This window comes from Sebastes fasciatus, chromosome 22, assembly GCF_043250625.1.
Source record: "Sebastes fasciatus isolate fSebFas1 chromosome 22, fSebFas1.pri, whole genome shotgun sequence".
Classification (NCBI taxonomy): domain Eukaryota; kingdom Metazoa; phylum Chordata; class Actinopteri; order Perciformes; family Sebastidae; genus Sebastes; species Sebastes fasciatus.
In genome coordinates this window covers 23,368,255-23,508,095 of record NC_133816.1, presented here as the reverse complement: position 1 = coordinate 23,508,095, position 139,841 = coordinate 23,368,255, and the positions used below count along the sequence as shown (strand labels likewise).

Sequence of the window (139,841 nt, the reverse complement as noted above, 5' to 3'; positions counted from 1 at the left end):
ACACACACACACACACACACACACACACACACACACACACACACACACACACACACACACACACACACACACACTTGTTGTTGAACACAGTACACAGAAACGACCTTTTTGTATGTATTTATTCATCTTATCGTCGCTGCTCATGCTGCCAACCCTGCTGGCTAACTAGCTAAGCTGTGTTGCAACCAGTGATCAACCTGCTGAAGTGAAGCCAATGCTGAAGTGCCTTAAACCTGCATTCTCTCTAACAGCCAGCAGGGGGCGACTCCTCTGGTTGCTAAAAGAAGTCTGATTATATAGAAGTCTTCTGACACATTTTGAATCGATCAATGTTCCTCAGAGAGTTTCCTTTTTCTGTTCATTTGCTCCACTCTTTTTTTCTTTCTCAGGTGAACCACTGAGGAGGGACTCCATGTTGCTGTCTACTGTCGCTGTATACAGACGTGTTAACACATCAAGCCGTGTGTTGATTTACAAAGCCTGAAACTCTACTGCTGATCAAGAGAAGCCAGGAAACTCATCGGCCTGTTGTACACTGTAGAAAAAAAGGAAAAAGTTGGGAAAACTCAAGGCAACAAACTTCAGCAAAATTTTAAGTTAGGCAATTCAACATTAAGTTTTGCTTTTGAGTTTGTTCAACTTTCAATCATCATTTTCAAAATAAGTTGCAGTAACTTATAATTTCACATTGTAACAACTTTGAATTCTCTGTCAACTTTAATACAAGATGGAGTAAATTAAATCTGTACATACTACCCACTTCATTTCAGTTGAGTTAATTTAGTGGAATAAGGATTGCGTACTGCAACGGTTAAGTAGCTGTGCAAATGCATCAATCAGGACCAATGACTACCCATCAAATGCATACATAATTACAGATGCAACATCTATATTCAAAACTTTTTTTGTTTTTGTTTATCAAAACACATGGCCTCGTTCCAAAGGATTTGATTGAGGCTAAATTAATGGGAACTGTTGACACCCACAACTGTCCCAGACTTAGCACTTAATTGTATACTAGCATGCATCACATCTTGAACACCAAAATACAATGAGGTAGCAGTTGTGTGGGTGTTGCAAGCATAGCAAGATGGAGTTATACAGGGAAAAGTCAGGTGACGGATCGAGAGAGGAAAGAAGATCGCGGGAAAAGGAGACGGATGAGAGAGGGAAATGGAGAAAAGGGGAAAAAAGGAGAGAATAGAGGTGGAGAGAGGGAACTTGAGAAAAAGAAAAGAGAAAAGGGGGAGAGAGTAAAAGCAGCGAAGGTAGAGGAGGAATATAAGATATCATTTTTAAACTCAAAGTGTATTTAGTCCAAACAATGATTTCAATATTTTAGTTTCAAAATCAACAAAGGAGAAATTGTATTTTACTTTTTAACATTTTTATATTGAATGTACATACTTGACTTTGGATCTTATTTACATTGTTATTGATCTTATTTGTTATTATCTACTTGATCATATTTCATTATTATAATAAAACTACTCCATTTGGAGTCAAAATTATACAATTGAGTTGTGTTTTTATTGATTTTATACTGAGCACAATGGTAGAATGAAAGGAGGCTCTCGATTAAAGCCCGTAATGCTGGTGCAGCTTCATGTTATTAATATATTACTGCTGACGCTGTGATGGTGAACCACCTTCTCTACTTATATTTAAGGTCGATCACCTTTATCTTTAGCACGCATGAACTCGTGTTGCACACTTCTTTTTTTGGATCCAAACCAGTGAGATTATTATCTGCACTATACCGTAGCAGCTCTGTCTCACATAGAGATATTTCCAGATCTATAATTCAAACCAGAAGTGATTGAATCAGGAAGAGAAGGTTCTGACCTACATCATGTCTCAGCTATGTGATGCTCAGACAGTCAGCAGCAAGACGTCATGGAGGTCACAGCTCTCTGCATCAGACTGAGTGAGTACTGACACTTTGCCTAACTCTCTCTGCTGATAAATATGTTCACTGTGTGAAGTACAGCTCTCTTTTTGTCTCTCCAGTGGTGGAGGTGTTGGTCCTGCTGGTTGTTAACCACGGTTACTTGGCTCAGAAAACTGGTAAGTTTCACTTTATTAATTTGCCGACAGAAGCTGCTAGACTTTCTGTAACTACGGTCACTTTAGACTCTCCCAAATAAAAATAAAAAAGTCAACTTCTATGAATTTAAAATTGTAACCATCAGAGTATGTAAACAGGTACACAAGATGACATGAAGTGGTTAAGAATTTAATCTGTAACATGTTTTTTTTTTAAGGTTTTCATCCCTTGCTCCAAATACTTACTGCAACAATGTTGATTTTATACATTTTGATTTAATAATTTCTATAATATTTTTATTAATTAATTTATTCAATATTATTATTATTACTATTATTATTATTATTATTATTTATGTTTTATAAAAAATGAATTAACTTTTATCAACCTTTGTGCATCATAAATATTGATATAAAAACATATTTTTAAAAATAGGGAATTTCATGACACCAAATAAGTTGTGTTTTATGACAGATATTGCAATTCTAATGTCTTGACATGTTGCGGACATTTTTGCTAATATGTCAGATAAATGTCAGCTAGCGAGGTGAGTTTTGTTAGCTTTGACTCTTAGCATCTAATCTACATGAATTCAACAGTAATATGAAGTTATTGTTTAAATGTTACTGAGCTGTATGTTGAGAAGAAGAAGATCTTGAGTGTCACCATGTTTCACTGCTGGGACTTAAAAAATTGCCATAGTTACAGAATCATCATGTTTCTGTAAATGCATGCTGAATATTTAATTTGATTTGCTCTCTCTGTGTCTCTGTCTGCAGCTTTTCCTCGTGTTCGTCCAGACAGACTGCAGTTTTTTGAATATGAGACCGTCCGTGTGGACTGTGAAGAGTTCGGTGGATTGACTGAGTGGAGAGTGATGACGAAGCTCCACGAAAGTCCATCAAACTCTTACTGGAACTCCTCAGCAGCATCCTGCACCATTCATCCCACCTTTGAGAGACACAGTGGGGAGTTCTGGTGTGAAAATGAAGGAGGCAACACAAGTGCTGCTGTCAACATCACCGTCACTGGTATGTTTAACAAGTTATACATTCAGATTATGTGATGCACACAATATTCACTCCTGAGTGACACACAATATATTGTGTTTAGGAGGATAGAAAAACAGTCCAAGACTCAAACTAAAAGAATGAATACTTCACACATATACAATATTTAACATTAAGTACAGAAAAAGCAAATATTTGTTATTTTTTTTTGTTTTAAAATACGAAAAAAATAAAGTTCATGATCTTTATGTTATAAGATCTCACTATTTTTATTGCACTTGTTTTATTATTTTCCCCGCAAAGCGCTTCCAGCTAGAAAAGTGAAAATGAATAAATAATAACATGCAACGATATATTGTAATGGAATGGACCGTGTTATCCTTGTTCTACACATAGTACAACATGTTAAATAATGTTAAACATAAGATATCTTTCTACCAGCTGGTTCTGTGATCCTGGAAGTTCCCGCCCGTCCCGTGGTGGAGGGATACGACGTGACTCTTCACTGTAGAAAGAAGAAAACTCAGTCAAAACACATTGCTGATTTCTACAAAGATGGTTCCCGCCTCGGGACCCGGTATGAAAACAACTTGATGATCCAAAATGTTTCCAAGTCTGATGAAGGATTCTACAAGTGCAGCATCTCTGGAGCCGGAGACTCACCACAGAGCTGGCTGGCTGTTTCAAAACTAGATAATGGTGATTTGTTTTTGCTTTTTTGTGCACGCATGTTTTCTTTTTCCCTCCGGGTTGAAGATAGATGATGAAAGCATGTTTAATATTTTCTCTCCAGCAGCCGACGAAGACACTGATCCTCCCCTCGGTCTCTCTCCTGATCCCCCCTACCTGCTGTGGGTTGGTGTCGGTGTTTTAGTGGTGGCTCTGCTGCTGTTGCTGATGGGACTACTTCTCAGAGGTACAGCAACACTGTCTCCTACAAACTACATTAAATGACTTTATGATGGTTCTTTTTCACATCTCTCCTCCCTACTTCTACCTCTTCTGCTCTTCATCTTTTTCTTATTCTTCTTCTCCTGTTTTTTTCTATTGATGACATTTTATCTTTTCTGTCCTCCAGTATCGGTCTGTTTGTCGTCCGGGAAACAAACATCTCACTCACCTGGAGATCACACAGGTGAGAAACACCAACCACGTAAGACATAATGTAGAACGAGCTGGTCATTGTTGTGAAATACACCCCGACAGAGCGATGAAACCCCCCCGATGACCTCAAGCTGTTTTAATATTTAGGTCAGATTTCTTTCCATGCATTTATTGTGTAAAGCTTTCTGCCTGTCTTTGCTTTACATGTGCTGCTTATTTAGGCATTATTGTCATGCTTTTTTAAATAAAACAGCAAATATGTGTTTTCTCTTTTCTATGTTTCTGTCTCAGTAGAGGACAGAGTTGATCCACACCACGCAACACGTGCTGTTGTCAAAAAGCAAAGGAAGGAGAAAGGTACATTATATTACAGCTTTTAGTTAGAAATGCAGTTTTAAGTATAATGTTATAGATGCATGTGTACAATATATTTAACACCCCTAATTATGATTAAACTAAACAGCGTGTGTTTTTATGTTTCAGTGTCAGGTGGTGACCGTGCAGGTGATCCAGACCGTGTGACTTATGCTGCTGTTAGAAGCCAAAAGAAGAAGAAGAAAGGTAGTTTATATTATGTTACTTCTGCTTCACTGTTAACTGGTATTTACTTCCTTGCATAATAAGACTATAGCAAGTCTGTCATGCAACATGTTTTGTCTCAAGTAATATAAAATGCAATTATAAATGAATGAGTAGGTTTTGAAGCAGCTTTCTCGCTGCAGCAGTTGTGGTTTTGTGTCACATCAGTTTTGAGAGGCGACACATTTAACACCCGACTGAAATACTACACCTACTTCAATGAATTATTTTCAGATATGTCTGCAGAAGACTGTGATGCAGGTGATAATTTGATCCTCTCAGTTTTAAACCACACGGGGAAACCACAGACTGAAACAAAGGGCCCCATCCCCAAGTTTAATATGGTCAACAGTACAAGAAGCTATGAGGTTTGAATGAGTCACTATGTATCATACACCTTTAACCCTCTGAGACCCGCCGACTTGACTGTCTTTCAGAGGCTCTAGTAGGTTCAGTTTTGGCATGGCCATTTTCAAAGGGGTCCCTTGACCTCTGACCTTAAGATATGGGGAAAAAATTGGGTTCTATGGGTACCCATGAGTCTCCCCTTTACAGACATGCTCACTTTATTATAATAAATATAATCACATGCAGTTTTTTTATTGTCTCCTATTCTAAAAATGGTGTGTTTGAATATTTCTGCATACTGGGGTCGCTAAACAGTCTTAAAATTACATAGATTGGGTCTCACCGTAAAGCTGAGCCTCTTGTGGATCTAATGAGCCCAACTGTATTCATGCGTGATGATGTTAGTCCCCATAAGAGACATTTCATTGTAGTGAGACCTGACGTCGCTGTATACAATGACCTGAGGTGACCTCTAGGATAATCACAGCTTCATGAAACTTTACAGGCACAAACTAGAGACCTAGAGCATTCAGAGGATGGTTGGATCAAACTAGAGACCTAGAGCATTTAGAGGTTGTTTACACAACACAAGTGCTCGCCATCCAATCGCTGAAATCTCCAAATGTCAAAAAATGTTTGGGTCTCTGTGTCTTAATGTGGTATTTTGGAGGGATTATTGATCATTTTTATAAATTCTGGAGTGATAAAAAATGGTTAAATTTAGCACCAAATCTGTATAACAAATGGTATCAACCCAAAAATTGCTGCAACAACTTATTTTATTTATTTTAAATAATGAATTAGTTAATTCATGTTTATTTCTGATTTATGACTAGAAGAACTTGACACATAGCGCTGAGCTGCATCTCAAATTAATCTTCAGGTTCTCAGCTTTCAGATGATGTACACCACTTCTATGTGACATCTACTGTTGACCTGCTATCTCCCCCTAAAGACCCCCTGGACTCCCCTAAAAAAGACTAAAACGGCTCTATTGTGGGTCTCAGAGGGTTAATGGAAACTGTGTGCCTCACAACCTAAAGAATGCTTCATAGAAAGTTGTAAAATAATAAGAATAACAACACTTAAATATTCAGTAATTTGTGAATAAAATCGTATTTGTTTCCCAAACAGGTACCAAGTCACGTCGACCAGAAGAGAGCGTCATCTATTCTTCAGTTCACTATAGGTGAGACTGACGCTGATACAGAATCGATTTCTTCTAATATTACAGTTTATGTACAGCTGACAATATGAACCATAAAATCTTTATAATAAGTTCAATGAAATGTCCTCAACAGTCGTTATTTGGATGTTTTAACACTGTATAATAACCATAATTTATCAATCAATAGTTAGTTAAACTTAGTTAATTGTTATTTTACTGTTAACAAACAATGAAATGATAATTAATAGTGTTTACTAATTATTAGATATGCTATAATTTGTTATTTCATCAATAGTTTGTGTGACTTGTTTGTTATTAACAGTTTATTGTTGAACACATTATAACATTTTATATACCATATTAAGTATTTGTTAATGATTACCAAATTATTTGTAAACCTTTAATAAACTGTTTTTAAAACATCTATAAACATTAATTGTTTTTATTTCTTATATCATTTTTGTAATTTGTTGAAATGTAAACAAAAAAAACATACGAAAAATGTACAAATGTGTTATTTTTAGGGCCATCAAAGTTAACGCACTAATAACGCCACTAATTCCTTTAACGCGTTAACCCAATCGATACTTCGGAGGTTGTAGCGGGCTCAGTTTTAAAGCTAGAGTAAAGATACTGGTATCATATGAAACTAGAAAAACCTAATGAATCCATTGGTACCAACCATATCATACTAGCAATATATGTATTTCACACTGTATCTGTGTGTCTATTTATAGCTCTGATTCGCCAATATGCTGATGACATCCGCCTAATTTTGGCAGAAAAAATAACCTAAAAAGGGAGTGTTTATGTGAGGATGCCCTCACTAACTGACTCAATAACCTTTTTACTAGCTTGTCATGAAGGAGGTTAAATAACGCTCAAAACTTACGTTACGTTTTGGCGAGGAAAAACTGTCGTGGTCATTTTCAAAGGGGTCCCTTGACCTCTAACCTCAAGATGTGTGAATAAAAATGGGTTCTATGGGTACCCACGAGTCTCCCCTGTTGGGCTTGAGTTTGCCATGTTATGATTTGAGCATATTTGTTATGCTAAATGCAGTACCTGTGAGGGTTTCTGGACAATATATGTCATTGGTTTGTGTTGTTAATTGATTTCCAATAATAAATATAAACATACATTTTCATAAAGCAGCATATTTCTCCACTCCCATGTTGATAAGAGTATGAAATACTAGACAAATCTCCCTTTAAGGTACATTTTGAATAGATGTGAGATAAATTTGCGATTAACAGCTTTTATTTTGTTACATTTGAAATCCATTGCAAAACATGTTTGGTGTCTTTTGTATTTATTTTATGTGAGTGGATCTCTCATCAGTCACTTTACTCAAAATACAATGAATAAACCATAACAATAAGCATAAAGTAAAACTAAACCCATCTTTTTGAGTCATTGTTTGGCCATCATGTCGGGACATCCCATCCAGACACCAGTCTGATAGTAGAACATGTTTCAGTTCTTTAAAGGTCACATATTATACTCCATCTAAACTAGTTATTATAGGTCTCAGACACCTCCAAACCATGTCTCTGAAGTTTTTTTTTCAAAAAAACAATCAGATCATGCATTCCAGCATGTCTCTATAACCTCTGTTTCAGCCCATTTCCAAAAGTGCTGATTTCTGTGTCTGTAGCCTCTGTCTCCTCCCACTCTGCTCTGATTGGTCAGCGTTTTCTGTCAATCAAACGTCCTCAACAACAGCGTCACCCTCCCCCTCCCTCCCGGAGAAGCTCTCTCTCTCTCTCTCTCTCTCTCTCTAGAGAGAGAGAGAGAGAGAGAGAGCAGCTAGAATAAAGTTTATAAACCACTTTAAAGTTTATAAACCAGAAACTTCACCCAGCGCACGTTACCGGAGGAATCTGATCAGAAATCGGCGACACATGATGAACATCTGCGGTCCAGATTCCAGGTTTTCCTGACGGTTTCTCTCAGGTAAATAATGCTGTTTATATCTCTGTTAGTTAGCTCAGTGTTTACCTCATGCATCAACTCTGTAAACCGTAAACATACACTCTGTTTTACGTCTGTCTTTACAGATCCATCTGTGAGAAATGACCGACAGAATCATCCCAGAGGAGAGCAGACAGCTGAGAGCAGATAGCTGTGAGCAGACAGCTGAGAGCAGACAGCTGAGAGCAGACAGCTGAGAGCAGACAGAGGAGAGCAGACAGCTGAGAGCAGACAGCTGAGAGCAGATGGCTGAGAGCAGACAGCTGAGAGCAGACAGAGGAGAGCAGACAGCTGAGAGCAGATAGCTGAGAGCAGACAGCTGAGAGCAGACAGAGGAGAGCAGACAGCTGTGAGCAGACAGCTGAGAGCAGATAGCTGAGAGCAGACAGCTGAGAGCAGACAGAGGAGAGCAGACAGCTGAGAGCAGATAGCTGAGAGCAGACAGCTGAGAGCAGACAGAGGAGAGCAGACAGCTGTGAGCAGACAGCTGAGAGCAGACAGCTGAGAGCAGACAGCTGAGAGCAGATAGCTGAGAGCAGACAGCTGAGAGCAGACAGCTGAGAGCAGACAGAGGAGAGCAGACAGCTGAGAGCAGACAGCTGAGAGCAGACAGCTGAGAGCAGATAGCTGAGAGCAGATGGCTGAGAGCAGATAGCTGTGAGCAGACAGCTGAGAGCAGACAGAGGAGAGCAGACAGCTGAGAGCAGACAGCTGAGAGCAGATGGGAGATACAGAGCTAACCCGTTAGCATGTAGCTACATGCTAACGGGTTAGCTACATGCTACCGCTATGACACGGTGTGTAAACACAGCGACCATCAGGGTGGAAAATAGAAGATGTGAAACAGTAGTCAGTTCATTATTTCTGCTAAAAGATAAATGTATGGAAGATCAGAGTAATGGTATATTATTTACAGTAGGAGCTGTCTCTGTGTTACCATGACTACAGACCACCGGAGCTTAGCTTACCATAGTTTACCAGAGCTGAAGACTTTCTCCTGTACCATGTTAACATAACTAACTAACAGGTGAGATGATTACAAATGCTGTGAATAATTAATATTGTCATCTGTCAACTCAAATAAAGTTTGACTGTGAAACAGAAATGTGTTGTGTTGCTTACAAGTCACTATTTACTACCTGTATTCTGCTACATGCATGACATCAAATATATATAATATATAAATATCATCTGTTTAAACAGTGTAATTACATAAAGCCTTTGTGAAAGAACATGTTATATTTAGATGATGGGAGTACATGAAGCCTGTTCTGCTGGTTCTTGCAGACTAACAGTAGGAGCTACTTTGCTCAAGTTCGGTTGAGGAGGAGAGACAGTGACGCGCTGTGGGCCGGGGTCAGCTACTGAAGGTTCTCTCTGGTTCGACCAGGAAACCCTCACGTGACTTGCATTCCCTAATGACGTCAAGATACAAGGAAAAAAGCGAATTTTTTTTCTGCACCCATTTCCGGACAAACGGAGGAGGAGAAAAAGAGAGAGGATGGTCTTTTATGATACTATGGTGGCCTGTAGACACACTGGGGACAGATATTGATGTTTAAAAGACATGGAAAAGTGCATTTTGCATAATAGGTGACCTTTAAAATAAAACGGTGAAAGTCCGGTTTTTAGCGTCAGATCCTCTTCGCCACAATGACAAATGGAGAAATCCACGACAGAAGAGGAAGTACAGTGCCAATTTTTTGTTAAAGAAGTATACAAGGCAGGGTCAGACAAAGTGGATAAAACAAAAAAAAGGGAATTGAAAATAATCCCAGTGGAGTTTTCAAAAGTCAAACCGCTGCAGAACAGACACTTTGTTTAAATCTGGCTTTTATCCGATTGGCTGTGAAGAAAGCAGGGAAGGCTGTCATCATGGCGCTGTGTTTGATGTCAAACTGTTCACACGTGGGTTAAGTTCAAGTTGATCTTTCACCGTCTTTGCTACGCTACGCCCAACGGGGGAAAATTGCGAGTCACCACAAAGTCACAAGCTCTGCAGATTTAGGCGGAATATGATGGAAACTAGCACAAAGAAAAGGAAGAGCAGGTACAACAAAGACTGTGAAACTACTTAGAGGTATTTATAAGCTGATGGAAGGAGATGCTCAGAGTTTTTTGTGAAATTTGTTAGTTATTTTTCAATTTCACACATTGGTATCTGATTCACATATGACATGAAGCGACACAGTTCATGTGATGAAATGTTTAATATTTAAGTTAGATAGACATTATATATAAACTGTAGACTACCTCTCAGCCTTGGTAACGTGTACTGTAACACATTTTGTTTGTTGAGATTTGGTCACCCTAGTGCCATTAAACCACTGCAGGAGAAGAGGACATAAATAAAATGTGGACAACGTGATGGAAATATGGCTTACAGCCAAGTGTAAAAAGTGTAAAGTGTATTTTTTTTAAATTCCTGGCGTTTTATATGCACAAATGAAAATGTGTATAAAAAGAGGTTGATGGAAACAGTTGACATCGATTGACGGAACAATTTAACCTCGTTTACCCGACGGCCCGGTACAGGGTACGGCTGAGCTGTGTGTTAAAACACTGTCTTTAAAATCTGTGGTGGTCTTTTTTCTGAATAGTTTCTAAAAGACGAGGCCTTAACGCAACTGAAACTCAAAGTGTCTGTTCTCATGCACTGAGAAAAAAAAACGTCCAAGTCTCAGGTGAAGGACCGTTGACGGCTCAGTGCTGCCCCCTAATGGTTTCTTTATAGTCTCACATCTTAAACTTCAGTGTTCAGACTTTTAAATTTGCATCCGCCACGTTATTCTTCGTCCATGTCGTTATCTTCTTCTTTAATTCTTCCTTTCCGTTGCTCTAACAATCACACCCTCTGTCTGCAGTACCAGTAGCTCTCTGTCTGTCAGGTCATTTTATACTGTGAGGTCAATGAAATGTCTCCTATGGGGACTAACATCATCACACATGAATACAGTTGGGCTCATTGGATCCACAAGACTCTCAGCTTTACAGTGAGACACAATTTATGTGATTCCAGACTGTTTATGGACCCCAGTATGCAGAAATATTCAGATACACCATTTTAGAACAGGCGAAAATAACACATTTATACTGCAAGCATAAAAGTGCATGTGATTTTCATAAATCAGACACATCTGACTGAAGAAAAGAGGAAGTTCTACAATGACGCAGCACGTTTTTATCTTTTCATATTGCTGTAAAAATGTTAATTTGCTTCACGTAAAAGCAACGCATGAAAAGGAAGACTAAAGGGAAAACAAACAAAAACATAAATTCACTCAGACTCACAATGGATTGAATGTGGCAGTATAGGATTATACCATGCAAGGGTGCTGCAGCTTTTAAATACACTCACTGCTGTTACAGCAGATTGACCTTAACCACAACAGGGCGCTCGGCTAGAGTTCAACTGGAGGTAACTTTTGACTCGTGAGATCATTTCGGTTTTCGATTCCAGTGGCAGTGTCTGCTGCGTGTAAAGGTTTTGGTTTATAAACTTTTAATTTGGCATTATTCACGGTACAGCTGTTGTTAAACCTCCAGCATTACAGCATGTTCTAGTAGAAAATCTAAATACATGTATGAGCCTTTGACCTAAATGAGCATATTATGTGACCTTTAACCTACATCCCGTATCACTTACTGACGTCACATCCATAACTGAAGTCACCTAACAAATGTACTTATTTGAACCAATACCATGATGTTTTCCTAAGAGACCAAACTGTAACCGTATAAACACAACAATAACCACATGTTTAACACTGTGACCATTTCATTTCAGTAGGAAACTCTCCCGTGGGTTGTGGAGGTGGTTGTGTTGGTTGGAGGACTTGTTGCGTTTCCCGCCACATCGAGTTTCCACCAGACAGATGTGGAGTATTTCCTGTTTTAACCATCACTTCTTCTTGAGAACTCTGCAAACCAAATGTGACCTTAATTACTGTACTCATTGCATTTCGCCTTACCTTAAATCCTTAAGTTAACCTTAGTCATTTATGTTCAGTAATGGAGCTATGCAATGCATAGGTGAACTGTATATTTATATATTTTAGGGCTGTCAATCGATTAAAATATTTAATCTTGATTAATCGCAAATTAATATTGCATTTTTTATCTGTTCAAAATGTATCTTAAAGGGAGATTTGTCAATTATTTAATACTCTCATCAACATGAGAGTAGGCAAATATAACAAAAAACTATCGAGTTAGGTTAAGGAAAAGATTGTTTGGGTTGAAATAACACCAATAGTGGCGTAACTTAAATGCAGAAGTTACAACAAATAAATCAACGTTGACTTCTGGTTTCACACGGGACACGAACGTCAGTCTGGTGTTTTTTGACGCACCCATCCACCCCGATCTCCTCACTCCGCGGCATTTGCCGCTCTTTATATTTTTTCGTTCACAATTATGTGGATTACGTACTAATTGATTTTGTTGGATATACATTAATTAGAGTGCATTGACTTTTCATAGATTTGCTACGAACGGTGTTCCTGAATCTGTTATAATAATAATAATAATAATATATTATATTTATATAGCGCTTTATAATATTCTCAAAGACGCTTTAACATAGTCGGGGGGGGAAACGGTGTGAGACAGACAGACAGGAGACGAACGACAAAAAGCGACATACACAGGAACAATCACATCCAGACACACGGACTGATGGGTAGGGGGAAGGAGGGGGCTACGGGTAAGCAGATGAGAAGAGATGTGTTTTGAGGCGGGACTGGAATGTGGTGAGGGAATCAGAGTCTCTGATGAGATTGGGGAGTGAGCTCCAGAGCTTGGGAGCTGCTCTGGAGAATGCTCTGTCCCCAAAGCTGTGGAGTTTGGACGTGGGGGTGGAGAGTAAACCAGCTGAGGTGGATCTGAGGGACCGTTGAGGTTGGTAGGGGGAGAGGAGTTCAGAGAGATAGGGGGGTGCAAGTTGGTGGAGGGCTTTGTAGGTGAGGGTCAGGATTTTGTAGGAGATCCGGTGGGAGACGGGGAGCCAGTGAAGGTCTTTCAGGACTGGGGTGATATGATGCCATGATTTGGTGTGGGTGAGGAGTCGGGCAGCTGCATTCTGGACCAGTTGTAATTTATTTATGGAGGTGTTGCTGATGCCATAGAGGAGAGAGTTGCAATAGTCAAGGCGGGAGGAGATGAAGGCGTGGATGAGTTTCTCTGCTGTAGGGGGTGTGAGGGACGGACGGATTTTTGCGATATTGCGAAGGTGGAAGAAGGATATTTTGACCAGTTGGCGGATGTGGGGCTCAAGGGAGAGGGTGGAGTCGAAGATCACGCCAAGGTTACGTGCCTGGGGGGAGGGGGAAACAGAAGTGCCATCGATGTTGAGTGTGAGGTTGTTGGTTTTGGTGAGGGTGGATTTGGAGCCGATGAGGAGGAGTTGTGTTTTGTTATGAGGTGAAAGTTATCGCTCTGGTTTACAGGTGAGCAGGAAAAGCAAGGCAATAATGTATTTGTACATTGAAACACAGAGGCAATTCAATATGTTTTATAAAAGGCAAAAAAAAATGCATCATTAAAACACAAGGATGAGACAATTAATACCAATGTGAATGTTACAGGACATGAAGGATGACATTTTAATCTTCAGTCTTCAATTAAAGTCATTCAAGTCATTGTACCTGCCCGACCATGAGACGGGCAGGTAATCCACCTACGATAACCACGAATACCACACGGGAAATCTCCTGAAATTAAAAAACACAAAACAGCATTGCATTAATGTTGATACGGAAATTACTATTATTGTAATTATTGTTATTTTATTTAAATAAATTGAATGGTTGCATCTTGTCTATGTTCGCTGCACAACACACAGCTCTTTAAAACTGCACTAATGAATGTGATTATCCTTTTTAAAAGGCTACTCGAATGCACACGTTAACGTATTTTCTACTTACCGACAGCAGCTGAATATCAATGAGTCCCACTTCGGAGGGTTTCAGTGAACCGTCTCTCAGGTCAGGTCTCGATGACCCATTAAAGAAAGCGTTCATGACAGGATCCGGGTGGTATGGAAAAAGAAAATTATCACCCACTGCTACCTGAGATGGAGCGATTACCTGAGGCTGACCTGAGGAAGAAAAATACAATTCTTCTATGAAAAGCCTTTTATTGACATTAGCCACTGCTGTGTGTGTAAAATGACGCAACAAAAACTAAATACATGTGCATTGATTTCAGACGTCACCTGCCAATGCTATAAATAATGGACAAGACGTTGAGAGTGTTGAAGTATTTGGGCTTCATAATTGACGATAAGTTGACCTTTGAGAGGAATACGGATATGAAGCTTGGCGTAAGTTCAGTCAGGAAGACTCTATGGCTGTGTTTGAAACCTCCTACTACATACTACTGACAAACACAGTGTACAGTACATACTGCGTTCCTCAGTAGTATGCAACGCTTAGAGCGATGTATTCAGCAGTAGACCAGGCTTTAGCCTTTAAACCAGCTCTTAAAGCACTGGACAAAAAACAAACTATTGCAATATTATCGAAAAATACAACTTTGATTTTGTTGTTTTATGTTCTGTTTATTTACTTTATAAGATACGGCAGGTTTAAACTATTTATTCTAGCAGCTCATAATGAAATAAGACAAAAAATATTGCTCGACAAAATTTACGTTACTCAAACTGCTTTTTCAGTTAAAAACAGTGGCCTGATCTCCCTCCAGATATTAAAGTAATATTAAAAAAGGGTCATGTTGTCTCAGCAGGTATCTCTCTGCTCTTTCCCTCGCCTGATTCCCTCGCCACTCTGCTGCTCTGTTGCCGCTCTGTGAGCGTCAAAGCGTGTAACCGCCAAAGACTTTGCACTATTCATCTCATCATGCACTAAAATTATTCTTCATTCGAGTGTCTCCTGAGTAAGAAAAGCAAGTAAGCGTCTCTTTTGTCTGAGGAATATAGCCAAGATTCAGGATCCCTGATGACGTTGTTTTGTAAATCTTTTATTAAGTCAGCTGCTGGTATACTTCGCTCAACCTCAAACAGAAAAACTCGTCAACGAGGGCGATCAAAATCAGCAGCAAAAATCATCGGCATTCAGCAGAAATGCCTGTGAAACGTCCAACAACCGTCTGATAAAGAAAACAGAATCCATCCAAGTGTCTGTCCTCTGGTTCCCGCCTCAGAAACCACCTCTCTGGTCTCTTGAATTCCCCTTTATGTACTTCTGTATTCAAGTGTTTTTAGTATGTGGTTATTATGTATTTGTGGTTTTTAATTTCTTGTGCGTCGAGCTGTCACTACCTCGAAGACAAATAAAGGTCTTGAACTTGAACAATAGCGTGTGAGGATATCTTACCTGCAGCAGAAAGTATTTGAAAAAGTAAAACCAGAGCTCCCAGTGAAATCAGGAGCTGATCCATCCTGGAGATGTGAAGACTAGAAACCAGATCTCAACTGAATGAAGTCATTAGTGATCAGACGACATAATCTTCAGCCTACATCCTGTATATATGCTGACACACTGACGGTGGTTATGAGCTTCACACTGTCAGACAGACAGAGTTAGGGGCTTTCTTTATGGTGTTTGACCTTCCTGTGGATTGTGTATTTTCCGACCACATGATGTGATCCATGCTGTTTGAACAGAAGGAAACCACAAACATCGAGGTTATTGCACTTCACTGATTGGTCGGGACCTCAGACTTTCCCAGCACTACATCGTACTGGGAAATATTGCATATTTAAATAGGGATGGAGGGATGGTTACCTAAGATTATGGATAATCAATAAAGAGTTTAATTACATTTAATCTCCAGCTTGTCCATTTGAGGTCACACAGCTTTGTCACACACTGTTGGTATAAAGTGAAGACATGAAGAACAACCACATTATCTCCGTACATAGTAGAATAACATCATCTCTTCACCTTCCTGATCTCCTTTTGGAGTCGAGGCCCAAACAGCAGCACCGCTGATTATATGAACCAGCAGTCAAAGAAATCAATAATAGAGGAAACATCATAACAGCAAACTGACATGAGTTATATTTATGTGCAATGTAAATGAAGGCAGGCCGAACACACAACCCTGTGGCACCCCCTTGTGGACAGTTACAATCTCACATGCATTAAACATTAGTACTGTCACAAACTCAGCCCCATGCGTTGCCATTCTCCATCCATCCACCAGAGGTCCTCAGACTTCACCTCCTGTCCCAGTCTCCTGTCACTCCAGGTCCAACCACTCCCTTCTACCATGCAGTAACCCCTGATCTTCCTCCACCCACCTATTCACCTGCTTCCTATTCACCTGATCAGCCCGGCAGCATGTTTACCAGCCTCTTGGCCAGATTGTCATTGCTGCTTACCAGCCACACTGGAACCGGAACCAGAACCAGTACCGACCTGTCTGAACCTTTTTCCTGTTCACACTCAACTACTTCTGTTTGGACTTTCTACACCTTTTCCATCAATCCCTGAACGATGTGGGTCTGCATTTGGCTCCTTCCCCAGCTGAAGTGTTTGTTTATTATAAAGAATTCACAACCAATAATTAAGGCCTGAGCACAAAAGTGCGAGAAAACCTATTGTTTTTGTACAGAATGTCACATTTCTGAGTGAGTTTGGGATGCACGAGAACTCGCAAAAATTGGCACACGCTTCAGAACTGGCGAAAATTGCAAATGGCAGCTTAAGTACGATGACTTTTTGACCAAACAGTGTGTAACCTTTTGCTGAATTATCTCTTTTTGTACGAGGAAGCTTTACTGATACGGCCCCTGACTTCCTCTTATGTGTTTCCCTTAAATCAGTAACTAAGGTAACACCACAAAAAGAGTAAGAGTTAACCAAGTAAAACTGAATTGAGATAAAAATCTCTTTTGTGATGGTGACCTCGCCAAGAAGGCAGCAAAGTTAAACATTGTCGATTTCATATATACAATAAAAAAAAAACAATACAGAGTAAAAACTAAAGTCCATGAATCAACAGAAGAGTTTAAGAGCAGCTATAGAGACAGATATTTCCTCAGAGTTGGTAGAAACCAAAGCTAAAGAAGAGAGAGAATATCGGACTGACGTTCATCAGGTCAACACAGACTTTAAATTAAAGGTTCCCTGTGGAGTTTCTGACCACTACTAACAACATATGGATACATGTTTTAATATGTTAGACCCTGTTTTGCTTGTTCACATGCACATAATGTATGTGCAAGCAGGTGAAGCAATGCACATTCAATCCAATGGTGCTTTCAGAGTATTCCATTGACCAACAGGTGGCGGTAACATATCAGGAAACTCACTAAGGCCCAGTTCTAGTCTGGTTCCTACACCCTCAAACTCTGTTTGTAGTCACACTCACAGCTCAATAAAGCTCCTTCTTTAAGGTGGAGGTATAAACACAGCGGCCACCTCCTTCCCTCTCTCCCACAAGGAAATAAATATCAGAATCAGAAATACTTTATTGATCCCGGGGGGGTGGGGGATTGAGTTACGTTTTGCTCCCAATCTAGAATATAAACATAGAGAAATCATAAGAAAATTTAAAGGAGAAATATGTATAACAACAGTGCAAATAATAATGCTGAAAAATAGGATCTATGCAAATAATATAAATGCATGCATTTATATTATTTGCATAGATCCTATATCCATCTATCTATCTATCTATCTATCTATCTATCTATCTATCTATCTATCTATCTATCTATCTATCTATCTATCTATCTATCTATCTATCTATCTATCTATCTATCTATCTATCTATCTAAATGTTCTGTATAAATAAATGCAGTATTGAAGCCGGAAGTAAACCAGATTATTGCACAACAGAATTATTGCACAAAATGATTGTTGTGTGTTGCACAGTTGAAGATATAATAAATGATGGGGTTATAGCTCCTGATAGGGGTAAACATATGTGTATATATATACAAGAGTATATTTGAATATTTGATCCTTAATACAATCTATGTACTTTATATTGATAACGTCTGTATGACAATAAAGTAGAATCAATTAAATCAATGTCTGTCTTAGTTTGATCAGTTTACAGTAAATGTTTGTACCGGTAGTCAACACGGAACTGACATTTGATCGTGTTTCATGACGAACACACAACGGCGATGCACGTCATCAGTAAGCTGGTTAAGTCGATGCAGGCTCGCTGTTGGAGGGTTTTATAACCCACTTCCACTCCCTGTGAATTGGTTTGGGATGGACTTAATACAGCGGACCCTCCACGCCAACGAGCAAACAAAGTGGAAATGGGTAGGGAGAGGGTGTAGGGGGTGGTTTGGTATTGGGCCTAAGACTCAAGCAAATTCAGTGAGGACGACTGCAAGCTGGTAAACATGGATGCAAGCCTTTATGCAGGTTTCAAAAAATAAAAAAATAATAATAATTGGCTTTGCAGATGTTTTAAGAAGAAGGAAAAACAGAAAGTGTTTATTTTTGAGGGAACAACTGCTGGATGTGTATAAATTGTAATCCCAGCTCATTTCTGCTGCATGTGGGAGGTTATTTTGGGTAACACAAAAAAAAAATTAGGCCGGAGTTGCAAACGCTGACATCTTACATGTTGTGTCTTCACATATTTGTACCTGCAGTTTATTTTTAGGCTAACAACAGGAAGTTGTGGCCTCTAATGTCAAGTGTGATACAGCCACCCAGGCTGCCATTTAGTGGGCCAGCAGCATGGAGATCACAACACTGTGTGCTGTCGTCGGTGAGTGTTTGTATGTTTGATTTTCATTCTCTTTTGCGTTTCATATCTTTTGTAAACTTAACATGTTTGGGTTTTAAGAAGTTTCTAAAATGTCTCTTTGGGCTTTAAGGAATTAGAAAAGACATTTTTCACTATATTTCTGGCATTTCCTTTGATTGTGTATCTACTGTATGTACTGCCGCCGCAAAACATGTTTTAAGAGGCAATGTAGAGTTGGTTTCACGTTTTATAGCATTGCATTGCAGACAGGCTGCGAGTACTCACTAGGCATGATTCATGGAAAATGAACTCAATAGAAATAGTTCACAGCTCAAAAAGTTAAATTAATATTTTCCAAACACTGTTTGTGTTTTCACGTGAAGGTCACAGAGAACCAGGAAGCTTTGAGCAGCTACAACCATCTCACTAATTTTTCAAAATAACACACACAGTGAAACAAGGAAGCAGGGATACGTACAGAAGGTGGCGAGCTTGCTGAGCGTCCACACATCAGCCACGTTGGAATTCAATAACGTTCTGTTGCTTGCAGTGTTGGTAGACTGACTGACATGTTTACAATGAAAATTTCAATCAGCCACCATCTGTCTGTTTTCTTGCAGCCACTCTGAGAGTCCTCCCCAACAGGTCCCAGTTCTTTCAGTACGAGTCCATCTCTCTGAGGTGTGAGCAGCGAGGAATGTCCTCTGAGTGGAGAGTGAAGAAGAACACATCCATATATATAAATGAAGAGTGTTTAATATCCTGGGAAAGAACGCATGAATCCCACTGCTTCATCGATGACCTTTACCCATCAGACACTGGGGTGTACTGGTGTGAGTCTGTAGCAGGAGAGTGCAGCGACGCCGTCAGCATCACTGTGAACGGTGGGTTTAAAGAAAAAAACAAAAACAACTGTCAATGGATTAAAATATTGAATCACGATTAATCGCAAATTAATTGCACATTGTTTTGTAACATTTTAGCGTTATTTAACCTCTTTTGTGACAAGATATAGTACACAGGTTATTGAGTCAGTTAGTGAGGGCATCCTCACATTAACACTCCCTTTTGTGTTTATTTTTTTCTGCTAAAATTAGGCAGATGTCATCAGCATATTGGCGAATCAGTGATATAAATAGACACACAGCTACAGTGTGAAGTACATATATTACTAGTATATATAACTAGTATGACATGGTTGGTACCAATGGATTCATTAAGTTTTCTAGTTTCATATGATACCAGTATCTTCACTTTAGCTTTAAAACTGATCCCGCTACAACCTAAAAATCACAAGTTGTGTTAATGCGTTCAAGAAATTAGTGGCGTTAAAAGAAATTAGCATTATTATCTCGTTAACTTTGACAGCCCTAAAAAAACTATAGTTTTTTTAAGGAAAAAAACTTTAGAAAAGTAGATATAGAATCTCAGTTTGTCCTCCTTTTGAGAGGCTGGACACAAAAGGGTTTTTAGTCACCATAGTTTATGGTTTGTTGAACTTAAAATTAAGATTAATGCTACGTTCAAATGTTTCTAGCAGCCTATTTTCATGTTTTCCTGACAAGCAACTTCTTGTGGGTGATGCAGAGAGTGACTGTCCATCTCGAAATAGCAAAGATGGACGTAACATGAAGCCACTAAAAGTCTAACGGCAGCATCTTGAGTTGACGAGTGTCAAATTGCATAGCAGAGTAGGGACTTTCGGCGCAGCTTCCAAAGTGCATGGAGAAGGAAATAAAATGGAAATCCTAAACTATCTTCTTGTCTTTCCGTCTGTCACTCAGCTGGCTCAGTGATCCTGGAGAGTCCTGTCCTTCCTGTGATGGAGGGAGACGATGTGACTCTGAGCTGCAGAACCAAGACGACTTCCTCCAACCTCACAGCTGATTTCTATAAAGATGGCCTCCTCATCGGCAGCAGCTCAACAGGAAACATGACCATCCACAGTGTTTCCTGGTCTGATGAAGGACTCTACAAGTGTGACGTCTCTGGAGTTGGAGGATCACCAGAGAGCTGGCTAACTGTCAGAGGTGAAGATAGCCTAAACTTATTTAACAACTTCAGGATGTGTTGTCTTTCCAAAAATATTCAACTTGTTGAGTTTGCTTTCTTAACCTCTTTTCCCTGACAAACCCGGTACCGGGTCTAGGTTTTGCTTGATCATATTTCATTATTATAATAAAACTACTCCATTAGGAGTCAAAATTATACAGTTTAGTTCTTTTTTTATTGATGTTATACTGTGCACAATGGTAGAATGTGATGATGCACAATGGTAGAATGTGATGATGCACAGGGTAAACGTCATGGCCAAAGGCTCCATTGTGTGCACAGAGCCTCCTGTAGTGGATATCAGGAGTATTTTAGAGCTAGATTCCCTTTCAAGAGGTAGAAAACCCATTTGGAACACTCTATGTGCTTTGTGTTATTTATATCTGCTTAGACACAGTTGTAGTCGAGGAGTTGCTGAATGAATTCAGTGGCGTCTCTGTGCATGGCATCACTGCTATTGGTGTTATCCACTGTCTGATCTAGAAAAGGAGAGGATAAAAATGTTAATCTTTCCTTTGGTTCATCACAGTTTACTCAAGTATAGTAACAGTCACAATGTTACTGGCACTAGGGATGAATTCTCTGAGGTCTTATCTATCAATAGAGACCAAGATCATGCAGATAGACCTGCTAGTTGTGGAGCAATTCTTCATTTATTTTGGGTATGTCTGTTTCAGTGAACCACACCTTCCGGCACCCTATAGGGCTTAAGAGGTTAATTAAATATCCACCATAAAAGACAGAGCATTCTCCCCTACAAAGGAATAGTCCAACGACATTGCCATCTTACCATGAGTTAGATGAGAGGATTGATAAATGTAACTGTGTGTTCACCAGTCAGCCATGTAGACAGAGCTCGCTGTTTTATTGCATTGAAGCCAAACTGTGGTATTTCTGTTTTGTAACAGGAAGTCCTAACCCGCCCGACTCCCCCGTCCTATGCATTCTACTTCCTGCGGTGGGCGCTTGCCTCTTGCTGGTCTCGGTGATGCTGCTCTGCCTCCGGGGGAGCCACAAAGGTCAGCCGGTTTTCACGTCAATAAAATGACATTTATTTGTCAAATAAATAAAGTGTGAGGCTGCACTTTGGCACAGCGGTGCTTTGGGCTAAGTGTTATGGTCAGCATGCTAACATGCTCATAAAAACAATGCTAACATGATGTTTAGCAGGTATAATGTGTATCATGTACATTATTCATTGCTAGGGCTGTCAACGAGATAATAACCCAATCAATCTTTCAGAGGTTGTAGCGGCTCAGTTTTCAAGCTAGAGTTAAGATACTGGTATTATATGAAACTAGAAAACCTAATGAATCCATTTGTACCATGTCATACTAGCTTGTTATGAAGGAGGTTAAATAACTCAAAAAAGTTACGCTAAATTTTGGCGAGGAAGAACTGTCATGGTCATTTTCATTGGACAGCTGTTGGAGTTTGCCATGTTATGATTTGAGCATATTGTTTTATGCTAAATTCAGAACCTGTGAGGGTTTCTGGACAATATCTGTCATTGTTTTGTGTTGTTAATTGATTTCCAATAATAGAGTATTAAATACTTGACAAATCTCCCTTTAAGGTACATTTTGAACTCATAAAAAGTTATTAAAAAAGAAAAATTGAATTAAAATTGATCGATTCATTTGCAATTAAGGAATTATGAATTATCCAGAAGTAACTGAATTTAAATTGTGAAACCCAGCTGGTTAACAGTAACACGTCTTGTGCTGCAGGTCAAATGGATCTGTCGGTTGTATTGTACACTGATGTCACCAGCACATGGAAGAGCAACCAAAAAAGTAAACACACACACACACACACACACTTGTTGTTGAACACAGTACACAGAAACTAAATTTTTGTATGTATTTATTCATCTTATCGTCGCTGCTCACAATACCAACCCTGCTGGCTAACTAGCTAAGCTGTGTTGCAACCAGTGATCAACCATTGAAGCCAATGCTGAAGTGCCTTAAATCTGCATTCTCTCTAACAGCCAGCAGGGGGCGACTCCTCTGGTTGCTAAAAGAAGTCTGATTATATAGAAGTCTTCTGACACATTTTGAATCGATCAATGTACCTCAGAGAGTTTCCTTTTTCTGGTCATTTGCTCCACTCTCTTTTTTTTTTTTCTCAGGTGAACCACTGAGGAGGGACTCCATGTTGCTATATACTGTTGCTGTATACAGACGTGTTAACAAACCAAGCCGTGTGTTGATTTACAAAGCCTGAAACTCTGCTGCTGATCAAGAGAAGCCAGGAAACTGTACTGTTGTACTGAAACCATAGGGAGATGGATTGGTCACACCCTCAAACCCCTAGGAAGGACAAAAATAACACTACAATACAATCCACCCGGGAAGACAAAACAGGATAGGCTGAAAAACACCTGGAGATGTTCCACACTGCAAGACTTGGAGAACATTGACGTAAGCTGGCAAGAAGCAAAAGGCCAGGCCCAGAAAAGAGTGAGCTGGAGAGCTCCGGTGGATGCCCTACGCCCCTAAAGGAGGTTTAACACTAACAGCAGGGGCCGACTGGCCATTGGGAAGTTCATGAGGGGAAGTTTTTTATTATCGTTATGTAGTATAGTTTTTTTTATTTGTATCCCCAACCCCAGAATTATACAGCATGTACAGATTGATATGCAATAGTTCTTCTTAGCTGCAGCAACACAGCTGGTGTAATCCGTAATAGCAGGTAGCAGTTGCCATCACAAGTGAACAGACAGAATTGACTGTTTATACATGGAGACAGGAGGTAAACTAGAGTTGTGATGCAAAAACATACAAAGTTATTGGAAAGATGCGAGTGGGCAGAATTAGACACAGATTGAAAAACTCAGACACACCTTTAGACTTAAACAGGACAGATACTGACTTATTGTTCTATGGAGAGCTTTGGTTTGGTTCAGTCTCAGAAACAGTTGTTTGGTGTCTCCGATTTGCTCTCATGGGTAGTTTTACATATATGTTATATATACATTTTCATTTTTATACATTATATATAAAAAAAAGAATGAGATGAAAGCACAGCTAATCTACTCACTCAGTTGTCTCTCAGACAATCACGGTGTTTTCTTGCCAGATCAGGACGCGACTGTAAAGTCAAGATGGTGGCAAAGATAACAAAACCAGGGATGTGTTCATCTCATATCGGGCCTAACTTTAATGGATCATAACATATCGGATATGGAGTTAATCTGTAGATGCTCGGGTTCAAAATAAGATTACATTTTTCTACGTATGTCAGTTTTTGAAACACTCCAAAGACCACAATGTGGCCTGTAACAGACTAAGGTAAGGCTTGTTTTTAGCCTAGCTGATGGCTGGAAATGCTTTTTGCTACTGAAGCAGCTGTTAATCATTTGCGGTCAGCAGTCAATGACGCTATAAAACAGTCAATAAAAAAGTTTTTTCAAAAAGTGTGAATCACTGCAACCATGAGAGGTCCTTGAGCATAAAGTCATAAAAGAGGACCAACAATATCAGGCTGATGGGTCCAGTAATAAGAGAGATTAGCTGTGGACAGCCAGACTGATACACACACATGCGCACACACACACAAACACAAACCGACACACACACGACCAAAAACACGCCTGGCAGAGATAATGATGATGCTTCCAGTAATAAACATGAACCTTGGTCTCCATCTGCTTCTTTAGGTTCTCCACTTCTTTCTCAGCTTCCTCCCTTTTGGTCCTCTCCTCCTGGAGCTGCTTCACAAAACTCCTCCACTTCATGTCAGCTGCTTGTAGATTGTCCTCCAGCTAACAGACAGACAGACAGACAGATGGATGTTGATTTCAACAGTTTTTATCTGTAGGAAGTGTCAGGCTGACACAAAACCTGAGATTATCTGGACTATTGTCTTCCCTCTTCGGATTGGCTGAATGCAACTGTATGTTAATCACAATAAGACAAAGATGCACATAAAATATACATTCAGCTGTGAAAACTGCTTACAGGAATCATTTAGAACTGATGTGTTTCAATAGTCACATAACTTTTGGTGTAAAACCTGGTTAAACACAATGGATTTTCACCTGCTCTGTTTGAATGGTGGCTCATTAAGCTGTGTTCAGTGTGGAACAACAGCAACAAAGTCCCTATCAAAACAAATTATTAAAAAAGCTTTCTGACTTAGCAGAATAATTCGTTAACAGAAAACAGATGTCTTAGATTAAACAGAATTTCAGATTTACAAATGACTACTTAATTAAAGGCTACAAATAACAATATATTAATAAATGAGTTAAACTTTAAAAAGTCATTGGATCTGCTTTCCTCTGGAAATGTAAGAAAATTAGCATACATTTAATGAGATAATGCCTCATTTGCATATTTAAACAAAAAAAATCATAAAACTTAATGTCAGTAATCAACTGGGGAAGTTTCATCAGTTACATTGAGGCATTGACTGATGTTTCATGACTAAACACACACACACACACAAGTCCTCAATGACCGCTCAAAGTGTTGTTATCGTCATGCTGATGGCTATTGACCCTCATCACATTTTACTGTCAAACAGCAGCACGGCTGATTATATGACCCTGCAGTCACATAAATAATGAATAGAGGAAACATCATAAAAGCAAACTGACGTGAGTTCTATTTATTTTTTCACTCTGGTTCCTTCTTAGATAATTCATGTACAATGTAAATGAAGGCGGGCCGAACACACAACCCTGTTGCACCCCCTTGTGGACAGTTACAATCTCACATGCATTAAACATTAGTACTGTCACAAACTCAGCGTTGCCATTCTCCATCCATCCACCAGAGGTCCTCAGACTTCACCTCCTGTCTCAGTCTCCTGTCACTCCAGGTCCAACCACTCCCTTCTACCATGTAGTTAATCCCTGACCTTCCTCCACCCACCTACTCACCTGCTTCCTATTCACCTGATCAGCCTGGCAGCATGTTTACCAGCTACACTGGATCCAGAACCAGCACCAGCACCTGTCTGCACCTTTTTCCTGTTCACTCTCAACTACTTCTGTTTGGACTTTCTACCCGTACCAGTAAGCCTACACCTTTTCCATGAAACCCTGAACGATGTGGGTCTGCATTTGGGTCCTTTCTCTGCTGATATGTTTGTTTATTATAAAGAATTCATGACACAAACCAATATTATTGTAATGTCCTTTGTTAAAATGCTCCACAGAATTAGAGGTCAATCATTAATCCAAATTTATCTTGAGCCTTAATAGCATCAATCACCACTTTGGCAGCTGCAGTATAATATCTACATTTTGCTGAAAATGTTTTTCACATTTACTATAAGTCTTCTTTTTCCAGCCCCTTCTGTAAATAATGTCTCTCTGTGTGTGTAAGATGATAAAGTCTGTACTGAGCTCAGTTCAGGTGAGTGGCATCGCCTCTGGACGAGAAACTGTTCAAATGTTTAAGGAACATTTTAATCCCTCACTTTATATGTTAGGAGGACGTTCAGAGCCGGGAGGCAGTTTACATTGGTGAGAACCGTCAAAGATCGTTTGCTTTGACAACACGGTATATTTAAAGTTTAAGGGTGGGGATGGCAAATATTATTCAACGTCTTAAATGAACTTTTAAATTGTCCGTTGGTTCATGTAGTGTCTGGGCTTCACTTGAGCATAGTTATGAATAAATGTTCTGTTTTTTCTCTCACCATAATAAATGTCATCTTTTAACCAGTATCTGGCCAAGTATGTGAACACTACAAGGAATTTGAATCTGGTTATTCATTGCTCTCAACACTAAAAACAAAGGACAACAAAGCTGGAAAGAGAACATGGTAGAGATAATGTACAACGAGCCGGTCATTGTTGTGAAAGAAACCCAGACAGGGCGATGCCGGGGGGTGGACCCTGACAGGAAGTACATGTACAACAACTTCCTGTTATTAGAACAACTGTTAGCAAGGCATGACAGATCAATTCAAGTATATGTTAATTTGCATTAAATGTCAGTTTCATTTAGTCTTATTCACAGTCGACGTGTGTCTTTGTGTGCCAGGGTCTGACTCTCAGGAATGCAGATAGGTGTAACTCCGAGGTCGTAAAACTTACTCTGTAACTTCATATTGTTTCTCAAGTTCAGCTTGAGAGCTCCAACTTCAGTTAATTTCAGATGGATTAGTTAAACATAGCATATTAATTGAGTTACATTTTATTGGCAGAATTGGTTTCGTTCTGAATCTCATCATCAGTTCATCAGGCTGTATCTGAAACCTCATACTATACTAGTAGTACAACCTCATACTATACTAGTAGTACAACCTCATACCATACTAGTAGTACAACCTCATACCATACTAGTAGTACAACCTCATACCATACTAGTAGTACAACCTCATACCATACTGGTAGTACAACCTCATACCATACCGGTAGTACAACCTCATACCATACTAGCAGTACAACCTCATACCATACTAGCAGTACAACCTCATACCATACTAGCAGTACAACCTCATACCATACTGGTAGTACAACCTCATACCATACTAGTAGTACAACCTCATACTATACTGGTAGTACAACCTCATACCATACTAGTAGTACAACCTCATACCATACTAGTAGTACAACCTCATACCATACTAGTAGTACAACCTCATACCATACTAGTAGTACAACCTCATACCATACTAGTAGTACAACCTCATACCATACTGGTAGTACAACCTCATACCATACTGGTAGTACAACCTCATACCATACCGGTAGTACAACCTCATACCATACTAGCAGTACAACCTCATACCATACTAGCAGTACAACCTCATACCATACTGGTAGTACAACCTCATACCATACTAGTAGTACAACCTCATACTATACTGGTAGTACAACCTCATACCATACTAGTAGTACAACCTCATACTAGTAGTACAACCTCATACCATACTAGTAGTACAACCTCATACTATACTGGTAGTACAACCTCATACCATACTAGTAGTACAACCTCATACTAGTAGTACAACCTCATACCATACTAGTAGTACAACCTCATACCATACTAGTAGTACAACCTCATACTATACTAGTAGTACAACCTCATACCATACTAGTAGTACAACCTCATACCATACCAGTAGTAGGTACTGATTTGGCCAAAATGTAGTATGCATTATGTGAACAAAAGCTAAATCTCCAGTATGCATGGACCGGTCCAGCCGGCTACTTTATTATCTTCATTTTTCATTCTAATAAAATATTTCTGATTAACAATTTTATGACCACCAGCCTCCACTTCAAAAACCGTGTTGTCTGTCTGTATCAGTCCCCACGTGCTCTATATCAGCGTTTCTCGACGGGGGCGGTACGGCCAGAGGACATCGGGGCGATGGAAGCAATATTTCTGTAAGGGGGGCGTTTGAACTTTACACCAAAGATTCATGACAAGACGAGTTGAAACTTGCAACTACTTGCAGAAGAATGTGTTCTACAACATTAGAAAAATCTGCCAGTTTACACCAACACAGCTAGAGGAGACGGTGGATCATCTTTACTTCAGTGTTTCTGTCAGCTTTCTGTAGCGCTGCTCCACATGCTGCCTTCACTGGAACGGGACGTCAGAGTATCATCTCTATAAACTTTCACCAACGTGGCGTTTACTGTGTCAAGTCAGCAAAATGGACGCTCATACCTTGGTATTACCCGTGGAGGAAATTAAGAGTTTCTTCCTCTTGAAAGCATCCATGTCTCCCGAACCAGACACACACATACTTGCCAACTCTCCCATTTTTCCCGGGAGACTCCCGTTTTTCATTTCCATTTCATTCTCTCGTATTTCTCCCAATTTATGCCAAATTTTTACACTTTTTTCCTTTTCGTTATCTTAGTCTGTTTCTTGAACTGAACAGTGTGTATAGTTCAGCTATACACACTGTTCCACCCGGACGACAATAGAGCTACACCAGCAGTAGGCTGGGTCCTGGGAGACGAGGCAGCGGAGGACGGTCTCAGTCTGGCCGTTGGACTGCAGATGATAGCCGGAGGAGAGACTGACGGTGGCGCACAGCATTCCCTCCATAACTAGGAAACAAACTGGTGACCCCGATCCAACACCACCTCCCTGGGAAAACCATGCAAACAGAACACATTCGACAGAACCACCTCCGCCGTTTTCTTGCCGGAGTTTGACGAGAGACCTTGTTCAGGGTGCAAACCGGGCAAGGCAGCAACATACTCCCCAACCTCATGACGGGCCACCAGAAGCACTGTTTGATGACGAACATCGTCCTTTTAACCCCCCCAGGTGGCAGGAGGGCTGGGAGAGGCACAGGGTTACTGGCAATGGCCTGCCCGACTCTCTCCTCAATGCCCCAGGTGATAGACCCCACCAGACATGCTGCCTCTTGTGGACCGGACAGAAACACCCGATGTGCAGGATGTGAAGCGAGGAGCTGTGGTGAATACCAAATTAAAACAGGAATAACAAACACTTGAAACAAGAAAACAGAACCGTAAACACAGGACCGGGATGTAATACATTTAAAAGTTCATTCAGGGACTCGAGTCCGTTGAATAATATTTGCCGTCCCCACCCTTCATCTCTAAATATACCGTGTTGTCAAAGCAAACTATCTTTGGTGGTTCACATCAATGTAAACTGCCTCCTGGCTCTGAATGTCCTCCTTACATGATATAAAGTGAGGGATTTAAATGTTCATTAAACATTTGAACAGCTTCTAGCCCAGAGGTGATGTCCCCCATACGTGGCTGTGGTCCAGAGGGGTTGTGCCGTTGGCCTCTTGCTTGACCTCAAGACGGGTCCTGACTTCATCGATGCCCTCCTAACCAGCTCCGCCTGTCTGTCCTGCCCCGGGCGGTCTGCTTGAGGTCACCAGCTCTGCCTCTGCCCTGCCCCCAAGCCGTCCACCTGAGGTCTCTTGCTCTTGTTGTGCATGTTGTTAACGCTAGCTAACGATGGATGTTGCTCTGTTGAATGCATGCATCAATTACATGTCTGTGCTTCCTATATTGTTGTGGTTATTGTTTGAAGTTGGTTTATTTGAGATGATTTGAGCTATTTTACAATCTCACTGCCTTTTGTATTTAATTGATTTAATGTTTATTTCTTCAAAAAGGTCACGGATGGTATGTTTTCCAACATGACTTGCAGATGTACTCATGACGATCAATTAACTAAAAGCTTTGGTATCTCATCGCCCCGGAACATTTTGAAGAAGTAGAAGTGTGTGAAAACAACTTAAACGGAGAAGTTGCAGTATTATTTCATCAGAGTTATCATCTTATCTCCACTACATTATGTTTGCTGAGTCAGATATGTGTGAACAAATGTGTCTTAATCAGTATCTGAGAATCCACACACCCCATAAGACTCACCACTACTAATGGCAAACCAACACAATGTTATTCAAAACCTCATACTATGCTAGTAGTACGTACTGATTATGCCGAAATGTAGTATGCGAACAAAAGCAAAATCTACAGTATGACAAAAATACCCAGATGTCGTACTGATTTGGAAAAAATCTCCAGAATGCATTGGACCAGTCTACCTCACCTACTGTATCCCACAATGCAAAGTGCTGGACCGCTACAGGCTAAGGTTACAACAACAACAGCAGCCAAAAACAGCTTGTTTTTTACAGTTCTCGTCTACAGAGACCGGTCTGTAGACGAAGGGCTTTTATTTCCTTGTTGACGGATAGTTTGTTTAAATATCACAACACAGATGTCCATTATAAATTAACAGGAACCTGTGATTATCTGCCTTTTTGGAGTTGAAAAGCTCCACAATCGCCTTCTTAACATTTCTCTAATATCTGTAAAGAGATCAGTCCACTGTTTAGTTTCTGTAACTGAAAAAGCAGTTTGAGTAAATTTTGGGGATCAATATTTTATATTTTCTGTCTCCCTTCGTTGATGATCCTGTTTGTCTCACTTCATTATGAGCTGTTAAAATAAATAGTTTAAACCTGCAGTATCTTATAAAGTAAATAAACAGAACATAAACAACTAAATCAAAGTTGTATTGTTGGATAATATTGTAATAGTGGTACATTTTTTTTGTCCAATGCTTTAAGAGCTGATTTAAAGGCTTAAGTCTCGTCTAGCATACTGCTAAATACATCGCTTTAACCGTCACATGCTGCATAGGCTACTACTGAGGAACGCAGTATGCAGTATGTACTGCGTCAGTACTATGTAGTAGGCGGTTTTGAATACAGCCAATAATTCAGACAGCTGTACATAATGAGAAATCTATGGTAAACTCCCATGATAACAAATACATCAGGATGGATATCTCTTTCCATCTGTTTCACATTTTAGGGCCATGTTTGGCTACTCCATTTCTTGTGTAAATAAATACAATCGTAACATTTTATTAAAACTTGTTTTACTACAAAGCAAAATCCTGTTAAAAAAAAATTTCAGGTCGGAACTGCTCGATAATTTACCGTCATCTGAGAAACCTCAGATGACGGATGCCTTGTAAAACAATGTCTGTCTGAAAAGGACGTTTCTATAAAGTATCTTTGGTGATTCAGTCGTGATGATATTTGGTATAAAACAAAGTAATGTATCCTGTTCTTTACACTTAACCAAGACAAACGAGTATTCACTGTATCTGCCCTGGTGTCATGCAGTACGTCAATTTAAAGAAGAAGTTCAGTCAGGACCACTTTAGTCAAAGACACTTATTACATTGCAGTAATATATACATTATATTTGGCGGTATGGCTCTGTTCTGGGACATCCCTGCCCATCCACGCGCATGCGTGGATCCACGAGCCTACGTGGTAGCATGAGGCAAGGAGAGCACTCCTCCTTGCCCTTCCATGTGCACACATGGAAAGCCAAAGGCAGGGAGAGCAGCAGCAAAGACCCCCCTGGGTGCAGAACAGAGCCGGAATCAATGACAACAGAATTGACATTGATTAAGTCATAAACATTTAGGGGTGGGCGACACATCGAATATAGTCGATGTACCGCGCGGTACAGAAAACGACTACATCGCGAACATCGAACACAAATTGTCATGTAATGTTTCCAAGCCAACCCTTTTTGTATGAAAGATTAAAATTGTTCCAAAGAACCACTATGAATATCAACAGAGATTTTAATGCAGACATATGCTGCAGGGACTACAAGATCATAATATTGGTGTGATTGTATGCATCAAAGGGTTAAATTGAGCATTTATGAAGTGCTTAGAGGATATTTGAAAATATTGCGATATATATCGTGTATTGCGATATAGCCTAAAATATCGCGATATTATCCTAGGCCATACCGCCCAGCCCTAGAACAGTTTTAAAAGGAGGTGGTGGGGTGGAGGTGGGTTGCGAGCGGCTTGTAGAGGAAGCAGCAACGGTAGGCCGGCTGAAGCAGCTTAAATAAGGCGCCCTGTATGAAATTGACCAATGAATGCATAGAGGGGAATCAGCTGATCTGTCAGCTGATGCATCAGCTGATTGGGCTGGCTTAAGATCAGCTGTTATCAGCTGATCGCCATTGTATGAGCAGAGCTTGACATCATGGCCTGCCTGAACTAACGCTACGCTCGATTTGATGAACTGTTGCATCTGAGTTATTTTATCTCTGCTGCACACATTTCTCTGAGTCACTGAAGTAGATTTGCATGTTGCAAAATCATCACTGAAGGCTTTTTTTCATTGTACTGTATCGTATATAGGACTGTCAGTTTGTTATAATATTTAATCTAAACTTAAAATAAGAGAGTAGACTTTCAGTTTACTTTTTATGTACTAATCAGAGATGTGCTTAACAAAAGTCATCGCAAATCATCAAGTCTTATAGCAGAAGGAGCAAGTCTCTTTATGTAATACATAAATCTTTGGCTAAGTACTATAAGTTAAAGTATACAAAATATACTTTTATGAACTAAAAAAAGTCATGTTTTGCAAGTCTCAAGTCACTGTGTGTGTGTGTGTGTGTGTGTGTGTGTGTGTGTGTGTGTGTGTGTGTGTGTGTGTGTGTGTGCGTGTGTGTGTGTGTGTGTGCGACTTCAGCGCGACTCGAGTCCATGTCGCAGACTGGAGTCCCAATCTCTGCTATGAAGTGGGCTACAAGTATGTACAAATACTGTATACTTATAAGTACTTATAAAAGTATAAAAACTATTAAACTAGTAGTTTACTGAGAGTGATGTAATGTATCAGTGATATAATGTATAATGTGGGCTACAAATATATATAAGTATACTTGCAGGATAAAAAAAATTTAAGGGACTGTTTGTAACTTTTTACACGTATAAATCATTGCGGGTCGGTGTCCCATGCGCGCTCGCGTGTGGCTACGCTGTTCAGACTCAGACTCCAACACAAACTACAGTGAAGCACCAAAACCTCTTGGTTGTATCTAGTGAAGCCCGTCTGTTAAACAGTGTTGGCCGCGGTCGGAGGACGCGGAGGAGACCGTAGCTTTGGTCTCCAGGACCGCAGTCTCTGCTGTACTCTGCACCTCTGCTACTCTGCTACTCTGCCTGCCTTCACTCACACACCATGCTCGTTCTCGATCCACTCTCACGTGCATGCTGCTCACTCCACACTGCAGAAGAGTTAGTTTAGCTCTGAGAATATTTAGTGAATGTTCAGTGGACGTTTGTGCAGAAATAACTGCTGCAGCTCCTCCAGACCAACAGAGGTTTCCCGTGTCTTGTGAAGTGACGGGGCTCCGCAGAGAGAAACGTTATCGTCTCCGACCAAAACTCCGGCGTCTCCCCCGTTCCCTCCGGCCGCGGTCGGGAGGCTGAAGCAGGAAAAGCCAACACTAGGATCAGCATTGATTCATGGAGAGACCTTTGTCTGGTCAGCTAACATTACTGCCAAGCAGCTGAAATATAGAGTGATATTGTGCTTTTAGCTGACGTGTGTCTCCTCACTGTGTTGAGCGATGCTCCTTCATGTCTATGTAGAGCGAGCACAAGCGCCAGCAACAGGACACTGACTTTTGTTGACTTAACGGACACAGGTGTCGCTGTTAACAAGACATTTCTGATTCTTACAAACAGTCCCTTTAAACTAGTAGTTTACTGAGAGTACACATTAAAGTGCACGTTCGTGAAATGGGCTACAAGTATATACACGTATACTTGCAGGATAAAAACTATTAAACTAGTACTTTACTGAGAGTATACTTTAAAATGTACTTTTATAAACTAAAAAGTGGGCTATAAGTATAAACCTAGTAAACTATCAGTATACTAATGGTATAGTTGCAATATGAAATAAAACTTAGAGGTAGACTAGTTGTATACTCAAAGTTTACTCTTCCTACTGTTAGAGTACACTTAAAAGTATACTTTTATAAACAATTTAGTTGGAACATTACAGTGTCAGAGTGCAATGGTGACCGCAGCAAGCAAGAGAGCACAGCGGCATATTTCTTAACTTGATGAAGTTTCTGAGTATAGCATTTCTGATAATGTTGCTTCTGTGTATGACAGTGTGTGTGTGTGTGTGTGTGTGTGTGTGTGTGTGTGTGTGTGTGTGTGTGTGTGTGTGTGTGTGTGTCACACATCTGTCCTCAGTTCCCTGTTTTCTGAGAGATGATAAGATAAGTAGCTGTATAAAAAAGCTGGTCTTCCTCTTGTTCAGCACCTCGTCACGGGACGGCTGAAGCTACAGACGGCAAACGGTAGGCGTGCTCCAGACTTTCTTATGATCTTCTGACTTTCCTTTACTGGACTGACGGTCAGTACAGAAGTACCAGTAACAAGTCTGTCTCTGTGTATTGAAGGTAACCATCATCTTCAGCATCTGCATCATCTCATCATCTTCACCATGAAGGCGCTGACTGTGTCTGCACTTGTTTGTGCCATGATGGCTCTGACTAGAGCTGCTGGTGAGTATTATATATATATATATATATATATATATATATAGATGTATTTATTGTCAATAGACGGTAACAATCCAAGTCAATAACTGCAGTGTCAAACTTTCTAGCTCTTCCAGAGGAAACATCCGGGAATGGAAGTGACAAAACAGGTGAGGTTTTTAGATTTTCTCCTCATAGATTATACGTAAGAGATAATGGAATCGTTGTTGTGAAAGAATCCCCGACAGGGCGATGCCGCGGGTGGTCTCTCATCGCCCTGACTGGGATTCTTTCACAACAATGACCCGCTAGCTGCACATTATTCTGCTTATTACACGGCAACTTACTGAAGAAATCAATAATTTGACACAAAAAAGGTCCGCAAAAGTCCGACATCAGAAATGCGCCCATAGCAACGGTCTGTTATACATAGCAACGGTCTACTACAAAGAAATAACAGCCCGCAGAATGCCCTGATTAACCAATCAGAATCGAGTATTCAACACAGCCGTGTAATAAATTATGTTGTTATATTCTACTTATTTTATGTCATAATTTTTGTGTTTTATTATTTTATCGCGCATTGTGTTATATTATATTATGTTATGTTAACTTATGTTATGTTATTTCATCATGCATCATGTTATGCTATATTATGTTATGTTAGTGTGTTATATTTTGTTTTGTTAACTTATATCATGTTATTTTATATTGTGTTATGTTATTTTATGTTATGTTTTATTTTGTTGTGTTATGTTGTTATATTCTATTGTAATAATATAACTTATTTTATGTCATATTGTTTTGTGTTATATTGTTTTATCATGCATCATGTTTTGTTATGTTATATTATGTTATGTTAACTTATGTTATATTATGTTATTTCATCACGCATCATATTATGCATATCACACGTTATTTTTATCATACCATGTATTGTTATATTTTATTGGGTTACATTAACTTATGTTATAGTACTGTGTGCTATATTGTGTTATTTCATTGTGCATCATGTTATGCTATATTATATGTTAGTGTGTTATATTATCTTCTTCTTATTTGATGTTATTTTATATTGTCTTATGTTGTATGATGTTGTTATAGTACATTATATTGTGTTATATTAACTTATGTTGTTATATTATTTTGTGATATACTATGTCATCGTGCATTGTGTTATTTTATATTGTGGTGTTATGTTACAGTTTGTTGTATTGTGTTGTGTTAACTTGTGTTCTTAAATGCATTTAATAAAGTCATGTAAACGTTCTACATATACTGTAGAGACTAACTTGAAACTGCACGTTAACCACCAAACTCTATATATTTGTTCTCAGCTAAGAGTCACCTGGTCAAGAGGTCAACATCTTGCGACGGTGGTTGGTCTGAGTTCCACGGTCGCTGTTTCTATTACGTTCCCATAGCCATGACCTGGGCTCAAGCTGAGGTAATGTTAGTGACACTTCTACTACATGTCCATTTTGTTTGCATACACGCGGACATTTGGTTACTTGGCTTCGTCTTCTGACTTGGTGTCGTCCTTCTTACTTTCTTTGACAACTCCTCTCTCTCTTTCTGTCTGTCTATTTATCTCCTGTAATGTAGAAAAACTGCCTGTCCATGGGTGGAAACCTCGCATCCATTCACAATGTCATGGAGTACCATGAGATTCAGAGGCTGATACTGATGTCCAGTCATGAGTACAAACAAGCATGGATTGGAGGCTCTGATGCACAGGAGGTATTTTATTCAGCTTTGCACAAGATGCAAATATTGACCACCAATTACATAATACTTATTAATATTACATATAATATATTAGATATGATTTTTTCATGCAATATTATGTTTTTGTTTTATTGTATTACATTATATACTAGGCAGACAAACACTAGTGTTTCATTACTAGAGTATTCTGGTTATTATTACTATTATACTTTGCTGACTTTGAGGCTACTAATCCCACTCATCACATAGTTTAAGTACTACTGTATGTATATCGCTTGCCCTGTAAATTTAATTAAACACTTTTGTATAGTTTCTACTGTTATTTCTATTCTTGTTTTTATTTGATATACTTCTAATTGTTATTCATTTTTACTTTTCTGTAACACTTGAATTTCTCCTCTGGATCAACAAAGGCTTATCTTATTTTATTTTATCTTATCTTATCTTATCTTATCTTATCTTATCTTAACTTTGAAACCCTTTAATTTCATGATATATTCAATTATTTTCATTCTTCTAGGAGAAGCAATGGTTCTGGATTGATGGTACACCTTTCAACTACTTGAACTGGTGTGCTGGAGAGCCAAATAACTATCACGGCAAGCAGAATTGCTTACACATGAATCATGCAGGTAAAACAACATTGTGATTTTTGTAGGAGTGATGCTAAAGATAAGAGGTGAAAGAAAAAAAGGGAGTGAACTTGAGTGTTACAGATCAATTTTATAGTTGAGATTATCAAACTAAAATGGAAGGAGTCACATGTTTGTATGTCCTGCATGTTTCTCGGCAACAGTTTATCCGATCGACTTCACACTCGGCGAGTATTTTGCTGAAGAAGTGTGGTTGAGTGTGAAGTTGTTTGGATGAGTGGTTCTCCAGATATCAGACAGATATAGCATACTGTATCTCAAGCAAATAATGTCTTTTTGAGTCAGATATTCTTTGGTTTCATTGAATCTATTGGTTGTTTGCAACACACACAGTATTACCTCATTTACTTTTTGATAGTGATTTGTATCTTATCAGTGACCATAGTGTTAGCTATCTGTAGCCATCAAGAATAATTGGTCACATTACAGTAAACACTTTGAGGTTTTGGTTTGTGTAGCATTCACTGACTCACTTTTTCTTTTTTCTTTTTTGTACTTGCAGCTCCGAAGTGCTGGGATGATTTACAGTGCAACAATCGAGTACCGTCTGTCTGTGCCAAGAAAATCAGATGATTCATGGCTGTTACAGAGACAGGAAGTACCTGTACCTTGTGTGCTGCTTTCAAATACATCCGTCTTCACACCATCCATCTCACATATGAGCTGACGGGTTTAATTTACCTTTCATATCTGTATTTTTCTCTTCTATCGCTGTAACGCTACATAAGGAACGAAGTGACAGGCGACATAGATAAGAGCTGGAGTGACTCGGAGGCCTTGTGCCTTTTAATAAGAGCTCACTGGATGTGTTATGAAAAGAATGCTTTAAGCACAACTTCACATATATTCTGCAGAATGAACTATTCTTTCTTTATGCAACAATAAAAGCCTCAAGCATTGAAACAAGTTGGTCAAATCTATCTATTATAACAGTGTGGTTATACATATTGCACCTCTTGATTTCAGTTTGCTTTGTATTTACTTATCAGAGATACACTTAACAAAAGTACACTTGGCTTACATCGACAAGTATACAGAAAAGTCTTAAGTGTGCTTTGAAAGTATACAGAAACGTCCAAGTGTACTTGGCTTATACTGAAAAGTTTATAGAAAAGTATATATGGCTAAGTACTATAAGTTCACTTAAAGAAAATTTATAAAAAGGATACTTGCATTAAAAATTATTAAACTAGTGAGAGTATGCTTTAAAGTGTACGTTCATAAACTAAAAAGTGGCTACAAGTATATAACTATTGAACTAAGAGTACACCATTAAGTTCGACCACTTAAAGGGGAAATTGTCCAAATCACTCCTGTCCCTAAAGTTTCCCAGCGGCAAGGCTTCAGATTTGTCGTAATTAATTCTATAGCCGGAAAACCTGCCAAAAGCCTCTATAATTACATGAAAGCGGGGATTGAAGTTCCGGGCTTTGTCAAGAAGAGAATAACATCATCTGCATAGAGCGCTAGTTTATGAATAGTTCCACCAAGTCTCACACCGAAGATTTCATCTGCACACCTTATGGCCTCTGCAAGTAGTTCAACACCAATAAGTTCACTTGTAGTATAGTTCATATTATAGTTGCAGTGGTTCTCAAACTATGGTACATGTACCACTTGTGGTATGCGTGCTCCCTCTAGTGGTATATTTTTAAAAATTTAAATAAACTTAATTTAAAAGCTAAAACACTACTATCAAAATACTATACTACTACAAATGAAAATACCTTAACCATGAGATCATTGAAATGGGATTTGAAATTAGTTTTGGCTTTGCTGGAATATGTTTCATTTTGAAACAAAAAAGTATATGAACGCGCTGCTACTCCGCCATGTAATTTTATTTTATTTATTTTCACATACATAAAACTGCACAAAATTAAGTCAATGAAAAAAAAACAAGAAATGTGTTAGGAGAGGTCAAGAAGCCACAGTCTTATACAAAGGACATCCCCCCAACCCCAGAAGAAATAAAAACAATAACAAAAAAGGAAGAAAGATCTAAACTTAATTAACATAACATAATTTAAAAAAAAAAAAAAAAGTTAAACAACAACAAGCACACAAATTGTGCAGAAAAACCTAACAATACAGTGGAAAACAATCCAATAAAAACAATGAAATACATACAAAAAACAGTTCAGAAAAAAAGAAAATATATCTAAACATATCAAAAGATAATTAGACATCATGAATTAAATGTGATGATAATTTCCTTTTAAAATGTTCAATGTAGCAGCTATGTAGTTTAATATTTATTTGAGTCATTTCCTGACTAAGTTGATTCATTTGTTTTTCAAAAAAAAACGTCAAAATGTAAATATGACGTATGACATAGTAGAAGGTTTACAAACAATTTCCTAAATGTTTACAAATAATTGCATAATCATTAACACATACTTGACATGTCTGCAACTATAAACTGTTAAAATAACATAGCATTACTAATAATTAGTAAACATTATTAATTATTTCATTGTTTGCTAACAGTAAAATAACTATTAACTAGGTTTATTCAATTTACCGTTTATAAATGATGGTTATTATAAAGTGTGGTCTTCATTTAATACTATAAAGAAAACATGTGACCTCTGCAAGCTTTTAATACATCACAAAACACAGCAGATGGCGCTGCTATGACAGGACAGTTCCAGTTCTTTTATCAGTTCAGCATAAAGTCAGAATGTCATTGTTGAGTTAAGTGGTTAAGATAAGCCTCATATGCCTCTGTTCATGTTGTTATATATACTGTAATATATTTAAAATCATATTCTACATCTAACTTGGTCATAATGCCTTTAAACGTCATGAAAAAGAGGGTTTGTTTAAACTGTACAAAAAAATGCTCCATATATTGTGGTTTAAATCTCTTTGATGAATGAGAAATTATAAAAAAATGCTGTAAATATAGCAAATAAAGATCCCAAAATATACATAAAACAAAGATGAGAATATTGCAAATTTTTTTCTCGTCAACTTCTGATTTTATTCTCATAATACGAATCAAGTTAATAGATAAGTTTCATGGAAATTAAAGGAACGGAATGTTCAAGCATAAAGTGTGTTTCAGACTTTAATTATACCCGGTAACGTTAATCACATGAGCACGGTGCAACACCTCAGTGGCTTAAAGCTTGGCTTAGCATCTACAAAGAGAGTACTAGCACTTATTTGTTTACCACTTCAAGCGCTGCTCACTGTAAGAGAGAAATCGAAACATCACTGTGCAAACATGAGTTCAGTGTTATGATCTCATTGTCATCTATCTTGTTTGGACATGTTTTAGTTCATGTTTTGGGATCAGTTAATAGTCTGAGGGATAAAGAGGATCGAGCATGACTGTAACGGCTTGACAGATCTGTGTTGTGTGGTTGAACTGGTTTACAGGATATGGTGAGCAGCACGGGTGTTATGCAACAAGTGATATGAGTAGGAAAGTACCAGTGCTTCTTCTTTTCATGTGACATGCGGTCTGTCATTTTTTGTCCATAGCGTAACTGAGGCTTGTCTCATTCATGAGCAGTTTCAGTAGCTCATGTTCTTGCTGTGTTTATGACATTGCAAAATCTTTCTGCAGCAACAAATAAGGTTAGGAGGAAATAAAATCAGTGACTGGATTCAAAAAAGCCTCCTGTACGACGGAGTATTAGGGCCACATTGAGGAAAAAAATGAATCTGAGATTTCGAGAATAAAGTCATAATATTACGAAAATAAAGTCATAAGTTTACGAGAAAAAGCACATAATATTATGAGAATAAAGTCATAAATTTAAGAGAAAGAAAGTCATAATATTATGAGAATAGAGTCAAGTTTACGAGAAAAAAAGTCATAATATTATGAGAATAAATTCATAAATTTATGAGAAAAAAGTCGTAATATTATGAGAATAAAGTCAGAAGTTTACAAGAAAAAAAGTCGTAGTATTTTGAGAATAAAGTCATAATATTATAGTTACTTTATCGTTGTAATCTTTTCTTTCCCCTCAATGTGACCCTAATACTTCGTCATACTCCTGCAATTAGGAAAGATTACAAACATGCACTAAAATACACACGCAGCCAGCCCGGCTATGTCAACAAAGCATGAGGCTTATAACACACACAGAGGGGAGGGTGACTTCATTCTCTGCTCAGGTAAACTTTAAACTTTATTATGTCACAGTAATTAATGATGAATACAATTTTTTTTTGTTCAGTGCATTATAACAATAGTACATTCAAGAAGCAATTGTACGAGGTGAAAGTACCTGTTAACTTCAGAATCAGCTTAATTGACAAACTGTGTGGACACATACAATCTCTCATTATAAGTAAAAACAGTGCTGAGGACAAATGATACGGACATACAGTTAAACAAAGATATGAAACTTAACAAATATATGCTATGAAACTTAACAAATATATAAAAACTAGTAACAAACATATAGCTATGATGTCCAGGCAAGAGTTAGACAACAAACTATCTTTATAAAGGTTACTACAATAGTGCAAGAGGGAATATCAGTGCTGGAATAACACTATACTGATAATACGTTATTGTATAAAGTTAATGTGCAGTATTTACAATCTGTTCAGAACAGAAAACATTTTGTACATATAATTACATCATTTTTTTGTTTCACTTTAATATATATACATGAAATGGTATGTTTGCATATTTAAGTAATTCAGTATTTCAGACTAATTCATATTAGACTTGTTCAAAAGCTCCTGTATCTCTGACTGCTGGGCAAATTCACAAAAAATGGATTGCGGCCGCTGGTAGCACCATGAATCACTTTCAACGGCTATCTGCCCCGTTTCAAGGTCCAATTCACAAAAGATATTGTGCAAATTACAGCGCAAACACACCCATTAAGTTTTGCAGCTGAGTGCAAAATGTACCCTTCGTTGTGTCTGATTGCTGTTATCCATGTGGCAGAGAAACCGTATTTGGGATTTAATATCCCGGTCTGTCAGTATAAGTCTCTGAAAAGGCTAATAATTTCACTAACTGCATGTGGCTATTAGCGCTGATCTTTGTGAATTGGACTGTTTTTGCAAGAAAGGGTCCAATTTTATGCAAAATGTATGCATTGTACCTCTAAATACGTGCAAATCCCATACGTAGTTGGGATTTAATATCCCGGTCTGTCAGTATAAGTCTCTGAAAAGGCTAATAATTTCAGTAACTGCGTGTGGCTATTAGCGCTGATCTTTGTGAATTGGACTGTTTTTGCAAGAAAGGGTCCAATTTTGTGCGAAATGTATGCATTATACGTGCAAATACCATACATATTTGGGATTTAATATCCCAGTCTGTCAGTATAACTCTCTGAAAAGGATAATAATTTCACTAACTGCATGTGGCTATTAGCGCTGATCTTTGTGAATTGGATTGTTTTTGCAAGAAAGGGTCCAATTTTGGTGAAAAATGTATGCATCTAAATACGTGCAAATAGCACAGGAGCAGTGCAGTTATGGATGCATTCCACCCTTTACGGTTGCTTTGAGAATTTCTTTTTGTCTCATTTGAGCAGGTTTAACAGCCGCAAAAGCCGTGTAATTTTTTAGTGTATTTGCCCCTGAGAGTCTACAGCTACGCTAGCAGCTCTGTGGCTATACTTAAGGGCCAATATTTGTTGCTCGCAATGACAAAGTAAGTGTGAATCCACTGGCACTGACTGCAATAATCGTTCTTTTTCCATTAGCTCTTAGTAATTCATTCAGCTGGGAGCCGGTCCCAGCTGACATTGGGTGAAGGCGGGGTACACCCTGGACAGGTCGCCAGACTATCGCAGGGCTAGCTCAACAGCTCAAGTTTCCTGAAATTCGCCTGTGAATTCAGCACTAACAAAATCAATAACTTGGACTTAACCATACACAAAGATGAAACTGGAGCTATTCAAACCTCTATATACAGCATGCTGCTAGCAATCATCCCAAACATCTAAAGGACAATATCCCAGTTGGTCAGTTCTTGAGGCTAAAACACAATTGCTCCTTTCACTGTCAAACAAACACAATGGCTACTCAATCCAAGGAAAGAGGTTACGCCTCCAACTCTATCCAGAGAGCCATGCAACGTGCAAACGCCACCTCTCGTTCTGATCTCTTATCTAATGCTTAAAAGACAAAAAAAATCAAACTTGTTTCCTGTTTTTCTACAGAATACAATCATTGCGCTTTACAAATTAAAGAGACACTCAAGAGAAACTGGCATGTGCTTCAGGCAGAACCATCTTTGAAGGATTTCTGTAAATCCCCGCCCCCTTTTCTCGTTCAGGAGAGCAACCACAACTGGCAACTATGGCATGTATCGCTGTGGTAACTGTGCCTGCTGCAACAATACAACAAACACCTGTTGATTTACAGTTCTTACTCCTGGCCTGAGGTTCTTGTCATGTTGGAGCTTGAAGGGTTTTCTGCCCCTGCTGTTTCTTGCTCGTCAGTCTCCTGTGTTTTCACCTCAGTTAAATGTCGACAGTCCGCCTTCCAGCTAGTAAACAACAAAACAGATTATTTGCTACTTCATCTTCAGGGTTAAAGGAAACCAGTATTGACTGCTGACAGAGGACAGGATGCAAACCCAGGTCCCTCCTGTGAAATTAAATGCTTTGTATCAACTGAACAACCAATGCTACGATGGAGTATTAGGGCCACATTGAGGGGAAAAAATTAAGTCATAACTTTACGAGAAAAAAGTCATATTACGAGAATAAAGTCGTAATATTATAAGATTAATATTACGAAAATAAAGTCATAATTTAATGAGAAAAAAGTCTTATTATTACGGGAATAATGTCATAACTTTACAAGAAAAAAAGTTGTAATATTACGAGATTAATATTACGAGAATAAAGTCATAACTTTAGGGGAAAAAAACTGATTTCCTCCACCACAAAAGAGTCAGTTTCCCCATCAGGTCCGTGCGGTACTTTCTTCAGATTAAATGCAGTTTCTTGCACAATCTTTTCCAGGTCCTGATACTGATGATAATGTGGTGCTGATGTGCCAAAGATGAAGTATTTTGTTATTTGTGAAACCTAAACTAAAGTATAACTTCACAAGATGCTCCACGTTCCTCATTTTCACACTATTTCCCCTCTAAAATAACACCTAAAAATTACTACTTTATAATATTATAACTTAATTTTCATGATACTACGGCTTTGTTTCTCGTAGACTTATGACTTTATTCTCATAATATTACTAATTTTTTCTCTTAAATGTATGACTTTATTCTAGTAATATTATGACTTTATTCTCAAAATCTCCAATTTCTTTTTCCTCAATGTGGCCCAAATACTCCGTCGTACAATGCTGCCGTTTTTCTTTAGCTGCCAGTCTCTGATGGACTAATGCATGTTACTCCAGTTAGCTACAGCATTGGCTTTAAGGTTCAGTTGCAATGTCTATAAGTTGCTCAGTCCCTCAGACCTTCAGGACCATGTAACCTATTTGTACCTGTAGTGTCCAAGTGAAACTTGGCTAAGCAGCATTTATCCATTACTCTAAAGAAGAAAAGAAATAATATCTTGAAATGAAAATTAAAAAAAAACAAGAGAAGCAAAAGTATACCTTTTCGGCCATCCATGTACTATGAATCCAAAACACACCAAGACACTGAGCAAGCCTGGAGCCATGAGAAGTTTCACATACCTAGACAGGACTGTGAAGATATCAATTGAAATTATAAATCACAGAACAAGATGATATTTATGTATTAAGAATATGATATATTATAACTTCTACCTGGCAGATGGATGTGTGTCTCTCTGGTCTGGTTGGTGTTCTTCTGTTGGACTCTACAGGTGAATCTGCTGCTGTGTGTCTTCTCCACAGTCACTCTGCTGCTGACAGTATAGAGGTCATCAGGACCTCTGACTGTCTCTGGAGGTCCAGCAGAGAGGAGGTTTCCCTCACCGTCCAGCCACAACACCTCAGGCTCTGGATACCAGCCTTCAGACTCGCACTGCAGAACCACTCTGAGACTGGCTCTGTTCATCACGGTGATATCAGGTGAGGAGGCAGCGACTAAAAAATGAGAGAGAGGATTGTGATTGATACAAGTTTAACATATTATCTGGCCTGGTTTCAGACGTGGCAATAATTATTTTGCATGCATGTATACGGTAAAAGAACAATCTGATCGGGCCTTCAAGAACCAAAGTGTGCAGATCTTGTGGTTGTGGTTTTACAGTGGGATTGTCTTGTTGCCCCAATGAGGTCGCCAGGCAACCAGCAGAGACCTCAGGAAGTTACTCAAGAAACAAGTCCATAACCCCTCTGTAAAACCACAACGTGGTTTTACATTTCTCAAACAAAATACTACTACTCGTAAACTACTCAACCTATATCACATATGTAACGTAGACTAACTGAAGTTACGTAACAATTGTACTTATTTTAACCCAAACCTCGATCTTTTACTTAACCTAACCAAGTAGTTTTGTTGCCTAAAGTGACACCAAAGGGGTTCCTGACCGAGCGTCTGTATGTGACGGGTTGGGAATGAGAAAGGGTTGGCTATAGCGGTGTGTTAGGCAGATTTTGTTACCTTTGTACAGAACCAGGCTAGCTGATTGCCCCTGAAGCGAAGAAGTGTCTAACTACACTTTTCAGTAAAAGACCTGAAGGTTTCCCCCACCAATGACTGCAATCAGCAGCTTTCTAATATTTTGTCCATGTTTGTCATTCTGCTGTATGTGTGGGAACATCGTATGGTACAATTCTAAGTTATGTATAAGCACACAAACACACGCTCTACATCATGTTATTAAAATATCACTTACCAACAACAAGCTTAATGAAAGTGTCTCGACCCAGTGAGGGAACGAGGCATCTGTACGTTCCCTCGTCCGACACTTTTACTTCAGAGAGTTTCAGTGAAACATCTCCGTGCTTCAGTTTGTCGACGAACATTGAAGTTCTTCCTCTGTAAGACGGCTGTTTGTCATCGACGCGTTCTCGACCCGCCGCCATCACGTGTATGAACCCGGGGCTCAGGTCAGGTCTCGCCCACTCCAACCTCATGTCAGAAGCATCCGTGGCAGGTTCCAGGTGGCATGGCAGAATGATGTCATCACCAACCGTTGCCACTATTGGCTGAGATGGGCCGATCAGCTGAGGTCGACCTGGGGAGAAACAGATCTGTGGTTTAATCCTGACTGACTTTTTACACTACAGGGCTCTTTGTAGATCAGATTGTAGGATCGGATCTACTTCCAGTATCAATAATGAGTCAAATATATGGCCTACATAAGATTGTACTTGGAACTGTGACCTCTAGTGGCATTTATGTCACAGGAATTAACTTTATATGGTTCTTTAATAGAACACCCGAGGAATGGCACCAGTCATTGGCACTAAAAATGCACCCGATTCGACTGTTATTAGGCCATTAAATAGACGTTATCAGTCGCTATAAGCACCATAGATGTGGGTCATTAGGGGGCCTACTACACCTACTACATTGTCAAAGTGAAAGTGAAACTTAAAAGCAACATGTTCTGACATGTAAAAGTGAATAAAACCTCACGTTTTGAACACAAAGAAAAAGGCTTCTTTAGGTTTAGGCAACAAAAAAACAGTTACTTCTTTAAGTTTAAGCAACAAAACTACAACTTCTTTAGGTTTAGGCAACAAAGCTACAACTTCTTTAGGTTTAGGCAACAACATACAACTTCTTTAGGTTTATTAGGCAACAAAACTACAACTTCTTTAGGTTTAGGGAACAAAACTACAACTTCTTTAGGTTTAGGCAACAACATACAACTTCTTTAGGGTTATTAGGCAACAAAACTACAACTTCTTTAGGTTTAGGCAATAAAACTACAACTTCTTTATGTTTAGGCTAAAAAAACTTAAATTCAGGGAAAAACACTTTGTTCCCATCTATCGTCCCCGACCTCCACCCCATATGGAGTTTCAGCATGAAGCGGAAGTCAGGCGCTGTAGTATAGACAGCATGTCTATACTACAGCGCCTGACTTCCGCTTCTGCTCCTGTCATAATTACTACGGTCGTTAGAGGTCGCTGTTGTGTTCTTTTAAACCTTCTTCCGGTGATCTACCATGTGAATAGATGATAAAACCTACTAATGGGTGTAGTAGACCCCTACTGACCCACATCTATGGTGCTTATAGCGACTGAAAACGCCTATTTAATAGCCTGACAACAGTCTAATCGGCTGAAAAATGCAGCTGACACTTAATAGTTTTGGAATCATTTTGGAATATTCTCTTATAAAGTTAATGAAGTTGAATTGTGTCCTTGACCTCTAAAGCACATAACGGTGTTATTCACGTGTTTTGCACTGAAATTACCTCCGTGTGACGGTACCAGGAGACGGAAGAAGATCAAGGTATATAACAGCAACATTCTGAAGTCACTGAAGGCCACTCCTTCCTATAGCTGCTTCCACATCCTGGAATTCTGAAAATGAATAGAAAGTTGTAAAATGGAAGACAATGGTTATTCAGTTTGTATTCATGATATTTACACAAACGATATGTCATTGCTTAAAAGTAAAGAAATCTGTAGACAATATAAACGCTTAAGCTAAGGACAGATGTGATGTTTACCCTTACAAAAAAGAAGTATACTTCAAGTTTATTTTATGAAGTAAACTCAAGTAAAGTTCAAGTATATTCCCAAGTATACTTTATGTAATAAGTATACTAATATCAATGTACTAGTAGTATACTTGTAAGTGTACTACTTCAATACTTCTTGGAGCTAAATTGGCACACTTTCTAGTTTATAAATGTCTACTTTAAATGTAAGAGTTGTAAACTTTGAGTACACAACTAGTTTACCTCCAAGTTGTATTTTGTACTGCGACTAAAATATGAACTTTATTTCAAGTGAACTTAGAGCTATACTGTTAGTTTACTAGTTATTTACTTGTAGCCTCTTTTTAGTTTCTGAAAGTACACTTTAAAGTATACTCTCACTAGCTTAATAGTTTTTACTGCAAGTGTTTACTTTTAGTACTTATCCAAATATACTTTTCTGTATACTTTTCAGTATAAACCAAGTATATTTGGACTTTTCTGTATACTTGCAGAGTACACTTAGACATTTCTGTCTTGTCTGTATAAGCCAAGTATACTTAAGTATAGTTTTGTTAAGTTTAACTTAGATAAGAACATAAAAAGTAATCTGAAAGTATACTCTCTTATTTTAAGTTTAAAAGAAGTCCACTAATAGCACACTTGAATAAACTTCTTTTTGTAAGGCTGCATTTAAAGGGAAAGTTATATGTTGCTTTGCTTTTCAGGTTTATTGCTCTCTCCTCTGTCAGCCTTTCATACGCCATAGTTTCTGCTTTCACTTTCTGTGTGGTATTCTGTTGCAAAATGAGTAAAACACAACAACGGCTTCTATTTTTCTATTGGAAGAAATAATGCATATGTTCTGCTCTTCAGAAGACTATTCTGCGGTGCAGTTTGTGCAAGCTGCAGGCGACTGTGGTTAGTTAAAGGCCTACAGTCAGTTACAGGATGTGAAGCAGCAGCCATGTGATAGGCTTTGTTGTCGTTGTTGCTGCTAGATTTAAATTCCATTTGAAGTTCAATACTGTTTTCTGTACAACTTCTGTTTAAGTCCTTCATCTAATGAGCAGTAACTAAGTAATCTGACATGCACAATATTCAACCACAACAACAACACGCAGCATTGTTTTTAAATCCCCCATAATACAGCTCTTAGCTCCGCCATTCAGCTATACAACCTGAAACGTTACATCATCGCCAAATGTTATTCAAAATGAGAACTCTTAATATAATAATAAACTAACTTAAACTACTTTTTCACTGCAAATGCTCCTATATTTTTACTGAAACTTAAGGTAGTTACATATAAAATGCAGTATTAGTGGTTTTCTACTCGGATTCTTCCACCACAGTTAAAGTAACTTCTAAACATGATAGGTCCTTTTCACCTCCCAAAGTAATCTCTCTCATGTTGTTTTATAGTCATGCTGATACTATGAAAAGTTGTAATCTTTTTAACAATTCCTACCTACTGTTGTCCTGTCTTTCTCATGCTGTTGTCTGACGCATATTGTGAAACGCAGTTGCTTTACAGATGCAAATCATGTGCTTGGTTTCACGCGAGCACACGCCTTTCAAGACACGCCTTGTTGTTTTCAACAGTTCAACAACTTCTTGGTTCAGCCCTCATGTGAATACGATCAGCTGTCCTGCATGCAGACAGTGACGATATATGAATGTTTTCATACCAAACTCTGCATCTAAAATGTGCTCTATTTCTGAATGGGCTTTTTTCTAAATAAATATACAGTTTTTTTAATATCAACAGACAAATTTAAAAGTTCCTCTTTTGCATTTTCCTTTTGGGAGTCTGCTTGCAAACCCACTTCCTGCAACTTTATCGTAAATCACCAATAACTGAGGCACCGTTTGTGACGACGGCTGCCTCTCTGCCACCTCTCAACCCCCCCTCAGGCCCACCATGCATTTCTGAGGAACTTTGCACACCTGCCATCCTCCACCTGTCCACCAGATGTCCTCGGAATTTACCAACAATCACCAGTCACCTGACTCCCACATCCTCAAATCATCCCCACCTGCCGACACAACCTGGCTCTCATTATCCCCCCGGCCCTTTCCCCCTTTGCCAGTCCGTCATGTTGACCATTTGTGTTATCCAGCCACCTGGACCCCGTTCCTGTTCCTGTTTTCATGCTGCTGCTTTTCTGCTGGATATCTGGATGCGGCTTCCTGTTGATTTGATCACTGATTCAGTAAGTTCCTTTGTCTTGGACCAGTTCTGCCTCAGTATTGATTGACAGAGGGTGCTGTAGACTCTCGTCTATAACCGGCTGTTTTACCTCCCGTCTCTTTAAGGCCATCCTCCAAAGCCTGGTTCTGTTTCTCACCTCAGAGCAGCCAACACCTCCCTGCAGCCCTGAAACACCTTCTGGAAGTTTAGATGTACTTCTCACGTCTTTTTATAACGTTGATTGATGATTATATTTGACTTACTGTAGCCAGTGTGTAAATGATCCGGATGTAGCACAAATCAGTATCAGTATTCAGTGTGGGGGGGAGGGGGTGCCAGCTTTGGATGACTTAATGCAGTGTTTCCCTGAGGATTTTGAGAGACTGATGTGGTGCTCTCCTGGAAGAAAACGTCGTTGAAACTGCTGACCAGATTAACATGAGATCTGTAGACGTGAAAAACACTTCTGACACCCTCCAGTCTGGACATGCACGGGGTGGATGGGATTGTCTGAAAAGCCAATAGCGACCTTGACCCCCCCTACTTCCAGTGCCCATGTCAGTATTAGTAAGTGCCTCCTCCACCACTGAGTTCCTGTTCATGGACACGTTCCGTCATGAAGCAGAAGAGTTTAAAACCCAACTTGCACTTAATGAACTTCTCTTTACACCATGTGGTGGTACGACACATTCTTCATGTGACCTTGAATATCTTTAACTTAATATATTGTGACTTGTCGGAGAGTTTTTTTATCATATTTAGGCTAAGACGTGCAACTGAAGTTAACTATCTGTCAGAAAGCCTGTTGTGCCCTCTTGTGGGCACGACAGCCAAGTTCAAGAGCATCTTTAGCAACAGATGTATTCAGCCCCGGACGATACGGGAGATCATTCCTGCCGGGTGCCGTCAGACTTTACACCTCATCCAGAATATTGAATAACACTTGAATAAGTTTGAAAAGCACACGTAATAATGTTCAACTTATATTTGAATCTATTTGCCGTCCTCACACTTCAACTTCAAATATTGAGCAAACTATCTTTGGTGGTACTCATCTGAAGAAAAAGATGTATTGTTCATTAAACATTGAAACGGTTTAAAGGCCCCAGAGGCGACGCCACTCACCTGGACTGAACTCAGTAACTACTGGATCATCTTACACAGAGAGAGAGACTCTGTAAGGGTTGTTGTTGCCTTATTTTGAAATTATATTTCTGACATGTTTTCCGTACTTATTTTACGTGTTTTTATGTATATATTTAATGTACATATTTTTTTTACCTCGATGTTTGTCCTAAACCTAACCAAGGTGTTTTATTGCCTACAAACATGACAGGCGAAATATTTTTAAAATGTCGTTTATACGCCTTCCAGGTTGAAAAGACCCAAACTGGGCTGAACTGAGTTTAGACTGGATCAGGTCTCACATACTCAACAATTTGAAGGAACCACCCTGCTATTATATCAAACTGTGTATCAGCAAAGCTAATGGATATTCTCAGAGCTACTAACTCTCCTGCAGTGTGGAGTGAGCAGCATGCACGTGAGAGGTGGAGAGAGAGAGAGAGAACGAGCGTGGTGTGTGAGTGAAGGCAGGCAGAGGAGCAGAGGAGCAGAGTACAGCAGAGACTCCGGTCCTGGAGACCAAAGCTACGGTCTCCCCCGCGTCCTCCGACCGCGGCCAACACTGTTTAACAGCTTCACTAGATACAACCAAGAGGTTTTGGTGCTTCACTGGAGTTTGTGTTGGAGTCTGAGTCTGAACAGCGGAGACACACGAGAGACCAGGAGACACCGACCAGCAATGATTTATACGAGTAAGAAGTTACAAACAGTCCCTTTAAGATGAGGATAGGTCGTCGGGCACCCAGTCTTGTGAGATTTTTTTGCATACCTTACCTTCTAGACTTGCAAAACAGCACAGCATTTATCACCGTAAGAAACAGCGTGTATTGGTCTGTGCTCCGTTAAAGGAAACGTTCACGTTATTTCAAGCCCATCTCAATACAACACTCTACTAAACCTAAACCTTAAATGCTTGAACTATATCTCAGCTCTGTTGGCTGATCAGCTTTGTGCAGCAGCGTGCGATAAGAAACCCCCTAAAGCTACAGAGTAATGCAAACACTGGCTCCACGTAGATCTAGCTGTGACAACACCAGTGTTTAACCTGCCTGAAGTCATTGGACTGAATCATGGATCGGCAGACTGTGTGTGTTATAACTGTAAAATGCATTTCCCATGATGCACTTTTCTTTACCTTGTGTCAGGCCCCTGTGTTCTAAAGGTTATGCTTTCTTTGTTTCTTATCATTTATCCGTAGCTTCCTGTTTTATTTTGCCCCCTGATGGGTTTCACCTGTCACTTCGTTATCACCCCTCTTCTCCTGGTGCTTTTAGTCTCCTTCTCTTTTCTCAGTTTGGCTACGTTGCATCGTTGGTTTTTTGAATTTTTGTTACCTGCCAGCCGTCTGGACTCTCATCCCGTAAAGGTCCTGACACACCAAGCCGACGGTCGGACAAGTCCCGCACCGTCTAGCGGTCTATGTGAGTGTCACAACTAGAGAGACTAGAGAGCTCTCTAGTCTGCCCGTGTAGGATACCCAAAGTGTGCCAAATGTGTTTCCTACCTCTTGAAATGGAATCTGCACGTCAAGTCAAAGTGGGAGACAAACATCTTCTTGTTTGACCCCTAAAGAGGTTTAAACCAACCGATACGTTCATTTACTTTGACACAACCTGCAGCAGCTCTGCAGAAGGGAAAGAACGTCGCCATATTCTCGTAGATTAGAGGTTTCTATTAAGTCTGTTAGAATCAATTCATTGTTGGATTTGGTGTTTTCATGGGATTTATTGATTAGTAGAGAGATATAGAATATGATTAGACTTATCCTTTAGAGAGGTTAGTACACACAGAATGAAATCTGATGTAGAACTGTTTGTTTTTCCAGAGTTTTGTTTAAAAGAAATCTAGAAGAGCTTGATCAACATTTCATATTGCTAAACATAAATAAAACAAAGACGCTGGAACATGAATGCTGAACTTTTTATTGCAGTAAATTTAAGAGCTTGTGTTTTCAGTGGTTATCATGAATCAGACCGGTCCACCTGCAGCACAGCTGATCAGCTGTCGATGTCGACGCTGACTGTGATTTCATGTGACATCAGCTGGTGATGATCACAGCTCTTTGGCGCACACAAAGGGCTTCTTCTTTGAGCAGACGTTATCGTTCCACATTCCCCACTCTGAAAGAAAAGATAGAGAAGGTGTTCACATTTCCTGCTTTCAGCTGGCAGATAATGGGCATCAAGCAGGAACAGTGTTGTCTTAAAGTGCTCGTTTCAACTTGATGAAGGCCTCCTGTTCAGGAGTAGGTTCATGATAAGCGATCATTAACGTCATCAACGCCCCTAAATGACTACACAAGGCTCCATGTTCCTTCTTCATGTTCTTGCATGAGGCCCGTTGTTGTGCAACCTTTCTTTCTAATCTTTTTTTCTTACCTTCGTAGTTTGACTCGACGCAGTCCTCGTCTCCACCGAAATTGTCTGGTTGACCATTATGCCATTGATGGTAGTCGAATGCAGATCCATCAACGTATTTAAACTCTTCCTGAAAACACACAAAGGTATAAGGATCAGTTATGAGTTTACTAACCGGCCAATCAGTCTGATCACAATGAGACGTAACACTGCTTACCCCTGATCTTTCAGCTCCAATCCAGAATTGTTTGAGGTCAGTGCTGGCAGAATAGCTCAAACAAAGCACCTCAACCATTTCTTCCTCATTGTGCATTGACACCAGACCGCCACCTTCGGAGACGCACTCGTCCTGAAATCAACAGAAAAGTCTTAACACCGGCACTTTACCACGACATATAAGAGATGATGATGATGACTTTATGTGTGCGTCTGCATCACCTGTGCCTCCTGGAAAGTCTTTGGAGTCTCGAAGTATTTCACACAGCGATCCTTAGCCATGTGGATCCATCCGTCACCACATGCCTCAGGTTCATAGCTTTCACATATCTCCGAAGCTGGAGGAGCTGTGGGATCACAGGTGTTTTAATAAGGTTTCTTTGGGTTTTGATTCAGTAATGTGTTGGTGATGGTGATGGTACTTACTGTAAGGTCTGGCTGTGACGGCGTCCAGGACGCCAACGAACAGCAGGACAGCGGTAATTACAGCTGGATGCATGACTCAGGATTTACTAACTCTCCACAGCTGGAATATGACCTGGGAAGGTGAGAGTACATCCTATTACCGTAATTCACCTCTTAAAGGAGTCGGTAGATCGATACTGCCTACAACGTTAACTTTGTTTGGTACATAACCCCCATAACACCTTGTAGAAAATGAACTATCAAATGTAATATCTTGTATTCAGCTGCTATATGGTCTGACATCAACTATCAGACTTTAGTATTCAGCGTTCACTGAACCACCTGGGACACGAGGAGCCACCTTGACAAACGTTTTCTAACCCAAACATCTCAGATTGTCGCCCTGAAACATACAGAGAGAGGAAAAGCAGCTCACCACGGATGTGTTCTGGTTTCTCGTTGCTTCTCCGTCTGATTGTCTGGTGTCTCTTCCTCTCACTCTTAAACTCCCCACTCATGCCCCGTGGACATGTCAACGTTCTGCCAACGTCACCATATACATTGTCTCATTTTCATATGATTAATTATCAGAACAAACACGGGAGGAAAGTATTCACATGCAACTTACAGTTTTGTCTTGAAGTGTGTGAGAAAAAAAATCTGGCAAAACTCAGGGGTACAGGGGAAGGGCTGCACGATTATGGCCAAGATGATTATCACGTCATTATTTTGATAAATATTGATATCGCGATTATTTATCAGCAATATTTTTATTGCACTTTCACATCAAGATGAACAGAGTGCTGCTTTCACTTCCATGCTCTGCAACTTTCCTGCAAATGTACAAATAAGGGCTGCACCATGTTGGAAAAAAAGGATAAAGGATTATCTCATCTTATCTTAACATGATTCAAATTGAAATGTGTTTCTGTTTATCACTATCAAACAGGTCTGACGTATTGAGGTAAGAGTACAAATGGTAGTAAGCATTAGGCTTAATAGGTGTTACGATTAGCAGGGGGTACCTGGCCCCCAAAAAAGGTTTGAGAACCCCTGCCTTAGAGAGTCTCTCTCTCTGTGTAAGATGATAAAGTCTGTACTGAGTTCAGTTCAGGTGGGTGGCACCGCCTCCAGCCTAGAAACTGTTAAAAGTGTTTAATGTACATTTTAATTCCTCACTTCAAAGGAGGACATTCAGAGCCAGGAGAAAGTTCACATTAATGAGAACCACCAACGATCGTTTGCTTTGACAACACGGGATATTTGAAGTTGAAGGCTGGGGACAGCAAATATTAGTCAACGGACTCGAGTCCCTGAACAAACTTTTAAATGGTTCATGTCGCCTCTTGGCTTACTTGAGCACTATATGGAGAAAAACGTTCTAAGTGTGTCAAAGCACTTGGCTGAAAAAAAATAAGTTTTCTCACCATAATAAATGTCATCTTTAGACTGTTGCTTTTTGAATATAAAAACCCAAACGACTAGTATGAGATAGAAGTGAACCCAACCCACCGACGCATCATCAACATCCTGCTCCACAGCACAGTTTTACTCCAGTGTTTGGATGCATATATCTATTTCAGCAACAGGAGTCAACCGGACCGCCGACTGGAAACGAGGAACAGGTGTTGGCCGGATCGTTGACTCAGGATCTGTGTCGGCGGCCTTGTTCGGTGGGGTGATTGTCAAGGACAAACAGTCTGTACATCACATTCCCCGGGTCATCAAGGAGCAGGGGAACATGTAGGTGTATCATGCCCATGACAGACCCCAACCTTTTCACCAGTCTTATGTCCTTCCAGCGAGCACAGACCCTGAAAAGGTGCCGGACATGTCCAAGAAATAGAACCGTGTGACCGGACAGGGAATCGACCACAACGCTGCCGTACATATGTCCTCTACACTCAACCCACCGAACAAGGACGTCCACAATGCCTTAAGTGAGCCAGTTCCCGAGTTGAGTGTCCCAGCCAACGTCAAGCCAGTTCTTGTGTCGGGGGTCCCAGCTGACATCACGACAGCTCCTTCATCATGGGTCCTAGCCAACGTCAAGCCAGTTCCTGCATCAGGGGTCCCAACCAACATCAAGCCAGTTCCTGCGTCGGGGGTCCCAACCAATATCAAGCCAGTTCCTGCGTCCTGGGTTCTAGCCAACGTCTAGACAGTCCCTACGTCGGGGGTCCTAGCCAATGTCAAGCCAGTTCCTGCATCAGGTGTCCCAACCGACGCCAAGACAGTTCCTGTGTCGGGGGTCTTAGCCAACGTCAAGACAGTTCCTGTGTCGGGGTTCTAGCCAACGTCAAGCCAGTTCTTGGGCAGGAGAACATGTAGCTGTATCATGCCCAGAGGGGGGTGGTCAGTTGCAACACAATCGACACGCCCCACCCTTTTCACCAGTCCTGTGTCCTTCAAGCGAGCACAGACCCTGAAAAGGTCTGTCCAAGAAATAAAACCTTATGAATGGACAGGGCGCCGACCACAACACCGCCATACATATACACATATACATACATCCTGAGTCAGCGATCCGGCCAACACCCGTTCCTTGTTTCCAGTCGGCGGTCCTGCCAACACCCTGTTCCTGAAATAGATATATGCATCCAAACACTGGAGTAAAACTGTGCTGTGGAGCAGGATGTTGATGATGCGTCGGTGGGTTGGGTTCACTTCTATCTCATACTAGTCGTTTGGGTTTTTATATTCAAAAAGCAATAGTCTAAAGATGACATTTATTATGGTGAGAAAACTTATTTTTTAAGTAAGCCCAGAGACGACATGAACCAGAGGACCATTTAAAAGTTCGTTCAGGTACTTGAATCCGTTGACTAATATTTGCTGTCCCCAGCCTTCAACTTTAAATATCCCGTGTTGTCAAAGCAAACGATCGTTGGTGGTTCTCATTAATGTGAACTGCCTCCTGGCTCTGAATGTCCTCCTTTGAAGTGAGGAATTAAAATGTACATTAAACACTTTTAACAGTTTCTAGGCTGGAGGCGATGCCACCCACCTGAACTGAACTCAGTACAGACTTTATCATCTTACACAGAGAGAGAGACTCTCTAAGGCAGGGGTTCTCAAACCTCTTTTTGGGGGCCAGGGACCCCCTGCTAATCGTAACACCTATTAAGCCTAATGCTTACTACCATTTGTACTCTTACCTCAATACGTCAGACCTGTTTGATAGTGATAAACAGAAACACATTTCAATTTGAATCATGTTAAGATAAGATGAGATAATCCTTTATTAGTCCCTCAGCGGGGAAATCAGCAATGTTATTAAATATTAATGCCACTTATATACCTTTTAAACGGAGGGGGATTTTATTCTAATTGCATTTGGACTCAACTTGACTGCATTTATAGCCTTTATTTAAAGTGAGTCAGCAGTTAACCTAACCTGCATGTTTTTGGACTGTGGGAGGAAACCTGAGTTCCCGGAGTAAACCCACTCTAACACGGGGAGAACATGCAGACTCCACACAGAAGGACCCCGACCAAATAAATCCAGATATTTATAATCACCAGTCTAAAGCTGACTTTCAGTGAGTGCTTCAACTTTAAAATAATGAACTTCACAATCATATTAATCAGAGTTTCTGTTGGCCCAAAGCTATAACGTTAGTGTGAGTAATGGGCACATTATGCTTGTTTTATTGGTGCAACTGGTCCCCATCTGTAGATATGGACCTTTTAATGATACAGCACAGTTTTATAACTTATAGCAAAATATTAATCCCTGACTAGGGCTGCACAGGACTTTTTTTCGGACATTTTTCGAACATTTTTCAAACTTATTTTCAGACTGTAGCTAACAAAAGGGGTAGGGTGAGTATTTTTTCATATTGAAATATATATAAAGCAGAAAAAAAATATTGCAAAGTCTTTTTTTTCCAACATGGTGCAGCCCTAATTTGTACATTTGCAGGAAAGTTGCAGAGCATGGAAGTGAAAGCAGCACTCTGTTCATCTTGATGTGAAAGTGCAATACAAATATTGCTGATAAATAATCGCGATATCAATATTTATCAAAATAATGACGTGATAATCATCTTGGCCATAATCGTGCAGCCCTTCCCCTGTACCCCTGAGTTTTGGCAGATTGTTTTCTCACACACTTTAAGACAAAACTGTCAGTTGCATGTGAATACTTTCCTCCCGTGTTTGTTCTGATAATTAATCATATGAAAATGAGACAATGTATATGGTGACGTTGGCAGAACGTTGACATGTCCACGGGGCATGAGTGGGGAGTTTAAGAGTGAGAGGAAGAGACACCAGACAATCAGACGGAGGAGCATCGAGAAACCAGAACACATCCGTGGTGAGCTGCTTTTCCTCTCTCTGTATGTTTCAGGGCGACAATCTGAGATGTTTGGGGTAGAAAACGTTTGTCAAGGTGGCTCCTCGTGTCCCAGGTGGTTCAGTGAACGCTGAATACTAAAGTCTGATAGTTGATGCCAGACCATATAGCAGCTGAATACAAGATATTACATTTGATAGTTCATTTTCTACAACGGGTTATGGGGGTTATGTACCAAACAAAGTTAACGTTGTAGGCAGTATCGATCTACCGACTCCTTTAAGAGGTGAATTACGGTAATAGGATGTACTCTTACCTTTCCAGGTCATATTCCAGCTGTGGAGAGTTAGTAAATCCTGAGTCATGCATCCAGCTGTAATTACCGCTGTCCTGCTGTTCGTTGGCGTCCTGGACGCCGTCACAGCCAGACCTGACAGTAAGTACCATCACCATCACCAACACATTACTGAATCAAAACCCAAAGAAACCTTATTAAAACACCTGTGATCCCACAGCTCCTCCAGCTTCGGAGATATGTGAAAGCTATGAACCTGCGGCATGTGGTGACGGATGGATCCACATGGCTAAGGATCGCTGTGTGAAATACTTCGAGACTCCAAAGACTTTCCAGGAGGCACAGGTGATGCAGACGCACACATAAAGTCGTCATCATCATCTCTTATATGTCGTGGTAAAGTGCCGGTGTTAAGACTTTTCTGTTGATTTCAGGACGAGTGCGTCTCCGAAGGTGGCGGTCTGGTGTCAATGCACAATGAGGAAGAAATGGTTGAGGTGCTTTGTTTGAGCTATTCTGCCAGCACTGACCGCAAACAATTCTGGATTGGAGCTGAAAGATCAGGGGTAAGCAGTGTTACGTCTCGTTGTGATCAGACTGATTGGCCGGTTAGTAAACTCATAACTGATCCTTATACCTTTGTGTGTTTTCAGGAAGAGTTTAAATACGTTGATGGATCTGCATTCGACTACCATCAATGGCATAATGGTCAACCAGACAATTTCGGTGGAGACGAGGACTGCGTCGAGTCGAACTACGAAGGTAACGAAAAAAAGATTAGAAAGAAAGGTTGCACAACAACGGGCCTCATGCAAGAACATGAAGAAGGAACATGGAGCCTTGTGTAGTCATTTAGGGGCGTTGATGACGTTAATGATCGCTTATCATGAACCTACTCCTGAACAGGAGGCCTTCATCAAGTTGAAACGAGCACTTTAAGACAACACTGTTCCTGCATGAGGCCCATTATCTGCCAGCTGAAAGCAGGAAATGTGAACGACTTCTCTATCTTTTCTTTCAGAGTGGGGAATGTGGAACGATAACGTCTGCTCAAAGAAGAAGCCCTTTGTGTGCGCCAAGAAGCTGTGATCATCACCAGCTGATCATCTGATGTGCTGCAGGTGGACCGGTCTGATTCATGATAACCACTGCTAAACACAAGCTCTTAAATTTACTGCAATAAAAAGTTCAGCATTCATGTTCCAGCGTCTTTGTTTTATTTATGTTTAGCAATATGAAATGTTGATCAAGCTCTTCTAGATTTCCTTTAAACAAAACTCTAGAAACACAAACAGTTCTACAATAGATTTCATTCTGTGTGTACTAACCTCTCTAAAGGATAAGTCTAATCATATTCTATATCTCTCTACTAATCAATAAAGCCAATGAAAACACCAAATCCAACAATGAATTGATTCTAACAGACTCAATAGAAACCTCTAATCTAGGAGAATATGGCGACGTTCTTTCCCTTCTGCAGAGCTGCTGCAGGTTGTGTCAAAGTAAATGAACGTATCGGTTGGTTTAAACCTCTTTAGAGGAGCCATGAAGTAAACTGATAGCCAGTCCTGCCGTGTCTCCAGTGTGATGGAGACGGTGTCCGTCTGCTGTCTCTGTCCACGGTGCTGAACTCCAGACAGTCAGACCAACACTGACTCATCTGATTCACTCAGATCTTATAAGCTAATCGTGGGTATTTACTCAGCTAACCGTCACTGTGGTAAAAAGCCACAGTGGTGGAAGTATTTAGATCCTTTACTCGAGTAAAAGTACATCAGCATTATCAGAGAAATCTGAGTTCAGCATCGTGGGCAGAGACAGCAGACATGGCAGGACTACGGACCAATTCCAATCCACCCCCGACACCCTCTCCCTACCTACTTCCACTCCGTTTGCATCTGATTCATTAATATCTTATTAGTTATTCGTGGTATTTACACTCCTAACCATCACTGTTTCAAGTATTTAGATCCTTTACTTCAGTGAAAGTACTAAAATGACACTCTGAAAATATTCCACGACAAGTAAAAGTCCTGCATTTAAAACTCAGTAAGTATTATCAGCAACATCTACTGACTACTACCATATTTCCCCTGAAATGTAGCGGAGTAGAAGTATAAAGTTACGTATAATGGAAATACTCAGGTGTAATACAAGTACCTCAAAATGTGTACCTAAGTACAGTCCGTGAGTAAATTAACGTTAACCTCTTTTACCCGACAGAACCTGGTATCGTTTGGTTCAGCTGAGCTGTGTGTTAAATCAATGCCTTTAAAAACGTCATAAAATGTCGGGTGGTGTTTTTATCTGTATAGTTTCTAAAAGACGAGGCTTTAACGTGACTAAAACAACACTCACAGTGGATTTAGTCCAAACAATGTTTGTTTGACAATGATTTCAATATTTTAGTTACAAAATAAACGCACGAGAAATTGTATTTTTACTTTAAAATATGATTATCACGTTCATACTTGACTTTGGATTCTTATCTTATTTACATCATGTTTCATTGTTATAATAAAACTACTCCATTTGAAGTCAAAATTATATATATTATATATATTTGTATTGATGTTATACTGTGCACAATGGTAGAATGTGATGATGCACAATGGTAGAATGTGATGATGCACAACGGTAGAATGTGATGATGCACAATGGTAGAATGTGATGAAGCACAGGCTGAATGTCATGACCAAAGGCTCCATTGTGTGCACGTAGCCTCCTGTAGTGGATATCAGGAGTATTTTAGAGGCAGATTCCCTTTCAAGAGGTAGAAAACCCATTTGGCACACTTTGGGTATCCAAGTGGACCAGATGGAGAGTCCTCCTGGTCCTATCCTGACTAAAACCTTTATAGAATCTATGAGCTTTGTGTTATTTATATCTGCTTTGGCTCAGTTGTAGTCGAGGAGTTGCTGAATGAATTCAGTGGCGTCTCTGTGCATGGTATCGTTGCTATAATGGTGTTATCAACTGTCCAATGTTACTGACACTGGGGATGAATTCTCTGAGATCTTATCTATCCATAGAGACCAAATCATGCAGATAGACCTGCTAGTTGTGGAGCTATTCTTCATTTATGTTGGGTGTGTCTGTCTAGACGAACCACTCCTTCCAGCACCCCTAGAGGCTCAAGAGGTTAAACTCTGGTGTTGTCACGGCTAGATCGACGTGGAGCCGAGTGTTTGCATTACTCTGTAGCTTTAGGGGAAAGCAAACTCTAACTCAGACTGAGAGATGTTTCTCACATTGATTTATGACTTTGTGTGTGTCTGTGTGAGACGTTGGGATCTTGTAGACAAGGAGCTAAAGAGCTGCAGGTTGCTGACCTCTGTGTAAGGCCATATATGACCTGAATACAAGATATTACATTTGATAGTTGATCTTGAAATTGACAGAAAGCTCCTGCAGAGATCTGAGGATTAGCGTGATGTGATCAAATTTCCTCTTTTAACTAAACTCTGGTGGCTACAGCATTTTGAATAAGATGTGAAAAAAATAATATATACTGTATATATATATATATATATACAGTATATATATATATATATATATATATATATATATATATATATATATATATATATATATATATATATACGGTCCCTCCACCCTGAAGCTCCTTCTTTAAGGTGGAGGGGATCAATAGAGCGGCCACCTCCTTCCATCTCTCCGTCTAGGAAATAAATATAAATAAATAAAAATAGAGAAATCATAAGTAAATATAAATAAGAAATATGTATAACAACAGATAAGCAAATTTTAATGCTGAAAAATAGGATCTATGCATAATAATAATATAAATGCATGCAAGAGCTGTCGTGATGTCAGCTGGGACCCCCGACACAGGAACTGGCTTGACGTTGGCTAGAACCCTCGACACAGGAACTGGCTTGACGTTGGCTGGGACACTCAACTCGGGAACTGGCTCACTTACGGCATTGTCAATGGCCTTGTTAGGTGGGGTGAGTGTAGAGGACATATGTACGGCAGCGTTGTGGTCGATTCCCTGTCCGTTCACACGGTTCTATTTGGACATGTCCGGCACCTTTTCAGGGTCTGTGCTCGCTGGAAGGACATAAGACTGGTGAAAAGGTTGGGGTCTGTCATGGGCATGATACAACTACATGTTCCCCTGCTCCTTGATGACCTGGGGAATGTGATGTACAGACTGTTTGTCCTTGACAATCACCCCACCAAACAAAGCTGCCGACACAGATCCTGAGTCAACGATCCGGCCAACACCTGTTCCTCGTTTCCAGTCGGTGGTCCGGTTGACTCCTGTTGCTGAAATAGATATATGCATCCAAACACTGGAGTAAAACTGTGCTGTGGAGCAGGATGTTGATGATGCGTCGGTGGGTTGGGTTCACTTCTATCTCATACTAGTCGTTTGGGTTTTTATATTCAAAAAGCAACAGTCTAAAGATGACATTTATTATAGTGAGAAAACCTCTTTTTTTTCAGCCAAATGCTTTGACACACTTAGAACGTTTTTCTCTGTATAGTGCTCAAGTAAGCCAAGAGGCGACATGAACCATTTAAAAGTTTGTTCAGGGACTCGAGTCCGTTGACTAATATTTGCTGTCCCCAGACTTCAACTTTAAATATCCCGTGTTGTCAAAGCAAACGATCGTTGGTGGTTCTCATTAATGTGAACTGCCTCCTGGCTCTGAATGTCCTCCTTTGAAGTGAGGAATTAAAATGTACATTAAACACTTTTAACAGTTTCTAGGCTGGAGGCGATGCCACCCACCTGAACTGATCTCCCTGTCTGAAGATATGGACCTTTTAATGATGCAGCACAGTTTTATAACTTATAGCAAAATATTATGCCCTGACTAGGGCTGCACAGGACTTTTTTGCGACATTTTTCGAACATTTTTCAAACTTTTTTTCAGACTGTAGCCAACAAAAGGGGTAGGGTGAGTATTGTTTTCATATTGCAGTATATATATAGCAGAAAAAATAAATTGCAATGTGGTTTTTTTCCAACATGGTGCAGACCTTATTTGTACATTTGCAGGAATGTTGCACAGCATGGAAGTGAAAGCAGCACTCTGTTCATCTGTTGAGTCTTGAAATCTCAAGCCTTGGGCCTGGAACGGCTGAGACCCCAGTTCAATGTTCTTCAATGTTCAATTTTAAAGGTGTCAGAAAGTCAACACAGGTAACTCAGATGAATCACTTAATGCTGTACAAGTATGATGCAAGAAGCAGAGTTTTATTGTTTTTCAAATCAGCAGACAAAAACACAACCAAACCCGAGCCGTTCCGGACGCGACTATTCGCTGGCTCCACATCACAACCCTATATACTAGATCAAAGAGCTCATCCCAGCCATATATCATCATATCCTCCATTTTCACTGGTCTCTGTCAAAATATTCACTAATCAACATATACCATACATCTGCTCTATGTGCCTCCCCGACATCCATTATGTCAGGGACAGATTCCCTGTTTTGGGCCCCTTCAGTGGCAGCGTTGTCCACGCAGCTGCGAGGTGATTTGGAGTTCGTTTGCATTACATCACTTTGGGGGTCTAAAAAATACAGTAGCAGTATGATTGTATGCTGTTTCAGTAATAAAAACAGGGTTATAGGATTAATACTTTTATCATTGTTTATCACACTTTTATATAGTTAAAAAGGGATTACATCTTGATGTGAAAGTGCAATAAAAATATGATGATAAATAATCACGATATCAATATTTATCAAAATAATGGCGTGATTATCATTTTGGCCATAATCGTGCAGCCCTTCCCCTGTACCCCTGAGTTTTGGCTGATTGTTTTTCTCACACACTTTAAGACAAAACTGTCAGTTGCATGTGAATACTTTCCTCCCGTGTTTGTTCTGATAATTAATCATATGAAAATGAGACAATGTATATGGTGACGTTGGCAGAACGTTGACATGTCCACGGGGCATGAGTGGGGAGTTTAAGAGTGAGAGGAAGAGACACCAGACAATCAGACGGAGGAGCATCGAGAAACCAGAACACATCCGTGGTGAGCTGCTTTTCCTCTCTCTGTATGTTTCAGGGCGACAATCTGAGATGTTTGGGGTAGAAAACGTTTGTCAAGGTGGCTCCTCGTGTCCCAGGTGGTTCAGTGAACGCTGAATACTAAAGTCTGATAGTTGATGCCAGACCATATAGCAGCTGAATACAAGATATTACATTTGATAGTTCATTTTCTACAACGGGTTATGGGGGTTATGTACCAAACAAAGTTAACGTTGTAGGCAGTATCGATCTACCGACTCCTTTAAGAGGTGAATTACGGTAATAGGATGTACTCTTACCTTCCCAGGTCATATTCCAGCTGTGGAGAGTTAGTAAATCCTGAGTCATGCATCCAGCTGTAATTACCGCTGTCCTGCTGTTCGTTGGCGTCCTGGACGCCGTCACAGCCAGACCTGACAGTAAGTACCATCACCATCACCATCACATTACTGAATCAAAAACCCAAAGAAACCTTATTAAAACACCTGTGATCCCACAGCTCCTCCAGCTTCGGAGATATGTGAAAGCTATGAACCTGCGGCATGTGGTGACGGATGGATCCACATGGCTAAGGATCGCTGTGTGAAATACTTCGAGACTCCAAAGACTTTCCAGGAGGCACAGGTGATGCAGACGCACACATAAAGTCGTCATCATCATCTCTTATATGTCGTGGTAAAGTGCCGGTGTTAAGACTTTTCTGTTGATTTCAGGACGAGTGCGTCTCCGAAGGTGGCGGTCTGGTGTCAATGCACAATGAGGAAGAAATGGTTGAGGTGCTTTGTTTGAGCTATTCTGCCAGCACTGACCGCAAACAATTCTGGATTGGAGCTGAAAGATCAGGGGTAAGCAGTGTTACGTCTCATTGTGATCAGACTGATTGGCCGGTTAGTAAACTCATAACTGATCCTTATACCTTTGTGTGTTTTCAGGAAGAGTTTAAATATGTTGATGGATCTGCATTCGACTACCATCAATGGCATAATGGTCAACCAGACAATTTCGGTGGAGACGAGGACTGCGTCGAGTCGAACTACGAAGGTAAGAAAAACGGATTAGAAAGAAAGGTTGCACAACAACGGGCCTCATGCAAGAACATGAAGAAGGAACATGGAGCCTTGTGTAGTCATTTAGGGGCGTTGATGACGTTAATGATCGCTTATCATGAACCTACTCCTGAACAGGAGGCCTTCATCAAGTTGAAACGAGCACTTTAAGACAACACTGTTCCTGCTTGATGCCCATTATCTGCCAGCTGAAAGCAGGAAATGTGAACACCTTCTCTATCTTTTCTTTCAGAGTGGGGAATGTGGAACGATAACGTCTGCTCAAAGAAGAAGCCCTTTGTGTGCGCCAAGAAGCTGTGATCATCACCAGCTGATCATCTGATGTGCTGCAGGTGGACCGGTCTGTTTCATGATAACCACTGAAAACACAAGCTCTTAAATTTACTGCAATAAAAAGTTCAGCATTCATGTTCCAGCGTCTTTGTTTTATTTATGTTTAGCAATATGAAATGTTGATCAAGCTCTTCTAGATTTCTTTTAAACAAAACTCTAGAAACACAAACAGTTCTACATCAGATTTCATTCTGTGTGTACTAACCTCTCTAAAGGATAAGTCTAATCATATTCTATATCTCTCTACTAATCAATAAATCCCATGAAAACACCAAATCCAACAATGAATTGATTCTAACAGACTCAATAGAAACCTCTAATCTACGGTGTCCGTCTGCTGTCTCTGTCCACGGTGCTGAACTCCAGACAGTCAGACCAACACTGACTCATCTGATTCACTCAGATCTTATTAGCTAATCGTGGGTATTTACTCAGCTAACCGTCACTGTGGTAAAAAGCCACAGTGGTGGAAGTATTTAGATCCTTTACTCGAGTAAAAGTACATCAGCATTATCAGAGAAATCTGAGTTCAGCATCGTGGGCAGAGACAGCAGACATGGCAGGACTACGGACCAATTCCAATCCACCCCCGACACCCTCTCCCTACCTACTTCCACTCCGTTTGCATCTGATTCATTAATATCTTATTAGTTATTCGTGGTATTTACACTCCTAACCATCACTGTTTCAAGTATTGAGATCCTTTACTTCAGTGAAAGTACTAAAATGACACTCTGAAAATATTCCACGACAAGTAAAAGTCCTGCATTTAAAACTCAGTAAGTATTATCAGCAACATCTACTGACTACTACCATATTTCCCCTGAAATGTAGCGGAGTAGAAGTATAAAGTTACGTATAATGGAAATACTCAGGTGTAATACAAGTACCTCAAAATGTGTACCTAAGTACAGTCCGTGAGTAAATTAACGTTAACCTCTTTTACCCGACAGAACCTGGTATCGTTTGGTTCAGCTGAGCTGTGTGTTAAATCAATGCCTTTAAAAACGTCATAAAATGTCGGGTGGTGTTTTTATCTGTATAGTTTCTAAAAGACGAGGCTTTAACGTGACTAAAACAACACTCACAGTGGATTTAGTCCAAACAATGTTTGTTTGACAATGATTTCAATATTTTAGTTACAAAATAAACGCACGAGAAATTGTATTTTTACTTTAAAATATGATTATCACGTTCATACTTGACTTTGGATTCTTATCTTATTTACATCATGTTTCATTGTTATAATAAAACTACTCCATTTGAAGTCAAAATTATATATATTATATATATTTGTATTGATGTTATACTGTGCACAATGGTAGAATGTGATGATGCACAATGGTAGAATGTGATGATGCACAACAGTAGAATGTGATGATGCACAATGGTAGAATGTGATGAAGCACAGGCTGAATGTCATGACCAAAGGCTCCATTGTGTGCACGTAGCCTCCTGTAGTGGATATCAGGAGTATTTTAGAGGCAGATTCCCTTTCAAGAGGTAGAAAACCCATTTGGCACACTTTGGGTATCCAAGTGGACCAGATGGAGAGTCCTCCTGGTCCTATCCTGACTAAAACCTTTATAGAATCTATGAGCTTTGTGTTATTTATATCTGCTTTGGCTCAGTTGTAGTCGAGGAGTTGCTGAATGAATTCAGTGGCGTCTCTGTGCATGGTATCGTTGCTATAATGGTGTTATCAACTGTCCAATGTTACTGACACTGGGGATGAATTCTCTGAGATCTTATCTATCCATAGAGACCAAGATCATGCAGATAGACCTGCTAGTTGTGGAGCTATTCTTCATTTATGTTGGGTGTGTCTGTCTAGACGAACCACTCCTTCCAGCACCCCTAGAGGCTCAAGAGGTTAAACTCTGGTGTTGTCACGGCTAGATCGACGTGGAGCCGAGTGTTTGCATTACTCTGTAGCTTTAGGGGAAAGCAAACTCTAACTCAGACTGAGAGATGTTTCTCACATTGATTTATGACTTTGTGTGTGTCTGTGTGAGACGTTGGGATCTTGTAGACAAGGAGCTAAAGAGCTGCAGGTTGCTGACCTCTGTGTAAGGCCATATATGACCTGAATACAAGATATTACATTTGATAGTTGATCTTGAAATTGACAGAAAGCTCCTGCAGAGATCTGAGGATTAGCGTGATGTGATCAAATTTCCTCTTTTAACTAAACTCTGGTGGCTACAGCATTTTGAATAAGATGTGAAAAAAATAATATATACTGTATATATATATATATATATACAGTATATATATATATATATATATATATATATATATATATATATATACGGTCCCTCCACCCTGAAGCTCCTTCTTTAAGGTGGAGGGGATCAATACAGCGGCCACCTCCTTCCATCTCTCCGTCTAGGAAATAAATATAAATAAATAAAAATAGAGAAATCATAAGTAAATATAAATAAGAAATATGTATAACATCAGATAAGCAAATTTTAATGCTGAAAAATAGGATCTATGCATAATAATAATATAAATGCATGCAAGAGCTGTCGTGATGTCAGCTGGGACCCCCGACACAGGAACTGGCTTGACGTTGGCTGGGACACTCAACTCGGGAACTGGCTCACTTACGGCATTGTCGATGGCCTTGTTAGGTGGGGTGAGTGTAGAGGACATATGTACGGCAGCGTTGTGGTCGATTCCCTGTCCGTTCACACGGTTCTATTTGGACATGTCCGGCACCTTTTCAGGGTCTGTGCTCGCTGGAAGGACATAAGACTGGTGAAAAGGTTGGGGTCTGTCATGGGCATGATACAACTACATGTTCCCCTGCTCCTTGATGACCTGGGGAATGTGATGTACAGACTGTTTGTCCTTGACAATCACCCCACCGAACAAAGCTGCCGACACAGATCCTGAGTCAACGATCCGGCCAACACCTGTTCCTCGTTTCCAGTCGGTGGTCCGGTTGACTCCTGTTGCTGAAATAGATATATGCATCCAAACACTGGAGTAAAACTGTGCTGTGGAGCAGGATGTTGATGATGCGTCGGTGGGTTGGGTTCACTTCTATCTCATACTAGTCGTTTGGGTTTTTATATTCAAAAAGCAACAGTCTAAAGATGACATTTATTATAGTGAGAAAACCTCTTTTTTTTCAGCCAAATGCTTTGACACACTTAGAACGTTTTTCTCTGTATAGTGCTCAAGTAAGCCAAGAGGCGACATGAACCATTTAAAAGTTTGTTCAGGGACTCGAGTCCGTTGACTAATATTTGCTGTCCCCAGACTTCAACTTTAAATATCCCGTGTTGTCAAAGCAAACGATCGTTGGTGGTTCTCATTAATGTGAACTGCCTCCTGGCTCTGAATGTCCTCCTTTGAAGTGAGGAATTAAAATGTACATTAAACACTTTTAACAGTTTCTAGGCTGGAGGCGATGCCACCCACCTGAACTGATCTCCCTGTCTGAAGATATGGACCTTTTAATGATACAGCACAGTTTTATAACTTATAGCAAAATATTATGCCCTGACTAGGGCTGCACAGGACTTTTTTGCGACATTTTTCGAACATTTTTCAAACTTTTTTTCAGACTGTAGCCAACAAAAGGGGTAGGGTGAGTATTGTTTTCATATTGCAGTATATATATAGCAGAAAAAATAAATTGCAATGTGGTTTTTTTCCAACATGGTGCAGACCTTATTTGTACATTTGCAGGAATGTTGCACAGCATGGAAGTGAAAGCAGCACTCTGTTCATCTGTTGAGTCTTGAAATCTCAAGCCTTGGGCCTGGAACGGCTGAGACCCCAGTTCAATGTTCTTCAATGTTCAATTTTAAAGGTGTCAGAAAGTCAACACAGGTAACTCAGATGAATCACTTAATGCTGTACAAGTATGATGCAAGAAGCAGAGTTTTATTGTTTTTCAAATCAGCAGACAAAAACACAACCAAACCCGAGCCGTTCCGGACGCGACTATTCGCTGGCTCCACATCACAACCCTATATACTAGATCAAAGAGCTCATCCCAGCCATATATCATCATATCCTCCATTTTCACTGGTCTCTGTCAAAATATTCACTAATCAACATGTACCATACATCTGCTCTATGTGCCTCCCCGACATCCATTATGTCAGGGACAGATTCCCTGTTTTGGGCCCCTTCAGTGGCAGCATTGTCCACGCAGCTGCGAGGTGATTTGGAGTTCGTTTGCATTACATCACTTTGGGGGTCTAAAAAATACAGTAGCAGTATGATTGTATGCTGTTTCAGTAATAAAAACAGGGTTATAGGATTAATACTTTTATCATTGTTTATCACACTTTTATATAGTTAAAAAGGGATTACATCTTGATGTGAAAGTGCAATAAAAATATGATGATAAATAATCACGATATCAATATTTATCAAAATAATGGCGTGATTATCATTTTGGCCATAATCGTGCAGCCCTTCCCCTGTACCCCTGAGTTTTGGCTGATTGTTTTTCTCACACACTTTAAGACAAAACTGTCAGTTGCATGTGAATACTTTCCTCCCGTGTTTGTTCTGATAATTAATCATATGAAAATGAGACAATGTATATGGTGACGTTGGCAGAACGTTGACATGTCCACGGGGCACGAGTGGGGAGTTTAAGAGTGAGAGGAAGAGACACCAGACAATCAGACGGAGGAGCATCGAGAAACCAGAACACATCCGTGGTGAGCTGCTTTTCCTCTCTCTGTATGTTTCAGGGCGACAATCTGAGATGTTTGGGGTAGAAAACGTTTGTCAAGGTGGCTCCTCGTGTCCCAGGTGGTTCAGTGAACGCTGAATACTAAAGTCTGATAGTTGATGCCAGACCATATAGCAGCTGAATACAAGATATTACATTTGATAGTTCATTTTCTACAACGGGTTATGGGGGTTATGTACCAAACAAAGTTAACGTTGTAGGCAGTATCGATCTACCGACTCCTTTAAGAGGTGAATTACGGTAATAGGATGTACTCTTACCTTCCCAGGTCATATTCCAGCTGTGGAGAGTTAGTAAATCCTGAGTCATGCATCCAGCTGTAATTACCGCTGTCCTGCTGTTCGTTGGCGTCCTGGACGCCGTCACAGCCAGACCTGACAGTAAGTACCATCACCATCACCATCACATTACTGAATCAAAAACCCAAAGAAACCTTATTAAAACACCTGTGATCCCACAGCTCCTCCAGCTTCGGAGATATGTGAAAGCTATGAACCTGCGGCATGTGGTGACGGATGGATCCACATGGCTAAGGATCGCTGTGTGAAATACTTCGAGACTCCAAAGACTTTCCAGGAGGCACAGGTGATGCAGACGCACACATAAAGTCGTCATCATCATCTCTTATATGTCGTGGTAAAGTGCCGGTGTTAAGACTTTTCTGTTGATTTCAGGACGAGTGCGTCTCCGAAGGTGGCGGTCTGGTGTCAATGCACAATGAGGAAGAAATGGTTGAGGTGCTTTGTTTGAGCTATTCTGCCAGCACTGACCTCAAACAATTCTGGATTGGAGCTGAAAGATCAGGGGTGAGCAGTGTTACGTCTCGTTGTGATCAGACTGATTGGCCGTTTAGTAAACTCATAACTGATCCTTATACCTTTGTGTGTTTTCAGGAAGAGTTTAAATACGTTGATGGATCTGCATTCGACTACCATCAATGGCATAATGGTCAACCAGACAATTTCGGTGGAGACGAGGACTGCGTCGAGTCGAACTACGAAGGTAAGAAAAACGGATTAGAAAGAAAGGTTGCACAACAACGGGCCTCATGCAAGAACATGAAGAAGGAACATGGAGCCTTGTGTAGTCATTTAGGGGCGTTGATGACGTTAATGATCGCTTATCATGAACCTACTCCTGAACAGGAGGCCTTCATCAAGTTGAAACGAGCACTTTAAGACAACACTGTTCCTGCATGAGGCCCATTATCTGCCAGCTGAAAGCAGGAAATGTGAACGACTTCTCTATCTTTTCTTTCAGAGTGGGGAATGTGGAACGATAACGTCTGCTCAAAGAAGAAGCCCTTTGTGTGCGCCAAGAAGCTGTGATCATCACCAGCTGATCATCTGATGTGCTGCAGGTGGACCGGTCTGTTTCATGATAACCACTGAAAACACAAGCTCTTAAATTTACTGCAATAAAAAGTTCAGCATTCATGTTCCAGCGTCTTTGTTTTATTTATGTTTAGCAATATGAAATGTTGATCAAGCTCTTCTAGATTTCCTTTAAACAAAACTCTAGAAACACAAACAGTTCTACAATAGATTTCATTCTGTGTGTACTAACCTCTCTAAAGGATAAGTCTAATCATATTCTATATCTCTCTACTAATCAATAAAGCCAATGAAAACACCAAATCCAACAATGAATTGATTCTAACAGACTCAATAGAAACCTCTAATCTAGGAGAATATGGCGACGTTCTTTCCCTTCTGCAGAGCTGCTGCAGGTTGTGTCAAAGTAAATGAACGTATCGGTTGGTTTAAACCTCTTTAGAGGAGCCATGAAGTAAACTGATAGCCAGTCCTGCCGTGTCTCCAGTGTGATGGAGACGGTGTCCGTCTGCTGTCTCTGTCCACGGTGCTGAACTCCAGACAGTCAGACCAACACTGACTCATCTGATTCACTCAGATCTTATAAGCTAATCGTGGGTATTTACTCAGCTAACCGTCACTGTGGTAAAAAGCCACAGTGGTGGAAGTATTTAGATCCTTTACTCGAGTAAAAGTACATCAGCATTATCAGAGAAATCTGAGTTCAGCATCGTGGGCAGAGACAGCAGACATGGCAGGACTACGGACCAATTCCAATCCACCCCCGACACCCTCTCCCTACCTACTTCCACTCCGTTTGCATCTGATTCATTAATATCTTATTAGTTATTCGTGGTATTTACACTCCTAACCATCACTGTTTCAAGTATTGAGATCCTTTACTTCAGTGAAAGTACTAAAATGACACTCTGAAAATATTCCACGACAAGTAAAAGTCCTGCATTTAAAACTCAGTAAGTATTATCAGCAACATCTACTGACTACTACCATATTTCCCCTGAAATGTAGCGGAGTAGAAGTATAAAGTTACGTATAATGGAAATACTCAGGTGTAATACAAGTACCTCAAAATGTGTACCTAAGTACAGTCCGTGAGTAAATTAACGTTAACCTCTTTTACCCGACAGAACCTGGTATCGTTTGGTTCAGCTGAGCTGTGTGTTAAATCAATGCCTTTAAAAACGTCATAAAATGTCGGGTGGTGTTTTTATCTGTATAGTTTCTAAAAGACGAGGCTTTAACGTGACTAAAACAACACTCACAGTGGATTTAGTCCAAACAATGTTTGTTTGACAATGATTTCAATATTTTAGTTACAAAATAAACGCACGAGAAATTGTATTTTTACTTTAAAATATTATTATCACGTTCATACTTGACTTTGGATTCTTATCTTATTTACATCATGTTTCATTGTTATAATAAAACTACTCCATTTGAAGTCAAAATTATATATATTATATATATTTGTATTGATGTTATACTGTGCACAATGGTAGAATGTGATGATGCACAATGGTAGAATGTGATGATGCACAACGGTAGAATGTGATGATGCACAACGGTAGAATGTGATGATGCACAATGGTAGAATGTGATGAAGCACAGGCTGAATGTCATGACCAAAGGCTCCATTGTGTGCACGTAGCCTCCTGTAGTGGATATCAGGAGTATTTTAGAGGCAGATTCCCTTTCAAGAGGTAGAAAACCCATTTGGCACACTTTGGGTATCCAAGTGGACCAGATGGAGAGTCCTCCTGGTCCTATCCTGACTAAAACCTTTATAGAATCTATGAGCTTTGTGTTATTTATATCTGCTTTGACTCAGTGGTAGTCGAGGAGTTGCTGAATGAATTCAGTGGCATCTCTGTGCATGGCATAACTGCTATAATGGTGTTATCCACTGTCCAATGTTACTGACACTGGGGATGAATTCTCTGAGATCTTATCTATCCATAGAGACCAAGATCATGCAGATAGACCTGCTAGTTGTGGAGCTATTCTTCATTTATGTTGGGTGTGTCTGTCTAGACGAACCACTCCTTCCAGCACCCCTAGAGGCTCAAGAGGTTAAACTCTGGTGTTGTCACGGCTAGATCGACGTGGAGCTGAGTGTTTGCATTACTCTGTAGCTTTAGGGGAAAGCAAACTCTAACTCAGACTGAGAGATGTTTCTCACATTGATTTATGACTTTGTGTGTGTCTGTGTGAGACGTTGGGACCTTGTAGACAAGGAGCTAAAGAGCTGCAGGTTGCTGACCTCTGTGTAAGGCCATATATGACCTGAATACAAGATATTACATTTGATAGTTGATCTTGAAATTGACAGAAAGCTCCTGCAGAGATCTGAGGATTAGCGTGATGTGATCAAATTTCCTCTTTTAACTAAACTCTGGTGGCTACAGCATTTTGAATAAGATGTGAAAAAAATAATATATACTGTATATATATATATATATATATATATATATATATATATATACGGTCCCTCCACCCTGAAGCTCCTTCTTTAAGGTGGAGGGGATCAATAGAGCGGCCACCTCCTTCCATCTCTCCGTCTAGGAAATAAATATAAATAAATAAAAATAGAGAAATCATAAGTAAATATAAATAAGAAATATGTATAACAACAGATAAGCAAATTTTAATGCTGAAAAATAGGATCTATGCATAATAATAATATAAATGCATGCAAGAGCTGTCGTGATGTCAGCTGGGACCCCCGACACAAGAACTGGCTTGACGTTGGCTGGGACACTCAACTCGGGAACTGGCTCACTTACGGCATTGTCGATGGCCTTGTTAGGTGGGGTGAGTGTAGAGGACATATGTACGGCAGCGTTGTGGTCGATGCCCTGTCCGGTCACACGGTTCTATTTCTTGGACATGTCCGGCACCTTTTCAGGGTCTGTGCTCGCTGGAAGGACATAGGACTGGTGAAAAGGTTGGGGTCTGTCATGGGCATGATACAACTACATGTTACCGTGCTCCTTGATGACCTGGGGAATGTGATGTACAGACTGTTTGTCCTTGACAATCACCCCACCGAACAAAGCTGCCGACACAGATCCTGAGTCAACGATCCGGCCAACACCTGTTCCTCGTTTCCAGTCGGCGGTCCGGTTGACTCCTGTTGCTGAAATAGATATATGCATCCAAACACTGGAGTAAAACTGTGCTGTGGAGCAGGATGTTGATGATGCGTCGGTGGGTTGGGTTCACTTCTATCTCATACTAGTCGTTTGGGTTTTTATATTCAAAAAGCAACAGTCTAAAGATGACATTTATTATAGTGAGAAAACCTCTTTTTTTTCAGCCAAATGCTTTGACACACTTAGAACGTTTTTCTCTGTATAGTGCTCAAGTAAGCCAAGAGGCGACATGAACCATTTAAAAGTTTGTTCAGGGACTCGAGTCCGTTGACTAATATTTGCTGTCCCCAGACTTCAACTTTAAATATCCCGTGTTGTCAAAGCAAACGATCGTTGGTGGTTCTCATTAATGTGAACTGCCTCCTGGCTCTGAATGTCCTCCTTTGAAGTGAGGAATTAAAATGTACATTAAACACTTTTAACAGTTTCTAGGCTGGAGGCGATGCCACCCACCTGAACTGATCTCCCTGTCTGAAGATATGGACCTTTTAATGATGCAGCACAGTTTTATAACTTATAGCAAAATATTATGCCCTGACTAGGGCTGCACAGGACTTTTTTGCGACATTTTTCGAACATTTTTCAAACTTTTTTTCAGACTGTAGCCAACAAAAGGGGTAGGGTGAGTATTGTTTTCATATTGCAGTATATATATAGCAGAAAAAATATATTGCAATGTTGTTTTTTTCCAACATGGTGCAGACCTTATTTGTACATTTGCAGGAATGTTGCACAGCATGGAAGTGAAAGCAGCACTCTGTTCATCTGTTGAGTCTTGAAATCTCAAGCCTTGGGCCTGGAACGGCTGAGACCCCAGTTCAATGTTCTTCAATGTTCAATTTTAAAGGTGTCAGAAAGTCAACACAGGTAACTCAGATGAATCACTTAATGCTGTACAAGTATGATGCAAGAAGCAGAGTTTTATTGTTTTTCAAATCAGCAGACAAAAACACAACCAAACCCGAGCCGTTCCGGACGCGACTATTCGCTGGCTCCACATCACAACCCTATATACTAGATCAAAGAGCTCATCCCAGCCATATATCATCATATCCTCCATTTTCACTGGTCTCTGTCAAAATATTCACTAATCAACATGTACCATACATCTGCTCTATGTGCCTCCCCGACATCCATTATGTCAGGGACAGATTCCCTGTTTTGGCCCCTTCAGTGGCAGCGTTGTCCACGCAGCTGCGAGGTGATTTGGAGTTCGTTTGCATTACATCACTTTGGGGGTCTAAAAAATACAGTAGCAGTATGATTGTATGCTGTTTCAGTAATAAAAACAGGGTTATAGGATTAATACTTTTATCATTGTTTATCACACTTTTATATAGTTAAAAAGGGATTACATCTTGATGTGAAAGTGCAATAAAAATATGATGATAAATAATCACGATATCAATATTTATCAAAATAATGACGTGATAATCATCTTGGCCATAATCGTGCAGCCCTTCCCCTGTACCCCTGAGTTTTGCCAGATTGTTTTCTCACACACTTTAAGACAAAACTGTCAGTTGCATGTGAATACTTTCCTCCCGTGTTTGTTCTGATAATTAATCATATGAAAATGAGACAATGTATATGGTGACGTTGGCAGAACGTTGACATGTCCACGGGGCATGAGTGGGGAGTTTAAGAGTGAGAGGAAGAGACACCAGACAATCAGACGGAGGAGCATCGAGAAACCAGAACACATCCGTGGTGAGCTGCTTTTCCTCTCTCTGTATGTTTCAGGGCGACAATCTGAGATGTTTGGGGTAGAAAACGTTTGTCAAGGTGGCTCCTCGTGTCCCAGGTGGTTCAGTGAACGCTGAATACTAAAGTCTGATAGTTGATGCCAGACCGTATAGCAGCTGAATACAAGATATTACATTTGATAGTTCATTTTCTACAAGGTGTTATGGGGGTTATGTACCAAACAAAGTTAACGTTGTAGGCAGTATCGATCTACCGACTCCTTTAAGAGGTGAATTATGGTAATAGGATGTACTCTCACCTTCCCAGGTCATATTCCAGCTGTGGAGAGTTAGTAAATCCTGAGTCATGCATCCAGCTGTAATTACCGCTGTCCTGCTGTTCGTTGGCGTCCTGGACGCCGTCACAGCCAGACCTGACAGTAAGTACCATCACCATCACCAACACATTACTGAATCAAAACCCAAAGAAACCTTATTAAAACACCTGTGATCCCACAGCTCCTCCAGCTTCGGAGATATGTGAAAGCTATGAACCTGCGGCATGTGGTGATGGATGGATCCACATGGCTAAGGATCGCTGTGTGAAATACTTCGAGACTCCAAAGACTTTCCAGGAGGCACAGGTGATGCAGACGCACACATAAAGTCGTCATCATCATCTCTTATATGTCGTGGTAAAGTGCCGGTGTTAAGACTTTTCTGTTGATTTCAGGACGAGTGCGTCTCCGAAGGTGGCGGTCTGGTGTCAATGCACAATGAGGAAGAAATGGTTGAGGTGCTTTGTTTGAGCTATTCTGCCAGCACTGACCTCAAACAATTCTGGATTGGAGCTGAAAGATCAGGGGTAAGCAGTGTTACGTCTCGTTGTGATCAGACTGATTGGCTGGTTAGTAAACTCATAACTGATCCTTATACCTTTGTGTGTTTTCAGGAAGAGTTTAAATATGTTGATGGATCTGCATTCGACTACCATCAATGGCATAATGGTCAACCAGACAATTTCGGTGGAGACGAGGACTGCGTCGAGTCAAACTACGAAGGTAAGAAAAAAAGATTAGAAAGAAAGGTTGCACAACAACGGGCCTCATGCAAGAACATGAAGAAGGAACATGGAGCCTTGTGTAGTCATTTAGGGGCGTTGATGATGTTAATGATCGCTTATCATGAACCTACTCCTGAACAGGAGGCCTTCATCAAGTTGAAACGAGCACTTTAAGACAACACTGTTCCTGCTTGATGCCCATTATCTGCCAGCTGAAAGCAGGAAATGTGAACACCTTCTCTATCTTTTCTTTCAGAGTGGGGAATGTGGAACGATAACGTCTGCACAAAGAAGAAGCCCTTTGTGTGCGCCAAGAAGCTGTGATCATCACCAGCTGATCATCTGATGTGCTGCAGGTGGACCGGTCTGTTTCATGATAACCACTGAAAACACAAGCTCTTAAATTTACTGCAATAAAAAGTTCAGCATTCATGTTCCAGCGTCTTTGTTTTATTTATGTTTAGCAATATGAAATGTTGATCAAGCTCTTCTAGATTTCCTTTAAACAAAACTCTAGAAACACAAACAGTTCTACAATAGATTTCATTCTGTGTGTACTAACCTCTCTAAAGGATAAGTCTAATCATATTCTATATCTCTCTACTAATCAATAAAGCCAATGAAAACACCAAATCCAACAATGAATTGATTCTAACAGACTCAATAGAAACCTCTAATCTAGGAGAATATGGCGACGTTCTTTCCCTTCTGCAGAGCTGCTGCAGGTTGTGTCAAAGTAAATGAACGTATCGGTTGGTTTAAACCTCTTTAGAGGAGCCATGAAGTAAACTGATAGCCAGTCCTGCCGTGTCTCCAGTGTGATGGAGACGGTGTCCGTCTGCTGTCTCTGTCCACGGTGCTGAACTCCAGACAGTCAGACCAACACTGACTCATCTGATTCACTCAGATCTTATTAGCTAATCGTGGGTATTTACTCAGCTAACCGTCACTGTGGTAAAAAGCCACAGTGGTGGAAGTATTTAGATCCTTTACTCGAGTAAAAGTACATCAGCATTATCAGAGAAATCTGAGTTCAGCATCGTGGGCAGAGACAGCAGACATGGCAGGACTACGGACCAATTCCAATCCACCCCCGACACCCTCTCCCTACCTACTTCCACTCCGTTTGCATCTGATTCATTAATATCTTATTAGTTATTCGTGGTATTTACACTCCTAACCATCACTGTTTCAAGTATTGAGATCCTTTACTTCAGTGAAAGTACTAAAATGACACTCTGAAAATATTCCACGACAAGTAAAAGTCCTGCATTTAAAACTCAGTAAGTATTATCAGCAACATCTACTGACTACTACCATATTTCCCCTGAAATGTAGCGGAGTAGAAGTATAAAGTTACGTATAATGGAAATACTCAGGTGTAATACAAGTACCTCAAAATGTGTACCTAAGTACAGTCCGTGAGTAAATTAACGTTAACCTCTTTTACCCGACAGAACCTGGTATCGTTTGGTTCAGCTGAGCTGTGTGTTAAATCAATGCCTTTAAAAACGTCATAAAATGTCGGGTGGTGTTTTTATCTGTATAGTTTCTAAAAGACGAGGCTTTAACGTGACTAAAACAACACTCACAGTGGATTTAGTCCAAACAATGTTTGTTTGACAATGATTTCAATATTTTAGTTACAAAATAAACGCACGAGAAATTGTATTTTTACTTTAAAATATGATTATCACGTTCATACTTGACTTTGGATTCTTATCTTATTTACATCATGTTTCATTGTTATAATAAAACTACTCCATTTGAAGTCAAAATTATATATATTATATATATTTGTATTGATGTTATACTGTGCACAATGGTAGAATGTGATGATGCACAATGGTAGAATGTGATGATGCACAACGGTAGAATGTGATGATGCACAATGGTAGAATGTGATGAAGCACAGGCTGAATGTCATGACCAAAGGCTCCATTGTGTGCACGTAGCCTCCTGTAGTGGATATCAGGAGTATTTTAGAGGCAGATTCCCTTTCAAGAGGTAGAAAACCCATTTGGCACACTTTGGGTATCCAAGTGGACCAGATGGAGAGTCCTCCTGGTCCTATCCTGACTAAAACCTTTATAGAATCTATGAGCTTTGTGTTATTTATATCTGCTTTGGCTCAGTTGTAGTCGAGGAGTTGCTGAATGAATTCAGTGGCATCTCTGTGCATGGCATAACTGCTATAATGGTGTTATCAACTGTCCAATGTTACTGACACTGGGGATGAATTCTCTGAGATCTTATCTATCCATAGAGACCAAGATCATGCAGATAGACCTGCTAGTTGTGGAGCTATTCTTCATTTATGTTGGGTGTGTCTGTCTAGACGAACCACTCCTTCCAGCACCCCTAGAGGCTCAAGAGGTTAAACTCTGGTGTTGTCACGGCTAGATCGACGTGGAGCTGAGTGTTTGCATTACTCTGTAGCTTTAGGGGAAAGCAAACTCTAACTCAGACTGAGAGATGTTTCTCACATTGATTTATGACTTTGTGTGTGTCTGTGTGAGACGTTGGGACCTTGTAGACAAGGAGCTAAGAGCTGCAGGTTGCTGACCTCTGTGTAAGGCCATATATGACCTGAATACAAGATATTACATTTGATAGTTGATCTTGAAATTGACAGAAAGCTCCTGCAGAGATCTGAGGATTAGCGTGATGTGATCAAATTTCCTCTTTTAACTAAACTCTGGTGGCTACAGCATTTTGAATAAGATGTGAAAAAAATAATATATACTGTATATATATATATATATACAGTATATATATATATATATATATATATATATATATACGGTCCCTCCACCCTGAAGCTCCTTCTTTAAGGTGGAGGGGATCAATACAGCGGCCACCTCCTTCCATCTCTCCGTCTAGGAAATAAATATAAATAAATAAAAATAGAGAAATCATAAGTAAATATAAATAAGAAATATGTATAACAACAGATAAGCAAATTTTAATGCTGAAAAATAGGATCTATGCATAATAATAATATAAATGCATGCAAGAGCTGTCGTGATGTCAGCTGGGACCCCCGACACAAGAACTGGCTTGACGTTGGCTGGGACACTCAACTCGGGAACTGGCTCACTTACGGCATTGTCGATGGCCTTGTTAGGTGGGGTGAGTGTAGAGGACATATGTACGGCAGCGTTGTGGTCGATTCCCTGTCCGTTCACACGGTTCTATTTGGACATGTCCGGCACCTTTTCAGGGTCTGTGCTCGCTGGAAGGACATAAGACTGGTGAAAAGGTTGGGGTCTGTCATGGGCATGATACAACTACATGTTACCGTGCTCCTTGATGACCTGGGGAATGTGATGTACAGACTGTTTGTCCTTGACAATCACCCCACCGAACAAAGCTGCCGACACAGATCCTGAGTCAACGATCCGGCCAACACCTGTTCCTCGTTTCCAGTCGGCGGTCCGGTTGACTCCTGTTGCTGAAATAGATATATGCATCCAAACACTGGAGTAAAACTGTGCTGTGGAGCAGGATGTTGATGATGCGTCGGTGGGTTGGGTTCACTTCTATCTCATACTAGTCGTTTGGGTTTTTATATTCAAAAAGCAACAGTCTAAAGATGACATTTATTATGGTGAGAAAACCTCTTTTTTTTCAGCCAAATGCTTTGACACACTTAGAACGTTTTTCTCTGTATAGTGCTCAAGTAAGCCAAGAGGCGACATGAACCATTTAAAAGTTCGTTCAGGTACTTGAATCCGTTGACTAATATTTGCTGTCCCCAGACTTCAACTTTAAATATCCCGTGTTGTCAAAGCAAACGATCGTTGGTGGTTCTCATTAATGTGAACTGCCTCCTGGCTCTGAATGTCCTCCTTTGAAGTGAGGAATTAAAATGTACATTAAACACTTTTAACAGTTTCTAGGCTGGAGGCGATGCCACCCACCTGAACTGATCTCCCTGTCTGAAGATATGGACCTTTTAATGATGCAGCACAGTTTTATAACTTATAGCAAAATATTATGCCCTGACTAGGGCTGCACAGGACTTTTTTGCGACATTTTTCGAACATTTTTCAAACTTTTTTTCAGACTGTAGCCAACAAAAGGGGTAGGGTGAGTATTGTTTTCATATTGCAGTATATATATAGCAGAAAAAATATATTGCAATGTTGTTTTTTTCCAACATGGTGCAGACCTTATTTGTACATTTGCAGGAATGTTGCACAGCATGGAAGTGAAAGCAGCACTCTGTTCATCTGTTGAGTCTTGAAATCTCAAGCCTTGGGCCTGGAACGGCTGAGACCCCAGTTCAATGTTCTTCAATGTTCAATTTTAAAGGTGTCAGAAAGTCAACACAGGTAACTCAGATGAATCACTTAATGCTGTACAAGTATGATGCAAGAAGCAGAGTTTTATTGTTTTTCAAATCAGCAGACAAAAACACAACCAAACCCGAGCCGTTCCGGACGCGACTATTCGCTGGCTCCACATCACAACCCTATATACTAGATCAAAGAGCTCATCCCAGCCATATATCATCATATCCTCCATTTTCACTGGTCTCTGTCAAAATATTCACTAATCAACATATACCATACATCTGCTCTAGGTGCCTCCCCGACATCCATTATGTCAGGGACAGATTCCCTGTTTTGGGCCCCTTCAGTGGCAGCATTGTCCACGCAGCTGCGAGGTGATTTGGAGTTCGTTTGCATTACATCACTTTGGGGGTCTTAAAAATACAGTAGCAGTATGATTGTATGCTGTTTCAGTAATAAAAACAGGGTTATAGGATTAATACTTTTATCATTGTTTATCACACTTTTATATAGTTAAAAAGGGATTACATCTTGATGTGAAAGTGCAATAAAAATATGATGATAATTATTCACGATATCAATATTTATCAAAATAATGGCGTGATTATCATTTTGGCCATAATCGTGCAGCCCTTCCCCTGTACCCCTGAGTTTTGGCAGATTGTTTTTCTCACACACTTTAAGACAAAACTGTAAGTTGCATGTGAATACTTTCCTCCCGTGTTTGTTCTGATAATTAATCATATGAAAATGAGACAATGTATATGGTGACGTTGGCAGAACGTTGACATGTCCACGGGGCATGAGTGGGGAGTTTAAGAGTGAGAGGAAGAGACACCAGACAATCAGACGGAGGAGCAACGAGAAACCAGAACACATCCGTGGTGAGCTGCTTTTCCTCTCTCTGTATGTTTCAGGGCGACAATCTGAGGTGTTTGGGGTAGAAAACGTTTGTCAAGGTGGCTCCTCGTGTCCCAGGTGGTTCAGTGAACGCTGAATACTAAAGTCTGATATCTGATGCCAGACCATATAGCAGCTGAATACAAGATATTACATTTGATAGTTCATTTTCTACAAGGTGTTATGGGGGTTATGTACCAAACAAAGTTAACGTTGTAGGCAGTATCGATCTACCGACTCCTTTAAGAGGTGAATTATGGTAATAGGATGTACTCTCACCTTCCCAGGTCATATTCCAGCTGTGGAGAGTTAGTAAATCCTGAGTCATGCATCCAGCTGTAATTACCGCTGTCCTGCTGTTGGTGGGCGTCTTGGACGCCGTCACAGCCAGACCTGACAGTAAGTACCATCACCATCACCAACACATTACTGAATCAAAACCCAAAGAAACCTTATTAAAACACCTGTGATCCCACAGCTCCTCCAGCTTCGGAGATATGTGAAAGCTATGAACCTGCGGCATGTGGTGACGGATGGATCCACATGGCTAAGGATCGCTGTGTGAAATACTTCGAGACTCCAAAGACTTTCCAGGAGGCACAGGTGATGCAGACGCACACATAAAGTCGTCATCATCATCTCTTATATGTCGTGGTAAAGTGCCGGTGTTAAGACTTTTCTGTTGATTTCAGGACGAGTGCGTCTCCGAAGGTGGCGGTCTGGTGTCAATGCACAATGAGGGAGAAGTGATTGAGGTGCTTTGTTTGAGCTATTCTGCCAGCACTGACCTCAAACAATTCTGGATTGGAGCTGAAAGATCAGGGGTAAGCAGTGTTACATCTCATTGTGATCAGACTGATTGGCCGGTTAGTAAACTCATAACTGATCCTTATACCTTTGTGTGTTTTCAGGAAGAGTTTAAATACGTTGATGGATCTGCATTCGACTACCATCAATGGCATAATGGTCAACCAGACAATTTCGGTGGAGACGAGGACTGCGTCGAGTCGAACTACGAAGGTAAAGAAAAAAAGATTAGAAAGAAAGGTTGCACAACAACGGGCCTCTTGCAAGAACATGAAGAAGGAACATGGAGCCTTGTGTAGTCATTTAGTGGCGTTGATGACGTTAATGATCGCTTATCATGAACCTACTCCTGAACAGGAGGCCTTCATCAAGTTGAAACGAGCACTTTAAGACAACACTGTTCCTGCTTGATGCCCATTATCTGCCAGCTGAAAGCAGGAAATGTGAACACCTTCTCTATCTTTTCTTTCAGAGTGGGGAATGTGGAACGATAACGTCTGCTCAAAGAAGAAGCCCTTTGTGTGCGCCAAGAAGCTGTGATCATCACCAGCTGATCATCTGATGTGCTGCAGGTGGACCGGTCTGTTTCATGATAACCACTGAAAACACAAGCTCTTAAATTTACTGCAATAAAAAGTTCAGCATTCATGTTCCAGCGTCTTTGTTTTATTTATGTTTAGCAATATGAAATGTTGATCAAGCTCTTCTAGATTTCCTTTAAACAAAACTCTAGAAACACAAACAGTTCTACAATAGATTTCATTCTGTGTGTACTAACCTCTCTAAAGGATAAGTCTAATCATATTCTATATCTCTCTACTAATCAATAAAGCCAATGAAAACACCAAATCCAACAATGAATTGATTCTAACAGACTCAATAGAAACCTCTAATCTAGGAGAATATGGCGACGTTCTTTCCCTTCTGCAGAGCTGCTGCAGGTTGTGTCAAAGTAAATGAACGTATCGGTTGGTTTAAACCTCTTTAGAGGAGCCATGAAGTAAACTGATAGCCAGTCCTGCCGTGTCTCCAGTGTGATGGAGACGGTGTCCGTCTGCTGTCTCTGTCCACGGTGCTGAACTCCAGACAGTCAGACCAACACTGACTCATCTGATTCACTCAGATCTTATAAGCTAATCGTGGGTATTTACTCAGCTAACCGTCACTGTGGTAAAAAGCCACAGTGGTGGAAGTATTTAGATCCTTTACTCGAGTAAAAGTACATCAGCATTATCAGAGAAATCTGAGTTCAGCATCGTGGGCAGAGACAGCAGACATGGCAGGACTACGGACCAATTCCAATCCACCCCCGACACCCTCTCCCTACCTACTTCCACTCCGTTTGCATCTGATTCATTAATATCTTATTAGTTATTCGTGGTATTTACACTCCTAACCATCACTGTTTCAAGTATTGAGATCCTTTACTTCAGTGAAAGTACTAAAATGACACTCTGAAAATATTCCACGACAAGTAAAAGTCCTGCATTTAAAACTCAGTAAGTATTATCAGCAACATCTACTGACTACTACCATATTTCCCCTGAAATGTAGCGGAGTAGAAGTATAAAGTTACGTATAATGGAAATACTCAGGTGTAATACAAGTACCTCAAAATGTGTACCTAAGTACAGTCCGTGAGTAAATTAACGTTAACCTCTTTTACCCGACAGAACCTGGTATCGTTTGGTTCAGCTGAGCTGTGTGTTAAATCAATGCCTTTAAAAACGTCATAAAATGTCGGGTGGTGTTTTTATCTGTATAGTTTCTAAAAGACGAGGCTTTAACGTGACTAAAACAACACTCACAGTGGATTTAGTCCAAACAATGTTTGTTTGACAATGATTTCAATATTTTAGTTACAAAATAAACGCACGAGAAATTGTATTTTTACTTTAAAATATGATTATCACGTTCATACTTGACTTTGGATTCTTATCTTATTTACATCATGTTTCATTGTTATAATAAAACTACTCCATTTGAAGTCAAAATTATATATATTATATATATTTGTATTGATGTTATACTGTGCACAATGGTAGAATGTGATGATGCACAATGGTAGAATGTGATGATGCACAACGGTAGAATGTGATGATGCACAATGGTAGAATGTGATGAAGCACAGGCTGAATGTCATGACCAAAGGCTCCATTGTGTGCACGTAGCCTCCTGTAGTGGATATCAGGAGTATTTTAGAGGCAGATTCCCTTTCAAGAGGTAGAAAACCCATTTGGCACACTTTGGGTATCCAAGTGTGCCAGATGGAGAGTCCTCCTGGTCCTATCCTGACTAAAACCTTTATAGAATCTATGAGCTTTGTGTTATTTATATCTGCTTTGGCTCAGTTGTAGTCGAGGAGTTGCTGAATGAATTCAGTGGCGTCTCTGTGCATGGTATCGTTGCTATAATGGTGTTATCAACTGTCCAATGTTACTGACACTGGGGATGAATTCTCTGAGATCTTATCTATCCATAGAGACCAAGATCATGCAGATAGACCTGCTAGTTGTGGAGCTATTCTTCATTTATGTTGGGTGTGTCTGTCTAGACGAACCACTCCTTCCAGCACCCCTAGAGGCTCAAGAGGTTAAACTCTGGTGTTGTCACGGCTAGATCGACGTGGAGCTGAGTGTTTGCATTACTCTGTAGCTTTAGGGGAAAGCAAACTCTAACTCAGACTGAGAGATGTTTCTCACATTGATTTATGACTTTGTGTGTGTCTGTGTGAGACGTTGGGACCTTGTAGACAAGGAGCTAAGAGCTGCAGGTTGCTGACCTCTGTGTAAGGCCATATATGACCTGAATACAAGATATTACATTTGATAGTTGATCTTGAAATTGACAGAAAGCTCCTGCAGAGATCTGAGGATTAGCGTGATGTGATCAAATTTCCTCTTTTAACTAAACTCTGGTGGCTACAGCATTTTGAATAAGATGTGAAAAAAATAATATATACTGTATATATATATATATATATATATATATACGGTCCCTCCACCCTGAAGCTCCTTCTTTAAGGTGGAGGGGATCAATAGAGCGGCCACCTCCTTCCATCTCTCCGTCTAGGAAATAAATATAAATAAATAAAAATAGAGAAATCATAAGTAAATATAAATAAGAAATATGTATAACAACAGATAAGCAAATTTTAATGCTGAAAAATAGGATCTATGCATAATAATAATATAAATGCATGCAAGAGCTGTCGTGATGTCAGCTGGGACCCCCGACACAAGAACTGGCTTGACGTTGGCTGGGACACTCAACTCGGGAACTGGCTCACTTACGGCATTGTCGATGGCCTTGTTAGGTGGGGTGAGTGTAGAGGACATATGTACGGCAGCGTTGTGGTCGATGCCCTGTCCGGTCACACGGTTCTATTTCTTGGACATGTCCGGCACCTTTTCAGGGTCTGTGCTCGCTGGAAGGACATAGGACTGGTGAAAAGGTTGGGGTCTGTCATGGGCATGATACAACTACATGTTACCGTGCTCCTTGATGACCTGGGGAATGTGATGTACAGACTGTTTGTCCTTGACAATCACCCCACCGAACAAAGCTGCCGACACAGATCCTGAGTCAACGATCCGGCCAACACCTGTTCCTCGTTTCCAGTCGGCGGTCCGGTTGACTCCTGTTGCTGAAATAGATATATGCATCCAAACACTGGAGTAAAACTGTGCTGTGGAGCAGGATGTTGATGATGCGTCGGTGGGTTGGGTTCACTTCTATCTCATACTAGTCGTTTGGGTTTTTATATTCAAAAAGCAACAGTCTAAAGATGACATTTATTATGGTGAGAAAACCTCTTTTTTTTCAGCCAAATGCTTTGACACACTTAGAACGTTTTTCTCTGTATAGTGCTCAAGTAAGCCAAGAGGCGACATGAACCATTTAAAAGTTCGTTCAGGTACTTGAATCCGTTGACTAATATTTGCTGTCCCCAGACTTCAACTTTAAATATCCCGTGTTGTCAAAGCAAACGATCGTTGGTGGTTCTCATTAATGTGAACTGCCTCCTGGCTCTGAATGTCCTCCTTTGAAGTGAGGAATTAAAATGTACATTAAACACTTTTAACAGTTTCTAGGCTGGAGGCGATGCCACCCACCTGAACTGATCTCCCTGTCTGAAGATATGGACCTTTTAATGATGCAGCACAGTTTTATAACTTATAGCAAAATATTATGCCCTGACTAGGGCTGCACAGGACTTTTTTGCGACATTTTTGCGACATTTTTCAAACTTTTTTTCAGACTGTAGCCAACAAAAGGGGTAGGGTGAGTATTGTTTTCATATTGCAGTATATATATAGCAGAAAAAATATATTGCAATGTTGTTTTTTTCCAACATGGTGCAGACCTTATTTGTACATTTGCAGGAATGTTGCACAGCATGGAAGTGAAAGCAGCACTCTGTTCATCTGTTGAGTCTTGAAATCTCAAGCCTTGGGCCTGGAACGGCTGAGACCCCAGTTCAATGTTCTTCAATGTTCAATTTTAAAGGTGTCAGAAAGTCAACACAGGTAACTCAGATGAATCACTTAATGCTGTACAAGTATGATGCAAGAAGCAGAGTTTTATTGTTTTTCAAATCAGCAGACAAAAACACAACCAAACCCGAGCCGTTCCGGACGCGACTATTCGCTGGCTCCACATCACAACCCTATATACTAGATCAAAGAGCTCATCCCAGCCATATATCATCATATCCTCCATTTTCACTGGTCTCTGTCAAAATATTCACTAATCAACATATACCATACATCTGCTCTAGGTGCCTCCCCGACATCCATTATGTCAGGGACAGATTCCCTGTTTTGGGCCCCTTCAGTGGCAGCGTTGTCCACGCAGCTGCGAGGTGATTTGGAGTTCGTTTGCATTACATCACTTTGGGGGTCTTAAAAATACAGTAGCAGTATGATTGTATGCTGTTTCAGTAATAAAAACAGGGTTATAGGATTAATACTTTTATCATTGTTTATCACACTTTTATATAGTTAAAAAGGGATTACATCTTGATGTGAAAGTGCAATAAAAATATGATGATAATTATTCACGATATCAATATTTATCAAAATAATGGCGTGATTATCATTTTGGCCATAATCGTGCAGCCCTTCCCCTGTACCCCTGAGTTTTGGCAGATTGTTTTTCTCACACACTTTAAGACAAAACTGTAAGTTGCATGTGAATACTTTCCTCCCGTGTTTGTTCTGATAATTAATCATATGAAAATGAGACAATGTATATGGTGACGTTGGCAGAACGTTGACATGTCCACGGGGCATGAGTGGGGAGTTTAAGAGTGAGAGGAAGAGACACCAGACAATCAGACGGAGGAGCAACGAGAAACTAGAACACATCCGTGGTGAGCTGCTTTTCCTCTCTCTGTATGTTTCAGGGCGACAATCTGAGATGTTTGGGGTAGAAAACGTTTGTCAAGGTGGCTCCTCGTGTCCCAGGTGGTTCAGTGAACGCTGAATACTAAAGTCTGATATCTGATGCCAGACCATATAGCAGCTGAATACAAGATATTACATTTGATAGTTCATTTTCTACAAGGTGTTATGGGGGTTATGTACCAAACAAAGTTAACGTTGTAGGCAGTATCGATCTACCGACTCCTTTAAGAGGTGAATTATGGTAATAGGATGTACTCTCACCTTCCCAGGTCATATTCCAGCTGTGGAGAGTTAGTAAATCCTGAGTCATGCATCCAGCTGTAATTACCGCTGTCCTGCTGTTGGTGGGCGTCCTGGACGCCGTCACAGCCAGACCTTACAGTAAGTACCATCACCATCACCAACACATTACTGAATCAAAACCCAAAGAAACCTTATTAAAACACCTGTGATCCCACAGCTCCTCCAGCTTCGGAGATATGTGAAAGCTATGAACCTGCGGCATGTGGTGATGGATGGATCCACATGGCTAAGGATCGCTGTGTGAAATACTTCGAGACTCCAAAGACTTTCCAGGAGGCACAGGTGATGCAGACGCACACATAAAGTCGTCATCATCATCTCTTATATGTCGTGGTAAAGTGCCGGTGTTAAGACTTTTCTGTTGATTTCAGGACGAGTGCGTCTCCGAAGGTGGCGGTCTGGTGTCAATGCACAATGAGGAAGAAATGGTTGAGGTGCTTTGTTTGAGCTATTCTGCCAGCACTGACCTCAAACAATTCTGGATTGGAGCTGAAAGATCAGGGGTGAGCAGTGTTACGTCTCGTTGTGATCAGACTGATTGGCCGTTTAGTAAACTCATAACTGATCCTTATACCTTTGTGTGTTTTCAGGAAGAGTTTAAATACGTTGATGGATCTGCATTCGACTACCATCAATGGCATAATGGTCAACCAGACAATTTCGGTGGAGACGAGGACTGCGTCGAGTCGAACTACGAAGGTAAAGAAAAAAAGATTAGAAAGAAAGGTTGCACAACAACGGGCCTCATGCAAGAACATGAAGAAGGAACATGGAGCCTTGTGTAGTCATTTAGGGGCGTTGATGACGTTAATGATCGCTTATCATGAACCTACTCCTGAACAGGAGGCCTTCATCAAGTTGAAACGAGCACTTTAAGACAACACTGTTCCTGCTTGATGCCCATTATCTGCCAGCTGAAAGCAGGAAATGTGAACACCTTCTCTATCTTTTCTTTCAGAGTGGGGAATGTGGAACGATAACGTCTGCTCAAAGAAGAAGCCCTTTGTGTGCGCCAAGAAGCTGTGATCATCACCAGCTGATCATCTGATGTGCTGCAGGTGGACCGGTCTGATTCATGATAACCACTGAAAACACAAGCTCTTAAATTTACTGCAATAAAAACTTCAGCATTCATGTTCCAGCGTCTTTGTTTTATTTATGTTTAGCAATATGAAATGTTGATCAAGCTCTTCTAGATTTCTTTTAAACAAAACTCTAGAAACACAAACAGTTCTACAATAGATTTCATTCTGTGTGTACTAACCTCTCTAAAGGATAAGTCTAATCATATTCTATATCTCTCTACTAATCAATAAATCCAATGAAAACACCAAATCCAACAATGAATTGATTCTAACAGACTCAATAGAAACCTCTAATCTACGGTGTCCGTCTGCTGTCTCTGTCCACGGTGCTGAACTCCAGACAGTCAGACCAACACTGACTCATCTGATTCACTCAGATCTTATTAGCTAATCGTGGGTATTTACTCAGCTAACCGTCACTGTCGTAAAAAGCCACAGTGGTGGAAGTATTGAGATCCTTTACTTCAGTGAAAGTACTAAAACTACACTGTGAAAATATTCCACGACAAGTAAAAGTCCTGCATTTAAAACTCAATAATTATTATCAGCAACATCTACTGACTACTACCATATTTCCCACCGAAATTTAGCGGAGTAGAAGTATAAAGTTACGTATAATGGAAATACTCAGGTATAATACAAGCACCTCAAAATGTGTACCTAAATACAGTCAGTGAGTAAATTAAAGTTAACCTCTTTTACCCGACAAAACCGACAATACCCTTTGTAGAATCTATGTGCTTTGTGTTATTTATATCTGCTTTGGCTCAGTTGTAGTCGAGGAGTTGCTGAATGAATTCAGTGGCGTCTCTGTGCATGGTATCGTTGCTATAATGGTGTTATCAACTGTCCAATGTTACTGACACTGGGGATGAATTCCCTGAGGTCTTACCTATCCATAGAGACCAAATCATGCAGATAGACCTGCTAGTTGTGGAGCTACTCTTCATTTATGTTGGGTGTGTCTGTCTAGACGAACCACTCCTTCCAGCACCCCTAGAGGCTCAAGAGGTTAAACTCTGGTGTTGTCACGGCTAGATCGACGTGGAGCCGAGTGTTTGCATTACTCTGTAGCTTTAGGGGAAAGCAAACTCTAACTCAGACTGAGAGATGTTTCTTACATTGATTAATGACTTCTTGTGTGTGTCTGTGTGAGACGTTGGGACCTTGTAGAAAAGACAATGTACTACGGAGTATTAGGGCCACATTGAGGGAAAAAACATCTGAGATTTACAGAATAAAGTCAGAATATTAAGAGAAAAAAAGTTGTAATATTACGAGAATAAAGTCATAACTTTACGAGAAAAACAGAAAATAGCACGTAAAATTACTACTTTATAATATTATGGAGATAAATAAATATATATATATATATATTTACAATTTTACAAATATATATACATTTTTAAAAGGAAAGCTGATACTAAACAATAAAGGCAATATAAAATAAAATAATAATAAAAATAAAAATAAAAAAGATTTGCAAGCAACAAACTTATAAAAACGTTTTTATTTTTTATTTTTTTATACTTAGCTTGTACAGAAAAGTTTAAGTGTACTTGGAACATACTAACTAACTTACATTCTTTGAAAGTGTCCTTGTGTAAATGTCTGCTGTTGTAGGATCTAAACTAAAACCAGGAAACTTGTGTCTTAAGTAAAAGTTTCTTTAGGCTCGTTTGTATTTGTGACCGAGTTTGATTTGCAAGTGTAATTTCCCAGTTCATGAAATGCCCTTGAACGTCACATGAAGATAAGGGGAAGATGTTTGTAGGCAGGAAGTCATGTGACAACTAAACTAAAAAATAAGTTTCCTACAACTCTAGATTTACTTTCTTTTTACACGTATTCATATCAATAAATACAATACTCTGTGGCCACCTTCGCTGCAACTTTGAAATCTGAATTTTAAAAATGTCAAAGGTTAAAATGTGCTCACGGCCTTCATAAATACGAGTCTGGATAAAAACCCGTTGATCCTTTTAAGTCCTACGATGTTATAATTTCTTCATCACAGCGTCACTTGACGGCCGAGTCAAAGCAAAACACAACTTTCTAATATTATTATTATCTATTATCTATTTCTAATGTATATTTATGTGGGGAACAAATAGGGACCAGGGACAGCTGTAACGCCTTGAATTCCTTAATTAAATTAAAATTAATAACTAATATTAATAATAATAATATTGACCACGACTTCTTCTTCTTCTTTAGCTTTGAGGTCTTACCGCCACCTCCTGGACTAGAGTGTGATGCAGTAGATTGGCAGAAAAAAAAATAAATAATTAAATTAAAAATTAAAAAATCAAGAAATTTAAAAATTTAAAAAATCTAAATATTAAAAAATTTAAATTAAAATTTAAAAAAAAAAAATTTAATTTAAAAATTTAAAAATAAAAATAAAAATAAAAATAAAAATAAAAATAAAAATAAAAACAAAAACAAAAACAAACTAAAACAATTAATTAATTAAAAATTAATTACTGATATAAATAATAATAATATTAACCACGACTTCTTCTTCTTTTTCCTCTTCTTCACCTACTGGACTGGAGTGTGGAGCAGTAGATTGGCAGGATAAAAAAAATCTAAAAATCTAAAAATCAAGAAATCAAAAAATTTTAAAATTAAATTAAAAAATCAAGAAATTTAAAAATTAAAAAAATAAAAATATAAAAAAATAAAAATTTAAAAAATAAAAATGAAAATAAAAACAAAATAAAAAAATTAATTAAATAAAAATTTATTACTAATATTAATAATAATAATATTGACCACGACTTCTTCTTCTTCTTCTTCTTTAGCTTTGAGGTCTTACCGCCACCTCCTGGACTGGAGTGTGATGCAGTAGATTGGCAGAAAAAGAAAAAAAAAGAAATAAAATTGATAAAATTGAAATAAAAATAAAAACAAAATAAAAAAATGTATTAAATAAAAATTAATTACTAATATTAATAATAATAATAATATTGACCACGACTTGTTCTTCTTTTTCCTCTTCTTCACCTACTGGACTGGAGTGTGGAGCAGTAGATTGGCAGGATAAAAAAAAAAAAAAGTAAATTTTTTTTTTTTTTTTAATTTTAAAATTTAAATTAATAAAATAAAAAAAAATAAAAAATTACTAATATTAATAATAATAATATTGACCACGACTTCTTCTTCTTTATATATATATATTTTTTTTTTATTTTTTTTTAATTCATTTTAAAAGAGGTTATCTGCCTCTGTTGATAGGAAACTTCCGGTAAATCTGAAATTTTGCCAAACTGAACTTTACTTTATTACAGACCCTTTTTATGTTTTATTTTGTATATTTTAATCTATATTTTTTTTAATTTGTCAATATTACATGTTGTTGTTTATGTTTACAAACAGCTTTTCACATCAATATCACATCAAGTGCAAAACAGCGGACTTTCCCCAGTGATCCTGAACGCACCATACAGCCACTAACGTGCCTGAATAGGAAGTTGAACCTTTCATGAATGAAGTTCTTCACTGAAGCTGCTCTGCAGACAAAGAGGGATTATTGTTCTGAGACTTTTCATCTTTTATTTATTTATTATTATAGATTTATTAATTTCATGATGGAAACATCCATCCTCTGAGTTTTGGTGATGTATTATTGTCTTTTGCTGGTCGCCTCTCTGCTGTCTGGTTGTTCAGGTAAGTTAAACACAGTCGTAGAAATCAGTGGATGTTTTCACTAAGTACATTTAATAAAGCACTGTAGAGATTTTGAGTTTTGAGGTACTTTACTTGAGTCTGTTGGTTGGACTGAACAAACATTGTGAAGGTGTCACTGTGACGTCATTACCTCAAAAGTATAAGATATTTGCAAACAGTCCGTCGAAGTACTTCCTTGAACTACAGTTAAAAGGTCAGACGTGAGTTTGCGTCACACTCTGATAACTGAACAGAGTATTATTGATATCAGAGTGATTCAAGCTGGAATGTTACTTCCTGTTTGTTGCTGCATTAATAAGGTTTACACTTTAATTGTAATTCCTGTTAATTTTGAAGATTTTTCAAAAATTTGAAAATAAAAACATTTAAAATAAATGTAAAAATAAATAAATTAATGTATAAAATAATAAGAAATTAATACACATATTTTAAAATAAATATAAACAGATAAAATAAATAAATAAATAAAAAGTTAAAAAAAATTAATGCTAAAATAAATTAATAAATGTAAAAAATAATAAAACATTAATACATTTAAAAAGTAATATAAAATGAATAAAATAAATAAATGCAAAAATAAATAAATAAATGTGAAAAATAATAAAGATAAATATGTAAATAAATAAGGTAATTAACACAAAGATAAATAAATAAAGAAGCACATTATAACAAAAATTTCATTTATATTACATTTTATCAATTAATTAATGGCTAAATTTATTTTTTATATTTTGGTTATATTTTATGACATTTATTCATTTATCGAGTCATTTATTTATTTATTCTAGTTAATCCGTTAATAATGTGTTAACACAAAATAGTTTTAACGCAACCATGTCATACTAGCTTGTGATGAAGGAGGTTAAATAACGCTCAACGCTCAACTTGCGCTAAATTTTGGCGAGAAAAACTGTCATGGCCTTTTTCAAAGGGGTCCCTTGACCTCTGAGTTCATACCTTTAATTTAGAAGATTTTTTTTACCAAGTTACTGGTGTACGTTTTTTTATTTTAATAACAAATAATAAAAAAATAAAAATAAAAAAATAATAGAAATAAATACATGAATACATGCATTAAAAAAATAAATATAAAATGGATAAAATAAATAATTGCAAAAATAGATAAATAACAATAAATGCAAGAATAAATAAATAAATGTAAAAAAAAAAGAATAAATACATAAATATATACATACATTTAAAAAATAAATATAAAATAGATAAAATAAATAGTTAAAAAATTAATACAAAAATAATTTAATAAATGTAAAGAAATAATAACAAATAAATACATACATTAAAAATAAATATAAAATGGGTAAAATAAATAAAAAATACAAAATACAAATAAATGCAAAAATAAATGAATAGTTTTACAAAATGAAAAAATAAATTGATAAATGAAAAAAAATAATAAAAAATTAATACATAAATAAATACATATATTTATAAAAATAAATATGAAATGGATAACTGTTGTGTTGGTAGTTTTACTTAAGTAGGGATCTGAATCGCTACAGAACAGAACATTAGCTCTCCATCTGAGCATTATGAGGAAACAATTCAAAATGTAAATGTAATCAAATGAACGGTGGAATGTTTGGCTGCTGTGCGTCATTCAGATGTTGCATAAGTCTTTGTTTTAGGTTCCAGTTGGTCCAGATTCCTCTCACTATTCCTAATTAACCCTTTACTATTAACTAATAAACCGTCTCCTGCTTTCATGGAAAAAGGGCGTCTGTTGTTTTCAGGAGTCTGGATGCCGATATGTGGCCGTTTATGACTGGTACATTGACCCAAGAAGTGTCTGAGTCACTACCGGTGCTGCCTTTTAACACTTTCACCCCAGTCGACAGTCGACCTGTTGACACACTCACAGTTAAACACACTATCACACTCCTGTTGGTCCAGTTCACAGCACGGAAAGTACAAGATTGCAAGATTGCAAGATTGCGTAAGTGTTGGGCAGTTCAACCGCCGGAGGTGTTTAAGGAGGAGTTTAGAACAGATGAATAGAAATATCTAACGTCACCATAGCAGCAATTATTTAATAACAATAATAGCAATGTGCAGCATGACGTAATAGCACTTCAAGTATGTGTGCATGTGTTTAAGTTGTTAAATTAATTATGTTGTCTTCATAGAGGAGCTTCTCAGAGCATTTGATAACCAAAGTTTGGTCTTTGAGTTCTTACCAGTTCAACCATATGGAGGACGGAACCTGTCAAAATCAAATATAAATAAATAATATGTCATTATGTTATTAAATGCAGAAAAAATAATATTAAAAATGAAAGTAGGCATTAATTAATTAATTGACAAAATGTGACTGAAATTATACATAGATTTCTGTTTTAATTTGCTTCTTTATTCATTTATCTTTGTATTAATTCCCTTGAAAATAAGTAGAAAATAGAAAAGAATAAATGCAAAAATAAACAAATAAATGCAAAACTAAATAAATAAATGTAAAAATTAATAAAAAATAAAAACATAATTAAATAAAATAGAATAGACATCTTTATTGTCCACTGGAAATTTGCCCTTGGCTTCACAGACATGCATACACTTAAAAGCTTCCTTTGCCATGGGTTAAATTATGTGAGATTAAGAAAATAACTAAATGAATACATAAATACAAAAATAAATGTCATTAAATGCAGCAAAAATGCATACAAATAAATGTATCCATTAATTAATTGATAAAATGTGACATAAACTGATATTTGTGTTTTAATTTGCTTCTTCTTTTATTTATCTTTCTATTAATTCCCTTATTCATTTAATCTTCTGTTTATTTCTCCCTTTTATTTATTAATTTATATAAATATTTACATGTATTTCTTTATTTATGTTTACATTTATTGTTATTTATTTATTTATTTTTGCATGTATTTGCATTTATTCTTTATCTACAGTATTTTATATCTTTTTTTAATTTTGAAGTGAACGTGAGCGTGAATGGTTGACTGTCAAAAATAAATAAATAAAAAAATGGATAAAAAATAAATACATTAATAAATAAAAGTGAAAATTAAACAAGAGTAAATCAATAATAGTCTCTTAATTAATCACAGGTGTGTTTAAGGCGTAACATGAATCAAACCAATTAAAGTGTCATCTCCCAGACGCACCTGCACCTGCTGCTTTTGAAAGGCTAAATGCCAACAAATCTATCGTTAGATAAAAATAAGTTGTGATTTTTGAAGATGATTACGTCTATCTTTTTTCTTTGCCTCGTTGTTGTTGCCAGTTTATTAGGTACACCACTAATCCAGTTCGAAGGTGTTTCTAATATTTTGTTCACCTCATTTATTTCAATGGGGGTAGGCCAGATATTGAAAACAGCCCCTTCTATAATAATTTATGTATAAAGTTTATGTTTTCCCAGGAAAATCATCGGTGCATCTTCCACCGGAGACGGTCCTGGCCTTTGCTGGAGACGATGTCATTCTGCCCTGCAGCTTCAGCGTTGCTGCCAGCGGCGATGACTTCCCAACGGTGGAGTGGTCCAAGCAAGGCCTGCAGCCCAACGTCGTCCTGTTGTACCGGGACGGCTGCGAGACTCACGAGATGAAGAACCCGGCCTTCCATTACAGGACGAGCCTCATCGCGAAGGAACTGAAGAACGGAAACATCTCGTTACGGATCTCCAACGTGCAGCTGGCGGACGCGGGGAAGTACCAATGCATGAGGCTGTGGAGGAAGCCGCCCCGGGACGTTACAGCGGTGGAGCTCGTTGTGGGTACGTCCAGTTCAATCTTATTTACTGTAGATCCAGCCAGTTTTGGACCTTTAAGTGTGAGAGTCTGGAGAGTGAAAATAATAAAACTGCCTCCTCTTTTCAGAGATCTCTAAGAAGAGGAGGCGATTTAAATACCCTCTTACTCCATTGATTCATGGAGAGACCTTCGTCTGGTCAGCTAACATTACTGCCAAGCAGCTGAAATATAGAGTGATATTGTGCTTTTAGCTGACGTGTGTCTCCTCACTGTGTTGAGCGATGCTCCTTCATGTCTATGTAGAGCGAGCACAAGCACGAACCCGACGCTGACTTTAGTTGACTTAACGGCCACAGGTGTCGCTGTTAACAAGACATTTCTGATTCTTACAAACAGTCCCCTTTAAGAAAAAAACACCAGACATTATTTGGTTCCAGCATCTCAAATGCTGCTTTTATATTTTTAAATCATTCTAATGTGAAAATCTTTTTGTTTTTTGAAGCCAAAATAAACTATCAATCAGTTAATTCAAAAACATAATCTATAGATTGTTTGTTTATTGATAGAAATGACATTAATAATAATGAGTTAGTTGCAGCTCTACATTATACTGTAGTGGCAAATATATATAATGTTTACACTAAAATGGAAGAACATGGAGCCATGATTAGAGAACGACTCGGTTTATGAGCTATTTTGATATTTGATTACCTGGAAAAAAAAACCCTCTCAGGTGTGTTTTTAACTCTTTAATAATTACATAACATCATCTTGTTCTCAGTCGTTTCTGAAGCTAAGAATACAGCCAAGAGCTTCACCCAAAGGAGTGTCAAATCCAAGACTGACAAAGAAAAAGATTTACTTTAACAACCTGGGCGCGGTGTGTTTAATTATTAACTCTTCCCAGCCGCAGGGTTTGAATGAAACACTCCTTGAAGTCCTGCGTTCTGATTTCATGTCTCACAGATAAAGTGGCTTTAATGAGTCCTCATTAATTACATTCAAAGGTCACACGTGTTCATTTCTGTCCTCAAAGGTGCCGTCTCTGAGCCCAAACTCTCCGTGACGTCAGCCGACGGAGAAGACGTGACTCTTCAGTGCGAGGCCAACTGCTGGCAGCCGGAGCCTCGGATCGACTTCCTGGACGAACAGGGAAACGACATCGGTGGCGACGAGCCAAAAAGAGAAGAAGACGCCCGTGGATGTTACACCGTGAGACGGAGAGTGACTCTCCAGGATGCTGCCAACAGGTTCAGATCTCAAGCTTTAATTCATCATTCTCTACGAGAGGCCTTTTATTGGTTCCATCTTTAAAACTGAAGCGTCCATTTATTTTATAAAAAACAGAACCAAGAAAACATTTTTCCGTTTTTCTTCCGGATTACGGTCGCAGTTTGAAACAGTTTGAAACAGTTTGAAACAGTTTGAAACACGCGGTTAAGGTTAACAAAAACAAAACACAAAAACATCTATACATCCCTGCCTCTGCTGAATTACTTTTATCCCCGATGGGGATCAATAATGTCTTATCATATCGTATCGTATCGTATCGTATCTTCTTATCGTATCTTATTTTCTCACCTCAACTCACCTCACCTCATCTCATTTTAGGTATTTTCATCACAGGGTCACCTGCAGAGTTCACCAGCCGGAGACCAACCAGACCCGGGACACCGAGATTCTCCTACCAGGTATCCTGCAGCGTTAACAGCTCACCTACGACAGTTCCATCATGAAATTAGTCTTGACATTTTATGCAACATTTATTTTTTTGTTATTCAAAACATTTCTTAATGTAAAGAAATGATTTGGACGTATTAATACTTTTCATCTCATTGCTGTAATTTTCAGCGTAATAACATACTGCGATTACTCTTACCAAGATAATTACATTAAATGTTCATATTTGACCGCTACAGTAAGCCGTCTCTCTGAAATGCATAAATATACTGCAGGAAGGAGACTCCACTGACTGTTTGTCATGTAATATTTACAATATATCTCATGATTCAGTCATGTCAGCATCGTGTTTATTGTCATTTCAGTAAAGAAGTCCTGCTCTCTAACCGCCGTCATCGCTGTTGGAGTGACAATTTTACTTCTATCGGTCGCATTGTGTGGATTAGCTGGGTTTCTGTGGAGGAGATATGGTAAATGTGGTAAGTCACGCCTTTTGGCCTTCGCCATGTTGGTTTTTGGCCGTCGCCATGTTGGGTTTTGACTTGACAATACTGTTAGAAGAAAAAGCCGTATACGTGCAGATATAGTGCGTTGACGTGCTGAGTGCTCTCTCTGCAACGGAGAGTTAAAATCACATTGAACATAATTTGAGGTGTGCAGACATCCAGAGAACGACCGAACACGAACTGCAGCTCGTTCACAATTAAAGCCTTTCGAGTGAAGTTAAGAGGCGATGTTCTCTAAACCTCTGGAAGACTTTTAATGTGAAAGAGATGCAGGAAGTGTTTAGTTTGACAATAAAAACAGCAGTAAATGAACGAGGCCAAGAGGAGCCGATCTCATTCTCTATTCTTTGTATAGAGTGCTGCAGGAATGAGTCCGAAAACCTAGAAATGAGTTAGCATTGGAACAATCCCATCGGTTTTTTTGTAGCGTCGCTACAACAAAAGTCAAATGATCACATTGTAAACAAACCAACAGTTTAGACAAACACATGTTTTTTGAGAGTAGGACCACGAGTTCTAACACTGCATGGAAAAATTCAGCCTCGTCATCCTGCAACTCACTGCGTTGTCCAATAAAATATTTGCAATTGCACATTTCTGGTAGATTACTTTCTGACGTTATCAGGGTATTTTTTACGGCTTTACCTCGTGATTGTTGAGATTAAGGAAAAAAATTCCACTTCACAGAGTTGTAAAATCCTGTTTTGGCATCTTATAAACCTTCAAACTCAAGAATCTGTTCCTGAAACTGGACTTCCTGTTTGTTGCAGTGATGTTTTCAGCCTGGTAAAACAGGAAGCGAACACGTGAAATGCCCTTGCGCGCAATTCCAGAAAGCATGGTAGTTGAAGCAGGGAGTCCGTTTACATCTGACAGTTTGAGAAATCATTTTACCGTTCGTCTGTGTTTTCAAAATAAGTTTGTCTGACCTGGATGTTTGTGTAAAACCTGTCTGATGGTCTTGCGGTTACTAACGGTGCATTTCTTTCACACAGCGAAGGGACAAAAATATCAAGTGACCAGACAGTCGTCCGATCAGAGATCACTACGCGGCTCGTCTGAGTCGCTTCACAGTGTGAAAGCTGTCAGGACCGACAACATAGCAGACATCACCATCGAGATGCTGACAACACAGGTGGCCGACCTCGAGACGAAGCTTCATGAGCAGGAAGACACCATCCGCCAGCTACAGAACAACAACACCTCCCAGCCAAGTGCTCCCGGCAGCTTACCCCAGAACACCGGACCGAAGGCTGGCGTCTCTCGACAGGACAGCGATCCAGCACCCGGCAAGCCGGTCTATAGATCCTCCCGTAGGCACAGCAGCCCGGCTCTTCTGAACTTCCCGGTGTCGACCAGTTCGGAGAAAAAGCGAAGCCGCATCGGTCGTTCGAAGAGCGATGCTCATGCTCGGCCAGGCCAGAACGGCAAACCTGAGCGCCGATACTCCTCCGTGTCTAATAACCGCTTCTTACTCCTGCCAGATTTAAAAGAAGAATCAGAGCTGCTCCTCGCATGAGGAAAGAGCAAAAAGCTAAACACAAAAGTTTTGAGTTTCCCGAATCCGATAAAAACAAAACTACCTGCATAGCTAAATACCACGGCTCATTTTCTGTGTCGCATGGCGGAATTATCAAGCTAAGCTGGCTAAGTAGCCAGCCGTCCGACCAGCGGGCTGGTGGCCAACGGCAGCGATGTAAAGATAGATTGAGGGCGTATAAATCCTTGGATGCCTATAGTTAACTAATCTTTAATAAAGTCAGTCAGAAAGAGAGTCGGACAATATCGGAGAAGCGTTTCAGACATGGAGAGAAAAGGGTTGCTAATAGTTTAGCCCTCTGCCAACAGCGGCCAACGGCTCACGGCTCACAGCTGCAGTTAGCAGAAGGCTTTACGCCAATATTGTAGCACGCTAGAGCCTCGAATCACAGTTTGTCATCTCATCTGGATTCTGGCAGCCAACAACACATCAAGAGGACATTTTAGATGTGTAACTTTAGCCCCACTTCTAGCCTTAGCCTCCGGTCTTTCCTTTGTTTAGCCTCCAGCTAACACCGTGACGTCATCATGACGTCGACACAACAAGGGTCTCTTGTTCATTTTAATTAGTGAGCTTTACAGTTGGCGGACTTTGTTCCCTTTAGACAGAGCCACGCTAACTGTTTCGCCCTTATCTCCAGTCTTAATGCTAAACTAAGCTAACTGGGTGCTGCCTCCAGCTACATGTTTATCTAGAGAGGTATGAATCTTCTCGGGCAAGAAAGCAAACAAGCGTATTTCCCAAAATTTCAAAGTTTTCCTTAAAGCATAACAAGCAGTTTTATATATATATATTTTGTTCTAATTGCTGATTTGTTTCTGTAAATATCAATATGTATGTTTTCTTTAGTGTATAATCACCTGTGTTGTGTTTTCGTTAGCTTAGGATGAGCCGTTTGTGTCTACGTAGGGAGTGAGTCCACCGTGTTGCACCACCATGTTTCTACAGAAGCCCAGAGCGGACAAACCAAACTCTGGTAACTTTTCCTGCTTGAGTCGATAGCGTTACTCGCTCCCTCCACCGCCGCCGCTCTCCCTCTCTTGCTTCACCACTCACAGGTCTATTTTTCTCTTATTTTTGCTAAAACAGGTATAGCTGATATCAAGAGTGGCTCTTCTCAACTGAGCGTTCTTTACAATATATGTAAAAGAACACTTTTGATGTGACAAGATGTAAAAGAGCCTATAACCTCCAACACAAAATGATGTTTACATCTGCAGGTTGTTTCACGATGGCCTCGTGAAAAATATGATCACCATAAAACCAACCGGTTGAGGCAGATGGCCGCCCGCCCAGAGCCGGGTTCTGCCCGAGGTTTCTACCCGTTAAAGGGGATTGTTTTTTTCTTGCCACTCTAAATTATAGAGTACAGTCTAAACCTACTCTATACAGATCTTGAGATGATTTGATGCTATATGAAAATAATTTGAATTGAAAATGAATTATCGGAGATTGCCAGGTTGTTCCTATTCACTGTTAGTTCTTATACCTATGAAAAATAATGCACTTATTTGTATATAATCCACATAATCGTGAGCCAGGATGTGCAGGTGACGTAGTATAAAGAACAACAAACAAACCAAACTTTAACCCTGGAAACCACTGTGTGATACCAAACATTGACTTATTTTAACTTACTTTTGTAACGTAACTTACGTACTTAACTAACGCCACAAACGTATGTTACGTAACAAACTTAGTTATTTCAACCCAAACCACCATCTTTTCCTAAACCTAACCAAGTTGTTGCCTGGGCTTGCACAGGCACACCGATCGCTGGTGTAGCTGGACGAAACGTACGAAAAATAACTTTTCGTAAGTTCATCATACGAACTGTTTTATGAGGATACGCACAGGAAAAGAAAGGTGGATTAAAAAGTCCTTTTGTGTTCCTGAAAACGTTCCCGTTTGAACCTCGGTTTCATTTGTTTGTCGTAGTTCCACCAGGTGAAGTGTGCAATTGCAACATTCTGCTCACTTTTTGTACATTTCTACAAATGTTAATTACATAATTTTTATTTTTAAAGTATATTTTTTTACAATAAGATGTCTGGGGGTTTTACATAGGGGCTCCTTTATTTCTGCTGTGATAAATTATTGATTTTTAATTTAATTCTCACTTCTGTATAAATTATTTAAATAGAAATTGAATTTCTGTATGTTTTTTTAAAGCTAGTCTTTTTATGGAATAAATCAATTTGCTTTGTTTAATTTCACTGCTCACTTCATTCACACACTACTAGTCGTACATATACAGTAAAGAGTTCCCCCTGGTGAATTAACTATAACATTGCAATTGTATTTAATCCACCAGCAGTTCGCTTTTCAAAACCCTTTCTAATAGGTTTGATAATTAAATAAAAAAAAAAAATTAAAAGAATTAAAAAATGACATTACATTCAGTCAGATTGGGAATTCATCTGGTCGTCGTTTCTTCAGTGTTGTTTTGTCACATGATGTAATTTTCTTCGGGAAAAGTGGCAAAAATGAAAAGATGACTTGTTGAATGGGAGTCTTGTGTAATATAGGAAAACTTCCTTTTTTTTTATAGCTGCATTAATAAATATTTTCTAGGGCTGTCAAAGTTAACAATTATAACACGTTAACCCAAATTTGTTTTAACACCACTATAATTTCTTTAACGCAACGTGTGATTTCTAGGTTGTTGCGGGCTCAGTTTTAAAGCTAGAATGACGATAACATATTTCAGCATTGTGAAATCTAATTGTTTTCTTTCAATTTGTTGCATCACTCTTTTGCCTCATTCGTGTTTTAATATGAAATCTATATATTTAGCAGTATAGCAGTTTTATAAATGCATGAAATGATGTGCTTTAGCATTCAGGAAAGCAGGATAGAAAATAAAACAAAACCTACAAAAAAATCATTGTAAAATATAAGCTTAATGAAAGCCGACACAAAACACCAGAAATAATTCAGCACATGAATTTTAAATAAAGCAGGGCTGTCAAAGTAACACAAGATAGTTTTAATGCCGCTAATTTCTTTAACGCATTAACACAACTTGCAATTTTTAGGTTGTAGCAGCTCAGTTTTAAAGCTAGAGTGAAGAAACTAGAAAACCTGATGAATCCATTGGTACCATCCATGTCATACTAGCTTGTCATGAAGGAGGTTAAATAACGCTCAAGAACTTACACTAAATTTTGGTGAGGAAAAACTGTCATGTCCATTTTCAAAGGGGTCCCTTGACCTCTGACCTCCAGATGTGTGAATGTAAATGGGTTCTATGGGTACCCACGAGTCTCCCCTTTACAGACATGCCCACTTTATGATCATCACATGCAGTTTGGGGCAAGTCATTGTCAAGTCAGCACACTGACACACTGACAGCTGTTGTTGCCTGTTGGGCTGCAGTTTGCCATGTTATGATTTCAGCATATTTTTATGCTAAATGCAGTACCTGACAGATATTTGTTTGACATTTTTTCTGACATTTTTTGGTCATTTTTCTGAAATTTGTTGGACATTTTTTGGACATTTTTTCTGACATTTGTTGGACATTTTTCTGACATTTTTCAGACATTTGTTGGACATTTCTTTGGACATTTTTTGGAAATTTTTTGACATTTGTTGGACATTTTGAACCCTGTGAGGGTTTCTGGACAATATCTGTCATTGTTGTTACCTTGTCGTTGTTAATTGATTTCTAATAATAAATATAAACATACATTTGCATAAAGCAGCATATTTGTCCACTCCCATGTTGATAAGAATATTAAATACTTGACAAATCTCCCTTTAAGGTTCATTTTGAACAAATAAAAAAATGCGATTTAATATTTTGATCAATTGACAGCTCTAATTATGGATGGAAACATTTAATTTAGTATGTATGTAAGTTTTGCGTTTGCAGCTTGTTGTTCCGCATCCAACTTTAGGAAATGTCTTAATTAATCTGATGAAATGAAAGTTTGTCTTTTTGTGCAGCTTTAAAGGGGAAACTGAAGGATATTTAAGGTGATAAGTGTGACCTCTAACGGAGAGACGGAGAAGGTTTCAGAGAGAGGAAGTTGAGCAGAGATCAGAGCGTCGGTCCGTCAGTAGGACGTGAGACAGGATGCAGTTAACACCGTTCTGCCTGATGCTCTGTGAGTATTAAACTCTACTTCACTCTGGAGAATATAAAGAGATGATGTCTCTTTCTTTGATATTTTAGTGGCTTTGACTTCATAAATCACTGATTTCATTTGTTTTGTTTTCTCTTTTTGAAACGTTTTGTCATCATCTTCTGCTCCTTTTCATCCCTCAAACCGTTTTCTTTTCCTTTTCTTGTCACGTGTTTTTGTTTCACTGTTTTCGTACTGTTTTCTGTTTGACGTTTTTCACACGTTCCTCCACCGCTCTTCTCACACTTTTCTTCTCTTCACACTTTCTCTGCTTTCTTCCTTTCTTCATTCGTTTTCTTTTTTTACTTTCTTTCCTCTTTTCACTTCTTTCTTTTTACTTCCTTACCTTCATCTTCCTGTTGGCCGTTCTTTCCTGATTTCTGTGTTGGATTCTTCCGTCCTTCTTTCCTTTTTACTGTTTCTTCACTTCTTTTCTCGTTTGCTCTTTTTCTTTCAATTCTTCCCCCTTTTCTTCTCACTTCTTTCTTTCCTTCCTTCTTTATTCCTTCCTTCTTTCCTTCATACCTTCCTTCCATCTTAATTCCTTCCTTCCTTCTTTCCTTCATACCTTCCTTCTTTCTTTTCTTCCATCTTAATTCCTTTCTTCCTTCTTTCCTTCATGCCTTCATTCCTTCCTTTCTTTCCTTCTTTACCTCATGTCTCCCTTCTTTCCTTCCATCTTTCCTTTCCACTTTCCTTCTTTACCTCATGCCTTCCTTTCTTCCTTCCTTCCTTCCATCTTTACTTCCTTCCTTCTTAACGTACGCCCTCCTTTCTTTCCTTCTTTACCTCATGCCTTCCTTTTTTCCTTCTATCTTTCCTTCATTCCTTCCTTCCTTCTTTCATTCATGCCTTCATTTCTTCCTTCCTTCTTTCCTTCTTGCCTTCATTCCTTCCTTCCTTCCTTCCTTCATGTCTTCATCCCTTCCTTTCTTTCCTTCTCTACCTCATGCCTTCCTTCTTTCCTTCCAATTTTCCTTCCATCTTTCCTTCATTCCTTCCTTCATGCCTTCCTTCTTTCCTTCATTCTTTCCTTCCTTCCCCCCCGTCCATGCAGCCTGTCTCCAGGTGAGCCCCGACAGGTCTCAGTTCTTCCGGTACAACTCGGTCTCTCTGAGTTGCGATGATCAGGTGAACTCCACCGGTTGGAAGGTGAAGAGGAAAACGTCGGCGGGGGGAGTCAGACCCTGCTCCTCCGGATGGGGCACCGCCTCCTCGGGCGCCACCTGCGTCATCGGGAACACCTACCCGTCAGACAGCGGCGTGTACTGGTGTGAGTCCGAAGACGGAAACCGGAGCAACAGCGTCAACATCACCATCACCGGTACGGCACACGACACGGTGGAGGTTCATGTCCTTAAAGCTGCCTTCAATACATCACACATCACATTCTCTCTTTACTAAAGATCGCACCGTTCTCCTGGAGAGTCCTGCCCTCCCGGTGTCGGAGGGAGCCGCCGTAACTCTGCGCTGTAAAGCCGAGACGTTCTCCTCCGACCACACGTTTGATTTCCATAAAGACGGCCTTCCCGTCGGCAGCAGCTCCACCGGAGAGATGACCATTCACGGCGTGTCCAAACTGGACGAAGGACTCTACATGTGCAGCATCCCCGGATTCGGAGAATCGGTCAGCAGCTGGCTGACCGTTGACGGTGAGATGAATGATGAACAGCTGCTATATAACTGAGAAAGAGTCTGTCAAATATATAAATATGTTGTTGCACAAAAACGGCAACATTTAAATCCAGGTGACCTGCAGTTCAAAGGTCAAGGGACCCCTTTGAAAACGGCCATGACAGTTTTTCCTCGCTAAAATTTACCGTAAGTTTGGAGCGTTATTTAACCTCCTTTGTGACAAGCTAGTTTGACATGATTGGTATCAACCAATTATTAGGTTTTCTAGTTTCATATGATACCAGTATATTCACTATAGCTTTGAAACTGAGCCCGCTAGTTGCGTTAAAGAAATTAGTGGCATTAAAACAAATTTGGGTTAGCGGGTTATCGCGTTAACTTTGACGACCCATTCATGTGCTGAAGTATTTGTATCAGGTATCTTTATGCTTTATTTCATATTAAAACATGAATGAGGCAAAAGAGTGATACAAAAGAAAGAAAACATTTAGATTTCACTGTCTGAGGAAAACAGATAATGAAATGAGACTATATTTCTTTGATTTTTTAGATTTATATCGTTTATGACCTCAGTGGATAAGAGTTAATTTATCTTCGCAGGTTCTCTTCCTCCTTCATCTTCAGATCCGCCTTCAGCTTCCTGTTCAGTTTCTGTCTCCAGGCTGATGTGTCACCTGGTGGTTGGAACCCCTTACCTGCTGTCCACCATCTTACTGGGACTCATATACAGAGACAGGAACCGAGGTAAGAACACACCAGCAACTATCCAAGGAGGCATTCTTGCTTATACTTTATATGTTAGCTAATCGCATCCCTCTATAACAACAAAACAGTGCTGTTAGCTAGTTGCAGTTTGCTTGTTTGGTTCCTGAAAACCTTTTACTCTAGTTTACTACAACCATCTTTCAAGATTTCAGGGTAAGAGTTTTCAATTTAAAACCTAAAACTATCACTTCAGGAAACACAATCAGAAGAAGACACTCCAGTGTCATCTGCATAACATGTCTGATTGGCTCGGTTGTTATAATCAAATACAGTGCAGCATGTCTTTGTCTGGGAGAACACCTTTCAACTGTACATGTTCTGTTTTGAAGCTAATACAAAAGTAGTTGAACTATCACTTCAGGAAACACAATCGGCTGGAGACACTCCAGTGTCATCTGCATAACTGATGATTTCAGTGTGTTTTCATTGACATAATCGTTTATGACCAATAGTCTGTATGAAGTTTTTATATACCATATGAGTCTATATAAACATGTAATTCAACTGTGACTTAATACATTTTCATTGCAGTTTGCAACAAAACATTGTCCACCTGTTAAACATTGCATGCTAAAGATGTTCTAAGCAAACGTATTGCTCTTCAAGTGGAAGTGCCATTTTGTTTCACTGCATTATTATTTAGTCTAATATTGTGTTGTTATTTTACGTGCAGTCGCTCCTGTTGGAGCAGTTAACATCATGTTTCTTACGTCGATCAAAGAAAAATGCCAAATCATGTGTTATTTCTGTCATCTTGCAACAACATTTGAGCTTGGAGCTTAGAGCACAGTTCTATTGGAGTATTTAGAGCCAGAAGGGTGAATCATGCTGCTGTCATAAGAGACAGATGGTGGTTTTGAGGTCAGACGTAAACTCCCAATGTTGCAACACGATGTGCAGGTGTCAACTACTAATCAATCTCTGCACTGAAACAGGTTAACAGGTTGCACACAAAAGAAAACCACATATCTTCAAATTTGCCACCATTTATGTTGATGTCCAATCAGTGTTAGTGGAAAATATATATATAGTCCATTAAAGTCATTAAGTCCTCTCTCCGCTGCATTACTTTAGCCGTACACTCTGGCTGGAATAAATACTGTTGAAAATCCGAGTTAGCCAAAACACTGTGAAATATATCCCTGTCCATCATATCCGGCTACCCAGAGAACCGGGTTCGGCTGAGCAGTGTGTTAAAACACTTCCTTTAAATACTTTATAAAATGCTGTGGTGGTCTTTTTTTCTGAATAGTTTCTAAAAGACGAGGCCTTAACGCTTCTAAAACAACACTACAAGTGGATTTAGTCCAAACAATAATTTCAATATTTTAGTTACAAAATCAACGAATGAAATTTTTTATTTTTCCTTTATAATATCTTTATATTGATTGTACATACTTGACTTTGGATTCTTTTTTGTTATCTTATTTACATTGTTATTGATCTTATTTGTTATTATTTTAGTTTTACTTCATTATTATAATAAAACTACTCCATTTGGAGTCTAAATGATACAATAAAGTTGTTTTTTTATAGATTTTCTACTGTGCACAGTGGTAGAATGTGATGATGCACAGGGTAAACGTCATGGCCAAAGGCTCCATTGTGTGCACAGAGCCTCTTGTAGTGGATATCAGGAGTATTTTAGAGCCAGATTCCCTTTCAAGAGGTAGAAAACCCATTTGGCGCACTTTGGGTTTCCAAGTGTGCCAAATGGAGAGTCCTCCTGGTCCTATCCTGACTAAAACCTTTGTAGAATCTATGTGCTTTGTGTTATGTATATCTGCTTTGGCACATTTGTAGTAGTAGTAGTAGTAGTTCTTTCTGCCACCACCAAATGACGGCACTGGATGCAGGAACCTTTTTGCTTCAATCGACTACATTTACCATCAACACTGGTTAGACATCCATCTGAGTAGAGCCTTCATCGATATTATTATCATTGATTATTAAGACATAAATCTGACTATTATCCTCATGGAAACTTGATCTCTTTCTGCTCGCAGCAGCTCGGACGGTCGCAGAGAGAAGAGGCAGCCACAATGTCATCATGGAAATAGCTGTATAGTCCTACAAACTGGTACAAAAAGTGGTAAATAAATTCTGCATCACGTGGGACCCTGGATGTCCTGGAGATCCATGTTTACCACCTGTTGAATTATCTGACCGACGACCACTGAATTTAAATACAAATGATGCTTTGATGCGTTTGTTATCTTTTACAGCTGAATACTATAGGACACACAAATTCAGATGTAAATAAAATTGAACATTTAAGGAAGATTTGTCATGTTTGTTGCTTCATTGTGATTAGCTGTGTTTGTGCAGTGTACTCCAAGTTTATTTCAGTATACTTAAGTAAAGTTCAAGTATTTTTCCCCCAAGTATACTTTATGTAATAACTATACTAATATCAATGTACCCAAAGTATACTTGTAAGTGTACTACTTCAATACTTCTTGGAACTTTAAGTTCTTTACGTACTTTACTTTACGTGTAAGAACAGTAAACTTTGAGTACACTATTAGTTTACATCTAAGTCTTATTTTGTACTGCAACTATACTATTAGTATACTGTTACTCTACTAGTTTAATACTTGTAGCCCACTTAGTTTATGGAAGTAAACTTTAAAGTGTACTCTCAGTAAACTACTAGTTTAATAGTTTTTAAACTGCAAGTATACTTGTAGTCCACTTTTTAGTTGATGAAAGTATACTTTCTATCCTATAAGTTATAGTACTTAGCCAATGATTTATGTATTACTTAAAGATACTGGCTCCTTTTTCTATTTGACTTGATGTTTTGTGATGATAAAAATGCCTCTACGGTGAACGGAGAATCCAAAAACATAGAAAATTCTTGATGAATTGAAGTAAATTCATGTCAAAACATCAGTTTACAAACTCTCACACACTTTAATAGGCTTCTCCATCAAGCCAAGTATACGTTTCTGTATGCCTATAAGGTAAGAATACTTAATTATACGTTTCTTAAGTACATCTCGATCAAAAGATTAAGTACAAATATAAGCCAAGTATACGTAGACTTTTCTGTATACTTGTCAGTATGAGCCAAGTGTACTTAAGTACTTAGAACTCTGATAAGTACATAAAAAGTAAACTGAAAGTATACTACTTGAATAAACTTGTATTTGTTAAGGGTAGCGGCGCTGGCCCTGGTATTTCTCTCAGCACAGTCTCGTTTAGAGGTAAACGAATGTTGGATTGTACATTGCAACGGATAGAAAATACATAATCGTGGTGTTAAATGCTGTCGAGTGTGAAAAGGAAGTGGAGGGTGTTTGTGGTTTTCGTCATGCAAACGTTAGGAGGTGTGAAGTCTTTGTCCATCTGTTGTGTTGATGTGTTTTAGTTTTTTTTCCATTTGACATTTAATCTCCGTCCAGAATTTAACTCAGATTTTAGTGAATCTTTTACTGACACAAACAACTTTTATTCTTTTCTCACATTCTTATTCTTTTTGGGGTCAGTTGTGGTGAGATTATTCCTGTTGAAACTAGGTCAGTGTTATTTCTACGAAGTGGAAACAAAGAGAGGACACTGGGCCGCTTTAAAACCCACGTAAAGGCCAACAAACATGTACTACAAATATTAATCTAATATAAATGTTGTAAAATGACTTATAATTCTTTAAAAAAAAAAAAAAAAAGCAAATGTATGTGCAGGTGAAGAGGTAAGAGTTTGTGTTTTGTCCCATTTCATTTAATGACTGACCTATATGTTGTGTTCCGCAGCGTTGACTGGAAACTATTGTGGTTTGGTTGCTGAGTGAAGTTTCTGTCTGTTGTGAATAAAATCTGTTTCCAAAGTTTTAAATTCACCGTCAGCGGAGCGTCTCTAACTTTACTATATTGTGTTGCTTTGCAGTTCAAGTTGGATAAAATGTGTAAAATTCTTCCTTGGAAAACAACAACAAACCATTTTTAATAACATCTAAACTAAACAAGCAAATGTGTCGTCTGTGTACACATCTTCAAACGTTTCAATGGTCTTGTCATTTCATGAGGCAGGAAACGTTAAATTTGATTAAAAACGGGGGCCGGTTTAAGGCATAGGAAATATAAGCGGTCGTCTAGGGCGCCACCTTGTGGTCGCCCTCTAAAAAAATTAAAAATAATATATATTTTTTTAAAATGCCGATGGGCGCCCTTCCTCATTTTCTGCATTGAGGTAATAAAAGAGGAAAGAAAGAAAGACATTTTTATTATTTTATTAATTTATTTGACAGTGACAATACATGTAGGTCTTGTTACACTTAATCAAAATGCAACCGATGCAATGAATATAGGACTTCTAGCCGTAGCCAGTTCACAGACCTTGTCCCTTGTTAGGCTTTTAAGGCAAGGCAGCTTTATCTGTATAGCACATTTCAGCAACAGGGCAATTCAAAGTGCTTTACAGAAACATTCAAGAACATTGCGACAAAGTGCAAAAGAACATTAAGACATAATTAAAACAGTTATAAAAACATAAAAACATTAAAGATTAGAAAATAAAAACAAGCTAAAAATAAAAGCTAGGATAGAAGCTGGAATAGAATCAAACACAAAAGAGTAAAAGCTCTAGTGCAGTATCAGATCATTATCTGGTTTAATTAAAGGCAGCAGCAAACAGGAAAGTTTGAAGCTTTGTTTTAAAAGAACTCAGAGTTGAAGCGGTCCTGCAGGTTTCTGGGAGCTTGTTCCAGATATTTGGTGCATAAAAACTGAATGCTGCTTCTGCATGTTTAGTTCTGACTCTGGGGACACTAAGCAGACCTGGTCCAGATGACCTGAGAGGTCTGGATGGTTCATAACACAGCAGAAGATCAGAAATGTGTTTTGGCCCTAAACCATTTAGTGCTTTGTAAACCAGCAGCAGTATTTTGAAATCAGTTCTCTGAGAGACAGGGAGCCGGTGTAGAGACCTCAGAACTGGACTGATATGATCCACTATCTTGGTCTTAGTGAGGACTCCAGCAGCAGCGTTCTGAATCAGCTGCAGCTGTCTGATCGATTTTTTAGGAAGACCAGTAAAGACGCCGTTACAGTCGTCAAGTCGGCTGAAGATAAATGCATGGACTAGTTTTTCCAAATCCTGCTGAGACATCAGTCCTCTAATTTTTAAGAAAAAAAAATACATAAAAGCACATATTACAACATCGTACATTACAATCAATTTGCATATGTATGTTCCTAATCAGGGGCTGCACGGTGGTGCAGTGGTTAGCACTGGCGCCTCACAGCTAGAGGGTTGCAGGTTCGAATCCGGCTTGGGACCCTTCTGTGTGGAGTTTGCATGTTCTCCCCGTGTTAGCGTGGGTTTTCTCCGGGTACTCCGGTTTCCTCCCACAGTCCAAAGACATGCAGGTTAGGTTAATTGTGGACTCTAAATTGCCCGTAGGTGTGAATGTGAGCGTGAATGGTTGTCTGTCTCTATGTGTCAGCCCTGCGATGGACTGGCGACCTGTCCAGGGTGTACCCTGCCTTCGCCCAATGTCGGCTGGGATCGGCTCCAGCCCCCCCGCGACCCCTAACGGGATAAGCGGTTGCAGATGGATGGATGGATGTTCCTAATCAGTAATCAGTGTTCACAGGTTTGGTTTACCACAGTAAATACACTTTTTAAAAATGATTAAAAATGTAAGAAAAATGTTTCAGCACCTTGAGAAAATTCGCTTTTGGTATCACAGTACAATAATAATATGAATACATTTTATATACGATATAGTGCTTTTCAGAACGAAGTTGCAAAGTGCTACCCAGGACGGTAAAAACACTTAAACCAGAGCAACACAGTAAAAAACTAATATAGAAATAAAATAGTAAAACAGTGTAATAGGGAAATAAAAGCATTCAAATCACAAATCGAAACTCATCTTTTTAGAACTGCTTTTAATGTGGGATTCATGTTGGGTTTTATATATTATGATGTTCTTATTCATGATCCTTTTAACTGTGTAAAGTGTCTTTGAGTTTCATGAATTATTTCAGGATTATTATTATTATTATTATTATTAGATGATGCAGAGTTAAAATGTAGGGAGACGGTTCTGTTGGACGGGACCTGAGATACCAACTCTATCCCTGAGATGGTTTATAAAATCCTGATCTAATGTATAAAAAGCTACACAAATATCAAAAACAACTTCTGAACTTGTCCCCTACATTTACATTTCTCTGGAGAACATTACAAAATCAGGTTCACATATCAGAGAGGTGCATCATTTTTATATCACATTGTTGGAAAATATGGATGGAAAGTTTACGATTATTTCATGGAAAACATAGCAGACATTTTTTGCTTCAAACATTCCTACATAATTTCGTAGTGCCCCGGGAGGTGACTGTTTTATAGTGTCATTGACTGCTGACCACAAATGATCAACAGCTGCTTCAGTAGCAAAAAGCATTTCCAGCAATCGGCTCGGCTAAAAACAAGCCTTACCTTAGTCTGTTGCAGACAGACTCTTTGTAGTGGCTCAAAAACTGATATCCATATACAAGTTTGGTCTCATTTTAAATCGGAGCATCTGCAGATTAATTTCATATCTGATATGTTATGATCTGCCAAAGTTAGGTACGATCTGAGATGAATAAAATGACATTTTTTGCTCTGGACCATCAAGGAGGGACGATTGAGCGAGATTCAACTCTTCTTTGTTTGAGAGGGGGAGGGAGACACAGAGATCTGGACTCTCTGGAATAAAAGCGTTTTTAGCTGAGCTGTGCTCCGTCACTAGTGTCACTGGTGCTTCCCTTGTTCATCAGAGGTATCTCCTCAGGATTGTCCGTTTCCTTGCTTTTTTGCTTGGTGTGTCCTCTCCATCTTGGACTCGGACCTATACAACACAAAACAGGTTATTTGTCAGTGCCTTTCAAAATGGCTCAGGAGCATTTTCCGTTCTGACCACTCTAGTAAACAAATGGTTAAAGGTATAATATGCAGTCATCTAATTATCTGTGTGTCACCGTCCACTTTTATTTAACTTCATATTGGAATAAAAACTGCTCCGTCAAAAAGCAGTGGATTGCAGAGACAGGACTCAATGGTACAAATACATCTTTTGAATATACCTTGTGAACTCATTGTCCCATTAGCAACTGAGCTAAGCTAACAAGTTTGCTACCTGAGTGACTGTTTTATTGTGTTATAATTGCAAATAAACATAACTGAGGAACTGGAGGACGAATGATAGGGGTTATATCTGCTTGTACATTATAGGGTGCAGCCCTTTTATTACTCACCGGGATCATATTCTGGCATTGGCTCTGGCTCTGGCCCTGCCTCTGATGCTGGCCCTGCCTCTGGTGCTGGCCCTGCCTCTGATGCTGGCCCTGCCTCTGGTGCTGGCCCTGCCTCTGATGCTGGCCCTGCCTCTGGTGCTGGCCCTGCCTCTGGTGCTGGCTCTGGGTCTGTGGAAGAAATGAAAACAATGTAAAAGTGTAATAATGTGTTCTAAATACAAATAAACATAAATGATCTTCAATAATTCAAAGAATCTGTGAAAATAACACACATTTATAATGAAAACTATTGATTCTAATACGGGTCAGTTTTGACCCACTTATGGAAAAGTGACATTTCATTGACCTACGCATCTATTTGTTAAAAGGACTGTTTGTAGGAATCAGAAATGCTTGTTAACAGCGACACCTGTGTCCGTTAAGTCAACAAAAGTCAGCGTCCTGTTGCGAGCGTTTGTCACTGACTACCGTTACAAAAAATAAGTATACTTCAAGTTCATTCTATGAAATAAACTCAGGTATAGTTCAAGTATAATCCCAAGTATACGTTATGTAATAAGTATACTAATATCAATGTACTAGTAGTATACTTGTAAGTGTACTACTTCAACACTACCTCGGGACTAAATTGGCCCACTTTTTAGTTTATAAAAGTATACTTTAAAGTATACTTTAAATGTAAAAGTAGTTAACTTTGAGTACACAACTCATTTAAATCCAAGTTGTATTTTGTACTGCAACTATAATAAGAAATATACTACAATTATACTGTTAGATTACTAGAAAGTATACTTTAAAGTATACTCTCAGTAACTACTACTTTAATAGTTTTTAGTATACGTGTGAGTTTTCTTTAAGTGAATTTATAGTACTTGGCCAGATATTCTTATACTTTTCAGTGTAAGCCAAGTATATTTAAGTATAATTTTGTTAAATATATCTCTGATAAGTACATAAAAGGTAAACGGAAGGAATACTCTCTTATTTAGGTTCAAAAGAAGTATACTTAGCACACTTGAATAACTTCTTTTTTGTAAGGGTAGCGTTAGCCGAGCTGGACAGTAAGTTAGTAGTTAGCTCACCAGCTACAGCAGTTAGACACACAGCTGAAATTGTCTTGGAGATGAAGATGAATCAGACCAATCACTAAATTATCACAGAGTTACTTCAGCTACTTCAAAAGTTAAGTGAGCAATTGTGCAAAATACAATATACCAGCATGTAATGATCACAGCCAGACACGGGTAGTTTGCCTAAAATGCAATGTGTCTCACTCTTTTCTTTTAAAATGTGTTATAATTGCAAATAAACATAACTGAGGAACTGGAGGACGAATGATAGGGGTTATATCTGCTTGTACATTACATTTATTACTCACTGGATTCATGTTTTGGCATTATCTCTGGCGCTGGCGCTGGCGCTGGTGCTGGTGCCGGCTCTTGTGCTGGCTCTGGTGCTGGCTCTGGGTCTGTGGAAGAAATGAAAACAATGTAAAAGTGTAATAATGTGTTCTAAATACAAATAAACATAAATGATCTTCAGTAATTCAAAAAATCTGTGAAAATAACACGCATTTATGATGAAAACTATTGTTTTAAGACAGACTTAAAAATTGCGAACCTGTTCTTTTAAATGGGGAAAACGAAGAGAGGAGAAATGTGTTACTTACTGGCCTTTTTATCATTCATGTATTTGTAAATGCCAAAGCCAATGAGAGCACCAATGCCAATGAGACCAAAGACAGCAATGATGCCGATGACAGCATCTTTGTTATATCCTGAAAGAATAAAGGGAAGTTGTCAAGATTTATTCTTCACTGTGGGAACAATCTGCTCTTTGTGAAAAATACTGAACTAACTCATTTATGATGATATTGGTTCATTTGGGTTGTAAAGTGCTTAACAAGACAATGAAAATTAATCTTAGTAAATATTTAAACCTGTAATAACTGAGTTATCAACACAACATATATCATCATCATGACATATCATCACATTTAAAGTTGACATGTTGAACATGTTAGCAAACAATTGCTTACTTACACATCCAACAACATAATGATTAATTTGCGTTTGTGTCCACCTGATGAATGCAAGTCCAATATTCTCTCTCTTTTAGCTCTGTTTTTGGTCTCCACCACCTCCTGAGGGAAATATCGGTCTCTTTAACTGCTAAATGCTCCACTATGTTCACCAGCTAGTCTCTAATTGTTAACTGTTAACTGTTTGTTGCCGAGCAGGTAGAGCACAGTGGGATTTTACAGCTTCTTCTTTGAAAACAACGGTAGTTGTGGGTCGGACAGATGAAGAATGAGCTTAAACTCACTATAAAGCTCCGTAAAGCCAAGAGGCAGCCTGGTCTCCTATAAGTTATGTTCCCATACAACAAAACGACATTGTCAATTCCGTATAGAGGGAAACATATTTCTCCTGGACTGTTTTTGAGTTTTTTATGTATCACAAATATGTTTGTAATCAAAGTCTGCGGAAGTCCGCGTAGGGACGAGGTCGGGTTGGATGTATGGGTCAAACAAACTTTCACCCAGTAGACCGTGTGCAACAAAAAGTCAACGTTCACTTATTTCAATTTACGTTCGTAACTCAAATAATGTAACAAACATACTTATTTTAAGCCAAACTACGATGTTTTACCTAAGCAAGAAGTTTTGTTGCGTTTTTTTATTTTGTTTTGTTTAAATTTACAACGTTAACCATGTGTTTAAAACTGCGACTGTAATCTGGGAGGAATATACATTTTCCTCGAAAAGTAATTGAGAATGCAGTGTAGTTGTATGGGAATGTAATTTTGGAGGAGACAGGGTTGGGAATTCTGAATTCAATCCTTAATTTGGCAGGAAGCCAGTATAAATATAAATCTGCAGCACCCCAAAATCTATGTCTTTTCATAACATATAAACCTACATATGTGCCAAATGCTTTGCTTTTATCGCAAAATGCACAATTGTTATGAATATTTTAGCTTAGCTGCCCCACTAGTATAACATATAATGAATTTATTTATCATCTCAGGTCACACTCATAAAAGGCAAAACTGTTCTAGCTGAACAAACTCAACAACTCCCCAGCCGACGGTGCTTTAACAGTTTCTTGAAGGAAAGAAGGACAAATGACACAGAAGTTACATCTGCATGTACAATATAGGGACAACAATTGCTTTTACTTCTCTTTCTACTGTGATTTGACTCTGTGGAAAAACAAGATTAAATAAAATATAAAGATTTTTGATCAAATTTGGACCAAAAGAAAGAGTAGCTGTTGAAAAGGTAATTGGGATACAAACAAATAAAAGTATTTACTTACCAGGACTATCTGTCGTATTTCCTTTGCTTTGCCCTGTTGAGAAAACATTTTTTAAATAGTTAATGTGTAAATTGTGTTTAAGAGCTAAAATTTCATTTTTAAAGCAAAATGTTGAGTTCTGGACCAAAAACAGCAAAGCACAACAGGAGTCAGGACACATTATACAGTTATAAACTGAAAATCACTTCCGACAAATACCAGTTGAGCCACTTAATCATACCCTAGCTTTATCAGATCATCTGAGTTCACAGGACTCTTAAAATATCAAACACACAATTAATCTGGGAGGAATATACGTTTTCCTCGAAAAGTAATTGAGAATGTAGTTCAGTTGTATGGGAATGTAATTTTGGAGGAGATAGGGTTGGAAATTCTGAATTCAATCCTTAATTTGGCAGGAAGCCAGTATAAATATAAATCTGCAGCGCCCCGAAATCTATGTCTTTTCATAACATATAAACCTACATCTGTGACAAATGTTTTGCTTTTATCGCAAAATGCACAATTGTTATGAATATTTTAGCTTAGCGACAGGTAATTGGGATACAAATAAATACAAATATTTACTTACCAAGAATATTTGTCAGATTTCCTTCGCTTTGCCTCGGCTCTGAAAAAATATGTTAAATTGTTAATGTGTAAATTGTGTTTAAGAGATAAAATTTCATTTTAATATGTATTCGGTTGGCATACTCACCAACAATGAGGGTAACGTTGCATTGTCTGACCAGACCTTTGCCGGAGAGGTCGTTAACTCGACCATTGCAGGTGTAATTTCCTGCATCCAGTTCAGTCACGGTGGTCAGAGATAGTGAAAAGTTTCCTTTGGCCAATTCACCACGGAAGAGAGATGTTCTACCTAGGAAGTTCTTGTCCTGATCATAGTCAGCCTTAGTTCGATACCAGTGCACAGTGGTTACATTGCGTTTCCATAACACTGTTACAGTCGAGCTGAACGGCTCCTTCAGCTGGCATGGCAGAATGGCGTCTTCACCGTCTACCACGTTAACGGTATCATGTGAGCCAATCACATCAGCCTCTCCTGGGGAAACAAACATTACATTTAGACTTCCTGTTGCAGCGTCACTGAACACTTTGTTTATCGTGATTAAAACAAGGATGGCTGAGCTGGTCCTATTTGAGAAATGATTTTTCAGAATCTCAATCAGTAGCTTTATACTTTATTGATCCCGGCGGGGAAATTGGGACATTACAGTTGCTCTTCTATAAAAACATAAAGAAATATAAGAAAATGGAAATAAAGGAGTATGTAACATGTAAATTATGTACATAATGCTAAAATATATAACCCAATATATGTAGAAAAATATAAATAATAAGAAAAAATAAGAAATGAAATACATACAATAGCCTATATAACCACTGTGAAAATAAGTTAAGGAAAAAATGCTGAGAAGTGGGATCTATTAAGTTTGCTAAATATAAATGCAAGACTAAATAAGAATTAAATAAGAATATTTTTTTAAATGTACAGTATACCGTGTTTCTGCAACTATGGGCATTTTTAAGTCCCAACAATGAAAATTTGAATTTATGTTTAAAGTTTGCAGTGCAATGATATTCACAGATTCGAACTTCCCAGATTAATAACTCATGAGCGAAACGTTGTTAAAACACAAACAATGGCTTTTTTTAACCGCAGAAAGCTTGTTCAAAAGTACATTTATCCAAAATAAGTGTTGTGGTACAACAAACAGGATACCATTAATGTGTGAAGACATTTTGGTAGCGCTACACTATATAAGACTTACGTTATTGAATATTAATCAAAAGAAAAACTAAATAAAAAAGCAAAATAATTCAAAATCACATATTTCCAAAATAAGTGTTGTAGTACAACCATGAGGAGACCATTAATGTGTGATGCCGATATGGTAGTACTACAATTTATAACAGTGAAGTTATTGAATATTTTTCTCTTTTCGGCGTATAGAATAGAATAAAGTCATAGGTTTACGAGAAAAAAAAGTCGTAATATTATAAAGTAGTAATTTTACGTGCTATTTTCTTTTTTTCTCGTAAAGTTACGACTTTTTTCTCGTAATATTCTGACTTTATTCTGTAAATCTCAGATGTTTTTTCCCTCAATGTGGCCCTAACATGTTTTGCGGCTCCAGACAGATTTTTGTTGTAGTTGTTTTTTGCCTAAAATGTCTCTTTTGATAGTAAAGGTTGCTGACCCCTGCATGGCTTTGATATGTATCAGAGCAAAATCTTAATGCGTTGCAGACAGTGTTTGAAGGGAAGGTAGTACAAGACCTGACTAGATGAGATGTTAAGACCTAGTTACAGGAAACATTAATGCATTTTGGTGTTTTGATTTTTTTGTTGTTGAAGATGTTCTAATTTTTGACAAAATGGGTAACACTTTATAGAGTAGGTAATCATTAATTAATGATTAGTTAATGATTACGTAATAAAAAAAAAAAATGAGGAACTAACTGCTAGTGAACGATTAGTTAATGAGTGACTCCCAATCACATTTTATTGCATGATTAGTTAATGATTAATTTAATGGATTTATAATGGAGGTGTTAATATAGCACATGAAAGGCAGTAGTTAGTCTTTATATTGTGTCGTAGCTCAAGAGTGAACCTGCTGACAAACAATTATACTTTTTTAACAAATAAATATTTAAGAGACCCATGCCAATATATTATAAAAAAGGTCATGCATAGCTTATTTAATGTTCTTATAAATCATTTAGCAAAAAGTGTCCCCCTGTCACCAGACTCCACACAATGATTCTTTATGTTTTGATGAGTAATCTGTTGAGTTCTGGGCCAAAAACAGCGAAGCACAACACAAGTCAGGACACATTGTAAATCACACACCACAAATACCGGTTGAGCCACTTAATCACACACCAGCTTTATCAGATCAGATCAGATCATCTGAGTTCACAGGATTTGTGGTCAGAGCTATTTATTTATTTTTAAAGACACGGAGCAAAAATGTGCTTTTATATTCAGAGATCCAATAAGCATCTTTAAAGTACTGAAGCTGCCATAATTTAAACTCATTTACGTGCTTGTTATTATGGACTAACTCTTAAAACATCCAACACACAATTACGATACTACGAGGGAGTGTTAGGGCCACATTGAGGGAAGAATAAAGTCATAATTTAATGAGAATAAAGTCATAATATTACCAGAAAAAATACATAATTTAATGAGAATAAAGTCATAATATTACGAGAAAAAATACATAATTTAATGAGAATAAAGTCAGACATAATTTAATGAGAATAAAGTTGCAATATTACTTGAAAAAAGTTGTAATTTAATGAGAATAAAGTCATAATATTACTTGAAAAAAGTCGTAATTTAATGAGAATACAGTCATAATATTACGAGAAACAAAGTCGTAATTTAATGAGAATAAAGTCATAATAATACGAGCAAAAAGTCATAATTTAATGAGGATAAAGTCATAATATTACAAGAAAAATAAATTGTAATATTACGATAAAAAGTCGTAATTTAATGAGAATAAAGTCATAATATTACGAGAAAAAAGAATGTAATTACGAGAATAAAATCATAACTTTAAGAGAAAAAAAAGTCATGTCCTTCTCCACAGAAGAGTCAGTTTCTCCATCAGGTCTGTGTGGTTCTTTCTTCAGAATAAACTCAGTTTCTTGCACAATCTTTTCAAGGTCCTGATACTGATGTTAATGTGCTGCTGATGAGCCAAAAGATTTAGTTTTTTGTGAAACCTCAACTAAAGTATCAACTTCACAAGATGCTCAAAGTTCCTCATTTTCACACTATTTCTTCTCTAAAATAACAGGTAAAATTACTACTTTATAATATTATTCTTCTATTCTTATTATTCTCGTAAACCTATGACTTTATTCTCGTAATGTCAGATATATTTTATTTTGTCCTCAATGTGGAAAAATAATTACATCTGATGTTTAAACATAAATGTCCTCAATGTTTAAACATAAATTCAAAATGTCATTGTTGGGACTTAAAAATGCCCATAGTTGCAGAAACACGGTATAATGTACATTTAAAAAATAAATTATTTTTATTTCTTATCAAAATCACTTCACACATCAATGGTGTCTTCCTGATTGTACTACAACACTTAGTTTGAAAAAAATATGCTTTTGCATAATTTTATTGGGAAATATATTCAATAACTTCATTGTTATAAAGTGTAGTGTTACAAAAATGTCTCCTCCTAATTATACTACAACACTTAGTTTGGAAAATTGTGATTTTTTTATAATTTGGGGATTTTCTATTGGGAAAAAAATTAAATAACTTTAGCCTAATGCAGTGTAGTACCATCACTTCACACATCAATGGTCTCTTCCTGATTGTACTACAGCATGTAGTTTGGAAAAATATGCTTTTACATCATTTTGGTGAATTTATAATGCGAAAAATACTCAATCAATTCACACGTCACAGGTATCCTGTCCTTAATCCTCTGTCATACTCTGGTAATCAAACGTTTCTAAATAGATCTGAGTAGCTGGTTCATAATTATGTAGGTAACTATGAACATATTCTTAACATAATCTGTGTCTTCATGGTTTAAACTCTACCTGTAGAATAACACTAAGGGTGTCTGATTCATGATAAAGATCTGAGTGAACACACAGGAGCGCTGCAGTCGTCTTAAAGAAGGAAACACTTACTTGTTACAGTCAACAGAGAAAACAGAGCAAACAGCCGAATGAGAGGCTTCATGGTGGCTGTAGAGGACTGAGCTGCTGTAGACGACACCGAGATGATTTCACGCTTTCTGGAGGATTAAAAAAAGATCAAATACAATCCATATTTAGGTGAGGCTTTCTGCAAAGAACACAGTGACCTTGTGATTAGTAATTACTTTCTCTTTCACTTTGGTAAAGTTAAGGAAACACATTCGGACTTCCTAGAGACCGTCCTCAAAGTGCAAAACCAAAAAGAGAAAAATATTAAATAACTTCAGTTTTATAACGTGTAGTGCCACCAAAATCACTTCACACATCAATGGTGTCCTCGTAGTTGTACTACAAGACTTAATTTGAAAAAATATGCTTTTGCATAATTTTGGTGAATTGTATTGGGAAACATATTCAATAACTTCACTGTTATAAAGTGTAGTGCTACAAATATGTCTTCACACATTAATGGTATCCTGTTTGTTATACTACAACACGTATTTTGGATAAATGTACTTTTGCATAATTTTGCTGAATTTTTAATGACAAAAGTATGCAATAAGTTCAGTATTACAGTGTAATATGATCAAAATCACTTCACACATTAATGGTCTCCTCCTAATTAGTTTGGAAAATTGTGATTTTATTTATAATTTTGGTGAATTTTTCTTGGGAAAGAAAGTCAATAACTTTAGTATTATACAGTGTAGTACCATCAAAATTGTTTCACGCATCAATGGTCACCTCATGGTTGTACTATGATACTTAGTATGAGAAAATATGCTTTTGCATAATTTTGCTGAATTTTTAATGACAAAAGTATTCAAATTCAAAATTTTTCATTTTATTTTTGCATTTCAAACTTCTGGAATATATTGTGATATGAAGTCAATACATTAAATCCAAACCCAGTACCACTCTGAAATCTCCAGGATGTGTCCTAATCAAACCAAAAAAATATATATATAATGCAGATATCACAGTCATTAAGGAAATGGTAGACATATCAGCACTCTAATGCCAGGTTTTCTCAGACAAATCTTGATTTCCTAATGTGGGACACTGTAAAGTCTGTTAAAAGGCCTAAAAATCACCTTAACATATGTAGGAAACTGCTGGTCTTCCAACCTCCCAGTAGATGGCAGTCCTAACCTGAACAGTGCAGGCCTCTTCCTCTTGTCTTACACTTGAATTGTAAATGATTGATTGAAGTTATTCTTTTATTACTCATCTCATAATTTCTTCTCTCTCTGGTACAGTAAAGATACGTTTTAAAGGTCCCGTATTGTAAAAAAGTGAGATCTTCTTGTCTGTGTTATTATAAAGAAGGTTTTAAGTGCTACATATGTAAATACAGTGAAAGTATGGAAACGCTAAATCCACGGAGAAATACACACAACCCGTATTCAGAAACTGTGCCTTTGAAGCAAGCTGTCAGGATTTGTGTAATTTTTGTGATGTCACAACTGTATAATATTTAGACCATTTCACAGTTTTTAAAAATCTAAATGTGTCCCAGTTTACTTTCGGTTTCAGTGTCTGTGAGTGACATCAGCTGACAGGACACCCGATTTGACTGTTATCAGGCCATTAAATAGGCGTTATCAATCGCTATAAGCACCATAGATGTGGGTCAGTAGGGGCCTACTACACCTACTGCATAGTAAAAGTGAAAGTGAAACTTTAAAGCAACACGTTCTAACATGTAGTAAAACTGAATGAAACGTCACGTTTTCAACACAAACAAAAATACTTCTTTAGGTTTCGGCAAAAAAAACTACAACTTCTTTATGTTAAGGCAAAAGAAAATACAACTTCTTTAGGTTTAGGCAACAACACTAAAACTTATTTAGGTTTAGGCAACAAAACTACAACATCTTTAGGTTTAGGCAAATAATACAACTTCTTTAGGTTTAGGCAACAACACTGCACCTTCTTTATGTTTAGACAACAAAACTACAACTTATTTAGGTTTGGACAACAAAACTGCAACTTATTTATGTTTAGGCAACAAAACTAAACTTCTTTAGGTATAGGCAACAAAACTACAATATTCTTTAGGTTTAGGCAACAACACTAAAACTTATTTAGGTTTAGGCAACAAAACTACAACTTATTTAGGTTTAGGCAACAACACTGCACCTTCTTTATGTTTAGACAACAAAACTACAACTTATTTAGGTTTAGGCAACAAAAACAACAACTTCTTTAGGTTAAGGCAACAAAACTACAACTTATTTAGGTTTAGACAACAAAACTACAACTTATTTAGGTTTAGGCAATACAACTACAACTTCTTTACGTTTAGACAACAAAACTACAACTTATTTAGGTTTAGGCAATACAACTACAACTTATTTAGGTGTAGGCAACAAAACTACAACTTCTTTACGTTTAGGCAACAAAACTGCACCTTCTTTAGATTTAGGTAAAAGAACTACAACTTTAGATTTAGGCAACAAAAAAAAGCGTGAAATTTAGGAAAAAACATTGTGTTTTGGGTTAAAATAACTATGAACACAAAGACAAGTGCAGTGTGAACATAAATGTATTCACAATCGGATTATAACATCATCATCTATTTCTACCTAGCTTCTCTTCTGTCTTAAAGACATGTTTATTGATGATTGATTGAGTTTATTAATATTAACTATTGAAGTGTAGGTTAAGTATAGTAAAGATTGATGTACATTACCCAGAGAAAAAAACAGAAGTGTGGACACCCGAAAGACCAGAACAAGAAATGAAACAATAAGTAAAACAAACAATGTGGCCTGTTGGGGTGTTGTTGTGTAAATTCAAATTTGCTGTAGAGACAGAAAACTGTGTGTTCAAAACAAACAAAACTATTTGCTGGTGCATTTATGGATGAGATACTATAGATAGACTACTAGATATATACATGAGATAAATTATTTAATAAATTATTAAATAATAGAATATGTTGATCTTTTTATTAGTGTTTACTGGAGCCAACAGTGATGGAAGAAGTATTCAGATCCTTTACGTAAAGGTCGGGTCCATCTGCGTTCTTTTCAAATATAAACGTCCACTCAGCCGTTGGCATAAAGCAGTGACGTAGGTTACCACAGTAAGATAATCAATAAGGTTATGAATAATTTGAACGCTAGTACTAGCTGAATCAAAGTTAAGTTAAGCTAAGTTTAGAAATAACTGAAAGGTTGGGTTGTATGTATACTTCTGTGTTCTGTGAAGTAAAATTACTGTTTTTGTGAATGGAGTTTTGTGGCTCTGAAGAGAGCGATGTAACGGCTTCAGTTTCCCCGTCAGAAAGGGCTGTCTGACGGCGAGGTGAAGCGGTGAAAATACTCTAAATATAGCGTACAATTAAACTGATCTTTGTCTCAACACATAACAATAACAGGAACACAATGATTCTGTAGAGACACGTATTTAAATTTTTTGTTGTTGCTGCATTTACCTTAAAGATAGTTTCCAGTCCGCATCATATCCTGTTTCAGTGAAGTGTGAACACTGCCTCTCTTGTGGCTGATGTACAGGTTTGATTCTGTGTTTTTTCGGTGAGAGAGAATGAGAAACGTTCACATTCAGAGACGCATGGAGATGCACCGGAAGGAGGGGCGGTGTAAGGTATAGGCCATATCGGATGGCCATCGGCGGTCGCCTAGAGCGCCTCCTTCTGGGGGGGGAGCGCTAGTCGGCCTCTAAAAAAAAATAGTAATATAGATATATATATACTGTATATATATATCTATCATATTTTAAATGCTGTTGGGCGCCCTTTCATCATGATGCAGTGGCTTTTAGTGGCTTTAAAGAACTACAACTTCTTTAGGTTTAGGCAAAAAAACTACAACTTATTTAGATTTAGGCAACAGAACAACAACTTCTTTAGGTTTAGGCAACAAAAAAAGGTGAAATTTAGGAAAAAACTTTGTGTTTTGGGTTAAAATAACTATGAACACAAAGACAAGTGCAGTGTGAACATAAATGTATTCACAGTCGGATTATAACATCATCATCTATTTCTACCTAGCTTCTCTTCTGTCTTGAAGACATGTTTATTGATGATTGATTGAGTTTATTAACATTAACTATCGAAGTGTAGGTTAAGTATAGTAAAGATGGATGTACATTACCCAGAGAAAAAAACAGAAGTGTGGACACCTGAAAGACCAGAACAAGAAGTGAAACAATAAGTAAAACCAACAATGTGGCCTGCCACGTGATTGTGTGTTGGTGTGTTGTTGTGTAAATTCAAATTTGCTGTAGAGAAAGACATTTTGAAAACTGTGTGTTCAAAACAAACAAAACTATTTGCTGGTGCATTTATGGATGAGATACTATAGATAGACTACTAGATATGTACATGTGATAAGTTAGTTTCCATTCTGAGTTAGTTTGAGTCTTTTATCATTTACTGTATGTGGCTGTTTCACATCCTGTTTCCCAGAAATGTGAACACGGCCTCTCTTGTGGCTGGTGGCAGGTTTGATTCAGTGGTTTTCAGTGAGAGAGAGTGAACCTAAATGATCATGAGATTTCGATAGATAGATAGATAGATAGATAGATAGATAGATAGATAGATAGATAGATAGATAGATAGATAGATAGATAGATAGATAGATAGATAGAAACTTTATTGATCACGAGGGAAATTCAAGTTTCCAGCATCACAGTTCCATAGTGCAAAAAATTTTAGTAAACGTGCAGTAAAAAAGTTAGTAGTACAAAGTAGGGAAAAAATATAAAAGCACGAAAAAGACGTGAACAACATCGGAGCAGCAGGAAAGGCTGCCGTTCGCTCTCATGTCAACGTTTCTGAAACAGATTATTTGTCTTTTAGCAGCAATTGGGGTTTATTTGGATAAATACAGTAAAATATCAGTAATACTCACCGTCAGTGGGGCAAAAGTAAGTACATTTACTCAAGAACTGTACTTCAGTACAATGTTGAGGTACTTGTATTTTACTTGAGTATTTCTATTTCGTGCTACATCATACTCCACTACATCTCAGGGGCAAATATTATATATATATATATATATATATATATATATATATATAAGTAGTCTAATAAGTAGTCTAATGCAGGACTTTTGATCATAGCAGAGTATTTCTACACTGTGGTACTATATCAAAGTACTCTATGATAAAATAATGTTTTAGTAAATTAATAAATGCTGACATTTAGGTTATTATTGTCGTCATGATTTCCTGTGTGGGTCAGGATGTGGTCAACTACCATGTAAAAGCTGACAGAGGAAGAGTGAGAGCGAGAGCGAGATTGACACAGGATGGAGGTCACATCACTCTGCCTAATGCTCTGTAAGTAATTTGACTTTTTTTAAATGATTTACCTTAATTTAACTTACTTACTGACCTTACAAAGCCAGACATTGTGTCCTGCTCACCGAGGTATTGTGAACATGGTACAGCATTTTTAGTAAGGTGTGCAAATCCTCATATTTGAAGATGCTAAATGTATGTTGCTAAAAAAAAAAAAGCTATTTGTTTAAACTCTACTAGACTGGCCTGATTTGAGGCGAGCTGTGATGTGTTGTCTGAAGTCACTTTGACTCTTGTTTTAACATTAAAACAAGCTAACAGACACAGAGAAACATTATTGGTGTGAATGCTGGAAGCATATGTTTTTTTCAAAAGACTTAAAATATTCTATATCTTTATACATTATTGGTTTTATTCAACTCTCCAAACAAACAAAAGACTTTCAACCAGGAGACCGGTGTTCACGTCCCGTGTGAAACTAAAAGTAATGTTGAAATATTTTGTCATGTAAGTCGTTAGTTATGTCAGTCGTTAGTCACGTGAGTCGTTAGTATCATCAGTACCATGATTCACGTGAGTCGATAGTCTTGTCAGTCGTTAGTCTTGTCAGTCGTTAGTATCATCAGTCCTGTGAGTCACATGAGTCGTTAGTCACGTGAGTTGTTAGTATCATCAGTCCTGTGAGTAACGTGTCTCGTTAGTCAGTGAAGTTAACGTCAACCACGACCGTTTCCTAACCCTAACTAAGTGGTAATGTTGCCTAAACTTCCTGTGATAACAGAAGTTTATTTTGAAAGGACACTATGCAAGTAACGAGCGTATATTGACACGCCGTCCTTCACACGTCCAAAAGTAACACGAGGGTAACCCCGTGCGTCGGCCTCTGACGCTTTGACGCGTTGGAAGTCAGAATGTGTTTTATTGAATATTAATAAGAGAATTGATGAATGTAGCTTTACATTTCACCAATTAATCACAGCAATGCCTGCATTTAACACACATATATGTACACAAAAATACTAGTGATTACTTCCTGTTTGACCCCTCTCCTCCCCCCTGAAGCCACGCTGAGCGTCTCTCCCAACAGATCACAGTTCTTCTGGCACGACCGCATCTCTCTGAGGTGTGAGGCGAACTCCAGCGGCTGGAATGTGACAAGAAACGCGTCCAGGACTTCCGAGGTGTGCACGTATGGCTGGGGGATCCCCGGTGAGTCCTCCTGCACCGTTGAGGACGCCTACCCAACAGACACCGGCGTGTACTGGTGTGGGTCTCAGCGGGGGGGGTGCAGCAACACCGTCAACATCACAGTGGCCGGTATGTACGTAGGATTTTTGCAAATTGCTTCGCAAAGTCATGAATAAAACGATGGAAATGTCTTCTCATATTTCAGCCGGTGTTGTGATCCTGGAGAGCCCTGTGCTTCCTGTGATGGAGGGAGACGAAGTGACACTTCGCTGTTCCTACAAGGAAGAACACGAAGATGAATCTACGTCAGATTTCTCCGCCACGTTCTTCAGAAATGATGTTTTCTTCGGCACCGAGCCTGCAGGGAAGATGATCCTCCCGGCGGTGTCCACGTCTGACGAAGGCTTCTACATGTGTAAACACCCCACCAAGGGAAAGTCACCAAAGAGCTGGCTGGCTGTGACAGGTCACATGATCTTCTACTTCTTTGTGCATGATGGGAGGTCACATTGTCTCTTTTGATGAGTTGAAAGGCCCCAAAACCAGAGTGGTAGCCAAAGAGTAGAGAAGCAAAGACACGAAACTCCCCTTACCAAAAAAAAATGTGTACTATTGTTTACTTAACATAAGAGAGTATGCTTTCAGATTACTTTTTATGTACTTATGAGAGATATACTTAACAAAATCATACTATACTTGCCTTATACTGACAAGTACACAATAAAAGTCTAAGTATACTTGGCTTATACTGACAAGTGTACATAAGAATCTAAGTACCCTTAGCCTATACTGACAAGTATACAGAAAAGTCTAAGTATACTTGGCTTATACTGACAATTATACAGAAGTCTAGGTATACTTGGCTTATACTGACAAGTATACACAAAAAGTCTACATATACTTGGCTTAAACTGACAAGTATACAAAAAAGTCTAAGTATACTTAGCTTATACTGATAAGTATACAGAAAAGTCTAAGTATACTTCTTGGAAAATGTTAAATTTGATGTAAGATTTGAATATAAATATGAGTGATTATATGTTTCTTCCTCACAGTGAGAGCTCAGCTCCCAGATGTCCTTCCTCTTCCTCTGATGCCTCTGCCCAGACTGCTGTGTACCATCCTGCTCTTCACCCTCTACACCGCCATACTCATACTGTGCATATACATGTACCGAAAGATGGCTCGAGGTAAGAACACCTCTGAGAATATATTGATCTTTCTATTAGTGTTTACTGGAGCCAACAGTGATGGAAGAAGTATTCGGATCCTTTAAGTAAAGGTCGGGTCCATCTGCGTTATTTTCAAATATAAACGTCCACTCAGCCGTTGGCATAAAACAGTGACGTAGGTTACCACAGTAAGATAATCAATAAGGTTATGAAGCGGTGAAAATACTCTACATATAGCGTACACTTAAACTGATCTTTAGCTCAACACATAACAATAACAGGAACACAATGATTCTGTAGAGACACGTATTTCAATTTTTTTTGTTGCTGCATTTACCTTAAAAATTGTTTCCAGTCCGCATCATTTCCTGTTTCAGTGAAGTGTGAACACTGCCTCTCTTGTGGCTGATGTGCAGGTTTGATTCTGTGGTTTTTCAGTGAGAGAGAATGAGAAATGTTTGCATTCAAAATCAACACATTCAGAGACGCATGGAGATGCACCGGAAGGAGGGGACGGTGTAAGGTATAGGCCATATCGGATAGCCATCGGCGGTCGCCTAGAGCGCCTCCTTCTTGGGGGGGAGCGCTAGTCGGCCTCTAAAAAAAAAATTATATATATATATTTTAAATGCTGTTGGGCGCCACTTTCATCATGATGCAGTGGCTTATAGTTGGAGGAAATAAAATGTGTAAAACTCTTGAATTTGATTAAAAACAGGGCCGGCTTAAGGCGTAGGCCATATAGGCGGTCGCCTGTAGGGCACCACCTTCTTTGGGGGCGCTGAACGTCCTATTTTATTTATTTTTTTCTCTATTAACTTGTTTTTTTATTTAATATTTTATTATTATTACTTTATTCTTTTTATTAATATTATTGTTATTTTCTCATTTTAATTTGTTCTATTCTTTTTTTATTATTATTATTATCATTATTATTATTATTATTATTTTTCTATTTTCTTAATTTTATTTCAATTTTGAATGCTGAAGTTGTTTTCCCTAGTGTAGTGTTCAACTACTTAAAAAATTGGTTTATAAACTATTGTAATTATGAACTGTAAATTGCATATACGAAAACAACCTTGAAAAAAGGGAAAAAAATGATGTATGAAAATAATAATATATATTTTTTAAATGCCAGTGGGCGCCCTTCCTCATTTTCTGCATTGAGGTAACAAAGAAAGAAAGAAAGTGGCTTCATCTGAAATCTCCTACTATGTACTACATACTCAATATGTGTACTATTGTTCAACATACTTTTGTGTGAATAAACAGTAGTTTGTATCTTTTCGGACGCACTGAGCAGTAATTTACGTTGTCGTTTCCTGACCGCCTCCTCGCCGGTTGGAGACGTGTAACCATGGTAACCAACCTCACGTGACCAGAATGACGGTTTGTGAGAATCAAAGTCTGAATTAATTAAAAATATAAATTACGCCTAGCAAAGTGTAATTTTTATACTTACAGTTAAATTGAACCATTAATGACGTTACAGAGCTGTCCGTCAACGTCAGTTATGAACGTTGTCCTCACTGCCGCATTGCATTGTGGGATATTTATGTATAGTGTCCAAGCGTTGCATACTGTAATATTTCACCGGAAATAGAATTTCGGACGCAACCAAACACTTTTTTAACCCCTGTAACTGTCTTTATTACACTTTTTCCATCTTCCCGGCCGCACTTATTTTTTAATAAAAGTGTAAATTGTGATATAATATATCAGGGTCCAACTGTTTATTGATATTATAATAAATACAGTTGTTTATGAAAATGAAAATGTAAATTTTTGTCTAAAAACCTTTGTGATGTGTGATGTGTGATGTGTGATGTGCGTTGGGGTTTATGGGGCGAGGGTTCTGGGCGGTTGAACCCTAACCCTAGTTTTTGTTTTTTATAACCCCCAGGGTTTTCTTACCCTGACCCTAACTGTTGGCTTTTTGCTCCCTAAATGTAATAACTTAGTTTTTTATGCGCTGCCCTGTTATCGTACCCTGATCCGAATATCGCCTAGACCAGAGGTCAGCAACCTGCGTCTCTTCAGCTCCTCTCCAGCGGCTCCCTGTGGATTTCTAAAAATGGAAATGAATAACTGTTTTTTGTTTACATTTTAATTTTAATTTATCATTGTTGTAGGTCTATGGTACGACTGTACGACGGAGTATTAGGGCCACATTGAGGAAAAAAATAAATCTGAGATTTCGTGAAAAAAGTTGTAATATTACGATAATAAAGTTATAATATTATAAAGTGAAGTATGGTATGGTAATTTATTTTTTTCTCGTTAAATTATGACTTTAATCTCGTAATATTACGACATAATTCTGGTAATATTCTGACTTTATTGTGTAAATCTCAGATGTTTTTTCCCTCAATGTGGCCCTAATACTCCGTAGTACATTGTCTCTTTGGCCCTCACTGCATTAGACTTATATACTATATACTTAGAGTATGAACTGTGTTACCTTCATCACAATGATCACATGTTTTTGCGGCTCCAGACAGATTTTTTTTTGTTGCCTAAAACGTCTCTTTTGCTAGTAAAGGTTGCTGACCCCTGACCTAGGGCACCAAGAGGACTAGAGCCGGCCCTGAGGACGGGGTATGAGAGTACGGTTTTCACAGCAACAACAATACAGCGACCTTGGTAGAGAGCAGGAAGTCAAAGAAGAAGAAGAAGAAGACGATGCCATGCACGCTCCACTTAACCCTTTCTCTGCTCTGGTTGTCCTGCAGCTCGAGCCAATGCTAAAAGGAGAGTTGCTGATCATCTCGTACTGGAATGAATGAAGAAGACGAAGACGAAGAAGAAGAAGAAGAATGTTTTTAATAAGCTATTAGAACATACTCCCTACATGCTTTCTATAACCCTTCAATGCTATATACATTATATGATTTGCACCTCTTATTCCTGCGTAACAATGTTTATCTGTACTGTTAAATTAAATGATCAATAAATAGACTTTATATAGTAGTTCTGAACTGTCTTTCAGTCTGTTATACAGCCCTGATCTCAACCAGGTTTTTGGCAATTTAAAAAAAATTCAGATATGCTGAACATTTTGGAGCATTTTAGATAATTTTTTATGGAACAAAGTTAATATCTGCTACGGTAATTTATGTTTAGAGGATCATGGGAATGTCAGTTTTGCAGTTATTTGGTCATTAACCAAAGTATTTGATGAAAAGTCACGGGATCACTAATTTCACAATTAATATTGAAGGAGAAATAAATGTATTCACCGATCAGAGCTACAACTAACAATTACTTTCACTGTCGATTAATCGATTAGTGGTTTGGTTTATAAAATGGTGAAAAATGTCGATCAGTGTTTCCCAAAGCCCGAAATGACGTCCTCAAATGTCTCAAAGATATTCAGTTTACTGTCACAGAGGAGTAAAGAAACCAGAAGATATTCCCATTTAAGAAGCTGCAATCAGAGAATTTCGACTTTTCTCTCACACCGATTATCAATATAGTTGGCGATTAATTGAATAATTTACAGATAATTGTTAGGGCTCTAGCATCGATTTATTTTGCATCAATCCAGCCAATATTTGGTGAGACATTTCACTGAAAAACCACCAACGTCAACCTCACGGTGGTGCTAGAGGACGAATCAGAGTATCATCAATGTCAATGAGTGTCTGAATGACATTTTCCATCCAGTAAAATGTGCAGAAGTTTCACTGGATAAGACGACTTCGACGTACCGGAGGCGCTAAATGAAACGTTAGACGTTTACTACAGTTATAACATGTCATCCTCTGGTCATTATGAATGTCTCTGGGACATTTCTTCTGTCGGAAAGTTGTTGAGATATTTCAGTCTGGACCAAAATGACACTGCCGACACCGCCTCCCCTTATAGAGCCTTAAAACCAATCAAAACTTGAAAGATTAACCAGTAAAACAAGCTGGTCTTTGCATCCAAACCAGTAGTTTATGTGATGAGAGGTCTGTTTTCAAAAACATGTATTACAGTATTGACAAAAAACTGTAATTCAGGTTTTCTTTTTTTGCCTCCAGAAATGTTTTTGCTGTGTTTCTGTACTTTATTCTATTAAGAACATGTTTGATTGCAGTAAAAAATGCAGTAGAGTTTGGTCAATATATTCATGTACTTTACTCTAATGATATCTCTGAAACAATCAAACCCAGACTATAAAAAGTAGAAATGTTTAAAGTGTTTTAGATTGAGCACAGCATTGTGTAACTGGTTCAAACATAATAGGATCCTATGAACTATGTGTGTGCCATACTGGGACAAAATTAGGTTTATATGATCAAAATATCAAGAATGACTTCAGCAGGTTCACTTATATTTGACTTTCTCTAACAGATGCAATACAAACGATTGACCAGCAGATGTCAATATTTAGACAGTTTCAAAAGCTTCAAATCAGTGAACCTAGGAAACGTATTTACTCACATGAAACAACAAGAAGTGGGGTTGTATGTATAGTCCTGTGTTCTACGAGGTAAAATTGCTGTTTTTGTGAATGGAGTCTGGTGGCATTGAAGAGACCGATATCACGGCTTCCATTTCCCCGTCGGATAGGGCTGTATGACGGCGAGGTAAAGCGGTGAAAATATTCTAACAGAAGCCGTTATATCGTTGTCTAAAACCGTGGTACCGCCAGCTGCCGCCTGACCTCCGTTGCTCCTAAAGTAACGCTATTATGGTATGGATGGTCTCTGAGCTAGGCCAATGGCGTTACTACGGTTTTAGTACTCACTGAGTCAAGTACTCAGTTGGTTGCAATCTGCAACCACACCACTAAATACCACCAAATCCTACATACTGTACCTTTTAAAAATATATTTATTTGTGTATCTTTCCTGTTTTTTTTTATCTTGTTCTTTGTCTTTTCATCCCTAATCAGCGTTCGAGCCTTTATTGAACAAAATATCAAGAATGATTTCAGCAGGTTCATTTATATTTGGACTCTTTCTCTAACAGACTCAATACAAAGAATTGACCAGCAGATGTCACTATGTAAACTGTTTAAAATGCTTGACACTTTACTCACATGACACAACAGAAGACAGATGAGTCAGAGTTTCTATTGAAGTTTTAATTTTTTTCTAGTGGAATATAAACCCCTGTATGATGTCATAGAGTTCATTTAAGAGTCAGAAATCAAATGTTTGAAAAGAGCTTGGCTGAAGAGTGATGTCTATGTCACTCTCCTGTTCCTTTTAGCTTTCCCTTAGGGTTTTATAATTACTATGATTTTATAGTATTTTTTAGTTGCTTTTAACTTACATCAGGAAGTCATTTGTCTATAATTTTATTCGTCCTATTTTGATGCTTTCTTGTGTAAAGTGTCTTAGCGTTGTATTGTGATTGTTGTGAAGCACCTTGAGATTTCGCTGTATTTCAAAGAATTGCTATATGAATTAAATTCATTAATATTATTATGTTACATCTAATCATTATTCAAACAGCTTTTAAAAGGACTATATTCTACAGTGCAGCAGGTCCTAAATACAAAATGTAGTCAATGAAACGTTAAGTGCTTACTCAGGTTTCGGTGTTTGTTCAGGAAGGGATTCCCTGGATGGCGTCATACAACCAGTGAAGTGAAGGAATGAGGAAGTACCTGTTTAATCAGCTATGAATAGTACACGTTACGCACACAAATACTAAAAATAGTCATCAATAATTAAACTACCATGCAGTAATAAAAAGCTGCACCCTTGAAAATGTGTATATAACCACATGATGTCATGGGAAATGAGTCACTCATAGCAATGATCCCACAGAGATTTACAACATGACTCAGAAGTTATCTTCAGCTCTACAGACAGTTTAGTCTATTCTGGATCATTGTTTTGGTTTCATGCAGCTTTACCATGCTTTGTTACCCTAACTAAGTGGTTTTCTTGCCTGGACCTAACAGCCAGCTCAGTCGCACAGTAGTCCGTGAAATAGTCACTAAATTGTAATGTATTGATTTGTGTACATAGACACGAATTTCACTTTTTTTTTGTGATCGCCAGCACGAAATCAATTCGTATGTAATCCACGTGAACCGGGAAGTATAAAGAACTGCGAAAGCCATGAAGGGAGGAGGTCAGGGTGGATGTGTGGGTCAAAAAAGCATTGGACTTTGGCCCAGGACACCACTATTGGTGCCCCGTGTGAGGCAACAAGTCAAAGTTGATTTATTTTGCACGTAAATTCTGTACTTCAGTTACGGCAATTCAGGAGTTATTTCAACCCAATTCCCGATCTTTTCCTAAACCTAACTAAGATGTTTTGTTGCCTAAGCCTAACCAAGTCGATCTATTCCTAAACCTAACTAAGTTGTTTTATTTTGAAAAAACTGGAGCGGAAATTGACACTTGTTTTGTTGTTGAAAGTCGTGCTGAGCATCACGAAAACAAAAAGGGGAAATTCACGTCTATGTACACAAATCAAATAGATTAAATTTCGTGACTATTTCACAAACTGCTGTGAGACTGTGTTGTAACTGCGGACGTTTGCGTGGCGTACAAATGATCTGTACTCGTGACACGCGAAATGTCGTGGTATTTAGACTCCTTCCTGTAGAGCGGGTTGTTTTTTTCACCAGTTCTTAAGTCATAAACACGGAGAGAAAACAGTTAAGATCAGACGTAGAAAATTTATCACAGGTGTTTTTTTTTTTTCTCACTTGCCTCTCAGGGCTTCTGTACATTCGGTTTGTATTCAGTCTCTCACCAAAGTAGAGAACTGAAAACGTATCATATCAATATCCGTACTGAAACTCAGTGTCATCTTAAAAACACTTAACCCAGTTCAGGAGAGTGCAGGCAGGTCTGACAGGTTCAAAAGGTATCGAGGGGAAACGGATGCTGAACTCTGTGTTTTGTAATGTAACTGAGAGTTTCTATTTGAAGTGGTTTGTGCAAATGTTTCAGCCACACTGCTTCGAAAAAATAAACTTTAATCCACTCTGTTTCCTATAAAAGCACAATTAAAACAAAACAAAAATGATGAAGTACACAGTTCAACACTATAGTCTTGTAGTTTCCTGACAGGTGTTTCCCGGTTTGACTGTTGAGTAGAAGGTCGGTTCAGCGTCCACGTCTGTGGAGGAAGGACACACACAGACTATGAACGTTAAAACCATGAATAACATGAGATAATGCAAAAGAAGGTTAGGATTAAATATCAGTGGAGGAAAAGGAAAACTATCCTTTAAGTAAGCAGTAGCAACACACTAAGAAAAATACTTCAGTGAAAGTGCAGTATTATCAAAAGTACTCACAATGCATAGTTTTAATGGTGCATGGTAGAATCACCAATATTGATTTAACATTAATACATTAATCTGCAAATCAAATCAGGTGTAATCTGCAAAATAATTAGTAATTATAGCTGGCAGATAGATGAAGTGGAGAAATAAAGTGGAGTATAAAGTAGCAGGAAATGGAAATACACAAAAATATTCTATTAGAATAAAACAATAAAATACAGAAGGAAATAAATGCATGCAGTGAAAAGAGGTCGGAAGTTGTTTGTTGTTCTGTTTGTTTTATAGCCATAATATCAATCTTTTCCATGCACTGTGTGTATTTTTATCATATTCATGTCGTCACCTCAAATCATTAAAAGTAAAAATAGAAACTCAGTCTGATGATAGTGAGTTTCTTTAGTGCTGAAGTCCAGAGTTCAGTCTTTTGTTTACTGTAACCGTGGTGACGGCTTCTTCCTGTATGACATCAAGCTGGACCAATGAGAGCTTAGTAAAGTGTGTCAGAGGGTGGAACTTCCATCTCCAAGCAGAAAACAACAAACACACATGGCCCAGAGAGGCCTGAAGGATTAGAGGTTTACACTGATTTATGATGTTAGAACTAAAGGCTGATATTTGATCATTTCTATTCTGTTTCTTTAAACATCTTTTGTTGTTAACTATTTTGTGAAAGAAGTCAATAAGAATGCAGTGTGAGTGTGTTTTTGTTCACCTCTGATCCTGTTTGGCTGCACTTCCTGTGTGATGGTGACATCGGTGTACGGGACGTCAGGGTCGCCTGATGAAAACATTTTGGACAATAAACCAAAGACGCAAACATGGGAATATTCTGATTTCACCACCAAGGGAAAAATACGTTTTCTGTCAACCATCTATGGAACAGCATGATGTTAGTTTACAGTAAATATTGTCTTTTCTTTGTGTATGAAAAGCTTGTTATTATCTGGTTATCAATGACTTCATTAGAAAATCTGGAAGTCGACCATACAGATGTTACTAAACAAAAATCTGATTAAAGAGCTTCTCATTCACACAGTAAGATGTGTGTCTGTACCTAAAACAATTAGTCATGTTTCTGTCTAGAATAAAACGCACTCCAAACTCCATTTGGCTTTAACTTCTTGTCCGAAAAAATAAATATCGATGTGGAAATCTGTCGAACTGATTGGTGCATGGTGCACATGGATTGTTTGTGGCCTACCAATTGCATTGCTTTAAACAAAAAGGCCAGTTTAAAGATCAGAAACTTGCTACAAAACTAACTAGTTATTAACTTTAAAGGTGTC

The 139,841-nt window shown here is 38.7% G+C and overlaps 15 protein-coding genes and 2 long non-coding RNA genes across 24 annotated transcripts in view; 12 read left to right on the top strand and 5 right to left on the bottom strand.

The window, feature by feature from the left end:
- The first annotated feature begins 1,876 nt into the window (after window positions 1-1,876).
- LOC141761229 (Fc receptor-like protein 5) lies at window positions 1,877-4,221 on the top strand. The gene is made up of 6 exons (XM_074624558.1): window positions 1,877-1,927; window positions 2,011-2,067; window positions 2,827-3,078; window positions 3,499-3,756; window positions 3,851-3,973; window positions 4,136-4,221. The coding sequence occupies exons 1-6, from the start codon at window positions 1,897-1,899 to the stop codon at window positions 4,219-4,221; spliced, it is 807 nt and encodes a 268-aa protein (XP_074480659.1). The 5' UTR covers window positions 1,877-1,896.
- A 224-nt stretch (window positions 4,222-4,445) lies between these two features.
- On the top strand, window positions 4,446-6,516 carry LOC141761371 (uncharacterized). Its single transcript, XR_012592555.1, has 3 exons — window positions 4,446-4,518; window positions 4,645-4,722; window positions 6,223-6,516. It is a non-coding gene; the product is annotated as an uncharacterized LOC141761371 (long non-coding RNA).
- A 12,302-nt stretch (window positions 6,517-18,818) lies between these two features.
- On the top strand, window positions 18,819-24,470 carry LOC141760934 (Fc receptor-like protein 5). The gene is made up of 6 exons (XM_074624050.1): window positions 18,819-18,931; window positions 19,531-19,794; window positions 20,695-20,940; window positions 21,871-21,981; window positions 22,693-22,758; window positions 23,097-24,470. Exons 1-6 carry the CDS (start codon window positions 18,901-18,903, stop codon window positions 23,189-23,191), a joined length of 813 nt encoding a protein of 270 aa, XP_074480151.1. The 5' UTR covers window positions 18,819-18,900; the 3' UTR covers window positions 23,192-24,470.
- Window positions 24,471-25,775: 1,305 nt separating this feature from the next.
- Window positions 25,776-84,598, top strand: LOC141760927 (C-type isolectin Sp-CL4-like). Of its 2 annotated transcripts, none has more exons than XM_074624042.1 (6): window positions 25,776-25,988; window positions 83,449-83,548; window positions 83,628-83,752; window positions 83,842-83,973; window positions 84,061-84,169; window positions 84,429-84,598. In XM_074624042.1, the coding sequence occupies exons 2-6, from the start codon at window positions 83,476-83,478 to the stop codon at window positions 84,494-84,496; spliced, it is 507 nt and encodes a 168-aa protein (XP_074480143.1). In that variant the 5' UTR covers window positions 25,776-25,988; window positions 83,449-83,475; the 3' UTR covers window positions 84,497-84,598. The 2 variants fall into 2 exon arrangements, with proteins under 2 accessions (XP_074480143.1, XP_074480142.1); XM_074624041.1 differs by lacking the exon at window positions 25,776-25,988 and adding an exon at window positions 83,024-83,133 and having other exon boundaries at window positions 83,437-83,548.
- On the top strand, window positions 34,480-38,053 carry LOC141760926 (type-2 ice-structuring protein-like). 2 transcript variants are annotated; one of them, XM_074624039.1, is made up of 7 exons: window positions 34,480-34,586; window positions 34,689-34,793; window positions 34,898-34,939; window positions 36,107-36,216; window positions 36,375-36,509; window positions 37,018-37,129; window positions 37,653-38,053. In XM_074624039.1, the coding sequence occupies exons 2-7, from the start codon at window positions 34,733-34,735 to the stop codon at window positions 37,721-37,723; spliced, it is 531 nt and encodes a 176-aa protein (XP_074480140.1). In that variant the 5' UTR covers window positions 34,480-34,586; window positions 34,689-34,732; the 3' UTR covers window positions 37,724-38,053. The 2 variants fall into 2 exon arrangements, with proteins under 2 accessions (XP_074480140.1, XP_074480141.1); XM_074624040.1 differs by having other exon boundaries at window positions 34,547-34,586; window positions 34,693-34,793.
- LOC141760769 (butyrophilin subfamily 1 member A1-like) lies at window positions 41,292-49,221 on the bottom strand. Of its 2 annotated transcripts, none has more exons than XM_074623830.1 (6): window positions 49,157-49,221; window positions 47,458-47,566; window positions 45,925-46,266; window positions 44,885-45,166; window positions 44,711-44,801; window positions 41,292-43,628 (listed from the first exon to the last, which is right to left on the bottom strand). In XM_074623830.1, the coding sequence occupies exons 2-6, from the start codon at window positions 47,510-47,512 to the stop codon at window positions 43,508-43,510; spliced, it is 891 nt and encodes a 296-aa protein (XP_074479931.1). In that variant the 5' UTR covers window positions 47,513-47,566; window positions 49,157-49,221; the 3' UTR covers window positions 41,292-43,507. The 2 variants fall into 2 exon arrangements, with proteins under 2 accessions (XP_074479931.1, XP_074479932.1); XM_074623831.1 differs by having other exon boundaries at window positions 43,370-43,628; window positions 49,161-49,204.
- LOC141760915 (C-type isolectin Sp-CL4-like) lies at window positions 52,911-53,914 on the bottom strand. Its single transcript, XM_074624025.1, has 4 exons — window positions 53,800-53,914; window positions 53,579-53,710; window positions 53,383-53,491; window positions 52,911-53,124 (listed from the first exon to the last, which is right to left on the bottom strand). Exons 1-4 carry the CDS (start codon window positions 53,857-53,859, stop codon window positions 53,057-53,059), a joined length of 369 nt encoding a protein of 122 aa, XP_074480126.1. The 5' UTR covers window positions 53,860-53,914; the 3' UTR covers window positions 52,911-53,056.
- LOC141761253 (C-type isolectin Sp-CL4-like) lies at window positions 58,804-59,768 on the top strand. The gene is made up of 4 exons (XM_074624584.1): window positions 58,804-58,922; window positions 59,012-59,143; window positions 59,231-59,339; window positions 59,599-59,768. The coding sequence occupies exons 1-4, from the start codon at window positions 58,863-58,865 to the stop codon at window positions 59,664-59,666; spliced, it is 369 nt and encodes a 122-aa protein (XP_074480685.1). The 5' UTR covers window positions 58,804-58,862; the 3' UTR covers window positions 59,667-59,768.
- LOC141760892 (C-type isolectin Sp-CL4-like) lies at window positions 71,184-72,147 on the top strand. The gene is made up of 4 exons (XM_074623991.1): window positions 71,184-71,302; window positions 71,392-71,523; window positions 71,611-71,719; window positions 71,978-72,147. Exons 1-4 carry the CDS (start codon window positions 71,243-71,245, stop codon window positions 72,043-72,045), a joined length of 369 nt encoding a protein of 122 aa, XP_074480092.1. The 5' UTR covers window positions 71,184-71,242; the 3' UTR covers window positions 72,046-72,147.
- Window positions 77,424-78,383, top strand: LOC141760893 (C-type isolectin Sp-CL4-like). The gene is made up of 4 exons (XM_074623992.1): window positions 77,424-77,532; window positions 77,622-77,753; window positions 77,841-77,949; window positions 78,208-78,383. The coding sequence occupies exons 1-4, from the start codon at window positions 77,473-77,475 to the stop codon at window positions 78,273-78,275; spliced, it is 369 nt and encodes a 122-aa protein (XP_074480093.1). The 5' UTR covers window positions 77,424-77,472; the 3' UTR covers window positions 78,276-78,383.
- A 5,035-nt stretch (window positions 84,599-89,633) lies between the features above and the next one.
- Window positions 89,634-90,795, top strand: LOC141760929 (C-type isolectin Sp-CL4-like). The gene is made up of 5 exons (XM_074624043.1): window positions 89,634-89,745; window positions 89,825-89,949; window positions 90,039-90,170; window positions 90,258-90,366; window positions 90,626-90,795. Exons 1-5 carry the CDS (start codon window positions 89,673-89,675, stop codon window positions 90,691-90,693), a joined length of 507 nt encoding a protein of 168 aa, XP_074480144.1. The 5' UTR covers window positions 89,634-89,672; the 3' UTR covers window positions 90,694-90,795.
- Window positions 90,796-94,230: 3,435 nt separating this feature from the next.
- LOC141761102 (butyrophilin-like protein 10) lies at window positions 94,231-104,104 on the top strand. 2 transcript variants are annotated; one of them, XM_074624345.1, is made up of 6 exons: window positions 94,231-94,424; window positions 97,837-98,190; window positions 99,204-99,417; window positions 99,794-99,858; window positions 100,213-100,326; window positions 101,349-104,104. In XM_074624345.1, the coding sequence occupies exons 1-6, from the start codon at window positions 94,376-94,378 to the stop codon at window positions 101,870-101,872; spliced, it is 1,320 nt and encodes a 439-aa protein (XP_074480446.1). In that variant the 5' UTR covers window positions 94,231-94,375; the 3' UTR covers window positions 101,873-104,104. The 2 variants fall into 2 exon arrangements, with proteins under 2 accessions (XP_074480446.1, XP_074480444.1); XM_074624343.1 differs by having other exon boundaries at window positions 99,779-99,858.
- A 1,718-nt stretch (window positions 104,105-105,822) lies between these two features.
- On the top strand, window positions 105,823-112,236 carry LOC141761112 (Fc receptor-like protein 5). Of its 2 annotated transcripts, none has more exons than XM_074624365.1 (5): window positions 105,823-106,005; window positions 107,081-107,347; window positions 107,430-107,675; window positions 108,259-108,402; window positions 110,433-112,236. In XM_074624365.1, the coding sequence occupies exons 1-5, from the start codon at window positions 105,975-105,977 to the stop codon at window positions 110,489-110,491; spliced, it is 747 nt and encodes a 248-aa protein (XP_074480466.1). In that variant the 5' UTR covers window positions 105,823-105,974; the 3' UTR covers window positions 110,492-112,236. The 2 variants fall into 2 exon arrangements, with proteins under 2 accessions (XP_074480466.1, XP_074480465.1); XM_074624364.1 differs by having other exon boundaries at window positions 105,836-106,005; window positions 110,430-112,234.
- Window positions 112,237-115,119: 2,883 nt separating this feature from the next.
- On the bottom strand, window positions 115,120-116,043 carry LOC141761115 (uncharacterized). The gene is made up of 2 exons (XR_012592526.1): window positions 115,671-116,043; window positions 115,120-115,264 (listed from the first exon to the last, which is right to left on the bottom strand). It is a non-coding gene; the product is annotated as an uncharacterized LOC141761115 (long non-coding RNA).
- A 982-nt stretch (window positions 116,044-117,025) lies between these two features.
- On the bottom strand, window positions 117,026-123,863 carry LOC141761113 (uncharacterized). The gene is made up of 6 exons (XM_074624366.1): window positions 123,670-123,863; window positions 119,688-120,032; window positions 119,562-119,600; window positions 118,991-119,023; window positions 117,340-117,447; window positions 117,026-117,138 (listed from the first exon to the last, which is right to left on the bottom strand). The coding sequence occupies exons 1-6, from the start codon at window positions 123,719-123,721 to the stop codon at window positions 117,041-117,043; spliced, it is 675 nt and encodes a 224-aa protein (XP_074480467.1). The 5' UTR covers window positions 123,722-123,863; the 3' UTR covers window positions 117,026-117,040.
- A 5,018-nt stretch (window positions 123,864-128,881) lies between these two features.
- LOC141761111 (low affinity immunoglobulin gamma Fc region receptor II-b-like) lies at window positions 128,882-134,282 on the top strand. 2 transcript variants are annotated; one of them, XM_074624363.1, is made up of 5 exons: window positions 128,882-128,988; window positions 130,012-130,266; window positions 130,343-130,603; window positions 131,193-131,327; window positions 134,045-134,282. In XM_074624363.1, the coding sequence occupies exons 1-5, from the start codon at window positions 128,958-128,960 to the stop codon at window positions 134,092-134,094; spliced, it is 732 nt and encodes a 243-aa protein (XP_074480464.1). In that variant the 5' UTR covers window positions 128,882-128,957; the 3' UTR covers window positions 134,095-134,282. The 2 variants fall into 2 exon arrangements, with proteins under 2 accessions (XP_074480464.1, XP_074480463.1); XM_074624362.1 differs by lacking the exon at window positions 128,882-128,988 and having other exon boundaries at window positions 128,998-130,266.
- Window positions 134,283-138,226: 3,944 nt separating this feature from the next.
- The window catches only part of LOC141761109 (low affinity immunoglobulin gamma Fc region receptor II-b-like), a 5,696-nt gene continuing 4,081 nt past the window's right edge, over window positions 138,227-139,841 (bottom strand). For both annotated transcript variants that reach the window (XM_074624355.1, XM_074624354.1), the window contains exons 5-6: window positions 139,268-139,333; window positions 138,227-138,386 (exon numbers count right to left, since the gene is read on the bottom strand). In XM_074624355.1, coding sequence (XP_074480456.1) covers window positions 138,313-138,386; window positions 139,268-139,333 — 140 coding nt within the window. In that variant the 3' untranslated portion in view covers window positions 138,227-138,312. The remainder of the gene's footprint in view (window positions 138,387-139,267; window positions 139,334-139,841) is intronic.

What these genes read in the sequence shown, in the direction of transcription:
- LOC141760893 (XM_074623992.1), top strand. Translation starts at nt 77,473, where the DNA reads ATGGCTAAGGATCGCTGTGTGAAATACTTCGAGACTCCAAAGACTTTC. An exon ending in AGACTTTCCAGGAGGCACAG is followed by an intron (nt 77,533 to 77,621) that starts GTGATGCAGACG and finishes TGTTGATTTCAG; the next exon opens with GACGAGTGCGTCTCCGAAGG. An exon ending in TTGGAGCTGAAAGATCAGGG is followed by an intron (nt 77,754 to 77,840) that starts GTAAGCAGTGTT and finishes GTGTGTTTTCAG; the next exon opens with GAAGAGTTTAAATATGTTGA.
- LOC141761229 (XM_074624558.1), top strand. Translation starts at nt 1,897, where the DNA reads ATGGAGGTCACAGCTCTCTGCATCAGACTGA. An exon ending in AGCTCTCTGCATCAGACTGA is followed by an intron (nt 1,928 to 2,010) that starts GTGAGTACTGAC and finishes TTGTCTCTCCAG; the next exon opens with TGGTGGAGGTGTTGGTCCTG. An exon ending in TTACTTGGCTCAGAAAACTG is followed by an intron (nt 2,068 to 2,826) that starts GTAAGTTTCACT and finishes CTCTGTCTGCAG; the next exon opens with CTTTTCCTCGTGTTCGTCCA.
- LOC141760926 (XM_074624039.1), top strand. Translation starts at nt 34,733, where the DNA reads ATGAAGGCGCTGACTGTGTCTGCACTTGTTTGTGCCATGATGGCTCTG. An exon ending in GGCTCTGACTAGAGCTGCTG is followed by an intron (nt 34,794 to 34,897) that starts GTGAGTATTATA and finishes CAAACTTTCTAG; the next exon opens with CTCTTCCAGAGGAAACATCC. An exon ending in CTTACACATGAATCATGCAG is followed by an intron (nt 37,130 to 37,652) that starts GTAAAACAACAT and finishes TTGTACTTGCAG; the next exon opens with CTCCGAAGTGCTGGGATGAT.
- LOC141760929 (XM_074624043.1), top strand. Translation starts at nt 89,673, where the DNA reads ATGCATCCAGCTGTAATTACCGCTGTCCTGCTGTTGGTGGGCGTCCTG. An exon ending in AGACTTTCCAGGAGGCACAG is followed by an intron (nt 89,950 to 90,038) that starts GTGATGCAGACG and finishes TGTTGATTTCAG; the next exon opens with GACGAGTGCGTCTCCGAAGG. An exon ending in CGTCGAGTCGAACTACGAAG is followed by an intron (nt 90,367 to 90,625) that starts GTAAAGAAAAAA and finishes CTTTTCTTTCAG; the next exon opens with AGTGGGGAATGTGGAACGAT.
- LOC141760769 (XM_074623830.1), bottom strand. Translation starts at nt 47,512, where the DNA reads ATGTTGCTGTTATATACCTTGATCTTCTTCCGTCTCCTGGTACCGTCA. An exon ending in TTTCATTAAGCTTGTTGTTG is followed by an intron (nt 45,167 to 45,924) that starts GTAAGTGATATT and finishes CTCATTTTTTAG; the next exon opens with TCGCTGCCTCCTCACCTGAT. An exon ending in GTACATGGATGGCCGAAAAG is followed by an intron (nt 43,629 to 44,710) that starts GTATACTTTTGC and finishes GTTGTTTACTAG; the next exon opens with CTGGAAGGCGGACTGTCGAC.
- LOC141761111 (XM_074624362.1), top strand. Translation starts at nt 129,954, where the DNA reads ATGTACACAAAAATACTAGTGATTACTTCCTGTTTGACCCCTCTCCTC. An exon ending in CGTCAACATCACAGTGGCCG is followed by an intron (nt 130,267 to 130,342) that starts GTATGTACGTAG and finishes CTCATATTTCAG; the next exon opens with CCGGTGTTGTGATCCTGGAG. An exon ending in GAGCTGGCTGGCTGTGACAG is followed by an intron (nt 130,604 to 131,192) that starts GTCACATGATCT and finishes TCTTCCTCACAG; the next exon opens with TGAGAGCTCAGCTCCCAGAT.
- LOC141761112 (XM_074624364.1), top strand. Translation starts at nt 105,975, where the DNA reads ATGCAGTTAACACCGTTCTGCCTGATGCTCT. An exon ending in CAGCTGGCTGACCGTTGACG is followed by an intron (nt 107,676 to 108,258) that starts GTGAGATGAATG and finishes TTATCTTCGCAG; the next exon opens with GTTCTCTTCCTCCTTCATCT. An exon ending in ATACAGAGACAGGAACCGAG is followed by an intron (nt 108,403 to 110,429) that starts GTAAGAACACAC and finishes TTCTGCTCGCAG; the next exon opens with CAGCTCGGACGGTCGCAGAG.
- LOC141760927 (XM_074624042.1), top strand. Translation starts at nt 83,476, where the DNA reads ATGCATCCAGCTGTAATTACCGCTGTCCTGCTGTTGGTGGGCGTCTTG. An exon ending in CGTCACAGCCAGACCTGACA is followed by an intron (nt 83,549 to 83,627) that starts GTAAGTACCATC and finishes GTGATCCCACAG; the next exon opens with CTCCTCCAGCTTCGGAGATA. An exon ending in TTGGAGCTGAAAGATCAGGG is followed by an intron (nt 83,974 to 84,060) that starts GTAAGCAGTGTT and finishes GTGTGTTTTCAG; the next exon opens with GAAGAGTTTAAATACGTTGA.
- LOC141761113 (XM_074624366.1), bottom strand. Translation starts at nt 123,721, where the DNA reads ATGAAGCCTCTCATTCGGCTGTTTGCTCTGTTTTCTCTGTTGACTGTA. An exon ending in CAACGTTACCCTCATTGTTG is followed by an intron (nt 119,601 to 119,687) that starts GTGAGTATGCCA and finishes ATATTTTTTCAG; the next exon opens with AGCCGAGGCAAAGCGAAGGA. An exon ending in AAATCTGACAAATATTCTTG is followed by an intron (nt 119,024 to 119,561) that starts GTAAGTAAATAT and finishes TTTTCTCAACAG; the next exon opens with GGCAAAGCAAAGGAAATACG.
- LOC141760892 (XM_074623991.1), top strand. Translation starts at nt 71,243, where the DNA reads ATGGCTAAGGATCGCTGTGTGAAATACTTCGAGACTCCAAAGACTTTC. An exon ending in AGACTTTCCAGGAGGCACAG is followed by an intron (nt 71,303 to 71,391) that starts GTGATGCAGACG and finishes TGTTGATTTCAG; the next exon opens with GACGAGTGCGTCTCCGAAGG. An exon ending in CGTCGAGTCGAACTACGAAG is followed by an intron (nt 71,720 to 71,977) that starts GTAAGAAAAACG and finishes CTTTTCTTTCAG; the next exon opens with AGTGGGGAATGTGGAACGAT.
- LOC141761102 (XM_074624343.1), top strand. Translation starts at nt 94,376, where the DNA reads ATGTATTATTGTCTTTTGCTGGTCGCCTCTCTGCTGTCTGGTTGTTCA. An exon ending in CACCGAGATTCTCCTACCAG is followed by an intron (nt 99,859 to 100,212) that starts GTATCCTGCAGC and finishes TTGTCATTTCAG; the next exon opens with TAAAGAAGTCCTGCTCTCTA. An exon ending in GAGGAGATATGGTAAATGTG is followed by an intron (nt 100,327 to 101,348) that starts GTAAGTCACGCC and finishes TCTTTCACACAG; the next exon opens with CGAAGGGACAAAAATATCAA.
- LOC141760915 (XM_074624025.1), bottom strand. Translation starts at nt 53,859, where the DNA reads ATGGCTAAGGATCGCTGTGTGAAATACTTCGAGACTCCAAAGACTTTC. An exon ending in AGACTTTCCAGGAGGCACAG is followed by an intron (nt 53,711 to 53,799) that starts GTGATGCAGACG and finishes TGTTGATTTCAG; the next exon opens with GACGAGTGCGTCTCCGAAGG. An exon ending in CGTCGAGTCAAACTACGAAG is followed by an intron (nt 53,125 to 53,382) that starts GTAAGAAAAAAA and finishes CTTTTCTTTCAG; the next exon opens with AGTGGGGAATGTGGAACGAT.
- LOC141760934 (XM_074624050.1), top strand. Translation starts at nt 18,901, where the DNA reads ATGGAGATCACAACACTGTGTGCTGTCGTCG. An exon ending in AACACTGTGTGCTGTCGTCG is followed by an intron (nt 18,932 to 19,530) that starts GTGAGTGTTTGT and finishes GTTTTCTTGCAG; the next exon opens with CCACTCTGAGAGTCCTCCCC. An exon ending in GAGCTGGCTAACTGTCAGAG is followed by an intron (nt 20,941 to 21,870) that starts GTGAAGATAGCC and finishes GTTTTGTAACAG; the next exon opens with GAAGTCCTAACCCGCCCGAC.
- LOC141761253 (XM_074624584.1), top strand. Translation starts at nt 58,863, where the DNA reads ATGGCTAAGGATCGCTGTGTGAAATACTTCGAGACTCCAAAGACTTTC. An exon ending in AGACTTTCCAGGAGGCACAG is followed by an intron (nt 58,923 to 59,011) that starts GTGATGCAGACG and finishes TGTTGATTTCAG; the next exon opens with GACGAGTGCGTCTCCGAAGG. An exon ending in TTGGAGCTGAAAGATCAGGG is followed by an intron (nt 59,144 to 59,230) that starts GTAAGCAGTGTT and finishes GTGTGTTTTCAG; the next exon opens with GAAGAGTTTAAATACGTTGA.